The sequence below is a fragment of the Poecilia formosa genome, unplaced genomic scaffold, assembly GCF_000485575.1.
Source record: "Poecilia formosa unplaced genomic scaffold, Poecilia_formosa-5.1.2 Scaffold227, whole genome shotgun sequence".
Classification (NCBI taxonomy): Eukaryota; Metazoa; Chordata; class Actinopteri; order Cyprinodontiformes; family Poeciliidae; genus Poecilia; species Poecilia formosa.
The window spans coordinates 159935-285360 of record NW_006800166.1 but is presented as its reverse complement, the minus strand read 5'-3'; the positions used below and the strand labels follow the sequence as shown (position 1 = coordinate 285360).

General features: G+C 40.0%; 1 protein-coding gene and 3 long non-coding RNA genes across 13 annotated transcripts in view; all 4 read right to left on the bottom strand.

The window, feature by feature from the left end:
* Nucleotides 1–33006, bottom strand: part of LOC103149424 (uncharacterized) — a 49177-nt gene extending 16171 nt beyond the window's left edge. The window contains exons 1-3 of the long non-coding RNA XR_477468.2: nucleotides 32937–33006; nucleotides 32639–32695; nucleotides 21250–21356 (exon numbers count right to left, since the gene is read on the bottom strand). This is a non-coding gene — a long non-coding RNA (uncharacterized LOC103149424). The remainder of the gene's footprint in view (nucleotides 1–21249; nucleotides 21357–32638; nucleotides 32696–32936) is intronic.
* On the bottom strand, nucleotides 16640–21118 carry LOC103149426 (uncharacterized). Its single transcript, XR_477470.2, has 2 exons — nucleotides 21057–21118; nucleotides 16640–17358 (listed from the first exon to the last, which is right to left on the bottom strand). It is a non-coding gene; the product is annotated as an uncharacterized LOC103149426 (long non-coding RNA).
* A 10642-nt stretch (nucleotides 33007–43648) lies between the features above and the next one.
* LOC107838231 (uncharacterized) lies at nucleotides 43649–44016 on the bottom strand. The gene is made up of 2 exons (XR_001664299.1): nucleotides 43947–44016; nucleotides 43649–43705 (listed from the first exon to the last, which is right to left on the bottom strand). It is a non-coding gene; the product is annotated as an uncharacterized LOC107838231 (long non-coding RNA).
* A 1593-nt stretch (nucleotides 44017–45609) lies between these two features.
* Nucleotides 45610–123957, bottom strand: fgfr3 (fibroblast growth factor receptor 3). 10 transcript variants are annotated; one of them, XM_007568584.2, is made up of 18 exons: nucleotides 123467–123957; nucleotides 116545–116768; nucleotides 91930–92193; nucleotides 89214–89279; nucleotides 79481–79650; nucleotides 70968–71091; nucleotides 69266–69456; nucleotides 64509–64653; nucleotides 61796–61977; nucleotides 58478–58623; nucleotides 58203–58324; nucleotides 58007–58117; nucleotides 57736–57926; nucleotides 56509–56631; nucleotides 55708–55778; nucleotides 51438–51575; nucleotides 51216–51321; nucleotides 45610–50343 (listed from the first exon to the last, which is right to left on the bottom strand). In XM_007568584.2, exons 2-18 carry the CDS (start codon nucleotides 116690–116692, stop codon nucleotides 50179–50181), a joined length of 2463 nt encoding a protein of 820 aa, XP_007568646.1. In that variant the 5' UTR covers nucleotides 116693–116768; nucleotides 123467–123957; the 3' UTR covers nucleotides 45610–50178. The 10 variants fall into 10 exon arrangements, with proteins under 10 accessions (XP_007568646.1, XP_007568651.1, XP_007568647.1 ...); XM_007568589.2 differs by having other exon boundaries at nucleotides 61796–61974; XM_007568585.2 differs by lacking the exon at nucleotides 64509–64653 and adding an exon at nucleotides 62441–62585.
* Between the last annotated feature and the right edge of the window lie 1469 nt (nucleotides 123958–125426).

The window sequence follows — 125426 nt, the reverse complement described above, 5'->3', positions numbered from 1 at the left end:
TATTATTATATCAGGAATTTTCCAGGAAAAAAAAATATTTCTGAGTTTGGAAAGTTGAAAATTTGCGAGGAAAAAAAGGTACATTTTGAGTTTAATCTAAGGAATTTTCCAGAAATAAAACTAGGAAATTTCAAGAGTTTCAAAAGTAAATGATTTCTGAAACTCTGAAGATGTCTACGTTTTTTTCTAGAAAATTTCTGAGCTCAATCTTAAAATCTTAAAAGTAAAAAAAAAAGTCACTTTTGAAGCTCACAAATGTCCTTGTTTCTTCTGACATTTCAGAAGTTTTTTTCTCCTTTTTTATTTCTTTCTAGCCACGATTGACCTGACATTAAGTCTTATATGTGAGCTGTCTGCAGGTGTGAATGAATTTCAGCACCAGTAGACAAACTTCAGCATGCAGAGTCCAGAATATTCTGCAACACTTGTTCCGCTTCCCTCCATTCCCTTTCATCTTTATGCAGAATGTCTCACAGCGTTGCCCAAAAGGCTAAATCCGGGTGATTTGCAACAGTTTCCCGGTGGGATGAGATACTTAACTTTTTTTTTTTTTTTTGCAAAAGCAGTTCCATCATCTCAGAGAAAAAGAGAGAGAGAGAATTTGAAGTTTAGAGCATCCCCTCTCCCGCCGCTCTCAGGGCAGATGTGATGGGTTTCACACAGAGGGCTGCTCTGTGAGTCAGATCCCCAGCACACCTTCCACCTTTCTCCTCCATCTGCCTCTTTTCGAGGCACAGATGTGGTGAGCGTGTAGGAGTGGAATTTCACCAGCTAACTGTGACTGCTGGAGTGGGGCGACGCTCTGCCAAAACTACATTTCCATCTTTCATGAAAGAGTTTCTGTCAAATGGAAAACAAATGTGTAATTGACGTGTTTGACGACGATAGATGCCGAGGCGTTTCCGCCCTCCGACGCCAAACGCCGCTTTTGAAATTAGAGGCCGGTGTTCTGTCAGATAGCCATACGCTGTCAGGATAGCATACATGCAGTCAGTACGCATGCCCGCGCATGCGCATTAAGAAGTCCGACCGTCAGTGGAGTTGTCAGTTCAGCATACGCAACAAGTTATGACGAAAATAAGTCATTAAATTGTTTATGACATAATATGATAACTAGATAAATATACATGCGTTGTCATGGTTTCAAAGTGTATTTAAAGCAGGTCTGGCTGCAGCTGCAGTCAACTACAACACAGGACCGTGTAAAACTCATTAACCTACTTAACCGCTAAGTCATGATGCCATATAACTGTTAATAACAAAGTGTATGATGATCTACGTCATGATCCTATGTTGCTGATTAAATAAAATCATATGGAAATAGCGTATACATGTCTGAGCTAAGCGTATGACTATCTGACAACGTATGCTGATCTGACAGAACACCGGCGAAGAGGAGAGCGAGAGGGAGAAGTTAAGCGGAGTAACAGCGGGATGCTCCGGCTTTGAGGTGGGAGTAGCCCGGATTTGCTTCTGAAGCTTGTCATCAAAAACGCATGAGACGCAAATAAAAGGTGTGCAACTGAGACAAGAATGATTTAATTAGTGCACTTGAAACACTTTGGGAGTAAACAAGCCCCGTAAATCTCTCTGAGTGAATTCCAACCGAGGCATTTGCGGAGCTAATAATGCCGCTGCTGTCTGACTCAACAGGACACAAATGTATAAGGATGACAGCTTTAATGCGTTTTCTGCTTGTGATAATCTTTGGAGTAAAACCTTTTTTTCCGCCTTTTCTAAGGGTTTGTTCACACCAGTCCTGTTCGGACTGCTTTCAAAGAACCAAACAGGAAGTCCGGTTCGCTTATGAAGGTCTGAATGTGTAATCGAACTCTGATTGGACTTAAAAGAAGCAAACTCTGGTCCACCTACAGACCTTGAAGTGAACTGTGTTGCTGTTTCAATGCATATGAGAACCGCTCCAAAAGCAGGAAGTGGACCACAGTGCAGGGCATTCTGGGTAAATACAAGCTAAACAAATGCAGCACCATGTTTCGCTGTGAAGATAACACTTTCCATGTTGTCTTCATCAGTTTTGCAGATATACGTCACTTTGTATATCTACAAAGTGATCTCATAGTTTTGTGTTTTTCTCGTCTCTTTGTGGAAAAGCGTATTTGAGTTAAAGCCAAAACTGGCAACGTTTGATCTATTAATTAAAGGGGCACTATTATCGAAAATCAACGTTTTTGAACATTACATCATGTTAAGATGTTATCCCTCGTCAAAAACAAACCTGGAGTGTTGCTTTGATTCTTTCATAAATGTTTGAGAAATCCTTTAATCTCCATGGCAACCATTCATCTGTTCAAAAACACCTCGCCTTCAAGGTGAAGCTCCTCCTCGGTGCTGCGGTTAACGAGCTCCCGCCTCACAGAGCAGCTCCTCCACTCAGCTCCTCCACTCAGCTCCTTCACTCAGCTCCTTCAGACTAGCCAGCAGCAATTAGCAAACACCTGGAGGACCTACACCTACAGCTGAGCTCAAAAACATTGTTAAAGGGTTAATAGAGGAGCCAAGTTGTGATGACTTCCTGGTGGCGGCGCTTCAGAAAGAGCAGGAGTTTTTAAAGAGACAGAGACTCAATTTTAAAGAGTTAAACTTCAAAGTCAAATTTATTTTTATCATTTTTATAACTGAAGGTAAGATAGCTAAGTTATTGTGCTATAAAGCAATTGTATGTGCCTGGAAAATACATAATAATGGCCCTTTAAAAAAACAAACAAACAGACAAAAAACATGTTAAGCAAGACAAACTACATACAAAGTTTGTTGTGGATATAATCGCTGGCTGGAAGCCGACCTTTACTAGTTGTACATCCCTGCAATGAGCGAGGAAGGTGGGAACGATGGTATCCTTCATCATCTAGGTCAGCGTAGTCCTGAGTGTCGGCGCAGAGGGAAGAATCAGTCCGTCTGTCTTTCATCTTATCATTGAGGAGATTAGAGTCGGAGCTAGTGGAGGGGAAACCCCCTCTGTCCTTCTCAGCAGGTAAGAGGACAGGTGGAGCTGCTTCCTCCTTCTGTCTCTCTGTCAAACTCTCTCTTTCTTTGTTGTGGGAGTTTGAAGGGCACACATACACACGCGCACACACACACACACACACACGCACACGCACACACACACACATGAACCTATGTGGTGGAAAGCTGCCAAGCTGCTGCTGCTGCTCTTGATGAGAACTAGAAAGAAGACTTTATAGTGAGTGACGCGGTCTGGATCCAACGCTCATCCCCACCTCCACCTCCACCAGCAGCAGTCCTGCTCCTTGTTTACTTCCTTCAGCTCGCAGAAGAACAAAAACAAATCCAGTTTCAATTTAATCCTGCGAAGGTCGGATTAAAAGGGAGAAATGAAAAGCGTGCAGTTAAACCCAGGACAGCAGGACCAACAAAGACTCTTATGGATACATCTTTGTTTTTGGAAGGACTGAGAGGTTCTGCATCTGTCATTGTTCCCTCGTGTTGTTTTCTGTCTTCTTCCTCCATAATCAAAGCTCTTATTCAAAGTGAGTTTTATTGTTGGTAAAAGTCAAACAGTGGTGGAATCAAAGTGGTTTTGAGAATTTGGAAACCACCTTCAACCCGATGGAAATGAACTTTAATAGCAGGTACACAAATTAACTTGGTTATTTTGTATTTAATATTTGCTTTCATATGTTAATGTCTAAACTGTAGATGTACTGTAAAACTAATCTAATCAGATTAATCGTGATGAATTATTAAATTATTTGCCAACTACATTAATAGTAGAGTATCCACTCTAAAAAGGACAGTTTACTGAAGAAAACACATCAGAGCAGATATGAACCAAACACTGCACAAAACACTTCTTTGTAAATATAGATATATATTTGAAATAAAAATACATATTTAGAGATATATATTAAGCATTATTAATAAACTTCAGTGATCCTAATTGTGCAGGCATTCTTTCTGTTCATGTTGCTGCATTTTCACTTTCAACCCAGTAAGATGGATTTTAAATGGATTTTTTTTGCTTCATGTCTATGTGACAAAATGCCCCTTTAGAAAATGCAGCTGTTTTGCTATTCAGTGTTATTTCCTGCGTGCTGACCATTTTATTAAAAATGAAACACTCTTTTTTTAACATGTTTTAAAAGCAGACAGGGAAGCCAGCAGAGAGGAGGAGATGTAAAAAGGAAATTGGTCAAATCTGCAGCAAAGATTCTGCACAAATATTCACAAAGATTCACGCTCTACTCAGCAAAAGCACCAAATCTTAAGTATTTTTTCTACTTTTTCTAGTAAAAATATCTTAGTACATTTGAAATAAGACTAAACTAACTTACAAGTAACTTTTCAGCAACAAATAGGAGCTTGTTTTAAGTCTAAATTCATTTCATATAGCCGGAGCAACAGAGGCATGGTTTAGTTTAAATCATATTTTTGCATTAGAATGGCTCAGTCAAAGACTCAGACCTGAATAGAGTGAGGAATCTTGATTCAGTCTGACTGAGCTGGAGCTCTTTTTTAAGAAAATGGGCAGAAATTTCAGCCTGTAGATGTTCAAAGCTGGTAGAGATCAGAAATGACTTTCACCTCCAAATGAGAAAGAGGCTGGACAGAAATTAAAGGGCCAGGATTACCAGCTTCACTCTGAGAAGTAGCTCTTATAATGAGCTCACCAGGTGTTTGCTAATTGCTGCAGGCTAGTCTGAAGGAGCTGAGTGGGAGGAAGGCTGATCTGTGAGGCGGAAGTTTGGAAGCTGCAGCTCAGAGGAGGAGCTCCGTCATCAAAGGCCTCCACTTTTAATTTGGTCATTTGGTCCTTCCAGGCCTCTTGTGCAACTCAATGGTTGCCATGGAGATTAAACGATTTCTCCAACATGCATGAAAGAATCAAAGCAACACTCCAGGTGTGTTTCTGATGAAGGAATAACATAACATGATGTAAAGCTCAAAGAAATATAATTTCCCATAACACTGCCACTTTAATTTCTCAAATTTTATTAGGAAAAAATGTTAAGTTGAACGACACGTAAAATGGATAAAGTTTGTGGCTGTGTTAAAGCAAAACAACAGGAATGGGAGTGCTAATTCTTTCACGAAGCACAGTGAAGGATTTCTTCTCTTGTGCTTTTCTTCCTCTCTTTCCTGAGCGATGCAGAAAAATATGCAGCTGTAAATATGTTTTTCTGAATTGACTTATTGACTACAATGTGTTCAGGGACTCATGTCTGATCTGAAGGTGTGACTTCAAGGACAGTTTGGAGGTGTGGAGATGTGCTGTTTATCAGAAGGGGATGGATGAGGCTGCAGCGGCCGCTGCGTTTCTGGGCTATTTGTTTTCATTACGCAGCCAGAGCGAAGCCACCGCCTGGGCACTGTGCTCACACACAATATGGAGTGTCATTTGGAGAAGAACAAAAAAAACAGAGAAAAACAATGCCACTGCTGGAGTTCTGTCCACATTTCTTTTTTCTTTTGTTTTTTGTATTTGCAGCTTGCTGATTCATGTGAACACAATGCCTGAGAGATTTAGTCCTAAATCACTTGTTTGTATGTTCAAACGCAGAAGAAGAAGGATGAATGACAGATCTCCCGGCCCGCTCCGCTCGCAGACAGTCGAGCTTAAAGCAGCTTTTTAATTTCCCAGCTGTCAAGTTTCCTTCAGTCGCTCTGAGACGGCTCGGAGTTAGCAGCGAGCCACCGTCTCTCACCTTGGAGAAATGCAGTTTTTCCCTCTGTGGACAGGCTGCACAATGCTTTTACTCTCATGGGGTGGGATTCTTTTTCTTATCCTGAGGCAGAGAACAAAAAAAACAACACATGCTCCATATAAAATGATCCTATTTTTGAAACCCTTTTCACTGAGTTGTATAGGAAGAAGTTTTGATTTATATTTTTGATCCGTAGGGAGGAGTTCTTGGGTTTAAATGGTGAATGTGACTTATTTTTCCTCCTGCCTGCTCCAAAACACGCCTGGCATGAGATTAAATGCTGAGACTTCTCGTCAAAGTCAAGTCTGTCTCACATTTCAAACTATGTTACCTTCAGTTGTTATAAAATGCTGCATAAATGTGTGTCAAATATGAATTAAAATCCATTTTACTTCCAGAGGCCTTGAAATTGGGCCTCAGTCTTTGTTCCCTCTGAAACTCCGCCTTCAGGAAGTCGTCACTCCTGTATTAACCCTTTAGCAACAATCTTAACCGGCGTGAGCTGAGAAGGTCCACCAGGTGTTTGCTAATTGCTGCTGGCTAGTGTGAAGGAGCTGAGTGGGGGGGTCGCTTCTCTGTTTGGACGATGCTCAGAGGAGGAGCTTCATCCTTGAAGGCGGAGCTAGGTCCACCCAGGCGTTTTGAACAGCTGAATGGTTGCCATAGAGACGGAAGGATTTCTCAAACATTCATGGAAGAATCAAAGCAACACTCCAGGTTTGTTTTTGTGGAGGGAAGAACCTTGTAACATGATGCAAGGCTCAAAAAAAGTCAATCTTACATAATACTACCCCTTTAATTAAATGAGTCACAATGACATTTCATTTCCTTTTGGGATCAATAAAGTATGTTTGAACTGAACTGACCACACCCTCATTTGAAAAATTCTGAATTTTCCCCTCTAATGAATCCATCTGCAGTAACAGCTCAGTCGTCCAGTACAGTAGATTTATTCCCTTGATACACTCGCCCCACATCCTCACAAGGACTCATGAGAATCCTAAGATTATCACGACTGGAATAAGAATTAAAGCTGGAGGCTTAACGTGTCGGCCATGACGTTATGCAGAACCACTGCTGCAGTAGATGTGACTGATCGACTCGGGCTTACCCTTTCAAGTGTCTGAGCGCTTGCGAATCTCCAATATTGCTTGATTTCATGGATAACCGTTGCTCTGGCTCCACGCCACGCTCACCCCTCTCTTCCTCTTGAGTTGTGCTAGCGCAGCACCAAAGAACCTCAAGGAGCTGTTGATGAAATTTGATGAAAGAGCAACAAAGAGTTAGTCACACCGCTCCGCATGGGACATGTGGGAAAGTTGATGTGTTCCCCACCCTCGCCTCCCCCCCTCAGCTCATGCTGTTTTAGTGTGTGTGTGTGTGAGAGAGAGCTCGAGACCCCCCAGATGTCTCATTAGCTATATCATTAGGGAGACAGCTGGAAGGGGGCACAGACAGCTGACATGGGCCTGTAGTGGCAGGATTAGCCACGACTTTAGGACGGCTGAGTGTTTAGGGTCCAGATCCCATGTCCAGTCTCTAAGCATCAAGAGTCACCACAAAACTTTTAGTCCAATATTGTTGTTGTACTTTTTAGTTCTTTAAGCGCCAGACATGGAGCATAAGAACGTTTTCAGGTAGCATATTGATCTCTTCAGAATGACTCCATGACACTTTGCCACGCTGTCATCTTGTCCTCCTTCCACTTTGTACCCTTATACTATTTTCTATTTATTTATTTAGTTTTAGTAATTTTTAACCTTTCCATACGCACATAAGTCTAAAATAAATCCCACACACACTATGTTGAGCCCCCCATCACAAAAGGCTAGTACAGAAATAAATATTTAAATTCCTGTTGAAGTGTAGACTGAGAAAAGTGTAGGTAGAAGCACATGCTTATTATACCTTCACTTCTTTCTTACAGCATCAGTAAAATCAACACAGAACAATATTTCCTGTGTATTTTTATATACAAACCAGTATAGTGTCAGTTTATTTCTGCTTTGAGTTAAGTGTTTCCATAAATTATAACTGGTTATAATAATATTTAGACATAACTGGACATAGTACTTTTTCTAAAACTGTATATTACAACTCGCCTGGCCATTCCACTTGATTCTCATCTCCCTTCCGTCCTCCGTCTAGGATTTCTCCCATTGAGCTGCATTTCTCCGGCTGAATTTCGTCTTATTGCTAGCAAAAATGTTGTAGACCTATTCCTCACAGGATTGTTTACACAACTGCTGGTAAGCTTCATCAAACTTTCACAATATGTCATGGCCAAACGTTAGCGATTGGGTAAAATCAGATCCAAATCATTTCAAACTTTGACAGAGGCCACGCCTCCAGGAAGCAACTATTTCCTCATATCCAAGGATCCAGATCATCTGGATGAAGCAGATCTTGTAAAATATAGCAGACTAAGACTCCTGATGAAACCAAAATGACTACCGGCCATTGTCCTGTACTCATTATGCAATCTGCTTTATAAAGCGCACCAGTCCCTCCTGCAGCACCACATCATGATGCAGCCTCAGCCTTTTCCCTCCACATGTAAAGCCTCTGGGTGCATTGACAAACTGTAGACTGGTGTTGGTGTTGGTTTTGGAGCGATGGCTTCCAGCCAGTGTAAGTACAGAAACTGTGTTGGTGTATATAATGAGAGTTTTTTATCAGATTGAGTCAAGCCTTTACAAGGTCTTTCGTTTTAGTTCAGGGGTTTATACACACACTTTGAGCTGAAACACATCCATCACTGGGATGCAGTCTGGCTCCTTCCAAAGCGCTGTAATAACTGGACATTCCCATGATTTCTGTAAATTGCTCAAACATATGAGCAGCTTCCAACTTCTGGAGCTCCAATGTTTAATATCAGGCAGTGAAAAAAAGGAATTATCTGTCTTATTTTATGCAATGCATATAAATATCTGGTTTCAGCTGTATTTACCTCTTAACTAATCAATTTCTTAGTGTTTCACAGATCAATATATCATTGTGTCTAAGCCTAAACCCGTTATCTTGTTCACAATGAGAAAGATTATAATCATTTGAATGTACAACAATACATCAGACTACACATGAATATTTTTAACAGTTTTTGGTATTTTTAGTTAGAAAAACCTGACAATGATACCACACAACACACATTAGTAGTATGTATAAACTATACCAGTTAGAATATTACATCACACCAATACAAAACTATTTTTTAATGAAAAGGATCCTTAATACCTGCTTAAAGGTTTATTTCAGAAAGGAATGTTTAATCTTACAAAACAAATTTAACAGGAAGTACATTCTAATTTATTGAATATGACTGCAACACCCGGCAATGTCTGGATGCTAATGTCGTAGCTAGCCACAGCTAAGGTTTTTTTTTTATTTAACTGTTGACTCATTTACAGAATCAACAGTTGGTTTTCTCTTCAAAAGGATTGTTAAATTTCTTTGTTGGTTGGTTTGTGCAATATTTATTGAAATTCCTACTTTTTTTTTTTAATCAAAAGGTTAGATACAGATTTCCAATATCTTAAGGTCATCTGGTAACATAAATTAGAGAGATTCAGTCATGACTCATTCGTGATGTAGGCAAAACATCAACTTTATGAGTCTAACAAAGAGGAAGAAGAAGAAATCATGTTTCATGAGATGATTCAACCAACTGTAAGTTTCTCCTCAGCAACTCCAGAAGAAAAGCCTGAGTGTAATTAAATACTCCAGGAGACACATTTAATGACGGCTCTGTATGAGAGGGGATGAGGGGGGTTTGCATCTTGCTTTACTCACGCCCCTCCCCAAACTCATTCCCCTCCATCACCGCCCATGTCGTGCCCCATCGGAAGCCGCAACCCGTAGTGACCGCGCGGCTGACAGCTGCCACACTGGAAAAACAACGGCTGCCATTTTACTCCATGTGAACTCATGGAGTAATTCCAGGAATGGCTGTGATTCAACTGTGGCCCTATAATGTTACATAATGAGTGCGCTTCATAAACATAATCTCTGCTTCCCTTTTCCTTCCTCTTCCCCTCGGTGTCACCTTCTCATCTTCAGCCCGGTGTCAGGCCCGCTCCCTGACCGAACCGGATCCGTTTCCCACCCCTCTCTGTCTTTTACATATTTCACGTTATGCATTTAGAAGCACGCAGCTGCGCTTCCCACAGCTGCTGTTTAATTGGAGCGGAGTTTTACGTCTGCACACTGCGCTGACTTTTTGTTTTATTCCAACCTCGTTGCACTAGGAAAAAAAAACAAAAAAAAAAACTTCCACAGGGATAGTCAGAAGTTTACATCCACTCTACCAAACTTTTTTCTTTTTTAATTGCATAATTTATCCATGCTAAAACCAATTTTGATGTGTTTCTTATCACTGCCCTGTTGCAAACTGCAAACTCTAAATATGTCCATGTTTCAGTCATCTGCCTGTTGATGTGGGGTAAAGTTAAAGGTCCCATATTAGTCCCACTTTATAGCACAATGAAGTCACAATGTTTCCTTCAGTTGTTGAGAAAATGCTGCATATATCAGAAATGGCTTAAAAGAAATTGGACTTTGCCTCCCAGTTGTTTCTGGCTCCTTAAAATTGGCCTCTGTCTCTTTAAGACACTCCACCTTCCCAGGAGATTCAAGGATTTCTCAAACATGCATTAAAGAATCAAATAAATACTCCAGGTATGATTTTGATGAGAGAATCACATTACAGGATATAAAGCTTTAAAAATAAAAAATAAATAAAAAAGTCGATTCTGCATAATACCCCCCATTTAAATCTGTAACTTCATGCAAGTTACAGATTTGCTCACTTGTCTAACTGGCAGTTTCTTAGCCACTCATGTTTTATTCTCCATCTCAAACAAGTAATGAATGTCCAGGTTGTCCAACTTCATCATTGCTCTTGCTTGGTGCTGTTGCCAAACGGTTCAATCTTTAATCCAACCGTAAAGCTTCGCTGCAGAAGCATGTGGTTCGTCCATGTAGGGAGCTGCAAATTTCTCACATGCTTGAAGGTGTTGACTTTGGAGGCAGTGACTTACTTCTTGGTTGACATCCGCTGAGCCTGAGTTTCAGAGTCGGGTTGCTCATGGTCACGTTGGCCAATCTCGTTTCATTGGAGGTGACAGTTTGGGTATTTGGACACAGTTGAATGTTTCAACATGATAATAACTTAAACGCACATTTTGAATTTGAGTCTTACACTGCTTATTTTATGAAATCAGTTTGCGACACTGTTGCAGCCTGTTTAGTCCACCTTAATCAGACCACAGTTTGTTTGTCTGGAAAGTCGGGTTTGTTTAGGGGAAGCGTGAACTCATAATTGAACTCTGAAGCAGACCAAAAAACTCTGGTCCGTCTACAAACTAGGTCTTGATTTGGCTGAGGTGAACTTCAGTGTAGTTCAAACGAATGTGTGAAAGCAAGCGGACCACACACCGCTCCAAAAGCAGGAAGTAGACTATAGTGCACAGGATTCTGGGTAAATACAACCAAAACACGTGGCCTTTAGCCAAAGTAAAAGGAGAAATCCTACAACTGCTAAAATCTGACGTCGTCTTCTTCAGAGGAAACCACGCAGAAGAAGACGACAGGAAGTAGTTGAAGGATGATGTCACTCTAATTCTTGTTTTTCAATAAAAGGTTTAAACTCTAGGATGAGATGTTTTTTTTTTGTTGTTTTTTTTGGCCGTATCAAAATTGGTTTATTTCACAAAACTGCAATGGAAGGACTTCTTTGTTTGCATCACACCAGTCACATGATCAAGAACAAGATGTGGCCACTGGCACAAACCACGAAGAAGACGACCTGAAGTAGTTGGAGTATGACAGCATGTCATGTGTTTTATTGTCTTATGTGAACAAACTTATTCATGTGTGGTTTTAATTGTGGACATCTTAACTGTGAAATTTTTATTTTTTTTTCAACATTAGCAGAATGTCGACAGTTTTGCGCACATTTGTAACGGAAATGCAAATGTTGCAACTTTGGTCCTCTATCGAACCGAGTCTACTGGACTTACTTTAAAATAACAAGTGTGTAACCGGAGGAACTACCTGCACAAACATCTTCCACGAAAGTGAGAAATACAGTTTGTGGAAGCACATCAGCTTCCACATGCCGGGTTGTGTTTACAGTGCACCCGTACTTATCTTTGGCAGGCTCCTTTACACTGTCTTTGTCTTTTGGGCAGCTGTGCTTCTTGTCAGCTGCGCCCACTCGGACCCCCCCACTGTCCACCTCACAGCGGAAACGTGTGAAACGGCACCAGCGTCTACTGTACGTCTCCAACTAAAAGAGTTTTTCAGTCCTCTCAGGGTGATGTAAGAGTCAGTGAATCCGTGTGAGGCAGCTTGAACTCCTAAAAATACACTTTGACAACTTCAGACTGCTGTTAAGAAATTCCCAAGTAGTCTGAGTGTGATGTAATCTGTGATGAATGTTAATCAGCGGATCAAAAAAAAAGCTGCCTTCCACATCAGACAGATTAACCACGATTTAATCCCACCCTGACTTTCTCACCCTGGATGCATTTTGTCACTCGTCCCGCTTTACCCTTGAGATGCCCCCCAACCCCCCTCAGCCTCCCCACCTTCTTTCTTCAGGCTGGAGCAGCAGATGAAAGGAAGTCAGAGCGAGCATTAAAGGCCGTGTCTTGGCAGTCAAGTTGACCTCCAGGCTTCGCTCCTCTGCTGCATTTTAATCCACCCCCTCCGACTACTTACCTGTAAAACCCTCCATGTCTGCTCAACCCGGCGGGTGGAACAGAACAACTTTAAAGGAAGTGTCATCATTCCCTTTTTTGCTGCTTAATACAGACCTTCTTTTGTTTTGTTTTTTTATAAATATATTTTGAAATTTTACTTTAAATCTTTTATTATTCTCAGTGCTGTGCTTCGTGTTCTGTGGCAGTAGCACATGAAAAGGTCAGGGAACGGTAGCTGGAAGGTCGGACACTTTTCGGGCTTCACTTGGCTTCAAAAGACAGTAGCTGCGTTTCTGTTAACCATAAAACTGCACAAATTAAAATTACAAAAATAAATTTGCTTAACGGAACCATATCTATTTCCGAAAAAAACTTGATAAGATGTTTTTGCACAATAGTGAGGAGTTTTTTTTTCACAGCATGGGAATAGATGTACTTTGGAAAAAAAAAACAACTGAAGAAGACAACAGGTAGTGGGAGTTTGTTTTTGATTTTTTCAAAGTGCAGCTGGATCCACCAGAGCGCTCACAGCTTCACACAGTTCATAAAAAGTTGTGTCATTCCAGCATGTTGAATCCACAGCTCTAATGGAAAACGGCAGACTACAATTTCCCCAAAACTCTGCATAACTAGCCGCTCACAATTAGCCGCGGCTACTGAATTCAACGCCGACATCTCCTCTGATGGCTGACATATGATGAACGCAAGCGCTATGACTGAAATATGAATATATCTCATGTTACTATCTGTCGCTGCCATGATCTTTAATGATTTATCGCGTAAACAAGCTTATTCACGTGATTTTAATTCATTTCTTATTTAATTGGAAACTCCGCAATTGTGAAATCGTGTTTTTTTTGTCAACATTACCAGAGTTTTGCGTACATTTGAAACCAAAAAGCCGCTAAAGTGACAGTAGCTTAAATCAAATTTTAACAAAGTCTTTTCACAGATGAAATCCAGCCGCTCCCTAATTCCTCTCTCTCGTTCAGAGGAATCTTCCATCTTTGTTACCGCTTCATTTGCGCCGTCAGACCTGGCTCCCTTAACCTCACCTGCTGCTAATCTGAAACACGTGAGGTTGTCGCGTTAATTCACCGTCAGCGTGAGGAGGTTAGTGGTAAATACATGTTTGCTATTTGTTCCACTCCTGAAACCTGTCTGCACTTCTTGGCCGGGAGACAAAGCTGTCGCTGTACGAGAGCAGCAGATGCCCATACATGTGTCGAACAGAAGAAGAACAAGAACAACTGGATGAACTCAACATCTCTTCAAAGCACCTGTCGGGCCCCGCTGGTTGCTGGGCAACAGCTCCCCCCTCCCACCCCCTTCATTCTCTTAGTTCGTCTTTTTGCTCGTGCTTTGTGCCGAGCTAAACCCGGGTTTCTGCTTAGTGGAGAGGTTCTTCTTGCCCTCGGGGAGGGCATCATTTCATCACGCTGCGTCTGCTGTTGAGGTGTGGACAGCTTCTGCGCCGGGGCTAACTAGGTGAACTATGTCTTTTTTTTTTTTTGCCCCCACCCCTCGGGTTTTCTCCCTCCTCTCGTAATGATGAACAGCGAGGCGCTAACAGCCGTAAGAATTCAGGCATGGAATTATTCAAAAAGCAATTTAGTCCCAACAGTGGGAAAGAAATGGAGCCGGTCTTTGACTGAAGTGGGGCGCCGGTGGAAAACACTCACAAGGGCCATTTTACTTCATCCGGAGAATGAGTTAAATGCTGAAGCAACAGTCTTGAAAAGTCGGCCTTTTACTTCACTCTCTATTCAATGAAGACAGAGGCAGATTTGTTTTTAACAAAGCTCTGATTTTTTTTTTTGTCTTCAGTTCAGATCACACCATTACTGAGTTCACATAAATAAATCAGAACCAACAAACAAAAGGTTATTTAAGTTACTTTTGCTTTTACTTTGTTTCTTGACATCAGTTTTCTGTGCTGCTCTGCCACATTTTTGTGAATTTCTTTTCTTGTGCTAATGTTTAATTCAATCAACAAAGTTTATTTGTAAAGCACATTTCAGCAACAAGGCAGGTCAAAGGGTTTTACATCATAAAATATAAAGTTGCACAACAAAATACGACTTGTGGTACTATCATTTTTGTCCAGGCTTTTTTAATTAGTTCAATTTTTGTAATGATTCTGTTGAACAAAATGTCACAAGCAATGTCTGATTTTCATTGGTCAATTTTTAGTAAATGTTTATTTATTGTTACTTTTGCCAGTTTCAGGTTATTTCAGAGATTATTTGGGACTTTTTGGTCATTAACAGAGGTGGCAACAATTTTATCCATTAGTCCAAGTCCCCACAGAACTTCTGAGAAACTAAACTTATGAACTTCTTTAAATCGTGACTTTCTTCTTCCTACTCTTCATAAAGAATTATGAAAGCATTTGCATGGTGCATAATTTGTTGTCTTGTCAACAAATTCTCCCACCTACGCTGAGGATATCTGCAGAAGCTTCAGATTTACCAAGTGCTGATTGTTGCTCTTTGTGCCCAGCTTGTCTGGTGTTTTATAATTTCCCCAAAGCTTTATTCCTTGTGGAATAAAGCTTTGACTAAAATTAATGTCAACATTTCATTTTAGAAATGTTGACTAAAATGAAACCTTTTTACAGATTGGTTGTGCCAAAACCTGTATCCAACTTTTCCTGTTTTCAGCTGCCTGTTTTTAAGATTCTCTCATGTTTCGTTGTCTGCTTTAGCCAAGAATCAATCCGAATCCAAGGAATGTCATTTCTTTTTACGACACGTTGCACACAGAGGCACATTCTTTCAGTAGCAGCAGAGGATGATGGAACACAGGAAAATAACCTTTAAGCAGTTCTCGGTCTTGCTAAATTAGCTGAGGGTAAGCAGTGGGAAGAAAAGAAAACTCACGGTGGATGTTAGAGATTATTACCCAGAGTGTTCCTGCTCCGTGTTCAAGTTCCAGATGCTCAGTTAACGCTGACCCGGTCGTCTCCGGTCAGATGAGGGGTTCAGCAGGTGGGAAGTGCTTGTTGATGCAGGAGCGACAAAGTTGGGAAGAATGTTCCACATGTGAAAATTGTTTGCAGTCGAACAGGGGAGAAAAAAAAAAAGATGGAAAGGGAGACAAAAAAAAAAAAAAAATCAGAAAGGAAACCATAGAATATTCTCCTCTGCACTCACAGCAGAGACCAGGGGAGTTGAATTTTATTTGAAACAGGGATAGAGTTGTGTGTGTGTCTGTGTTCCAGATAGTTACAACTCCCTCCAAATCATCAACATTCTCATCACAATTTTTAGTCATTTATCCTCATTTTCCTTTTAATCTCCTGCAGAAACCTTAACAGTAAAATACAAATTACCTGCTTTTTTTTCCCAAATTAAAATCTGTAGATTTTGGTAGAAACTGCAGAATCACCTTCCATTGCTGCTGCAGGTGTTTTATGTCTCTACCAGCTTTGCACAGCATTACTCTGCCACTACCATGTCTTACTTTGGTGTGTAAGTGGTGATGTGTTGCGTTTACTTCCTGTAACTATAGACAAAAAAAGTAACTATATCTATATATATATCTATATATATATATATCAGCTTTAAATCGTTGTCGATCCCTCATCAAAAATATATCTGGAGTGTTGCTTTTATTCTTTCATGCATGTTTGAGAAACCACTGAATCTCCCATGGCAACCATTAAGCCATGCCTAAACATTTCCTCGTACAAAGCTCCACCTATTTACCCAAATCTCCACTTTAGAGCTTCAGTCTCCAGCTAGGCAGCTCCTTCAGACTAGCCACCAGCAATTAGCAAACATCTGGTGGAACTGCGTGTCTGTTGAGCTTAAAATACGAGCTACTTTTCAGTCCAGCACTCTTCAGAATGGCTGTAACGGTTTAATGGAGAAGTGCTGTTGTGATGACATGTTGAAGGAGAAGTTTAGGAAAGAGCAGGAGCTTCTTAAAGAAAAATCGGCCTAATTTTAAGGTGTCAGACTCAGCTAAGCAATGTCAGAATTTCTTTTAAGTTATGTTTGATATATATGCAGCATTTTCAGAACAACTGAACATAACGGTACCTGGAAAATACGCAACACCACCTGCTTAAGATAAGAACCAGTTCAGGGTATATGAATACTTTTGCAATGGTGCTGAAGTAGTAAAGCATGTTTTATGTTTTACCACTTTACAATCCACTTCATAAAGTTAGGAGCTAAAGTAGCTGTTTATGTAACACTCCAGTACATCACTTCATTTACCAGACATGGTTAAAGCAAAACCATCCCACCAGCTTTCTGTCTGTGTTTATTCTAATAGTGAACATGTTTAAGAGCGACTCCTGGTCAACATTAACATAACATTATGAGGGTGTTAGTGTTAGCATTTGTCCTTCAAACTGCTTCAGAGTTAAAGTGTGTTTAATTTAACTTCCTTGCTGTTTATTGGTTCTTACATAACGTTACATGCCTTTGTATCGTCCTTGTCCATCTTTTCTTGTTCCTCCTCTTATTTTCTCTGTTGATCTTTCTGTTCTGAATTCTCCTTGTCCAGTTTCTGTTTTTCTCTCTGAATTTCCTTCCTTCATTTTTCCTCATTTTGTCTGTTGACATCTCTCCTCCATGTCTTCCTCTCCCTCTCATCCCAGCCTTTCTCGCCTCTTCCTTGTCTCCCGTCATCCCTTCTTCCCCCTCCTGCCTCCAGGAAGCGTTTTATCAATGGAAACCATTCAGTTTGTGGGACTTTGGCCCAGTTAGGCCCCTCTGGCTTGTCAACAGTTGTCTTGGAGAGGCGATGCACTCGCCAGGGCTGGCTGTCCTCCCACTGTGCCTCTTTGCCCCGCCCCGGCCCGTTGCTGCTGGGCTGCTTCTTCTGGCCCGAATCGGTTCGTCCAGAGCCAGCTCTGGCGCTTTTAGGGGTGTTGGGTTTTTGCATGTGTGTTCTGGTTTGTGTGAGATGGTCAGTTTGCTGGCTTGGTCACAGCACCTAAGCTGTGTGATGTCACTGATCTGATGTCCAAAAAAAACAAAAACAAACGATGGTGGATATAAGACTGTAGGAACATTGGGTATTATTGTTTACATCTGCAAATCTGCACAAAGCTGGAAAGCAGACGACTATTTTGCTTTCCATCCATAGCCTTGCTGCTGCAATAGAGGAATCCCAGGAACAAAAAGAAACCCAGAAATGTTTGTATTATAATTTAGTACATAGGAAAGGAAATGATAACACAGAAAAACAGTTGAAGAACAACTCAAAACTAGTCATTTTCTTCCTTCTTCTCGCTCTGTGTTGGCTATGCTGCACACAGACTCGTTGCTTTAGCGACTGACTGAGAGCAGCTCCTCTAGCGTATCAGGATGCAACACCAAAATGCACAAAGACATTTCCCACACAAAGACCAAAACATTCAGTCCGTTACAGTATGATGTTTATTTGTGATTATTAATAAGTGATTTTCTGAACACAGCTGCGATTGATTAGCTAATTTAAACACCTGCTCTACTTATGACTCAAAAATACTTTATTGGTCCCAAAGGGAATGATCTGACAGTGTAGGTCTATGGGGCAGATTTTTAGAAAAACACCCATATTCCGCAGCATGTCTACATGTTAATTGAATCTAACTTGGAGTTCAAAGCTTTGTCCAGGAATACATGAAGGAAATGGGAGGGAGCTAAAATCCACCACTCAACTTTTGGATTTGATTAACCTCAGCTGGGTTTAGCTATGGGTTTTGACTTGGTCATCAAAATGCAAAAGGCTCTGATCTGAAGTGTTTTATTGGAGCTCTGGCTGAATGTTCAGGGTTGAAGGTTTAACCTCTGCCCTGGTCTGAAGTGCTTCCCAGCCTCAAACCAGTTGTTGTTTTTTCCAGTACTATCCAGGTTTTAGCTTAATTCATCTTTATCCAGCTTCCTGCTCTCTGTTACCCACATCACACTGCTGCTGCTCTGCTACATAAACTCCCAATAAAACTGAAACTTATGGTTACTGATATTTTTTTCCTCGGCCTGTTTAACGTCTAATGTAAATGAAAATACACAGAAAACTGCAATCGTCTGAACGCCCTCGACTTCTAAACTCCTTCCCTCTGTGAATTGGGTGAGGTTGAAAAGACCTCGGTGTATGTATATCATATAATTATGAGCTGCGGTGCATGTTTATAAAAAGAGTACAGTCTGAAATCTGTACTCTTGTGTAATTGTGTAATTACATATTTGCTTCTAGACAGCTGGGTATCTGTATAGATGCTGGAAATGCTATAGATACTCTAATGTAAGCCACATTTGGTGCCTATGTTGTGGGACTTTTATTTTCTCCGCATAGGCACAATAGAGGAAACATTATGCAATTAAATGTGTTCATTCAATACTATATTTATACAATGTGCATGTATAACTGCACTGTAAACTCTGTGTGGTTGTGGTTGAAAAGAGAGCTTGTTGTTGCAAAAACAGACAAAGATGTAATCTTAGCTGTGAATGGGAATGGAATTGCTTCAGTCTGAGCAGGTCACATATAGCATTGGTACCTGGTAACACTTAGCTGCTACATATAGATGTATTTATGCAAAGAGGTCATGGCACAGATCACGCCACCAAGGTTCCCTCAAAGATAAGTAGACCGAACTGGTAACAATGTAGAACTATCTGGTTTCCATGCGGCTAAACGCCGAGACTGGATGTCAGTTTGTGTTGAATCAGAACTTGTCCTTCAAGAAGAGTCCAAAGTAAGATTGTTGGAGGAAAAAATGTCAGATACATAGATTGTAACCAAAATCAGCAAAAATATTAGTTTCTGAGTCCAATATCAAATTTGACTTTAATTGTGGTCCCAGAAAAAAAAGAGTATTGAATTGAATGGTGTGATAGAATATTCCCATTGTTAAAGGTAACCTCTATGTGGATGGCAGAACCCAAAGAATCCCTCTTCCAATCCAACCTGGTGCCACGTGTTGCACACACACATACACACACACACTCAGTCATTCTTTAGGCCTTTGCTCATATCCCTAGTGGTCGTAATGCTATGCCTGATCAGTGTATATTCTGATATAAAGATGAAGCCTATAGTTTTCTCTTCGCTGCGTTCTTGCTGCTGCAGGTGTGAACTCTTCCTTATCCTCCATCGCTTGCAGTTTCTAAGTCAAAGTGTTCTACCTTGATGTGCTATCTTTCATCATTTTAATTAAATTTCCTGAAGAGGGCTCGGGGTGCCACTAAATGCCGTGCTTCCATATTGATCGCGGTGAACAATAGGGAACCTGGAAGGGCTTTTAGTCTAGCTCTAAAAAAAACAAAGAAAAGAAAAAAAGAAAAAGTTCCAAAAAGCGGCACACATTGCAGAGGTGCCGGACTGAACTGTCACTGCACACTGAGGGGCGTTTAATCTTCATCACGGCTCATCCATCACACGCCGACAGCACAGGAGACGGCAGCCATGTTTACATGCACAGTGTTCGATTCTAAGTAGCCCAGTTACCCGACCGTGACCAATTTTTTTTTATTCTCAGGGAAAAATACTTCAGCAAATATGTAAGCTAAAATATGTAATAAAAATAACAAGGCTGGTTTTACTGGGGGAAGTTGGAGGTGTTTCTTCCTGCAGGACGTTTCATTCGGATGCACAGACACAACCTGCTGGTTTTGATCAGCAAATATAAAAAGCGTGACTTTGAAGGACCTTCGTAAGCTTCTGATTTAATTACGGGTCACAGGTAGATTTGAATGTCAATAAAACGACATGGCAATCCAGAGGTACTGACAATCACAGCTGCCATGGGAACCCTCATTAATAGCCCCCCTGGGGGCAGTTAGAGGAATCCTCTCTCTGGCAGCCAAACCCTTTCATATTTTCTGTGAAGCAGCATGCTGGAAGCTGACAGGAATATTCTAATAACTTGTTTGTTTTTCATACAAGGGAAATTCAATCCCAGAGGATCAAAGGTTCTTGTCGAGGTCTGGCACTTTAACCTGAATAGTGATTTATGAACAAAAAAAGTTGGTCCTTAAACATGGACCCTGAAACATGGTTGAAAACTGACCTGCTTATGTCCAGGGTTTCCCCCAGTTTATTATAAGCCTGGCGGCCCGCCATGCTTCACTAGTCCCCCGCCAGGCAAAGCGTTGCTAGTTTATGTTTTTAGGAAAACATTATTAAAAAAACCCAACAAAAACAAATTACTTATTTTTATTTTTAAAGCTGGATTGCAAGCATCTCTGTTGCTCTGAGCATTTTCACTGGCGGAGCAGATTTATTCCTAAAAGATCCGTTTATAATAGGTTTATATTTTATGCATGCGCATGCACGCACACACACACACACAGTCATTCTTTAGGCCGGCAGCACGTGGACCAATAACACAGCACGTTGCCATGCGCTGTAGCTGCTTGATTAACTTCACCTCAGCGCGGATCGCACACGCCTTCTTTCACTCAAACTGGACACACCGACTCACCTGTATGGATATTTACATCAACTTCCTGTGAGGAATTAAGGTAGGAGTTTAAAACTCACCACGTTAGCTCTGGTTGCGCAGCTCTATGTGAGCCCCAGGAAAAACCTACAATCTGCTTTTAAATTCAATTCAGTTCATGTATGCTGCACCAATTCACAATAAATGTGAATGATTTTCACAAAAAGAAAAGAGAAGGAAATCCAATTTATAGGCAGAAATTTGAAGTTAGATCCAGTATATACTCACTGTTAAAACGCCTTCGGTTGAGGTTCACGTCCTGCTGCTCAGATGGGTTGTTGATTTTCCTGTTTAAATCAGTGGGTGGAAACAAACAAAGCAGTCTTTGCGCCGGTATCTGTCAATTCATAGAACTATATCATGGTTAATGATATAATTTGTCAAAATTGATAAATTTATAAGTCAAAAGAAACCAACTCACAGTGAGATGAGACCCCAGCATGGAGTGCTGGCCAAAATCTGCAAGGCTGGTTTGTGAACCGAACGCCTATCATTGATTTACAGCGAGAGATCCAGAGACTTGGCAATCTTTTGGAAAAGGAGAAGGAAAAATGGCTCAATGAGAACCAAAAACTAGTCTACATGCAAAGAGAGCTGGAGCTCTCCAAGAAAAAATGTCCAAGGAGACTGCCTGCCTGCAGGAAAGGGAGAACCTGCAGGAAACGGAGAACCGTCTGCAGAGTGAGCTGGTGCTGTGTAAGATTTCATACCAAGAGTTAAACTGTTAAGCTTTTTTAGTTAGCGTCAACACACAGTTACATTTAGCTTATGGAAAAAGTGCCAGTCACAAAAATCCCCGAAAGTGTGGCTTACAGAGAAGTGCGACGTATATAATTGCAGCATATATATATATGTATTTACATACATCTCTTTGTTTGGTTTCTATACATATTTGTATGTACGGACGTAGCAGAGGGCTGTGTCCGTAATAAATCTGCTATTAAGGACGCAGCCCTGCTACTGAAAGGCCCTTGGACTCGACTTAAGAGAACAGGAGATCAGACTTTCTCCATTGCTGCTTCTATTCATAGGTAGATTATTCTACGGTATAATCTACCTTTCCATATTAGAAAGGTACCTTAAGAAGCATTTTAAATCGCTTCTTAAAACACATTTTCATTCTTTGGCATTTATTTAGGCCTGACACTAACTCTTTTGTTGTGATTTTTTAAAATTTATTACTCATATTATTTTATCATATATATATATATATATATATATATGTTGTTGGTTTTTTTTCTGGAGTTTTTGCAGTTGTCCTTCACTTTAGTAGTTAACTCTCTGGATAACAGCCCACATGGATTCTTCCAAGAGTCAGAAGTTTATATGAGTTTATTCTTGGACGGATGGGTGGAAAATCTGAACGATGTGTCTGCTATGCCTTTTAGTTTGTAAATCGTTTGCTTCAAAAATAATGTTTGACGGGATTTTTTCCCTCCAGTTCTTTTGCAATTTGCTGTCAAAAATGAAGCCTGCATGGCAATTTCCAACACGAACCTTGTAGTATTTGACTCTCCAGTGTCATTCTGCGTCATGCTTTTCTGGAAGCATCCTCCATCGAAGAGCCTGAAACGCGTCCAAGCTTCCTGCTCAGGCCTTCTACTGTCACGCTCCCTCTGGTGCTGCGTAAACTGACTTCATCAGTTCCGTCTTGACCGGGGGCAGCAAAGTTTAGCGGGACCACTCGAAATTCCACACGGGCAGCATAGAGCCACCTTTGTGTCGTGAGTCAAGCTCATTTTGGAAAAGGAATTAGTGTTTCTTCGTCCTTGGAGATTAAAAAACATTGTGCAGAAACAAGCAAATATGGGAAACCTGTGGCCTCCCAAAGGAGGATGCACAGATGGTGCCGTTAGGTTTTTCACTGATGGAACTTTCTAGGTCAGACATCTGGTGGTGGTTGGGGGGAGGGTTGGTATTCTCAGTGGGGGCTACCTGCAAACAGCTTAAGGGTCTAAAAATAAAAAGGTAGCAGTAAAAGAAGGAGCGATGAGGCTCCCTTTCTTTCTTTCTTGGTTGTTTACCTTAAACATTAGAGGGAAGGTGGTTTCTGCATGTGGAACCATTTTCCCCCATTCTTAATGACTCCTAATTTCATGGCAAATAAACTAAACAATGATGCCTTTGAGTCTTGCTTCACTTGTAAGCACTGCAAGACAAAATCGCATTCTTTTCCAGTCAAAGGCCGGCTTAAATGTTCCTTTCTTATCTACCAGTCGACCTGTAAATGCACCCCAGACTGTTTGGATTTAGTTTTTCCAGGCAGTTTGATGTCTGATTCCATCAAACTCTTTAAGACCGCAGTGTTTGACTTTTCATAAAAATCTGGGTTTTTTTTTTTTTTCTACATATTTGTTAAAATGGTCATCATGTCGTGACAGTGCAATATGTGACAGATAACCTATCAAAATAAAATCAAACTTCTCCTTGTGGTTCTATTGCAGGCTGCATAAATACATCGCTCCTGATCAAAAACAACCAATCAGAGCTTGGAGGAGGGTCCTAGTGCTGTCAATCAATCTCAAGCATATGCTGCTCAACATGCTAAGTGGATTAGTCATTAGTTAATCTGCTAATAACAGAGAAACAATTTATCGTTACAGAAAAACAGTTTATCTGCTGTCATCTGTGGCTTAGCTAACTAGCTTAGCATTCACGACAAGGAAACTAGCTGTAGCTCATATACGAAAAAAGGAGAATGTATGTCAGGTTCTGCTTTAATGTTTGTAGTTTCCTTCATTTAAACAGGATGGATTCAACTACAGTTTTCCTCAACTGGAATCCACTCAAAAGACAGAGGAGTTATCTTTATTTATCTCCTATTTATTTTCTTTTACATTTGGTCCCAAAGTAGGTAAAACCCTTTAAAAAGCTCAAAAAGAAGATAAATATTTCTAACCTGTATTATTTAAGTTTACATAAATTAATTTTACTCAGACTGCAAGTAAAAAATAAGACTAAGTAAACCACCATGAATCAACCCAGAAAAGTGCTTAAAGTAAAAAAAAATAATTAAAGTTTTTAAACTTTAAAAATGCAACATTTCACAATTACTTATTCATACTAATAATACATTTCAAGTTATTATTTTATCTAATTTACATTATTTAATGTTTGTCAAATCCATCAGTTAAAAATTATGATGCAAAACTCATTCCAACCATTAAAATCACTCATTAATATGCCAAACATTGACAAGATTTTAATAACTACATTATAATTAAGTTCAAACAGCATACAGGTGTTAATGAGCAACGTTAATGTACAGTCTAGCCGGTGGCTAAGTTAAAGCTAATCCATCCAGCAGTGATTGTTTACAATAATAATAAAGTCTGTTATCGGCTGCTTTTCTACTTCTTTGTAGATTTATCCAGCTCTACGCAGACCCACCACACCAGCAGATCGCGGCTGAAAAATGACACCAAATTCCCAGTTGCTTCGTGTTACTTTTGTCTGGCGCTTCTGATATTTCCATCATTGTCCGTCCCTCTTTATGGTCCGTGTAGTACAACCACTGGTCCGCCATGTTTTCTTCTGATGGTCCACGAGCAAGTGCATGTCTTTTCCCTTCTTTTTTTCTTTCTCTGTTTTTCTGTCTTCTTCTGATTTGACAGATTATCTGTTTAATATTATATTGTCAGGACCAGTGATGTCAGTAACTAACCCATGTTATTTTATGAGTTTGAATCTCCTGGTAAATAATTTATTTAGCTTCTGTAAATCCAAATTCATGTAACGCACAGGTGTCAAACTCCAGTCCTCGAGGGCAGGTGTCCTGCAACTTTTAGATGTGCCTCCGCTGCACCACACCTGAATAGAATAATTAGGTCATTAGCAGGACTCTGGTGAACTTACCTACACAAGGAGGAGGTAATTAAGCCATTTCATTCCAGTGTTTTGTACCTGTGGTACATCTAAAAACTGCAGGACAGTGGCCCTTGAGGACTGGAGTTTGACACCCCTGATGTAACGTTAACCTACAACGTTAACCTTGTAGGTTAACGTTGAGTCGCTGTAGGATGCTGGATTCAGGTCCATCAACAATTTGCACCAATCTATAGAAACCCCATGTTCCTGTCTGTTTGTGGTCAGACACAAAGCATGTGGGGTAATAGTAACAGCTCACAGTGACTGTATGGCTGGATAGGTTATATTTAGTTTATTTAGCTTTTTTAATTTTATTTTTTTAGCATGAAAGTCCCACTGAATAAACATATTTTCTGTCCGTGACTCGGCACTGAGCTAGCTGCTAACAACATTAGCGCTCTGAGGACAACCACGCTAGGGCATAAAAGTAATATATCTTACCTTATATATGATTGCTTGTCTTTCTAAGTAGCTGTCCAATAAAATATCTAAAATACAATTTAAATAATGCAATTGTTTCCTGTTAGAAAGTGGTGCTGCAAACTCTAGCATTGTTAGTTTCCGCAGCTCCTGCTTTTAGAGATTATTGATCCACTTTTCTCCTTTTTTCAGTAATTTTTTAAAAATTAACTCCCTTGTGACCAACTACCTTCAAAACGCACACACAAAAAAAGTTTTTCTTTCTCTCTATTTGAACGGTTGGAGTTACGGGTCAGGGTTTACCAGGAGGACAGACCCGAATTCTTAGAAAGTGACAATAGTGCAAGTAATGCATCTAATAACATTTTAATTATAGTTCAATTTAGTTTATTTATATAGTGGCAATAGTCAAAAAATTTTAATCTTGAGGCGCTAAGCAAGAACACCCCACTTATACACAGAAAATTGACAGTAATGTAAGATAATTTGACTCGATTGGCAGATTAAGGTTCTTAAAAATAACCTTTAAGCAGATATCAGACATGCTTCTTAATGAGCTTCAATTTCTTCATTGAGATTATTATTCATCTGTGACTTTCTAATCTAAATGTCCTGCCTTTCGTTAGTTGCAAACAGAAAATCAGACCTTAACATTCAGAGTTACAAAAAGAGAGTTATAAAGTTGGCCTTCTGTCACCTGAAGAACATTTCCAGGATTAGAGGACTAATGAGAAACTCATCTATGTGTTTATCATTTATCTCATTGATTAGTTCAACAGTATCCTCACAGGTCTGCCTAAAAAAAATCAATCTGCTGCTGGCCTTCTGACTAAAACCAGGAAGATAGAGCGCATCACCCAGTTCTAAAGTCCTTTCACTGAGAGAATAGACATTAAAATACTGTTAGTTTATAAATCACTGAGCGGCTTAGCAACACAACACATTAAAGATCTGCTACTGTTTTATCGGCTAGAACCAGAACCAAACATGGAGAAGCAGCATTAAGCTTCTACACACCACAAATCTGGAACAAACTACCAGAAAACTGCAAAACAGCTGAAACACTGAGATCCCTTAAATCAAAGCTAAAAACTCACCTGCTTAGAGCTGCCTTTGATTAGTAGCAACTGGAACATTGAATATATTTGATGTGTATGTGCTTGATGATTTTGATGATGGTATTTGACAAAATGTAATGTTTATCGCTTGCTTCATAATTGATGACTGTACGATGTTTTCATGATGTAAAAGCACTTTGAACTGCCTTGTTGCTGAAATGTGCTACAAAAATAAACTTAATTCGACTTTATTTGATCTATTGTAGTGAAGAAGAAGGTTATAATCTGGAAGGATCACTCTACAATCAGAAACCAAGAAAAAAAATTACATTTATCTTTAAACTAATCAGATGTTTTAGTTGATTTTCTAGAAACAAACAAGCTGATCCAGTTGCAACTGACAGGAGAAGAACCTTGATATTTAGGAGCCCAGTGTAACAAACATACCTCCGCTGGTCTCCAACTATCATCAGGTCTATTCCTGCAGCCGTTCTCCAAGGAGCTCCCAAAGCCAGATAGCTACACACACACACACACACACCTGTTCCTGGATATCACTCCTCCACACGGCTGTCTCGACGGAGCGCAGTTAATCGCTGATTTGGCACACTTACAGTGACAACATACCGAGGTCCAGTTTCAGCAGCCCAGCGCCCCACACATAAGAAAACACGCTTTCATTCTTGTCCTCACTCACACACGGCGGGGACATTTCACTTTACAGACAGACTCGCACACAAACGCTCGCTCAAAAAACAGAAATAGCTTCTTTCAGTCACACAACAGTCGTGCAACGGCCATGGAGGACGTCCACATCTGACTCTCATCTGACTGCTGATTCACCAAAAAAAACCTGCCTTTTCAAAGTCGGCCTGAAATGTACAATTATTGCAGTCTGGCGACAGCTTGTATATGCTGGAACGCTCAGGGTTTTGTGGCTTTTGCCTAAATGGGAAACAATTAAAGAGGCTTTTGGCAGCGCATGAAGCTAGACAGATTAAAAATGGCTGAGCTTTTCAGAGGGAGAGGCCTGTGTCGAGTCATGGGAATCCGTAAACTTTATACTTCAACGTTCAATCGGTTTGTATTTGTGTGTAGCAAGAGGTAGTTTTTCATGTTTAAACGAGGAGCGCCTTGAAAAAGTGTTTATTTCCATTGAATTTGCTCACGTTTTGCCACGTTACGAGAAGGAAACTTCCACATGAACCAAACTGGGTTTCAAGCTGCTGTCGAAGGAAACACCCGAGAAATACAGCAAAACAAAACAAAAACAAACAAAAAAAAAACAAACAAAAAAAATTAAATCAAATTCATTTTATATACATGAAAATGTGTATTTTAAAAAAAGAGAGGTATGAGTAATCAATATCAGGATTACAGTTGTGTTCAGTTTTATGACGATTAATTAAACTTTGCTGCTAATTGTGAATCCATATCAACTTCCTAAAATAATGACTTAAGGAATTTTTTTTTGCCAAAAATATGAGCAAAAAAAATAAATAAAATCACCACCTCTTTCTTTCTAAAAGATAATTCAGGCAACAAAAACCCTTTGGCCATTATCTTAGGATTTGTAAATATAGTGTTCAGATCTTTTCATTCACTCGTTCGCTCATCATTCATGAACTGGCAGGTCCCGACACTGAGGGGTCACCCGACCCACCGTAACAGAACCATGAGAGGCAATGATTACGTAACGAGTCGGACACAGCGATGTGATGCAACGTAAAGACAGCTGCAGGCGCAGCAGGAGGCTGGATGGTCCACAGCCAGGAGAGAAGACATATAGAGAACGACACACTACAACGACCCTTTAACAAACATGAAATGGATTTGAACAGACTGCACCCTGTTTCATACACCTGTGAATGTGTGTGTGTGTGTTTCAGGGATTTTACCTGGGTTAAAAATGTGCAAGGAATTGCTGAGAACTGAATGCATAATTGCATTAATTAAAAAAAGGCCAAACAAAATAACAGAATACTTTAATAGCAGTCTCCCGTGGCAACCACTCAGTTGTGTAAAATACCTGGGTGAACCTTGCCCCGCCTTCAAGGACAAAGCTTCTCCTTCAGACTAGCCGACAGCAATTAGCAAACACCTTGTGGTGCTGCATATCAGCTGAGCTTGTTGTAAGAGCTACTTCTAAAAGCAATGCTGGTAAAAACTTTGTTAAAGGGTTAATAAAGGAGCCATGTTGAGATGACTTCCTGGAGGTGGAGCTTCAGAAAGAGCAAGTGTCCCTTAAAGGGACAGAGACACAATTTGAAGGTGTTGAAATTGTGCAGTAAAATTTCTTTCAAGTCATATTTGATATAAATAGCGTTTTACTAACAACTGGAGGTTACCTGATTGTGCTATAAATGGCGCTATATGAATGGAAAACACATGACACTATCTTTTTAACTTGCAGAGGGTAGGTGCAAGTCAAAGTGCAAAGGGTCAGGGGTCATGGAGACTTTGATGTGACTTGCCTTCTTTAGTAATGCCCATATTTTCTCTCCATCACCTCCTCCTGTTCAGCTGAGAGGAGGCTACAGCAGATAGCTGCAGCTAGAAGAAAGGGAAGTGGGCAGAAGGAGAACAGAGGAGAAAAAAGGAGGTATCGCAGAGGGGGCGTAGGTGTGTGTGTTTGGGGGGGTCTGGGTGTGTGGAAAGCAGCCACTGCAGCAAACACCTCTGAAACAGAAACAGCCATTTAGCGGCGAAAACAAGTTCCCCTCACAAGACGACTATGAATGGGGCACTTCAGCCGGCCGAGGAAGTTCCATCGAGGGGCAGGATGTTCTCCTCAGGACGCTCTTGAGGCGGGACGCGGGCCAAAAGTGTGTTTACATAGACCCGTCTCTCTCTCTCCCTCTGTCACCGTCCAGCTTTGCCCTCCTTCTCTGGCCGAGTAGAAAAGAAGGAAGAGAGAGAGAGAGAGAAAAGGAGCAAACTCTCCCCTGCCTGCTTTGCCCACTCCATCCCCTCCTACCAGGCGTTTACAGAGCCGCAGCCAGCCAGGCGGCGAGGGAGGGCGTGGAGCTGTGCTCAGCAAACAAAGACAGAGAGGCAAAGACTCTCTGTGATTAAAGAGCAGTTAAGATGCTATGAGAGACTAATTTGTTCTCTGTGTGACTGAAAACAAAACCAAATCTGGGGCTTACGCTTCCTGCACTAGCTTAAAGTGAAATGCTAGGTACTTAGCACTACAACAAAACTCCTTTCTCTTTCTAAATCCTTTACACAAACTGTGATGTGATAACATTTTCTTTATCCGTTCTACATGCTTTTTAGATTAAAACACATACACACATGCACGTACACGCCCACACACACACACACCAAGCTGCTTCTGCTCACCAGCATCATGGAGACTTAAGAGCACAGCAGACAGGTCAGGGATGAGTTCGTCTGAAGCAGCGCTAGCTTAGGAAATAATATTCAGAGTTGTGAACGTCTCACAGAACTCTGCCTCATCGTCTGTCTCAACGGTTCAGATAAAAGTATGTGTATGTTTTAGAACCCCAATTAAGAATTTGTAGAAAAACATCAAAACTGGTGTTCACAAATAAAGAAAAGATTTGAGACAGAGGTTCACCTTCCAACTGTCTGTCTCCCAAGAATATTTTAGCTGTAATTTTCTTTATTGCAGTTTTGACCACCATGATGTCTTCTGTTTCTTATTTCTCCTCCGTCTGCGACCTATTTTCATAGATATGTATTTTTTGTAACCCAACCACGAACAGTTAAACAAGAATTAAAAAAAATCTTAATCTAGGAAGCACAAAACATCAAAAATGAATGCATAGTGGTAAAATAAGAGCTATGAAACTGTATTTACTACTACATGTTGGGATATGTCTGCAGTGCAGTCATGTTCAATAAATTAAAACATGCATCTCAAATTGTCTCTTTTGTTAGATTAAAAGTACCTTTTGAAAACAATAACCTTAATTAAAAAGTAGGTATCACATATATAGTTTTCGTTAAACTCATATTTCTGTTTGTAACTATAGTTTTTTATTGCTTTGATCCAATATTCTCATTTCAAATGTTATGGTTTCATTAGTTATAATTGAAAAATCATTATAACTAAAAAACCCCCAAAAAGCTTTCAAACATCTGTGTTTAATCTATATGTGTTTCACTTGGTGCTAAAGTTGGTCAAAGAAATTGAATTTTAAATAATATTCCAATTTATTGAATGGGACAGATATGGAACATGTTGGATTTAGAAATACTGACACGTTTTATAAATCTCAGAGTTTCAGTAAGGATTTAAACTCTTTAGCAACACAGAGAAGAAGCTACTGTTTGTTATGCTAACCATTCTAACAGTGTTAATTGATAATAAAAAGCCACTACGGACTGTTTCAAATGCCAATTTTGTATTTATTTAGTCTTTGCTTTAACATAATTATTGCTCCTCATCTAAATAATTATTAACCACTTACTACAGGAACACTAAAAAGCAATTTTTAGATGTGGCTGTCATATCAGTTTATGTGTAAAATCTCAAGGACAAATCAGAACTAGCTAGCATTATTATAAGCAGGACAAAGCTTCACAAATAACATCTTCAGTCGCTATAGCAACATGATTCCCCCAGAATCATGTTGAATTCAAAGGCAAACAGTCATTGTCTTCAATCAGGACATAAACGTAGAAACCCAATAAATGAATAAACACATTACATCACCCCATAGAGATTTATTGAGTTTACGTTTCAAGTCTGGTGGAAAGTTATTTTCTGTTCTCCTCACTGCATCAAAGACTTTGACCAGGAATTTGTCACATCCTTTTCTTTTTTTTTCATTCATTTTTTTTCCATTCTGAATGTAAAATCTGAATGCAACATTATATTGTAAATACTCCCCAGAAAAAACCCAACCAAGACTTGCTGCGATCCGCTCAAACCAACAGTTTGTGTGGAGCAAAAACAAACCGTGTTACGACACAGCCAAGACATAACAAACAGGAACAAACCGACTAACATTTGCTCTCTGCGGTGTTTTGGTTCCAGTTCATTTCGAAATTCTTCCAAACTTCGGGATCGCAAAGTTTGCCAGAGTTTTGTTTTTTTGCCAACAGAGCAGTTAGTGTTTGCTCTTGCAAATCCACAGCGACAGAAACAGGGCTGACAGAAAGTTCTGTTGTAACGTGTTTATTCAGAACCGGCTTTGACAGCAGAGTTTGTCAGGCGCAGAGAAAAAGAGGGAGACTCAAAGATGTTGTGAAATGGTTCTTTTTTCTTTTTTTTTGCTCTCCCATGTGGGGGGAAATGTCTGCCCCAGAGGGATTGTTGTTATGGTGGAATGTTGCACCGAGAGAAAAAGATGAAGACTGAAGCAAACAAGCTGTGAATGCAGACGGAATAATCAAATAATGCCAGCGAGTTTCACCGTTCTGTTAGAAATCTAAATACAAAGCGGAAAGACATAACAAAAAAAACCAAAAAAAACCCCGAAACCGAGATAAACTGAATCAAAATGACAAAACAGCTCATAGAGACATTAATATTTTCTCATGTACTTAAAACCGTGTTTCACACTACAGACCAACCCAAACCTGACTGCTGAATACCGCTAAATCCTTTTTGCATTCGAGGCGCCATGATGGATGTCGGAAGTGAGAGACGGGAGAATTGGTTAGAGCGACTGAAATTGTTTTCCCAAGTTGTTTTTGCCATTTTATTCGTGGCTTCTATTTGTTCCAGTCCAGTTAATTTGTCTGTGAACGTAACACTTGGTTGGGACTCACAGACGGCGGGATTTACAAAACTTTGAAATAGCTAGCTTAGAAACCGACCCGTACCTCCTCCCTCTTAACGTGTTGACTAAATTACTAACTTTACCTGAATTCACACCACATCATTTATATCATTATGTCATAAACGGCGTTGCCCCTCAAACTGGAGCAGCCTTAAAAACGTACAGAAGACGAGTATGGAGGAATTTGAGTTATGGCAGGAAAATTTCCCCACAGAGAGACGCTAACCAGTTTTTTCGTATATGCTAGGCTACACGTTGGTGGGGCACTGTTTCCATGGTTACTGAAGGTTAGACACATACTTTCGCGATAATGCGACATTTGATATATTTCTAATAACGCTTACTTTTAACGTATTTGAACGTTAATCTTCTTACTTTGTGTAACGGATGGTATAAATGAGTTTCCTGAAGTCATTCAGCCAGGCTTCACAATGGGATATTTTATTCTGGGGGAGAAGAGTAAAAACAAATAAATCTTCTCGTCACCTCCCTGCACTTCAGCCCCACAGCAGCGCGGAACAACGTTGTCTACATTTTCTTCCAAATTCAACAAAAGTGAACAAAAAATAAATAAATCTCCTCACAAAAATCATAACAGGCTAAAAACAAGAGGAGAAAAACGCCACCTGGTGGCCACAACAACACAGTGCAGTGAGACAGAGTTAAATAAACAGAAATAAAAAGTATAACTTAAAATAAAAACACATACCTGGGGGAGAAGAGTAAAAACAAATGAATCTTCTCGTCACCTCCCTGCACTTCAGCCCTAAACATAGAAATAAAAAGTGTTCAAACGACCTATGCTGGACCGGCAGACTGCGGGACATATTCGCGCCAAAAGAAAAATGACAATAAAACTGTCCAATAAACCCACAATGATGGTCAAAACTGCAAAATAACAGACTAACAAACAATAATAAACAAAATAAGCTAGAGACCTCAACATAAACAACAACATCTATACAGAAAACAAACATATCGCAGCAGCGAACTTTCCTCTGACTTACCCAGAGCAGCGCGGAACAACGCTGAAGAAAAAGGGGGAAGCGGAGGAGCTACGGAAGCCCAGGAGACACAAATGAGGTAGAGCGCAGAAAGGCGACCCCAGCAGGCAAAAACAACAAAACAACAATTCAAAATAACTGAATAAGATAAAATTCACAAATTCTCAATATAGAATTAATTATAAATATTCATTTAAAAAAGTACATCTGTAATTCTGTTACACTTGTAAAAAGTGGTCGCTGTAAATCCGCCATTACACTGAGGGCTGCAAGTCATTATGATTGACGGCTTCTATCCATCGCCGCCATCTTTCCTCCTTAAAGCTTATTAATAAAATGACAAGTTCGGTTTTTATCCATGTCTGTTTGTGCAGCCGACCGCGCAGCAACTTATGACCTTTTTTTTAAAGTGAAATGAACCAGATAAAAGCGACATTAGGCTACCACAGCTGTTGATTTTACAGGAGCACATAGATTGTTGACGTCCGTCATGGCGGAGCGGGTGGAGTCGCGTGCAAAGGGTCAATATAAAAATAGACAAAGAGCTGCGTGACAACTGACATTAAACAGTCAAAAAACAAACTTCAAGAATCCGACTTTCAATTTTCCTCTTCCATCCTCTCCTGATTATTATGTGGCTGAACACAACAGAGGATGAATAAATCAGTGAGAGCAGAGATCACAGAGCTCTGCTGAAAATCTGGGCTTTGTTTGTCCAAAAGGAATGAAAAACTGTTTATTTTTTAAGCATTTATAGTAAAAAAAAAAAAAAAAAGCAACCAACTCTGCCACATAAGAGGCTCGTGGCAGAAAATGATGTTTTTCATAAAGGGAGTGTTTGGAGTTTGTAAGTGTGGCTCTGTGGAGAAGCTATGAGCAATGAATATCTTACCCGACCTGACCTGATTCTGTTTGACTTTTTTTTTCAAACAGAAAAATGTGCTGCAGCCTCTGTGATACAGTGGCAAAAAAAAGAAATTACAAGATTGTTCCTATTTGTAGATCAAAAAATATTTACCTTCATTAGGTATTAGTTTTCTGTTAAACTCATATAAAGCATATTTTGGGTCATGTTAATTGACACATTTAGAGACCAGAAAAGGTGGGAGCTCCTACTGATGATGCCTTTCATGTCAAAATAAGACGTCAGTTCAATTCAGTTTATTTATATAGCACCAATTCACAACACGTCATGTCAAGGCACTTTACAAAAAAGTTGATTCGATCCAATATGACCTCCTGACCAAACGTTCTCATATGAATAATGGTTTAGGAAAGAATGGAAATGTTACTGACCCAACACTCATAGAGCAAAACACTTGTAAGTTGGACTTAATGCTCTTGTGGCGCCCCCTGTTGGAGCAGGGGCCAAAGCTGCTGCTTAGTTCACTTGTACTTCTGGCTGGCTGCAGTTTATGAAACAGTTTGCATGAATTACTATATTGTTTAAAACATTTGGAAACAGTCTGACGTGTTTTAGACATCAAGAGAGTTCACACAGTTAAGATATTTACTGCTGGTAACTCTGAAGAGAACACTTCTTGAAAAAGACTTCAGCAATGAAGTTTAAACAATTCTTATTAAATATTTGACTGACTTTTGATGGGAGCATCCCTATTTAAAAGGATTAAAGTAATTCTCCAGAATGAATGTTGTGACAACGAGACAGAGGGAAATATTCTTTTAATTTCATTTTAATGCAGAGAAAACAACATAAGTCACAAAAAGTACCTTTGATATGTAATGAAATGCATTTATTTCCAATTCTGCTGCATAAATAAAACTATGTACTTGGAGTCAGTTCTAATGTTAGTAAGCTATGTCAATTCATTTCCATTAAACAAACAAAACAAAACAAAATATATATATATATATAAAAATCACAACAGAAAAGGAAGTGAGGCATGTCTTTAAATTTGCTACCAGAACAGAAAAAAAAATAAATTTCAAAAGAGATCTAACAAAGAGAAGAAGGGCATTCAAAGATAAAATAATAATAAAAAAACAAAACAAATGAAACTAAACCAGAAGGAAAGCTTTTTAAGGACTGAACAAAGTTCCAACTCTACATCACAATTCTCTTCTTCTGGCTCTTAAAAACAGAGAAGCAAACAGCTCTGAATAAAATACTCTCACCATAGGGAAAGCTTTTACCCAACATGGAAGAATAAATAAGAACAAAACACCACTTGTTTCATTATATCCATCCGTTCTTTACAGAAGTGCTTTTTTGTATGTTTGGCTCACTTAATATTAATAACATTAGTGAACAAACCAGGTCGATTAGCCCTAGAATGCATCCTTTAAGATCTACATTTTTTCAAACATTTTAATTTTTTTTTAAACACATTTATACATTCATAATGTGATGAAAAAAAAGTCAATCAATCCCCTTTTGCTAAATCATGTAATCGAGGCACGACTGTGATAACACAAAAAGCATCTCCTATAAGAGCTTTCACTGAACTAGTTTTTTTTTTTCCTGACAGAATTTTGGTGCCAATAGCAAAAAAAACAACAAAAAACAATCAGAACAATTTGGACATTGTAGCAAAATTACAGTCTCCAATTTGTATTTTAAGTTCTTCAAATATTAAAACTACTTAAGGAAGTACTGGCGCTGACTTGTCGGTGACTCCAGCTGGTTTCTGATTGCACAGTAACCGGTTCCACTTAGCAGCGAGTAAATCTGCGAACCCTTCAATGCCACGTAAAAGTCCTTTCCCGTCTGTGACTTTGCAAACGTTTCAGACTGAATGCTTTTTAACTTTATTGAGGGATCAGTTAGAAAAAAATAAAAAACAAAAACAAAACAAAAACGAGAAAGAAAGCCTCACTATTAAGAAAACCCATTTTGTAATTCTCGTCCTAATACTTCTGGCCACCTACATTCACCGGCGCAGGATTTGGTTCAGAGATCGGATAAAGTCAGGCTTTTAAGACTAAATTTGGCACTTTTTGCAACACAATCGAAGGACATACACAAAACATATGTTTGATTTTACTGCTGTGTGGTCTGAGTCACACAACAAGCCTTCATTTCATTCAGTAATAACACTATAGAGAGGCAATAAAATGGGCAGTTTTTGCTCAATCAACTAGAAAACCCACCCATTTATTTACCCCTTAAGCTAAACCTTTACCTGTGAGCATTAGCAGCGTTGACCTTATGACCTTTGAATGTTCTGTGAATAAAACCCTGCGAGGCACATTTTAAATTAAAAATAGATTTATGACATTGCACTCACTGGAACGTGGATGCTTTTATGTAATGGTTAGCTACTGCAAAATATTTAAGAGCTTTGACTGTATCCTATCAGGACTACACTGAATGAAAACCCTTTTCTGGTTATTGCTGTAAAACCTGCAGGAAACAGAATTATACAACCCATGTCAGTCACTGTATTTGAGTAAACTACGTAGAACGTCAACAGTTAAGTCTAATCTGAAGTAAAGAAGGAGTAGTGTGGCCAGAGGTTAGCTGAAAGCTAGCCCTGTTAGCTAAACAGGGTTAGCTAAACTTATTTAACTAACCCTTAAAAAGATAAACAAAGTCATTTATTTCTTTTAGAGATGCACCGATCGTCTAGTGACCGGTACCGACAGTGCTTTCATCACGTTTTTTTATTTGAAGTGTTGCCTTGGAAGAAGGTTTATGGACCTGCAAAATTCAACAAAAGTGTTTATGCTAGCTTGAGGTGGTTTTCTGGCTTTTCCATACAAAAGTTAACACAAAAAAGGGAGAGGGAAACACATTTGCCAAATAAGTTCTGATGAAGCTCGACTGGTTCATTTTTTACACTTTTTAGTAATTTTTTTAACGCATATCAATCTGAGCTAAACAAGGTCCTTATGTAACAAAAGCCATAAAAACCAATTTTAGACGTTAAAACTTCCACTTTTAGACCAACTGCACATCAGTTTTTGTTTTATAATTGTTCATAGCTCTTAAATTGTGATTTGGCAGGTCAGGGTTATGAAACAAAACAGGACTGGAAATTGGGCCAAAACATTCTGATCGGTGCATCTCTAATTTCTTTGTCCTTTAAAAACAGATTGAGGTTCTCAGAAGGCTCTTGTGATTCACAGCTTGGAGTAAAAAGAAAGCACGCCTGCTGTAAATGTTAAAGTTTTCCATAGTGTACGTATGTTGGGTTTTCAGAGCGTTTTTAAGGCCTAGTTCACATGTAGCCAGATATTTTGGAAAACAAAAGCATTTCCAAAGCGTTTTGGCCTTCCATCCACACATGAACTCGGTTTCATATCACCAAAAGCAATTCTAAGAACTCAGACCAGATCAGATTTGACAAGACAAGAAATATTTGTGTGTGCATATGGGAAAACGGAAATTTGGGGTTCCGTTACAGACTGCGATAAATAATGTGCTAAAATATCCACATATTTGTTCTGACATGATTCACAATTGACATCAACTTTAAAACTAGTACAACCTACAAATTTGGCAATACAATTGAACGTCCTGATACCACGTTTAATTCCAAACAGGAAGTAGTGGTCGTTTTGAAGCATTCTGATTGGCTGATACAGGTCTTAGCTTTGTGCTACGCTGCCCCCTATGGGTTCGGCATGTTGAAACAAACTTTCAGTAGCGTATTTGTGGAGGTTCTTGTGGATGAAAACTTTTCTGAAAACGATCCCGATCGTACGATATTTTTTTAATTGGTTTTCATAAAACACCCGGCTACGTGTGGACAAGGTGCAAGCTTGAACAAACCCTAAAACTCTGATCACATCTTTGTTTAATAAATAACTTGATGGAATCTGCCGTGAGTATATTTGCAAGGTCAGATTTACGTACTTTTTAAAGTCATATTCATGCTTTAAAACTGTAGGATTGACAGAAGGTGCACTTTATTTTGAGAATGACGGTCTGTGTGAAAGGTCTCTGTGATGCGCTGCAATTTCTTGCCCAGCAAGAGTTCATCATTCTTTCCTTAGTGCAAATGCCAACATGTGAAACCAGAAGTAGAACTCAGCAGAACCCAGCAGCACCTCCAGGTGGCGCTCCGGAGTCACAGGTCAACGTCCGGCTGTCGCACTACACTCGCTCTCAGAAACGTCGTCTCCTGCCATACATTCTCATTTCTCTGTTTCAGACAGTAAACAAACTAACAAAAAAAAAGGTGGATTAAAAAAAAAAAAAACATCTGCCAGTTTGTGACAAAATCATTTCTGCTGCAAAATAAGTTACAAAAAGTCGAAATAAAAATCTTTGTGTACAGTACTAAAATACCTAAACCTAGAAGTTTTCAAACTTAAGAATCGCATGTTAAGTCTATAAATACCTTTACAAATATACATGTTAATTATTCAAATAAAACTTTTTTCTGCAACACCCCAAAAAAAAATTCAATGTTTTCAACGCATAGACAGTGTCTTCCATCCTCAAATAAACTTTTTTTTTAAATGTATTTTTTTTCTGTTTTTGTCTTTTACATACATGGCTGTGGGCAGCGATATGATACATATTTGCATTTATATATTTACAATAAATCACTTTCTAGATATAGAAAAAAAGAAACAAAACGTCCTCCAAGTGGCGCTGTTCTTTTTACTGAAAGGCCCTGAAATCTGCCTCACGTCACCAGGAATTTTGTTCAGAGACGATAAAAAAAACAAAAACAAAAAACAAAAAAAACAGTTCTTAAGATGAAAAAAAAAAACAAAAAACATTAACACTGAGGAAACCTGCTGCAGCTGGAAGTCTTCGCCTCTCAGAGCTTCTCCTCTGAGTTCTGCTGGAAACTTCTTCCTGGATTCTGTTCATGAGGGAGCATTCTTGTTGTGATTTGCGCAGATCTAGAGGAGATAGATCTGCACCACTACTTGGTCGCCTTCAAAATGCCCGTCACGTCCTCCGCGTACGATTTCTGAATTCAGTCCTAGGAGGTTTAAATCCCAGGAGGCACGGAATGGTTTCACCACACGACCGTTTGTAGCAAAAGACTGGCCAGAGTATAAAAATAGAATTTCATTCCTGAAAAGAACGCAAACAGCCAAAAAAACTAAACAAAAACAAAAACAAAAAAATCCTTCAATGTTCAAAGTGTCTGTTGGGGGGAAATCGTAGGAGAAAAGCCTGGAGAGTTTAAGACGAGCTGCAGGAGTATTGCGGGAAGTCTTAATTTCCATAATCTTGAGGAGTCTTGATTCGCTGAGAGGTGATTATTTGTCACAGAGTGTGAGCGGGGGTCATGACCTCCGCGGCCGGGCTCTTATGTCCGTATGACGGCGTTGCTGGGAGGCTGTTTGGGAAGACAGGGCTCGTCGGGCAGCGAGTCGTGGGCGAACACGGAGTCGTCTCCGGAGGAGCAGGTGCTGTTGGAGTCCTGGCAGGTCGGGGAGTACTGCTCGAACGGCACCGACAGGTCCAGGTACTCCTGTCAGAGGAAGGGTCAAAGGTTACCTGTGGTCAGCTGTCTCCTCTGAGCTCACATGAATACAGGAAAATCACATTCTGCATCGAGAGGACCGCTCAGATTTCAACACATCCGAATTCCATTCACCGTGTTTCCACTGAACATAAAATTGCTCAAGTTGAAATGATGAAAATAAATTGAAAAACATCAATTNTTACCTGATTGTGCTATAAATGGCGCTATATGAATGGAAAACACATGACACTATCTTTTTAACTTGCAGAGGGGAGGTGCAAGTCAAAGTGCAAAGGGTCAGGGGTCATGGAGACTTTGATGTGACTTGCCTTCTTTAGTAATGCCCATATTTTCTCTCCATCACCTCCTCCTGTTCAGCTGAGAGGAGGCTACAGCAGATAGCTGCAGCTAGAAGAAAGGGAAGTGGGCAGAAGGAGAACAGAGGAGAAAAAAGGAGGTATCGCAGAGGGGGCGTAGGTGTGTGTGTTTGGGGGGGTCTGGGTGTGTGGAAAGCAGCCACTGCAGCAAACACCTCTGAAACAGAAACAGCCATTTAGCGGCGAAAACAAGTTCCCCTCACAAGACGACTATGAATGGGGCACTTCAGCCGGCCGAGGAAGTTCCATCGAGGGGCAGGATGTTCTCCTCAGGACGCTCTTGAGGCGGGACGCGGGCCAAAAGTGTGTTTACATAGACCCGTCTCTCTCTCTCCCTCTGTCACCGTCCAGCTTTGCCCTCCTTCTCTGGCCGAGTAGAAAAGAAGGAAGAGAGAGAGAGAGAGAAAAGGAGCAAACTCTCCCCTGCCTGCTTTGCCCACTCCATCCCCTCCTACCAGGCGTTTACAGAGCCGCAGCCAGCCAGGCGGCGAGGGAGGGCGTGGAGCTGTGCTCAGCAAACAAAGACAGAGAGGCAAAGACTCTCTGTGATTAAAGAGCAGTTAAGATGCTATGAGAGACTAATTTGTTCTCTGTGTGACTGAAAACAAAACCAAATCTGGGGCTTACGCTTCCTGCACTAGCTTAAAGTGAAATGCTAGGTACTTAGCACTACAACAAAACTCCTTTCTCTTTCTAAATCCTTTACACAAACTGTGATGTGATAACATTTTCTTTATCCGTTCTACATGCTTTTTAGATTAAAACACATACACACATGCACGTACACGCCCACACACACACACACCAAGCTGCTTCTGCTCACCAGCATCATGGAGACTTAAGAGCACAGCAGACAGGTCAGGGATGAGTTCGTCTGAAGCAGCGCTAGCTTAGGAAATAATATTCAGAGTTGTGAACGTCTCACAGAACTCTGCCTCATCGTCTGTCTCAACGGTTCAGATAAAAGTATGTGTATGTTTTAGAACCCCAATTAAGAATTTGTAGAAAAACATCAAAACTGGTGTTCACAAATAAAGAAAAGATTTGAGACAGAGGTTCACCTTCCAACTGTCTGTCTCCCAAGAATATTTTAGCTGTAATTTTCTTTATTGCAGTTTTGACCACCATGATGTCTTCTGTTTCTTATTTCTCCTCCGTCTGCGACCTATTTTCATAGATATGTATTTTTTGTAACCCAACCACGAACAGTTAAACAAGAATTAAAAAAAATCTTAATCTAGGAAGCACAAAACATCAAAAATGAATGCATAGTGGTAAAATAAGAGCTATGAAACTGTATTTACTACTACATGTTGGGATATGTCTGCAGTGCAGTCATGTTCAATAAATTAAAACATGCATCTCAAATTGTCTCTTTTGTTAGATTAAAAGTACCTTTTGAAAACAATAACCTTAATTAAAAAGTAGGTATCACATATATAGTTTTCGTTAAACTCATATTTCTGTTTGTAACTATAGTTTTTTATTGCTTTGATCCAATATTCTCATTTCAAATGTTATGGTTTCATTAGTTATAATTGAAAAATCATTATAACTAAAAAACCCCCAAAAAGCTTTCAAACATCTGTGTTTAATCTATATGTGTTTCACTTGGTGCTAAAGTTGGTCAAAGAAATTGAATTTTAAATAATATTCCAATTTATTGAATGGGACAGATATGGAACATGTTGGATTTAGAAATACTGACACGTTTTATAAATCTCAGAGTTTCAGTAAGGATTTAAACTCTTTAGCAACACAGAGAAGAAGCTACTGTTTGTTATGCTAACCATTCTAACAGTGTTAATTGATAATAAAAAGCCACTACGGACTGTTTCAAATGCCAATTTTGTATTTATTTAGTCTTTGCTTTAACATAATTATTGCTCCTCATCTAAATAATTATTAACCACTTACTACAGGAACACTAAAAAGCAATTTTTAGATGTGGCTGTCATATCAGTTTATGTGTAAAATCTCAAGGACAAATCAGAACTAGCTAGCATTATTATAAGCAGGACAAAGCTTCACAAATAACATCTTCAGTCGCTATAGCAACATGATTCCCCCAGAATCATGTTGAATTCAAAGGCAAACAGTCATTGTCTTCAATCAGGACATAAACGTAGAAACCCAATAAATGAATAAACACATTACATCACCCCATAGAGATTTATTGAGTTTACGTTTCAAGTCTGGTGGAAAGTTATTTTCTGTTCTCCTCACTGCATCAAAGACTTTGACCAGGAATTTGTCACATCCTTTTCTTTTTTTTTCATTCATTTTTTTTCCATTCTGAATGTAAAATCTGAATGCAACATTATATTGTAAATACTCCCCAGAAAAAACCCAACCAAGACTTGCTGCGATCCGCTCAAACCAACAGTTTGTGTGGAGCAAAAACAAACCGTGTTACGACACAGCCAAGACATAACAAACAGGAACAAACCGACTAACATTTGCTCTCTGCGGTGTTTTGGTTCCAGTTCATTTCGAAATTCTTCCAAACTTCGGGATCGCAAAGTTTGCCAGAGTTTTGTTTTTTTGCCAACAGAGCAGTTAGTGTTTGCTCTTGCAAATCCACAGCGACAGAAACAGGGCTGACAGAAAGTTCTGTTGTAACGTGTTTATTCAGAACCGGCTTTGACAGCAGAGTTTGTCAGGCGCAGAGAAAAAGAGGGAGACTCAAAGATGTTGTGAAATGGTTCTTTTTTCTTTTTTTTTGCTCTCCCATGTGGGGGGAAATGTCTGCCCCAGAGGGATTGTTGTTATGGTGGAATGTTGCACCGAGAGAAAAAGATGAAGACTGAAGCAAACAAGCTGTGAATGCAGACGGAATAATCAAATAATGCCAGCGAGTTTCACCGTTCTGTTAGAAATCTAAATACAAAGCGGAAAGACATAACAAAAAAAACCAAAAAAAACCCCGAAACCGAGATAAACTGAATCAAAATGACAAAACAGCTCATAGAGACATTAATATTTTCTCATGTACTTAAAACCGTGTTTCACACTACAGACCAACCCAAACCTGACTGCTGAATACCGCTAAATCCTTTTTGCATTCGAGGCGCCATGATGGATGTCGGAAGTGAGAGACGGGAGAATTGGTTAGAGCGACTGAAATTGTTTTCCCAAGTTGTTTTTGCCATTTTATTCGTGGCTTCTATTTGTTCCAGTCCAGTTAATTTGTCTGTGAACGTAACACTTGGTTGGGACTCACAGACGGCGGGATTTACAAAACTTTGAAATAGCTAGCTTAGAAACCGACCCGTACCTCCTCCCTCTTAACGTGTTGACTAAATTACTAACTTTACCTGAATTCACACCACATCATTTATATCATTATGTCATAAACGGCGTTGCCCCTCAAACTGGAGCAGCCTTAAAAACGTACAGAAGACGAGTATGGAGGAATTTGAGTTATGGCAGGAAAATTTCCCCACAGAGAGACGCTAACCAGTTTTTTCGTATATGCTAGGCTACACGTTGGTGGGGCACTGTTTCCATGGTTACTGAAGGTTAGACACATACTTTCGCGATAATGCGACATTTGATATATTTCTAATAACGCTTACTTTTAACGTATTTGAACGTTAATCTTCTTACTTTGTGTAACGGATGGTATAAATGAGTTTCCTGAAGTCATTCAGCCAGGCTTCACAATGGGATATTTTATTCTGGGGGAGAAGAGTAAAAACAAATAAATCTTCTCGTCACCTCCCTGCACTTCAGCCCCACAGCAGCGCGGAACAACGTTGTCTACATTTTCTTCCAAATTCAACAAAAGTGAACAAAAAATAAATAAATCTCCTCACAAAAATCATAACAGGCTAAAAACAAGAGGAGAAAAACGCCACCTGGTGGCCACAACAACACAGTGCAGTGAGACAGAGTTAAATAAACAGAAATAAAAAGTATAACTTAAAATAAAAACACATACCTGGGGGAGAAGAGTAAAAACAAATGAATCTTCTCGTCACCTCCCTGCACTTCAGCCCTAAACATAGAAATAAAAAGTGTTCAAACGACCTATGCTGGACCGGCAGACTGCGGGACATATTCGCGCCAAAAGAAAAATGACAATAAAACTGTCCAATAAACCCACAATGATGGTCAAAACTGCAAAATAACAGACTAACAAACAATAATAAACAAAATAAGCTAGAGACCTCAACATAAACAACAACATCTATACAGAAAACAAACATATCGCAGCAGCGAACTTTCCTCTGACTTACCCAGAGCAGCGCGGAACAACGCTGAAGAAAAAGGGGGAAGCGGAGGAGCTACGGAAGCCCAGGAGACACAAATGAGGTAGAGCGCAGAAAGGCGACCCCAGCAGGCAAAAACAACAAAACAACAATTCAAAATAACTGAATAAGATAAAATTCACAAATTCTCAATATAGAATTAATTATAAATATTCATTTAAAAAAGTACATCTGTAATTCTGTTACACTTGTAAAAAGTGGTCGCTGTAAATCCGCCATTACACTGAGGGCTGCAAGTCATTATGATTGACGGCTTCTATCCATCGCCGCCATCTTTCCTCCTTAAAGCTTATTAATAAAATGACAAGTTCGGTTTTTATCCATGTCTGTTTGTGCAGCCGACCGCGCAGCAACTTATGACCTTTTTTTTAAAGTGAAATGAACCAGATAAAAGCGACATTAGGCTACCACAGCTGTTGATTTTACAGGAGCACATAGATTGTTGACGTCCGTCATGGCGGAGCGGGTGGAGTCGCGTGCAAAGGGTCAATATAAAAATAGACAAAGAGCTGCGTGACAACTGACATTAAACAGTCAAAAAACAAACTTCAAGAATCCGACTTTCAATTTTCCTCTTCCATCCTCTCCTGATTATTATGTGGCTGAACACAACAGAGGATGAATAAATCAGTGAGAGCAGAGATCACAGAGCTCTGCTGAAAATCTGGGCTTTGTTTGTCCAAAAGGAATGAAAAACTGTTTATTTTTTAAGCATTTATAGTAAAAAAAAAAAAAAAAAGCAACCAACTCTGCCACATAAGAGGCTCGTGGCAGAAAATGATGTTTTTCATAAAGGGAGTGTTTGGAGTTTGTAAGTGTGGCTCTGTGGAGAAGCTATGAGCAATGAATATCTTACCCGACCTGACCTGATTCTGTTTGACTTTTTTTTTCAAACAGAAAAATGTGCTGCAGCCTCTGTGATACAGTGGCAAAAAAAAGAAATTACAAGATTGTTCCTATTTGTAGATCAAAAAATATTTACCTTCATTAGGTATTAGTTTTCTGTTAAACTCATATAAAGCATATTTTGGGTCATGTTAATTGACACATTTAGAGACCAGAAAAGGTGGGAGCTCCTACTGATGATGCCTTTCATGTCAAAATAAGACGTCAGTTCAATTCAGTTTATTTATATAGCACCAATTCACAACACGTCATGTCAAGGCACTTTACAAAAAAGTTGATTCGATCCAATATGACCTCCTGACCAAACGTTCTCATATGAATAATGGTTTAGGAAAGAATGGAAATGTTACTGACCCAACACTCATAGAGCAAAACACTTGTAAGTTGGACTTAATGCTCTTGTGGCGCCCCCTGTTGGAGCAGGGGCCAAAGCTGCTGCTTAGTTCACTTGTACTTCTGGCTGGCTGCAGTTTATGAAACAGTTTGCATGAATTACTATATTGTTTAAAACATTTGGAAACAGTCTGACGTGTTTTAGACATCAAGAGAGTTCACACAGTTAAGATATTTACTGCTGGTAACTCTGAAGAGAACACTTCTTGAAAAAGACTTCAGCAATGAAGTTTAAACAATTCTTATTAAATATTTGACTGACTTTTGATGGGAGCATCCCTATTTAAAAGGATTAAAGTAATTCTCCAGAATGAATGTTGTGACAACGAGACAGAGGGAAATATTCTTTTAATTTCATTTTAATGCAGAGAAAACAACATAAGTCACAAAAAGTACCTTTGATATGTAATGAAATGCATTTATTTCCAATTCTGCTGCATAAATAAAACTATGTACTTGGAGTCAGTTCTAATGTTAGTAAGCTATGTCAATTCATTTCCATTAAACAAACAAAACAAAACAAAATATATATATATATATAAAAATCACAACAGAAAAGGAAGTGAGGCATGTCTTTAAATTTGCTACCAGAACAGAAAAAAAAATAAATTTCAAAAGAGATCTAACAAAGAGAAGAAGGGCATTCAAAGATAAAATAATAATAAAAAAACAAAACAAATGAAACTAAACCAGAAGGAAAGCTTTTTAAGGACTGAACAAAGTTCCAACTCTACATCACAATTCTCTTCTTCTGGCTCTTAAAAACAGAGAAGCAAACAGCTCTGAATAAAATACTCTCACCATAGGGAAAGCTTTTACCCAACATGGAAGAATAAATAAGAACAAAACACCACTTGTTTCATTATATCCATCCGTTCTTTACAGAAGTGCTTTTTTGTATGTTTGGCTCACTTAATATTAATAACATTAGTGAACAAACCAGGTCGATTAGCCCTAGAATGCATCCTTTAAGATCTACATTTTTTCAAACATTTTAATTTTTTTTTAAACACATTTATACATTCATAATGTGATGAAAAAAAAGTCAATCAATCCCCTTTTGCTAAATCATGTAATCGAGGCACGACTGTGATAACACAAAAAGCATCTCCTATAAGAGCTTTCACTGAACTAGTTTTTTTTTTTCCTGACAGAATTTTGGTGCCAATAGCAAAAAAAACAACAAAAAACAATCAGAACAATTTGGACATTGTAGCAAAATTACAGTCTCCAATTTGTATTTTAAGTTCTTCAAATATTAAAACTACTTAAGGAAGTACTGGCGCTGACTTGTCGGTGACTCCAGCTGGTTTCTGATTGCACAGTAACCGGTTCCACTTAGCAGCGAGTAAATCTGCGAACCCTTCAATGCCACGTAAAAGTCCTTTCCCGTCTGTGACTTTGCAAACGTTTCAGACTGAATGCTTTTTAACTTTATTGAGGGATCAGTTAGAAAAAAATAAAAAACAAAAACAAAACAAAAACGAGAAAGAAAGCCTCACTATTAAGAAAACCCATTTTGTAATTCTCGTCCTAATACTTCTGGCCACCTACATTCACCGGCGCAGGATTTGGTTCAGAGATCGGATAAAGTCAGGCTTTTAAGACTAAATTTGGCACTTTTTGCAACACAATCGAAGGACATACACAAAACATATGTTTGATTTTACTGCTGTGTGGTCTGAGTCACACAACAAGCCTTCATTTCATTCAGTAATAACACTATAGAGAGGCAATAAAATGGGCAGTTTTTGCTCAATCAACTAGAAAACCCACCCATTTATTTACCCCTTAAGCTAAACCTTTACCTGTGAGCATTAGCAGCGTTGACCTTATGACCTTTGAATGTTCTGTGAATAAAACCCTGCGAGGCACATTTTAAATTAAAAATAGATTTATGACATTGCACTCACTGGAACGTGGATGCTTTTATGTAATGGTTAGCTACTGCAAAATATTTAAGAGCTTTGACTGTATCCTATCAGGACTACACTGAATGAAAACCCTTTTCTGGTTATTGCTGTAAAACCTGCAGGAAACAGAATTATACAACCCATGTCAGTCACTGTATTTGAGTAAACTACGTAGAACGTCAACAGTTAAGTCTAATCTGAAGTAAAGAAGGAGTAGTGTGGCCAGAGGTTAGCTGAAAGCTAGCCCTGTTAGCTAAACAGGGTTAGCTAAACTTATTTAACTAACCCTTAAAAAGATAAACAAAGTCATTTATTTCTTTTAGAGATGCACCGATCGTCTAGTGACCGGTACCGACAGTGCTTTCATCACGTTTTTTTATTTGAAGTGTTGCCTTGGAAGAAGGTTTATGGACCTGCAAAATTCAACAAAAGTGTTTATGCTAGCTTGAGGTGGTTTTCTGGCTTTTCCATACAAAAGTTAACACAAAAAAGGGAGAGGGAAACACATTTGCCAAATAAGTTCTGATGAAGCTCGACTGGTTCATTTTTTACACTTTTTAGTAATTTTTTTAACGCATATCAATCTGAGCTAAACAAGGTCCTTATGTAACAAAAGCCATAAAAACCAATTTTAGACGTTAAAACTTCCACTTTTAGACCAACTGCACATCAGTTTTTGTTTTATAATTGTTCATAGCTCTTAAATTGTGATTTGGCAGGTCAGGGTTATGAAACAAAACAGGACTGGAAATTGGGCCAAAACATTCTGATCGGTGCATCTCTAATTTCTTTGTCCTTTAAAAACAGATTGAGGTTCTCAGAAGGCTCTTGTGATTCACAGCTTGGAGTAAAAAGAAAGCACGCCTGCTGTAAATGTTAAAGTTTTCCATAGTGTACGTATGTTGGGTTTTCAGAGCGTTTTTAAGGCCTAGTTCACATGTAGCCAGATATTTTGGAAAACAAAAGCATTTCCAAAGCGTTTTGGCCTTCCATCCACACATGAACTCGGTTTCATATCACCAAAAGCAATTCTAAGAACTCAGACCAGATCAGATTTGACAAGACAAGAAATATTTGTGTGTGCATATGGGAAAACGGAAATTTGGGGTTCCGTTACAGACTGCGATAAATAATGTGCTAAAATATCCACATATTTGTTCTGACATGATTCACAATTGACATCAACTTTAAAACTAGTACAACCTACAAATTTGGCAATACAATTGAACGTCCTGATACCACGTTTAATTCCAAACAGGAAGTAGTGGTCGTTTTGAAGCATTCTGATTGGCTGATACAGGTCTTAGCTTTGTGCTACGCTGCCCCCTATGGGTTCGGCATGTTGAAACAAACTTTCAGTAGCGTATTTGTGGAGGTTCTTGTGGATGAAAACTTTTCTGAAAACGATCCCGATCGTACGATATTTTTTTAATTGGTTTTCATAAAACACCCGGCTACGTGTGGACAAGGTGCAAGCTTGAACAAACCCTAAAACTCTGATCACATCTTTGTTTAATAAATAACTTGATGGAATCTGCCGTGAGTATATTTGCAAGGTCAGATTTACGTACTTTTTAAAGTCATATTCATGCTTTAAAACTGTAGGATTGACAGAAGGTGCACTTTATTTTGAGAATGACGGTCTGTGTGAAAGGTCTCTGTGATGCGCTGCTATTTCTTGCCCAGCAAGAGTTCATCATTCTTTCCTTAGTGCAAATGCCAACATGTGAAACCAGAAGTAGAACTCAGCAGAACCCAGCAGCACCTCCAGGTGGCGCTCCGGAGTCACAGGTCAACTCCGGCTGTCGCACTACACTCGCTCTCAGAAACGTCGTCTCCTGCCATACATTCTCATTTCTCTGTTTCAGACAGTAAACAAACTAACAAAAAAAAAGGTGGATTAAAAAAAAAAAAAACATCTGCCAGTTTGTGACAAAATCATTTCTGCTGCAAAATAAGTTACAAAAAGTCAAAATAAAAATCTTTGTGTACAGTACTAAAATACCTAAACCTAGAAGTTTTCAAACTTAAGAATCGCATGTTAAGTCTATAAATACCTTTACAAATATACATGTTAATTATTCAAATAAAACTTTTTTCTGCAACACCCCAAAAAAAAATTCAATGTTTTCAACGCATAGACAGTGTCTTCCATCCTCAAATAAACTTTTTTTTTAAATGTATTTTTTTTCTGTTTTTGTCTTTTACATACATGGCTGTGGGCAGCGATATGATACATATTTGCATTTATATATTTACAATAAATCACTTTCTAGATATAGAAAAAAAGAAACAAAACGTCCTCCAAGTGGCGCTGTTCTTATTACTGAAAGGCCCTGAAATCTGCCTCACGTCACCAGGAATTTTGTTCAGAGACGATAAAAAAAACAAAAACAAAAAACAAAAAAAACAGTTCTTAAGATGAAAAAAAAAAACAAAAAACATTAACACTGAGGAAACCTGCTGCAGCTGGAAGTCTTCGCCTCTCAGAGCTTCTCCTCTGAGTTCTGCTGGAAACTTCTTCCTGGATTCTGTTCATGAGGGAGCATTCTTGTTGTGATTTGCGCAGATCTAGAGGAGATAGATCTGCACCACTACTTGGTCGCCTTCAAAATGCCCGTCACGTCCTCCGCGTACGATTTCTGAATTCAGTCCTAGGAGGTTTAAATCCCAGGAGGCACGGAATGGTTTCACCACACGACCGTTTGTAGCAAAAGACTGGCCAGAGTATAAAAATAGAATTTCATTCCTGAAAAGAACGCAAACAGCCAAAAAAACTAAACAAAAACAAAAACAAAAAAATCCTTCAATGTTCAAAGTGTCTGTTGGGGGGAAATCGTAGGAGAAAAGCCTGGAGAGTTTAAGACGAGCTGCAGGAGTATTGCGGGAAGTCTTAATTTCCATAATCTTGAGGAGTCTTGATTCGCTGAGAGGTGATTATTTGTCACAGAGTGTGAGCGGGGGTCATGACCTCCGCGGCCGGGCTCTTATGTCCGTATGACGGCGTTGCTGGGAGGCTGTTTGGGAAGACAGGGCTCGTCGGGCAGCGAGTCGTGGGCGAACACGGAGTCGTCTCCGGAGGAGCAGGTGCTGTTGGAGTCCTGGCAGGTCGGGGAGTACTGCTCGAACGGCACCGACAGGTCCAGGTACTCCTGTCAGAGGAAGGGTCAAAGGTTACCTGTGGTCAGCTGTCTCCTCTGAGCTCACATGAATACAGGAAAATCACATTCTGCATCGAGAGGACCGCTCAGATTTCAACACATCCGAATTCCATTCACCGTGTTTCCACTGAACATAAAATTGCTCAAGTTGAAATGATGAAAATAAATTGAAAAACATCAATTGAAAAACAAACAAACATGTTTTTGAATAAGATGTTTTTACACTTGGGTGAGGTGGCTTTTCAGCTGTGTGAAAACAGATGTATTTTGCAAAAGCAGCAATGTTTTCACATCACGAGTCACATGATCATCAGTCGGCTGTTACTACTGGAAGAAACGACAAACAGGAAGTAGCAGGAGGATGATGGTGTGTTTTTTTTTGGCCAATGTGCAACGGTATTTTTTGTTTCATCCAACAGTTTGAACACATTTGAAGCATTTTTAAGCCAATATAACAACAGCGTATGGGAAACAATTAGGGTCACTAACTCTGTCCTTCATGTCAAAACCTTAATCTAAGAATTCTGATGGGTTTTCTCAGAACTGAATGCATGAAAGAATGTGAAAATCCATCTTGTTACAGAAAGTTAGTTCTCCTCCTTCACATCTCACATCTCTGTACCCAAGGATGGTGGATCCCAGTTTGCTACCTGCTTTAATGCCTGGATTCTGAGATTAAACTGGGAATTCTGAAAAAATAGTTGAAATTCAGAAAAAAACAAACAAACAAACAAAAAAAACAAACAAACAAAAAAACAAACAAACAAAAAACAAAAACAAAATTGGGATATAGAGATAGGGGTCATAACTCAACATTACCACCGTTTATCATGAAGAGAAATAAAGCCAACATTCTGACTCACATCAGTGGAGGTCATGGACAGAATCCGGTCCAGGTCTTCCACCAGCTGTCTGAAGGTGGGCCTCTGAGACGGGATGGCGTGCCAGCACTCCCTCATGATCATGTACCTGAAAGGTCAAAGGTCAAAGCCACCCACCCCCATTACTCTGCAGCCAATCAAGTCAAGTTACCCAAAACGCAAACATCCATTGGTCTGGACTAAACGAGGGTTCGGTTCACTCACAGCTCATGTGTGCAGTTGGCAGGTTTGTCCATCCGGTGTCCTTCTTTCAACAGCTTGAAGAGTTCCTCCACTGGGATCCCCGGGTACGGCGACCCTCCCAGGGTGAAGATCTCCCATAACAAAACCCCGTAAGACCACCTGAACAAAAACACACAGACAAAAACAAAACACTGATCAGAGGATGTGTATCGGAGCCAGGCGTGGACAGGCGGAAATATTTTCTATCAAATTCTCTTCCAGCTGTATATGTTACAAAGTAATGCAGCGCTACCCCTCCCCCACCTGTTGCTGTCAAGCTTCCTCACAGACATGACATGAATTCAGCTGTTAGGAAATATGTCAGCTCATGAAATGCATGAAACACGACAAACCAAAAGGGAAACAAGATAGAAATAAGTATTAGTTATTCATATCTCAAGTTTTACTTATTGGACCAAAACCAACGTGTTAAAAATAGATGAACAATGGTAATGCTGTACACTGTTAGCAGAAATAGTCAAAGCTCACAAAGAAAAAAGCTTTTCTTTCTCCGTATGTTTCAGGGAGACAATTAATAATCCTAAATAATCATAACTCGGTTAAATCAGCTTGGTACATTTGTGAATGCAAAAAAAAAAAAAAAGGAATCAAACAAACAAACAGATCAGGAACATAAAACCAAAGATAGTTTGAGTTTGTCTTGTTCTCCAGCCGGACGCCAACACAGATAAACTGCTAGTTACAGAAATAAAATCATCCTCTAGTAAAGTGAGAATACAGCAGGTTCAAGTTTTCCTCTAAAGTCGTCTGTATATAAAATACTAATCTGTAAAAACTCATTAAGTCAGTGATCTAGTAGCTGACATTACAGATATCACTCAGTGAAAATGGGTCGTTTTCCAGCTGTGAACTGATCTACATTTCTACCCAGTTTTCTGCCATATATATTTTTTAATATGCTATATTATCTTATTCTAAAAGAGAATCAGAGACTTCCTACCAGGAACCAACCCTGACCTGGACTCTACTGTGAACAGGAGAGTGTGTATTGACAGCCTGAACATTTCCATCCCAGCTGCAGTCCAAACCAAGCCATCATCTCACTTCCTTTCTCTCTCTGTGGCAGTGGCTTCAGAAAACTGCTGGTTCACTCCCAAATGGTTAAAAAAAACAAAACAAAACAAAAAAACAGAAGGGGGGCATCACATAATGGGCAGTCAATTAACCGGGTGTAGCATTGTTGAGCGGTTCATCCTGTGAATCACAATAAGACCCCCTCCTCACTTTAATCTAATTATCTACGCTCCGATCTGCAGGGTGGAGAACGGCCGAGCCGACTGGTCCACCTCCTGAATGAACAAAACATTCAGAAAATGGCTTCGACTGACCCCATCTGCGGGCCTGATCTCATTCTTCTCTTAATTTTCGTTCATTTCTTCAGTTTCAGTCGAATTTTAAAACCGCTGCCACATTCAAAAAGCTGCAGTGCTTGTTTTTTTTATTTTCAATGTGTTCCAGTTGGAATCAGTCAAAATTGTCAGGGCAAGAAGTCAGGACTGGAAAAGTTCCTCTCTAGATCCATATTCAACAGCTGCATTTCGACTGACCATGAATTACCATAAACAGCAATTTAGATAAAAGGTTTTTGAACTAGAATGATTTGGTTTTTCAGTTGTATCAAAATTTGTCTATTTCGCAAAACTGGGATGGAAACTTTTTTCACAACAAACAAGTCACATGATCAACAGCTGGATGTGACTGCTGGCGGAAATGTTGAAGACGACAGAATGATGATGCATTATGTCTTTCAATTATCGCGTAGAAAAACATATTCTGCTGTTATTTTAATTGGTGGTGTTATTTAAGTGTCTTATTGTGTCTAATTGTGTTTGCCATTAAAATGTTGACAAAGTTTTGTAATGGAAATGTAGCTACTGACATCCACAGGAAAAATGAACTTAATGTTTACAAATAGAACGTAATTATTTTAATTTCATATGCTTTGCAGATTGTGTCAAAAAAGTTTGCCAATTTTTAAATTTTCTTTTAATGAATTTTAGGAAATGTTTTCAGTCAGCGGCTTAAAACCAATAACAATGCAGGGATAAAATCATGGACCTCCTTTAAAGTATGTGGATATGGGGGACGTCTGCGATAGCTGCTACATGTTAGCACTGAGATGCTATTTTAGCCTTGAATACTGATAGGCTAACTCCTTTTAGATCAACTTGAACATGACCATAGTACAGCATCCAATCAGATTATTTTGGAGGCAGAAATTAAATGAACCCCAATGGGCAAAGAGAATCAGCTTTGTTGTCCGTCGCCGTTAGCTGAAGTTGCTTGTGTGTCAGATTTACAGCCGTATCAGAAACACAGGAATAGAGAAGTTCCGCTTTGAACTTCTGTATGTAGAAAACAAGAAAAAGCGAGTAATTGAATTTAAATTTGTTTATAATGAATTAAAATTAATGTGTTAAAGTCTTGATTTTTCTTTCTGGGAATCAGCAGGTGGAAGCTTCACAAACACTGGAGATCAGAAATCAGCCACAAATCTTCAACTGACGGATCTCCAAGTAAAATAATTACTTTCATGGGACTAATAGTGGGAAGAGCTTCCCAAGGATTAAACATCTTTATCTTGACTTAAAGTCTTACATTTATTCAAACTCATATAAAACATCCTGCTGAGACTGCACAGCAGTAAAAACTAAAATATGACTAAACATTTTGCAACTGTGATCATGCCGATCATTTGTTCTTTACAGTTTGGAGTTTTTGACAGCTTAATTTGAATGTTTAGAACCGTGGCCCTATCAGACCGAAAGCCAAACAGTGGAAGGCCCTCCGCGGTGTGAAGAGGATAAACTGGCTCAGAGTGACTACTGTATAAAGGCAGGCGAAGATTTGGAGTCTGTAATCCAGACCTGCTGAAATAACAGAGCAGGCCGGTTCTCCCCTCGGCCCGTTCCCAGTCTGCAGTGATCACACGGCCCCGCAGCGCTGACAGGGGCCCCTGTTTGGCTTGGACGGCTGTGCTGGGGACACAGCGTCTGGCTGTGGATGGCTGGGGGGAAGGCTGCTGGAGCTACTGCAAGATACATCTCCTTGGTGACCTCCCCGTCTGACAGGCCGCCGGCTTTAGATCAGAGGTGACGCAAACGCAGCCGGACGGGGAGAAAGGTGTGTATCTCTGAGAAAAACACACAACCTGAGGGAACACCTTGGCTTTCTAATCTCGACGTTTTTGATTGAGCCTCATAAAATAACAACATCAACCATAGAATTGCACAGCTTGAAAATACAAAAGTATTGCTTAATGGAAATACAGCAAATTTATTTTTGCTCTAGCACGAGGTAGTTTTTCATCTGTATTGAAATGGATGCATTTTTCAGAACTGAAATGGAAACTACTTATTCACGTCACATGAGTCACATGATCAACAACCAGATGTTGTTACTGGAGGAAATGATGGAGACGACGATAGAAAGTAGTTGGAGGATGATGGCGCAGCAAGTTTTTTTAATGACTTATCGTCTGAACTAACTTATTCACGTGAGATTTTAATAGTGTTTCTTATTTACTGGAAACTCCGCACTGCAAAATTGTGTCATGAGTCACATGAGCAACAGCCGGATGTTGCTACTGGTGGAAACGACAAAGAAGACGACAGGTAGTGGTAGGAGGATGATTGTTTGTTTTTGATTTTTTCAGACAAAGTGCATTTTGCTCCGGCAGAAATCTCACAGCATCACAGTTCATAAAACATAAACATTCCAACATGTTTAATCCACAACACTTCTGGAAAATCAGCGGCTACAATTTTCCCAAAACCCAGCATACATAGCCGCTCCTAAATATAAGGAACTGGTCGTCTCAATCCGTTTACATCCGTCGCTGTCATGATTTTTAATGATTTATTGCATGAACAAGCTCATTCACGTGTGATTTTAATTTAATTTGTTATTTAGTAGAAACACTGTAATTGCAAAATTGTGTATTTTTGACATAAGCAGCACATCGACTAAGATTTGCACACATGGAAACGGAGCTAACAAAATGCTGGGACTCCAGCGTCGTTTTGGTCAGTTAGGAACAAACTCCACCAGAAAAGATTCCCAACTGAGGGCTGGTTGACAGCATACTGGAGATATTTGGCACGGGAACCCATCGGTTTAAGTCCTGCGCTTGACGCTAACATGCTCAGTCACCACATTTCAACAGCCGCATTCCTCCCCTGTACACATCAGCGGACAGCCGCCATGAGATAGTCAGCTTGCGGAAACTCACACGTCGCTCTGGTGCGTGTAGACCCGGTCGAACAGAGCCTCCGGAGCCATCCATTTCACGGGCAGACGACCCTGGAGCAAAACAAGTACAACAGAAACGCTTTGGTCAGCAGAACCTTTCTGTACGGATCAGACAGGAAAAACGCAACGCTATCACACAATGTTTAACCATCTCCTGCCTCCGCTGCGCGCTCCATCACAGCCAGAGCAGCACAGTGGAGACATTCAGCAGCTCATATTTAGATTCAGACTGGAGTGATTTGCTGGTTTTCAAAAAATGTTATTTTAATTCTTCATCTTAAAGTGATTTTTTTTATATATGCAATCACAAACCTTCATAATACTGTGAGGATTATTTGTGCATAATATCGTGGATGCACCGATTGCAGTTCTCTACAATCACCAACCTTTACAAAGCATGACCTGCTGATTTTGGCTGATACCAATTTTTTTTTGTCTGAAAAAATTGCTAAGTTGCAAATTAGGGCAACTATTGTCGAAAAAATCAATGGATAAGATGGATTTCACGTGAAATTATTGGACCATCTGGTCCAATTTATTGATGCCCCCTACAAAATAGTAAAGTAGTGGAAGGAATGTTTCTTTCTACAAATAGACAAAAACATACATGCAGAAATGAGTATAAGGTACTAAATGAAATGAGGCCCAACATGAAATATCTCAGATTTATTGCTGCAATTAAATAAAAAAACCAAACACGCGACATAAATGCACGTTTTCCTTGCTGTCCTGAGATTACCCCCCGACATTTCAGACAAAGTATCGATGTCATGAAACTCACATTTGTGGTCTTTTTGTAGTAGTCTATGTTGTGCACGTCTCTGGCGAGACCGAAGTCGGCTATTTTCATGACGTTGTCCTCCGTCACCAGAACGTTTCTGGCTGCCAGATCTCTGTGGATACACTGCAAGGGGAAAATATGACAAACTCAGGTTAGCTTTACATACAGGCACGTGGATAACAAAAACATTTTTGTTGCAAGATGACCAAGCAGTACGAATTTAAATGGAGAAGAAATAAGTTTTTCCATTTCCTGAAAAATTCAGGTTTTGGGAATATGAGATTTCTGTTTGACAGCAAAAACTTTAGAGTTTTCCACTCTGGTCTGTCATGAAGAGATTGGAGTTAATCTTAGAGTTAAGGTAAAGATCAACATGTGCAAATTGCTAATATAAGGCAACGTTCACACAGCAGATCTCGACGCTAAGCTCGGACTTTTTTTTGTTGAAATCTGGTGTTTATGCTACTAATTGAATGTGACTGCAGTCAGATTTCTGTGTGAACGGTTTACGACCAACATGTGTAGAAGAAGGTAGACATCACACAGCAGAGCGTCATTTACAGGAGTAATAACTTCAAGTTCATAACTCTAATTTTCAGCCATTGTTTATGTCTGGATTTGCCGCTTCTGGATTTTTCTGGTGCCGAGTTTTGACGCATGTCTCACATCAGTGACATAACGGTCGGATAAAATGCGACGTGACTGTCCTAACTACAGAAAACTCCCGAATAATTTTCCAAATTACTATGGAAGTGGGACAATCTGGACTTTTTCATGGTGAAAAAGATCCGCATCAGGTTGTTCAGTCTGCCGTGAAAAAGCTGGATATGGGTCTGCTGTGTGAACCAAGTCTAAGATACTGAAAACTGTTTAAAACGTCAAGTCGAAATCACTCTTCCTTCATTTTCAGTAACACAATGTTTTACAGCCAAACCAGAAAAGAACATTTTATTTTTTAAAAAAAATGCAAATAAATTGAAGCTGAAAGTTAAAATCTTGGTAACAAATCTCTGATCGGTGCAACTTTACTTCCTGCCTTTAACAGAAAATGCTGCATTATTAAAAGTCTAAACCTTTTCCTGGTAATTATCTAAAACAATTTAAATTGTAATCACTTCATTGCTATAAAACAAAAACGTATACATTTACAAAAGAAGATATAGAATGTATCTTTTTATCTGTGTGTCTGTCTCTATCCTTGTGTATTTAGGCTTTAGGAGATGTGACCTTCTGTGAAGCCAGGTACTCCATGCCTCGGGCGACCTGATAGGCACAGGACACCAGGTCTTTAAAGGTGAGCTGCTCATCAGGGATTTTGCAGGTGTCAAAGGAATAATCCATGCCAGGAGGACGGCGCGCCCTGAGGTACTCCCTCAGGTTCCCTTTGGAGGCGTACTCCACCAGGACGTACAGAGGACCTGGTGGGACAGAGAGCATTGCTTTAAAGATTCATTTTGATTCTCCTTTCATCTTCTCTTCCTCCGTCTCTGAGGCTCACCGTCCTGTGTGCACGCTCCCAGCAGGTTGATGATGTTTTTGTGTTTGCCTATCATCTTCATCATCTCCATCTCTGACACCAAGTCTGACAGATCTTTATCTGTTGCATCGTCTGAGGGGGAAAAGGCAAAGCCAAATCAGAAACCGTGCTGATTTCTTTGGGATTATCAAAAGAGGGAGAATGTAATTTGGGTAACCTTTCAGCATCTTCACAGCGACGGTGAGAGGCTTGTTGGGCTTCTCCTTGTCGATGCCGACTGCCTCTGCCATGACCACCTGACCGAAGCAGCCCTCTCCCAGAGGTTTACCCAGGGTCAACCTAAAAACAAAAACGCTTTTAATCTTTAGACTCTCCACTACGGCGGGTTTTAGGTAAACTGATTTTGAGGTTGTAACATGACAAAATATCAAGAAGTTCACAGGGTCTGAATATCCTCATGGTCACAGTTTGTGCCGACTGCTCCTCTCTTACCTTGTGCGAGGAAACTCCCATTTGGGGTCAGAGGGCAGCTCCAGCTCTGAGACGTTGGCCAGCATGGGCCCGTCGCTGGACGACAGCCGAGCGATCCGAACCAGAGGCGTGTTGGAGTTCATGGAGGAGTTAGAATCCAAGGAAACCTGCTTGGGTGCAAAGAAAAAATTATTTGTTATAGTCTCTGAAAACAACATGGTGAAATCTGCTTTACAAGGAGACAGACGGAAAGGAGAAATACTATATTGTTCACTTTGGATCAAACTAGATTTGTTAAAGAAACAGAAATTATTAATCTCGTAAACCAATGACATGACAGCTGAGACTACAAATGCCATCCTCAGAGGAGTAATACTTCCTTTGTAAATTTTAGATACTCGAGTATTGCCTATATTAAAAAGAATCCCTAAACTTTGAATTCAGTGAATTAGATATGGGCCTTTAAGTTTTATATAAAGTGCAATGCAAAACATGTATTCATAAAAAAAAGAAGAAAGTCTGGGCCTCCCAAATAAATTGGCGCCCTGGGCTACTGCCCCTATCAGCACATTCTAAAGCCTGGCCCAGACTGCTGGACATGACTTTTGCAGCCTGAGGTTGTGTGCAGGATGAAGCCGTGGCTGAAAGGGTTTGGAGCCTGGACATCCATCTATCAGTGACCTCCAGCTCCAGGTCCATGGTTCTGCCTCTGAGTGAGGGAGGCGGGGGGCTCCACATCCTCCCACCATCTATCTACCCGCAGGGCGGAGCCCGGGGCCCACTCCTGCTTTTTTGATGGATATGTTGGTGTGAGTCTGCTCGTTCTGCCTCTCTAGCCCTGCAACACCAAGTCTACTTACAACAAGTCATGACTGTAAGAAAATGAGGAGTATGAAGTTAAGCCGAAAAAAAAAAAAATAAAAATCTCCAACCCCAATTTGAAAAGCATAAAAGTAATATCTGACAGAACATGCCTGGGGGTTTACAAGAGATTTACTTTGAGTTATGAAAGAGAGAGGAGAAAACTGGGAGATTAGCCTCCCAAAATTGAAGCAGAGATTATAGAAAAATGCAATAAGAACTTTCCCTCCGCTACCTTATAAGACCATGAAGGTGGAAAAAATTAGAGCAGAATTACAGGCTGCTATATGAGGATGTACTGGACTCCAGCAAGACTTAATTATGTCCCCAAAAGACAATGGTTACAGCTAAACACTCGGCTTTGTTGTTTTCCACGAACTGATTCGTGACGTCCAAGCTTGTGCTTCTAGAAGTATGCAACCTTTCAATTACAAAGCCGGACGGCTGGACCCAAAACAGCCTCAGAGTCGCTTTCCCCAGCAAACAGAGTCCAGCAGGTAAACGAAGCAGTCAGATTGGGTGTTTATATGAGTAGAAACGTTCAGATTTTAAACGTTCTCTTGAATTCATGAATAGAGAATAAACAACCAAGTTAAATCTGCCAAAAAAATGAAATAATTTCAAGGCTACTCTTCGTTCCACCTTGTTTTGAGCCAGTTACTCTCATATCAACCAAAATGTTAAAAGAGTTGCTGCAAATTTGAACTCCATCTTGTTTTCTAAGCAACTCCAGCAGAAAAAGGCAAAAAAAAAAAAAAAAAGAGAGAAAAGGCTCGTCCAACTGCAGGTTGTGGTGAAGCAGCTGCTCCACTTTGTGTTTCTCTAAACAGTTGAGTGTGAGAGGGAGAGAGTGTGTTGTTACACTCACAGTGAAATCTAAAACTGACACTGACAGTCGGAGGAGGGCATAAATATCCCTGCACTGAATCTGCTCCAAGATAAATGTGAACACATGTCAGCAGAGTGATGCCTTACAGTATCCCAGCAGGACAAGGGGAAGATCCATGACAGACAGGTGTGTGATGCCCCGCTCACTTCATTTGTGCCCTATGTAGGATTTTGTACTTTGACTTTTTCACATTTTGTCACTTGTGATGAACCGATATGAAAATTAGTGATGATATCATTCAATATTATCATTTATATCAGACAAGTTTTATTTGTTGGACCAGTACTAATGCGTTAAAAAATGACTAACAGCCAATACTAATGTTGTTGCCGATGCATTTTGCTACATGACGATGCATCATCACATTACAAACCCAAAACTATTTATTTGGGTTTTTATGCGATACACCAAAATAAAGTAAAATAGAGCATCCATCCGAATGCCATGGCGAATATTGAGCAAACTTTTAAAATGTCACATGGAAGAAGAAAATTAGCCATGTCTCCATCTACCTGTTTGGAGCAAATCAACCAGGCTACAACAAAGGGTAATTTTGTCAGATGTTGATGTTATGCATGGCTACAAAATCAGGAAGTCGCGGTTGCAACTAGCATGGACCACACATCTCTGAACAATGGAGAGAGGTTTTCAGGAATGTGTTGCCATTGGAGAAGTTGTCATTGTTCTGTCATGTCAGCTAGCATCGGCGATGTAACATGCTGTCTGGAGACGTAGAGAAAGAATGGAAATTCTTATGATTATAACAGAGGGAACAGCGAGACAAATGTTGGTTACGTCAAAACTTATTCAGTAAATGTGTTTCCTTCTCTTCTTTAGTGCGCCAACTATTTTAGAAAAGTGAAAAACTACCTCAAGCTAGTGTAAAGACTTCTGTGCAAAATTGGAGAAGTTATTTTGAATTTTGTTCTCACCTTTTCTAATGTGGTACTTCAAAATGTGCAGAAAAACATTGATTGTCTTTGTGTAATTAACTCGGTTTTGAGGCTAAAAGATTGCATGTTTAAAACTTGATCAGATATGTTCCATACAGAGCGGAGACTGGACTTTTATCTTACGCTTTTATCATACCAAAGAAACTGGTTTTGACATTTTGTAAGAAAAAAACCATTAGTTCCATCTGTCAAATGACAGCTGGAGGAAATGGTAAGGTCTTATTCATAAGCAAATTGAAGCAAATCAATAAGACTAGGCAACCACTTCAACAAATATTGGGAACTAATTGAAGATGGTTTGACTTGATTGTTGGTGAGGTAATATTACCGTTTGTCAAGAAACAAATAACTGTTATTATTTATGGGTATCAGATTAAATGTGGTGGAACATACATGAATGCCATGTGTTTACCTTTTATTTGATGTCATAGAATCTCAATGAATGAATACTTTTGCAAGTTGCCATGAACTGAATCTGGACTGAATTCTGCTGGAGTTGGAAAGTTTTTCTTCCCCCTCCACTTCATTTTCACCCTGATTATCCGGATCAAATCGGGTCAGCTGGGTGTTTTAGCACCCAAACCGACAGGAGAGAAAAGGAAGGGAAAGCATTGTGCAAATCTTGTATCTACTTTCTGTTACCTGTCTCTTGAGGGGGAACTTGGACAGTTTCTGCACAGGCGGCGTGGGGAGAGTCTTCTGCGTGGTCATCCTCATGCGGCAGAGGAAGACAATGACCACGGCGAAGACGAAGAGCACGCAGCCCGTCAGGTAGATGAGGATGTCGGCGTAGTAGTCATCTTTGCCCGAGTTCACTGCTTCCGAAGTGAGGAGGCCGAGAAACATCAAAGGCACAGTTTAGCTTTTTATTAGCAGCACAAACACACCAGAAACTTATTTCTGCGCAATAAAGACACATGGATCACTTTAATTTCAGAGCTGCAGCAAGTAATTGTAGCCGTTTCCAAAAATGGAGGCAATTAGAGTTTTTGACATCAAGCATAAGGGATGTTTTACACTGTCTCTTAGCCTTAAGATGTCTGAACAGATGATTTAAAGTGATCAAAGAGCAGCAGAGGCGTTTAATTTCATGCCTCATCGTTTCAAATGAAGACATAATAACACGTGCTAAACAAATTCAAATTGCTGGTAATGATCCACTAAAATGCGCAGTAATCAGATTTACAGACACTGCACCGTATGAATACTTCTGTATGAGAGGAAGATGAAAGAGACGAACAAGAATCAACAAGAGAGGCTGTGTGGTGAAGAGGAATATACCTGGAAGCACCGTCAGCCAAGCGGAGTGGTAAGCAAAGCCGATAGAGTTCCCCGCCAGACAAGTGTACTCGCCCGCATCCTCAAAAGTTACATTGGTCAAGAAGAGAACCTCTAGCTCCTTATCTGTTGTGTTAATACCGGCCGTCTGTGGGGGAAGGAGAGGGGAACAGAGATGGAGCAGAAGGATGGAGAGAGGAGATTCCATGAGCCCAAAAAGTTTTATTAAAGTAAACACCAAACACCTGAAGAAGAGCAGAGGGCCGAGGAGTCAGCTTTGCCACCACCAACAGCTGAAAATACCAAAAAGCACCGTTACCCAGCTGTGCTTATCTCAACAGAATGAATGCTTTTCTTTAATGTGTGTGTGTGTGTGTGTGTGTGTATGTGGGGGGTAATGCCAACTTTAAATTAGAAAGACATTTGAAGAAATGTGCATTTCACAGCATCATTTATTTCTATAAGGCAGTGGTGGGCACACTTCCACTAATGCGCTAGTAACAGAGCTAATTTTACTTTTGGCGCTTTAGCTAACTTTGAAAACATTTAGTGCCCTTAGCATTCCCTAAATTAAAGTGCTAATTTGCTTGGCTGTTTAGTAAACATTTAGTTGAATAAAGTTTGACATTTATGTTGTAGTTTTGGTCAATGGCACACATTGTGAGAATCAACATGGTTGAATTTAGCTCATTAGCATTAGTTTCCGCTACATACTGTGTTGGTATAGCACTTTAGCGCTAGCAGAACTAATATTTATGATTAGTGTTTTAGGGTTAGCGCAACTAACTTTTTAATTTGCGCTGCCCACCACTGGTGTAAGGTAAAGGTGGAAGTATCTGTGACCAGCTGACAACAAAACATTTAACGTGATAAATTTAACAGGATAAAGTTGTAATAGCGGCTTGTGATTTTAAACTGAGCCACTGAAAATGCTCTCATTGTCCATTCCCCATTCTGCCAGGACTATAGCTGCATAGAAATCCCCAAATTTGCAACCACATTTCATTGATATATATGAAATATATTTAATATTGTTAAATTTGAAGCAATTATAACAATCATCACTGAAAGGACAATTCAAGTTTTCTGAAGTGCATGAAGGTTATACATCTTACCTGCTGTGAGATAACCTTCTGTGGTTTCATTTTGTACAAATTCAGACACATTTTTTTAACCTTTAAAAGTGTGTTTTGAACAGATGTTTGCATGTTTATTTACTGAAAATAGAAACTAGAGGAGGTTTGTCCCCATTTATCTGACTTCTAACTTACTACACTGTTCCCATGGGGACATATGGTGGTAGCAGCATCATTCTGTGGGGTCCAAGCAACTTGTCTATTAAGTAAGAACTACAGGCAGAAAATGCTGTTTTACAACGATAATCAGTCGTGTACCACCTCCTACCTCTACTCTGTTTTACTGTCTCAATTTATGTTCAGATATGTATAAGTAAATCAATTTTGTGTTTTTTTTTTTAAATAAAACTTCTCAATAATAATCTTGAAAACTTAGTTTGATACACTGCGCTTTTAGCAAACAGCATTATGAGTACATAAATAAATAAAAACACTTCAATTATGATTTTTCCTACTTTGACTAATGCTACAGCAACAAGGAGCAGTCAAAAGTGCCTCAGTAATGAGCGCCGCTATCACAGCCCCATGCTGCATACTCTGATATAAAGGCCATTAATATTGCGGGAGAATGCCCTCCATGGGAAATCAATAGCAATCTTTGTGTTTGAGGGAGGCTTGGTCAGTGAGGTTTTAGATTTATGGCACATTTGTGTGTGAGAGTGAGACTTTTGAAGCCATGGCAGCAATTAAGAACGCAATGTTGTGTCTGCTATTGATCAGGGTCAACATGGCGCTCAGAGTTAAAATGAATGATAGCTACTCACTAGCAAGATGTGATTACTTGAACCCAGTAGAGGAATGCGTGTGTGTGTGTTTGTGTGTGTGTGTTTGTCCTATTAGCAAGTCAAGCAGACCCACAACCAAGAGGAACCCTGCAGGCAGCGGAGAGCGTCAGACGCGGTGAAGGCGGTTCCTGCTAGCAGCTCAGTATTTACCTGGTTTGTGCACCATTAGCCAGAAAGCTTTTTCCGACATGCCTACAAAGTTTGAGGCACGACACCAGTACTTCCCGGCGTCTTTCTCTGTCACGTTTGACAGTTTCAGAATACTTCGAGCCACGGTGTGTTTACTGACATTACTCTGCGAAGGGAAAATTGAGAGGCACAGTGAGGCCTTGGAAAGTCTTGGAAGAACATAGTAGCTGCGTTTCCATTGACCATATAATTGTGCAATTTGACATGTCGAAAATAAAATGTCGCTTGGTGGAAACAGGTTAATTTGGGAAAAAAACAACTATTTTTTCAATAAAATGTTTTGGTGGAAGGATGAGGTGGTTATTTATTTCACAAAACATTTTTCTCCATCACACGAGTCACAACAACTGAATGTTGCCACTGGCGCAAAGTACGAAGAAGATGATGGCAGGAAGTCGTTGGTTTTAAATGTTTTTATGAACTGTGATTTTAAAAGACTAATACAATCAACTAACTTAATTCACATGTGAGTTCCATAGCATTTCTTATTTAATGGAAACACTGCAATTATGAAATAGCATTTTTTCGAAGTCTGTGAAGCCTTCAGTAGCTGCGTTTGCCTCAACCACAAAATTACACAAACTGAAATTATGAAAATAAATTTACTTAGTGGAAATGCTGCAAATTAGACAAAAACTCATTTTTCAATAAAAAGTTTTGGCAAACAGTGAGATGGTTTTCAGTCGAAATTGGTTTACTTAGCAAAACTGCAATGGAAACACTTTTTTCTGCATCACAAGAGTCACATAATCAACAACTGGATGTTGCCACTGGCAAAAACCACAAAGAAGATGATGACAGGAAGCAGTTGGAGGATGATGGCACTGAATGTTTTTTAATGACTTACTAAGTGAACAAACTTATTCACATGTGATTTTAATTGTGCTTCTTACTTAATGGTAACAACCCAATTGCGAAACTGTGTTTTTTTTTTGGACAAAGTTTTGCATACATTTCTAATGGAAACGCAGCTACTGTAAAAAAAACAACAACAAAAAAACAGCAGCAGCTCAAGAAAATCTCATGTTTTCTATTCATATATGAGCTGAGTTGACTGTACAGTAGAAATAAAAGTGCATTTCACTTGCAGTCTTAAGAACTGACGTGTGAACATCTCTGGTGTTAAATCTCTTATGCATCTGTGAATGCATACCAACTACTAGCTGCCCAGATGGGCCTAAATTATTAAACAGCACATAAAAGGAAAGCAAATCAGATTTTAATGTAGCTAAATGAACATCCAGTGTTTGACTCCTCTTTTTCGCCTCGATGTTAAGTCTTTTTCCAGGCACCAAAGATCAATTCTCCCCCCCCCCAAAAAAAAAAAAAAGAACAACAACAACAACAAAAAACAAACAGTGAAAGAGACACTCCTCCCACCTCGAGCTGTGTTTAAATGCCACACATGAGAGAGAGCATATCATGTCTGAATGAGCTGTGGTGAGTCCTCACTGAGAGGCACACACAAGTTTCTGTAAATACTGTTTCAATTATACGGCGGTCGAAAATAGAGCCTGGAGCCTCAGTCTGGGCCGACGGAGCCGTTCCCCCCCACTCCTCCTCCCCTTCACACTCCGTCTCTCTGCCCATTCATCTCCCCATTTCATCTTGTTTTTTTTAAATTAAAGTCATCGGTTTTTCACACACTCTCCCAGAGTCTGCTGGATGCTTTATATCCAACATGTCTTACACTGCATTTTTTTTCTATTAAAATTTAAAACAATTAAGTTGCTGTGCTAAAACGGACGGTGAAAGAGCTGGTTAGCTGCAATCATGGTTGAATAAAGGGAGGATAAAAAGACCAGGTGGGATAAGCAGCTTGCTAAATAAATCCAGAATCCAAAGCGCCTAACAGCTATTAGTGGATATTTATTCTATGCATTTGTTTTCATACCAAAATCAAAATAGCATTAAGACATACAATGCTCCTAACTGTAATAAATAATTTCAGCTGCTTTAGGAATAATTGTTGCTGTTCTGTTTTAAATGATAGCAATGAAATCATGGTACAAGTCTTTGCTTAAAATTACAAAAATTAGTTTTAATACAATGAAAGAATATCATTTTTAACCAATTTCATCCTGTGAGAACACGTAAAATGCAAAAGTGAAGCATAAAAATAAAAGAAAAAGAAAAAGGAAAAAGAAAGAAAAAAAAGTGCAACAATTGCATTTTTCTGGCCGATCCCCATTAGCGACATTTAAAACATCTGACCTCTGAACACCGATTTTGGCTGATTTTTTTGTCTGAAATGTTGCTAAAGTTGCTGAACTGGTAACAGTAGGGTGACTATTAACTTTTCTTTCACATAGAACGTACTCCTCCATCATTTCTTGTTTTCTTAAACCTCCAGTCGGTTGTAGCAGACGGTGTCTTTTACTGAGCCGGGTTCTGGTTCTGCTGGAGGTTTCTTCCTGTTGAAGGGGAGGTTTTCCTCTCTACTGTTGCCACATGCTCAGCATGAGGGATTGCTGAAAAGTCAACAACCCAACACAAGCGATTGTTTACTGTCGCTACATCTTCAGCAATGAGTGAATGTGGAAAGTTTTATTTGAAAAATAAACTGAATTTACTGTACTAATAAATGATGTTTTTTTGTAAAGCGTCTCGAGACGACATTTTTTGAGAATCGTCGCTATGCAAATAAACTGAATTGAATTGATAAAATTTCACCCCGTCTCTGTCTTGTAAAAAATCCCCCCATAATTAGTGTTTTGGCGACCTGTTGTGCTGTTATGACAAATTCCTTAGAGGAATTGTAGGTGAGACAATTTTTTTTGACACATAAGCAGGACAATAGATGACTGCAGCCGAAGAAAGTCTTTCCGTCTTTAATGTTGCTGTTTTTCTTTTTTCGTGTCGTTGCAGAAAGATGTATGAAGACAGATCCAGGGAAAACAGCCCCGTGACCTTCCTTCCCTCTTATTCCTTCCTTCCATTCTCTGTTTCTATCTCCAACTCTTTGGTCTTAATACCCCTTTTTTGCCTCCTTTTTTTTCTCACACAAGCCTTCATCTAACCCCGGCACTCTGTCACACGTTCTCTCTCTCTCTCCCTGCTGACTTTGCCCTTCCTTCGGTTCCCCCACTCATTTTTTCCATGGCTTTTTTTGGGTGCCTCTTTGCTCTCTCATTCTCTCCTCCTCCTCAAACCACGCGACGCAGCACATCTGACGGCAGCGGCGGTTAGCTGAGCCCGTCTCCCTCCCTGCGTTTGCCGCCACCACAGCAGTTAACTTAGTCCAAACCAGATGTTTGTTTTTATTCCTTCTCTCCAGAGGGACAAGAAAAGAAAAAAAAAAAGCTTGAGGGTGCAAAAGCCCTGTTGGTTTGCGATGGGAGTATTCCCCTCGTCAACCAGAAAACATAAAAAAAAAAAAAAAAAAAAAAAAAAAAAAAAAAAAAAAAAAAAAAAAAAAAAAAACAATGTTAATGGTGGATTCCAGGTGAAGTTGCTTCTTTCAGTAGCTGTGTTTTCATTAAACATAAAAATTGTCCAACTTGAAAGTAGGAAATCACATTTGATTAATGAAAACATGGCAATTTTGACAAAATGTATGTTTTTGTTAAAAAAAATTTTGATGCTATGATGAAATGTTTTTTTTTTGGGCATATCAAAATTGGATTACTTCACAAAACTGCAATGGAAACTTTTTTCAGATGTTACAACTGGTGGAAACGTCGAAGAAAACATCAGGAAGTAGCATGAGGATCATAGTTTGTTTTTGGGGGTTTTTCTCACAGTATCACAGTTCATAAAAAGTTGTGTGTCATTCCAACTTGGGCTGATTTGTTGGCGCCGATTTCCATCATTTTGGGAGATCGGTGATCGGACTACACTTACATGTGAAGCCGATCTTATCCACTATTTTATCAGTTAACTATAGTCACTGTTACCAACTCAGCAACTTTCGTGCTATATTTAGCAGCATTTCAGACAAAAAACATTGATAAACATGATGTCGGTCATCGGCAGGTCTGGCTTTTTAAAGATCAGTAATCCACTATTGGCCAGAAAACTGTAATCGGTACAGCCCTAATTACAACGTGTTCAGTTCATAGCTCTTCTGTAAAATGGCTGACAAGAATTTCCCCAAAACGCTGCATACGTAGCCGCTCCTACGTATAAGAGGCTTTGTCACTGCAACGCCTGAATGAGACCCCAACATCTCCTCTGATGGCTGAATTATGAGCATCTCATGTAGCCGTCATGATTTTTAATTAAATTTATTCACATGATTTTAATTTAATTCCTTATCAATGGATTCACTGCAATTGCAAAATTGTTTATATTTCCAACATCAGCAGAATATAGACAAGGATCTGCACACATTTGTAATGGAGACACAGCTAGTGATGAATTTATTTCATGGGTAGAAAACTCTTCCAAAATAGCAACAAGATGCTTCATCACACGCCACGCTCGCAGTGAGAGCAGAAATCTGCTTTGATTTGCAGTGATATCATTAGCTTAATGGCTCTTCACTTCCACACGCTCCAGTGTGTTGTAACGATGCTTCACCATTCGAGAAACGAGCTCTTCAATTAAGAGCGGTGAAGGAAGCCCCGTGGCCCCCGCCGGCCCGCCCTTCTGCAAAGGCTCATTAAACACGACATTTAGGAAAGATTAACTACGTGTAAAATTATCTCGCGCTGAGCCTGGCTCCAGGCTGGCTCATTAAGACGTAAACCCACCACGGTGTGTGGCTCCAAACCCACCTTCAGGACGTTGACATAGGGGGCGCCGTCAGGGCCGTAGCGGCTGCCGTTCACCTCGATGTGCTTGAGCCACTGGATGTGCGGCTGGGCGTCGCTGTAAACCTTACAGTGGAACTCCACGTCGCTGCCCACCACCACAGTCTGATTGGCTGGCAGGCCCGCCTGGAGGATCGGCCGGTGGGGCGAGCGCTCTGAGGGAAGCATAGACAGTAAGGCTTTTTAAAACCAGATCAGACAGACAAATTATTCCCTGAATATTTATGTGAGATGCTGCAATTTAAAATGAATTCTGAGAGCAACAGGAAAGCAGTGAAACGCAGACGAAGCAGAAGTGGAATGAGCTCTCTTGTTAGAACTAGCTCATAACCTGGCCGCAGAATTTTAAAGGACTTGTAAATGTTTAAGCGAAAGCTTTGTTTAGGCCAGTAAACAAGACTGTAAGCATGAAAAAGACATGAGCAATTTTGTCTAGTTTAATAGACAGCAAAACAGGTCTGAGTTTAGAAACATTCCTCACACTGTAAACGTCAAAGTAAGATGAATTTTACAAGTTCCAAAAACTGAACATGTTGGACATACAGATAAAATACAGGCTTATTGAGGGTTAAACAGGACAAAATGTGTAAAAAAACAAAAAAAAACAAAAAAAAACTTTATTAAACGTACAATGAAATAAATAAATGTTTTTACTAAATATTTTAATCATTTATTTACTGTAAAATGAATTTAAGAAATATCTCATTAAATCATTAAACCTAAAATTTAGGAAAAAATTGTTAGCATAAAAAAAATTATAGGAACAAAATAAAACATGCAAACTATCTAGTTAGATAATTTAATAATGTCATTGTTCCTGTTCCTGCAGAGTTACCGTGAAGTCATTTTATCTATGAAACTCCTCCATAAAATCAAGGGGCAGTGCTGTGGGCGGGGCCAACACTGATCTGCTGAACTCCGCTAGCTTAGTGTAATTTTAATGGAAGATTTCCATGACATTTTACAGTTAGACGACATAGAAGCAGGAGATGGCCATTCAGACTACCTGGAGGATGAAGCTGAAGTTCTACTCACCCAACATCAATGTGAAATCATGCAGCCATTTCTACTCCCTCTGTTAGAAGATCCGGCAAAAAACTACAGTAAATTAAGCTAGCTGCGTTCAGCAGGTCAGTGTTAACCCTGCCCCGCAGTTTCAATGGGCAACTCTGACAGATAAAATTATTTCATGGAGCAGGAGTTATATAATTACATATATATTTAATTATTTGTGTGCATCAGCTATAAGTTAATATTTTAATGATTTAATTACATATTTAATAAATTAATTTATATTAATTAAATTGAATATTTAATTAAATGTTTATTTACTTCATATTACTTTACCTAATAATGTACTTATTGATTTTATATTGCTGCTAATGATTTAGTGATTTTTTTTTAAATTTTGTCCCTTTTATCTCTCCGTGTCAGCTTAGTTCATATTGCTGTAGGTGGAGCAGCGATTTCTGTTTCAGTTTTACTGCAACTTTAATAACTGTCAACACAAGAGGCTCACTTTTCAAACTGCTGTTGCTTACAAACACGCACAACTGAATATCATCGGCATAAAACGTAATAAAAAGACTGAATAACGGCAGCTGAAAGTGAGCGACAGAAGGATAACCTTTAGCTTTTACAAGTTAAAGTGAAAGTAAATGCTTACCTAAAACGTCCAACTGGTAGGTGTGACTGATGGTGCCGTACTTGTTCTGCACCACGCAGGTGTAGTTTCCCCGATCCGACGGCACGGCGCTTTCCATCACCAAACTCCACTGCTGGTGTCTCAGCTGAAGACAGAAGGAATGCGTCATTAGTACCAGGACTGTCACGATAAACATTCCTGGATGATGAATTGTGCCAGTAATTATTGCGATACAGGATAATATTGTTTTGAGGTAATTTTCAAAGATAAGGATGTAATAATGCAAGTGTGCCCTCCTAAAGACCGATAAACTCTAATTTCACACTGGAACTGGAAGATATTTTAATTATCCAAAAATAAAACCAAAAACAATAAATAAAACAGAAATGAAAACCACTAAATTAATAAAATGGATTAATTTTATTAATCCATTCCTTCAAAAAATATTAATCTGGATGAAAATCATCCAGCTAATTTAATTTATCATCCAACTGACTAATTGCAACATGCTTAATTACAACATGGTTTAAGTTAGAGAGCCAAAGTCCATTTGAAAACATCTAAGGAGATATTGTGGTGAGTTTAAGACATGATAATAAAACAAGCAGGTGCGAGTGTTACAAACTGAACTCTACAATGCCAGAATTTGTTTGACGTATACACATACAACAGATTATTGTCTGCATAAAACGTAATCAAATCAACACCAGCTAAGGAACATGCATAACATAAAGATACAGGCTAGATTTTTCACTTTATTGTGGATCACTATAATTCTCAACTTGATAACACAGCTAAAATTCATAAACAATGAAGGTTAAATTATCATCATTCATCAACAGAAGCCATTTTCACACTGGGTTACTTTCACAGGTGAGTGTTCAGCAAAGCAAATGTCTGTGTCCGCTGGCTGTGAGGGCTGACAGACTTTTTCTTCTTTTTGCACCTCCAAAATTGGTTCCACTGTACCACTCAAGAGCAATCCATCGCCGGAGACTCAAAAGCTAAATTTTACGCAGTAATTCAAACCAGATGCGGCTGGAAGGCACGACAGACAGATACTAAGTTGACAGGCTCAGAAGGCAAAGCAAAGGGGAGGGAGTTGGCAGAGGACCACGGGCCGGCAGGGGCGACCCGCGCCGCTTAACGGGAGGAAACGGGCGCTGCAGGGTGAACTTCACTTGAAGAGGTCAGAATTTCTAATGAGTGATGTCAACAAGGTGCCTTTTCGGGGTGGAACACTTCACCTCACCTGCGTAGGGAAATGTTTTCATAAACATGCTTTATGGGGGGAACCGAACAGATATATGCGTCGCATTTGCAGGCAACGAATCCCTCCTACCGTTCTTTCTTCTTCTTCTTCCCTCTGGAGCACACACTTCTTCACCCTCTCTCTTGGAGGTGCATTCGGAAAATAAAGCAACAGTGTAAATATTATGCCTGAGTGTGCTTTTTTTTTTTTCATCTTCTTCTTCTCGCAGTTGCATGGTAACATAAACCAGGCCGCCGCTCGGCGTTGGCAAATGGTTTTTCTGTGGAATGGCTGGCTCCACCCCGTCTATCCCCTCTCTGAGATGAGGAGTCAAACTCAAGTCAATGGCTGCTCTCATGAGCAGATGAGTGACGCCTTGTGCTGTGGTCGCTGAGGGGAGGAAAAAAATAAAAAAAGTTGGTGCATGAGAAGGGAGGAGGCTAAAATGTGGTAAAATATGAGCTGGAGCTGATATTCAGTGAAAGCCAGGACCACCAACAGAACCAGGGAGACTATAATCACAGCTACGCCATACATTTGCCACTCTCTCTCTACTTCTGGGACTCTGATGTGAAAACATTTAATTTCAGATGTTACGTTTTTGATGAACTTTGTAAAAAAAATCTGAACTCATGTTTTGGTTTTAAATGTGCCATTTCACAATGCGTAACATCCTGCAAAAGGATATATAACTCTGTAGCTTTTCACACATTTTATGTTCTTTGTTGAGATTGTAAGTGATAGAGCAACATAAATTAGTTCATACTGGGCAGTGGTAGGATACAGTGGGAGGATTTGTTCAAAAACGTTTACAAATAGAAACCTGAAAAGTGTTGCTTCCATTTCTACACAGTCCCTTCTTAAGCAAAACCATCCAGTTACATTCAGAAGTTCCAGTGGGAACCTTTTTGTCTGTGCATTTCTGGTAGGCCTGTAAATCTGACGTACATGCAATATCTGCAACGATGGACGGCAAAGCCGCTTCTCTTCGTCCACTGCGGGTTCATTTCTTCTTCAAAAATTGTTCTGATTAGACAATGGAAAAGATTATTGTTGTGTTCAAGTTGTGCTAAAAGCAGTTAGCCTGTAAGCAAAGCTATTCAAGCCTAAAATAGCATCTCAATGCTAAACGTGTAGCAGCAGCACAGACGTCCCCAGGGCTAACGTCAGCGTCCACGTTGCACATTTCTAAAGAAGTTCCATCAATGATCAGAGTTCCTGAAACACTGAAAATATTGAGTAGAATAACACTCTGCACCAATCTGATGGTTGAATAACCTAAATAATGACAAATATCTTTCATGTTGAGCTCAAATATCAATTTATTTAATAATCAAATTGATGGATCTCTAGTAATGACTCAAGTGAATGCCTCACTCTTCAGATATTCATTTATAAAAAAACCTCAAAACATCCTGGTGCTGGTGTATGACATAAAATTCCCCCCAAAAATGCCAAAAAAAAGTTTGCCATGGCGAGACACTGTATCCAGCTCTCTCTTTCTGAAATTGAATTTCTGCTGTTGATTAAATATGAACTCTCAGTGACTTTGAGCGTTAACATTCCTCCGACTTTCATTGGTCACTTTAATTATTTTCTACATGCAGGCCATTGGCTTTTATTAACATGTTACATTGGCTAACCCCTGGTGAACCTGTGGCATTAGTCCCCAAACGTGATAATCCCATCCATTTCAATCATGCCAGATTCCAAGCAGAATTAAATTATTAAGCAGCTTATGTTCCAGTCATACGAGGCTTTAAAGGTTTTAGGGGCTTTGGCCGCGGCTGTAGGGAGCAGCGCCAGCCATGGGAATGGAGGGGGGGTTCACACTGCAAGGAAACGCCTGCATCGAAAAAAGACAAAACTAGAGATGCACCGATCCAACATTAAGACCTATACCAGAACCGATACTGGAAAAAATTCTAGATCAGGTATCTGTAACTGTGCAAAATCCATAAGGACAGATCTATTCAGTCTAATTCTATGCTTTGTGCTCTGAGCAACGTCATGCTTTATTATTTACTTTTAGAATTTCTATTTGCACTTTCTTAACAATTTGAAAGAAGGTTTGTTGCAGTTTATTTTTTACGTTTGACCAAACTAGTCAACTTATTGTTTTTGTCAGTTTCAGGAAGCGCCGTTCCCCTTTATAGTCCAAACCCTCTGTCTTCACCTCGCAAAATAGCCCTGTCAGAACAAGTGGGGGCCAGTTAGCAGAATTTATGAGTGTGTCAGAGCGGACCAGCGGCCCGGATCCGTGCTACCGTCTAATTTGACCCGCAGAGAGGGCGGAAGCAGGAAGACGCGGCCCTTCGGGGCTCACTATTAAAACTGGGAAAGTTTTGTTCGTCTGCTGCCTGACTTTGGCTCAGCTTGACACTCGCATCAGCGACGACGAGGATGGGGTTATAAAACGGGATGTGTGAAAGCGACAAAATTGAACCCTGTTAACGACAAGTCCTGCCTTTCAAAGCCATAGTGTTTTTTAATAAAAATAAAAAAAATCAACAGGTGAGGAAAGTGAGCTTTGTGGCAATGGGAGGTCTAAAATTAGATGAGGAAAAAAAAAGAAGGGTCTAAAAATAATCTCACAAGCGAAGAAATTCTAGTGGAGGCTGAGCTAAAAACTGTAGTGGAAACTGGAGGATTTTGAAGTGCTTAAAGTCTTAAAAAGTAACAGTGGAGGCAGATTAAAAGCCCCTGCTTTGGAAAGCTGTCAAAACAGAGAGTGAAAATTCTGTATGGAAGAAGAAAAAACCCCCCAACTAATAACGCCGTCAGCAACACAATGAAACCCCCGCTTCCGCCAAACAGCAGCTTTATGTGTTGGAAGAGAAAAGATGGCTGAAAGGGCTTATGGCACGCCTATCTCCTGCCATGTCCATCTGACAGCTCAATAGAGGGTTAAACTTTGACCTTCAGGCCCTGGCCTCGGAGAGCTCCACAGTTGCCGGGAAGCAGAACGGAGCTGGAATCTGAGTTTTAATAAATGATGTACACATCTTAACAACAACTTTAAAGTGCTTGAAAATTAACTTAAATTCCTCAAAAGACACGCCGAGAGTGGGAGAGGAATAATTAAATGTATGCTTCAGAGCAAAACGTAGACCTGCTATCTGATCGCTCCATATGTCTTTTTTACTGCAGTGAGCCTCGATGTAGCCAAACTCCGTCAAGTATGGCATTGTTTTTATGCCATATTAGATTTGTCGTGTTGATGCATTTTGATGTGCTTCACCCCACGTGCCTCAATTTTCTGCCGCAACGCGCAAACTTCCCCATTCACTCAGTGCGTTATAGGATTTGTTGCTGCGCGTTTGCGCAGTGAAGTAAAGAGGAGACCAGCTGCACATGCAGGCTGCGAAATAAGAAACAGGTGATCGGTTTGTGTGATTGGCAACAAGAGACCGTGATCGGCAATCACCAATCAAACACTTTTTCACGGAAATCGGCCGATTATGATCGGTGAACGATTGATCAGCACACCTCTATTTCTTATAGTACATTTTATTTTATTTTCAAATATTTTCAAATTCAGAAATACTTTATTGATCCCAAAGGGAAATTAAATGTTGTAACTCATATTAATTCCAATTTATTTAAAAAGTAATTGTAGATGGCTTCTGTTCAAGAGGAGCTATCATTGCTGTGCCATGCATTCACTGCCATGTAGTCATGTAAAAAATACATAATAGTTTTTCATCACAATTTTTACCGTCATCACAAGAGAACCACAAAATATCATGATAAAATTCAAAGTCCATATCGGTCCATCAGTTTTTGCTCATTTTAATTTATTGCTTATTGTGACAGGCTTGGTTGAATCTTTCAGTGGAGCTGACAATCATTGCAGTGAGCGAGCTGCTATCTGACTGAAATTATTCCTGCTAGCTAACGGTCTGACGGACTTCCATCGAAAAAGTTTAATTGAAAAAGTTTTAATGGCTTCAGGCCCAACCGCCTGATTTAGCTAGCAATAAGTCAAATAGAACTGGGACAATGATCAGAACTATGCCACGGGTCGGTTAGCTGCTCCTTAAACACGCGCCTCACGTGAAGAGCAAAGCGGTCCTCAAAACCAGCATGGTTGAGATTCATTCAGCTAAAATGACCCCTGGCTGTCAGGACCAAGATGATGTTGTCAAGTCAGAATGGATGCAGCAGGAAGATGGCTTCACCTTCAGGACCCCGATGGGAATAGAGTCTTTAGAATGTCATTGTTGTGGTGACAGAGCCGAGGCCCCGCCCCCATGGCTTCTGCCCCCCCCACATGAACCCATCACCTCCACATGGAAGACGGGGTGATACGGGGTGACGGAACGCTGTCCGCATCAGTCCATCGCTCACACTGATGTGGAAACAATTCAATCTGTTTGAAATACTTCATGTCTTTATTTCTATTTATTCATTCTATTTCCATAATTGAAAGCTACAGAAGCGTCTAGCTGGCAGAGCTCAGAAAGAAATTCAAGAGAGGTATCGTTCTCGTTATGACGATATGCAAATCTCATCATTATAATGAGAAACTTTCTTGTTTTTACCAGGTATTTAAAAAACATGCTCTTCTGACAGACTGCGACTTGTTAAAAGGTATAAAGACACCCGGTTTCCTCGAGACGGCTTCTAAAAATCCCAAGAAGTGTTAAAGTCTTAATGTTAGGATCTTTCATATTTAAAAGGGGAGATATTTTGATTTTAACGAGGTTATCCATCTCTGTATAATGTGTTTTGCATCTCATTATGACAAGAAAGTTTTCTCTTTTAAACAAGGCACTGCTCCTGAATTTATTTCCAAACTCTGGCAGTTAAATGCTTCCATAGGATCAAATTACACACAGATAGATTATATTTACTAATTAGGTGACTTCTGAATGTAATCAGTTGTTTTTATTTAGAGGTACTATAGTAAATTGGGGGAGGATGGGCTGAATGAGAATTTGAATTTGTAAAAATATGGTTTCACTGATAATTATTGAAACACTTTTTAATCAGGATAAATTTTGATTTTAAAAAGTCTTGAAAAGATAAATTTTTGGACATTAAAAGTTTCAGATTTGTGAAAGGCTGGAAGATTTAACAAGAAATAAATGTTAAACAATTGATGCATTTTTTTTTTTAATTTCTTTGAAATAGACTTAAGGTCTAGAGAGTGATAATACTGTTGGCAACAGACGAGATGTTTGTTTAAATATTACATCACAGTATAATGAACTGTGTGGTAGAAAGAAGAAAAAAACATTTTGGATGACAAGAAAAATCAAATGTTGTCAATATCAAAGACACTAAAATGCAGAGAAAATAAAGATATTAATGAGGCGGTGATGTCGTCAGAGGTCTGAAATTCGGATGGGGTCAAGCTGTTACGCCTGACGACCCCGAAGCCTGACTGGCGTGTCACCCAGTGCCATGACCTCTCCCTTCACCTCTGCGAGAGCAAACACTGCCCGCATGGTGATCACTAACTGGATCCTAAAACCGTTCTGGGACAGAAAGGAGGGGCGGAGCACGTGAATATTACTCAATAAAGACACATGGGAGAACGTCTTCATTAACCAACACAGACATAAAGGAAGATGTTCCACTTTTTCTGCCATGTTCAGTAAGAGAGGAACATCTTAATAAGTCATCAATCTCCCCTAAAGATCTAAATTTAAATTACGGCTAAGGAGAAGTAAAGCAGCTTTAATATACCAGATAGAATAGTAGGCAAGTGAGTAATTAAATGTGAAAATCAAGATGTCAATACGCTAATGTTAGCAAGGAAAAAAAAGCATAAGGTGCAACTGTTTGGGAAAAATCTTTAGACCAGAACCGCTTTAGACTTTTCAGAATCAAATCAGAATTTTGATGCGTTTTCTAAGTTATCACCATCTGCTGGAGCAGGGGAGGTATTACAAGGCTTTTACAAAAAAAAAGGTCATTAGTACAAATTGTCCTTAATTCACAAGAAATACTCAAATCTTTTTTTTAAGTAGAACTGATGTAAATGTTCCCCATAGAAGGACTTTCACAGGAGTTCAATGAAGAAGTTGAAGATCAGACAAACAGGTGGAATAAACATGTTATACTCTGAACAGTCAGTTGGGGATTAATCTGTTGCTAACAACGTGGAACCAACCTTATCATCAGCAAATCATCATGTACACTACAGACGCTAAAAGCTGCTGTCGGGGAGCCACTTCAGTCCAAGTTAGGGTGTCCTGAGGGCTGCTGACAGGTGTGTGTGAATCTGTGCGGGGTGGTGAGTGTGTGTGTGTGCATGTGTGTGTGTGTGAGGTGGGGGAGAGACAGATAGATAGATAGATAGATAGATAGATAGAAGAACAGAGAGTGGGGACAGAGCGGGGGAAACAACTGCTGTTCGTCTGCTGGGAGCAGATGTTGGAAATCTCTGTAAACTGTTAATAGCTGCAGGATCTCATTACATTTAACTCTTTAAAGGCCAAAGTTCCACTTTGGAAGAAATATGTTTCAGTGCTTCTCTGCTGAGACATTATAAGACGCTAATTTACAACCACAAAGTGACGTTTTAATGCCAGTTTTCCCATGATATTCTTCAAAATACAGATTTATCTAGTGTAAAACAAGATCCTGTTACAGTATTTTTTCATGGGTGATCAAAATCTGCTGTAAAGATTATTCAATAGAGAGCAAAGTAAGAGTAACTCTGACCAATTGAACATGTTTGGCAGGACTTTCCAAACCGAATACCAGTGAGTTCCAATATTACTGTACATATTTAGTCATTAGTTATTAGCTAAACAAACCTAAGGCTGTGTCAGAGCTCAGCTTCAAGTGATTCTGATGACAAAACTGAACACAGCAGCTGTTTGCTGTAGCGCTTCACTGTCAGCGCTGGACTATCATGCGAGCATGCATGTGTCTGGTTTCAGGATGTAGTTTGGCCCCCCACCACCACCACTATTAAACTTATTTTGGTCGTTAGTTGGTAGAGTATGCCTCCGTGGCGTCTTTCACGACATTTATACACCGTGAGAAGATCCGCCGGGCACGCCGTTCTATCACCACTCAAGGTTTACGCTCCTTTAGTTACGGAAACTCACGTCAAGGACCAATCCCGGCGCTAACCCTACGGATGGATGGACAGCGGCGTATCTATCCTCCCAGGGGGATTAACATGCCTTGCTACGGGACACTCTGGCAGCACCTTCAGGGGTGGAGATTGCGACCTCCGCCTGGCAGAGTTCCAAGTGTAAATGTTTGAATCTAATCCTGAACTCCTCTACCCTTTTAGGTGTCAACATGCTCTTCCTCTCACCTTGATGCCTCCCATTCTCTGCTCGCCCTTGAACTCCTTGCCGTTCTTGAGCCAGTGGATGGTTGGCATTGGGTTTCCGTCGGCGGCGCAGCGGAACTTGACGGTGTTGGCTGCGGGGACGGCCAGGAGCTTCTTGTCCATCCGTTCGGGCTTGGTCCAAAAAGGAGCTTCTGTGGGTCCAAACACAAAATATCGTTACAGACAATAAAGGAATTCCCACAGAGCTGAAAGGACTTAAGAGAAAAATTCTAAACGGGCCTGCTGGTCGTTTTCTGCTCCTGTTTTCTTTAGTATTTTTTAGATCATATAACATTTTGAGGAAAGACCTTTTGGGAATGTACACATACATGTTACTATAATTACAAAAAGATGGCGCAGAGGGGAGAGCTTGATCTCCTGCCCTGTTCTGAAAGTGATGCAGCTTGGATGAGTTATGCACTCTGCCAGAAAAAAATGGGAGATTCGAGATTCTGGATTCCAAAAGATCCTCCGCCACAACAATGTAAAAAGCAGGAAACATGAGTTGGCTCTTCAAAGTTTCAGCTTTATTTTTAAAAATTTGGACACACATTTGTGCAAAAGCAGTCACACCTAGCCGAGGGGCAACCAGTCTATTGTTCTGAGTGTCGCTTCGCCCAGAGGAAGTGGACCATTGGCTATTGAGAAACGATTGTTTCCTGGAGGCATGGACTCTGTCAAAATCTGCAATGATTTTACTCAATCACTAACGTTTAGTCGTGACATATGTAATACTCCAACTTGATGAAGTTTACTGGCAATTGTGTGTGCTGTAAACAACTTAGAGATGGGGATCCAGCGGAATTGGGTAGGATGACAATGGCCAAACATACAACCACAAACTTCAATGTATTTTATTGGGATTTAATGTGATGGAGCAGACGCTCTACCTTCCAATGTGACTGACCTGTGGCTCAGTATGGAAAACGGTCATATGTTACTGTTGGAAGCTTACAGGCACCTGCGGATAAAGTTCTAATCCAATCCCGTTTTCATCCAATTTCAAGCCCCGCTTGATTTACAAAGGGTGTTGTTTAGTTCATAACAGCGTCGCAGAGAAAAACACGGCGTGACAGAAATTGAAAAAGCATTAGAAGCGAAGCCTGAAGCTCTCCGATGGTCCGAACAAAACTTATCATCTCCTCCGCCTCCGAAACAATGCGAGGGTTCATCTGAATTGCGCGATCCTGGGAGTTTGGAAACCTGTCAGGGTCGATTTATTGAGTTGTATTGAGGAGACGCTGGACAAAGGGAGTGCAGCCAGTCAGACGAGCTCTTTGTCCCATCTGTGAGGATGAGGAGGGTGAGAGCACTGAGGCATGGTACGCTCACTCTCTTTACTGGTCTCTCTGTGTGTGTGTGTGTGTGTGTGTGTGTGTGTGTGTGTGCGTGCGTGTTTCCCTGGACAAAAGCTGGGGAGGTGGCTGACCAGTCATCAGATGTCTCTTTTACTTTTCCAAACTCCGGAGGGGAGAGAGGAGCTAATTACCATCTGAATGCCAGGACTTCTGTCCGTGTGTGTGCTCCATCAGGCGTGTATGAGATAATAATTCAAAAGTAATCCGAACCCCCCCAAGCCCCACCCTGAAACAGCCGAAGTGACGCTTTCTTACTTCAGGTGGGAAGTCAATCACTGCCAAATTACAATCTCGGCGTCAGATCTGCTACATGTGCTTTTATCACGATGCCTGCGGTGTTCTGATGCATTTCTGACACACAGTGTTTTGGCTCCTGCTTTCAAACACTGGCATCGGCTTCACAGAGTAATTGAAACCAGACTGAGGGAGATATTCAGTGTTGAGAGACACAGACGTATCCTCTGAGAAAGCAAACAGAAGGTTCCTAAAAACCTATCAGACAGACAGTAATTGAGCAGGTGTGCGTGGAGCGCAGACTTCCACCGTCCTCAGCTTGCAAAGACAAACATTCTCCCCACATCCAGCACTTTGCACACTATCTCCACCTCCACCACCAAATGGAGAAACTCTGAGGCTTCCTGACTTTCCCACTCGCCCCCCGATCTCCCTGTAGCGTTAGCGACTTGTTACTCCCTCTTGGTGTGGGACAACCCTCCAAGGAGTCTGAACACATTGTTTTCTTGGCACTGCAGTAAGCCACACACACTCAGTCCAAAAAAAGAAAAGTAACACACATACACAGGGTTTTTAAACAGTCGCTTTCCCAATGTGTGGTCCTTCTGCTTCTGAACTCATCCAAGCCTGAAAACGCTTTCCTGCTGTCGGTCCCTCAGCCATAATGATGTCTCCAACCCCAGAATAGATGGGGACTAAATACGTTGGAGGAGTCACCATGGTTTCCTACCCAAGTTTGGCGTTTTTTTTCTCTTCCAACATCTTGTTCAGTCATTGAGACATCCTTTATTGTAATCAAATTCCAGTCCAAGTACAACATCTCTGAGGATTCTTCCCAAACAATATCTTGCTCCGATAGTGATATACAGACAATAAAACTGTATAGGTGCACCAAGAATTTGACTGGATTTCCATCTTGAGCGGGCCTCGATGACCGACAAACGGAAGTCTTAAAACAGATCTTTTTCAGTTAATTGAACACACCATCACATAGAGCTTCCAGGTCACGTTGACAGCAGCATTCTTTGGTGTTTACGATGGTACTGACCACAGAAACTTTCAAAGTTACCTTTTTTTATGTTAGCTAACCATTTCCTGTAAAAGTTTGACTTGCTGGTTCTGACTGCAATCAATCTTGGACTAATGCATACAAGAATGTGCGGTCAGATGTAATAGGTGATAGTTTTGACAAGGTGGTCATTATTTTTGCATTAAATGCATACATTCTTAGGTTTTATTTAATTTTTAATAAAGTTAATAAAATGTATCAAAGTAGCTGGTGCATTTTTAGAGTTCTTTGTCTTTTTTCTTATTTTTGATGCATTTAATAAAATTGAGAGAGTAGAATCTGATTTTTCGGTATTTGAGAAGTGAATTATCTGATTCCGAACTCTTTCCTACTGATTGGTGTTTCTTTGTTTAAAAGAGAACTGTCTCATGAAGTGTTCATTTAGAGTGAACGAGAGGGCAAGAGTTTCACCTGATAACAGGAAAACTGTTCTCTGTTATCCTGAAACGCTTCCAACCTCTGAGTGTCACAAAAGAGTCCAGGACTGATGATGAAGGGTTCTCTAGAAAATCTGGTTCGTTTGGGGAAGTGTGAATCCGTAATCCAACTCTGATGAGGACCAAAAAAGCAAACTCTGGTTTGCCTACAAACCCAAGTCTTGGTTCATCTGCCGACATAAATAATTAATGACAACTGCCGGAAGGCTAGAAAACAAATTTCTGTGGTTCTTTTATTTTTCTCATAGTGTTTAATTCAGAATTGGATGAAATTGGCATAGACTAAATATGAGAAATTGGTCACAGCATAGTGATTAGGGCATCTTAACACAAAAGAAGCAAGAAATATAAAAATAAAAGTGAAACAGAAGAGATAAATTCTATCACTACACCAATATAGTATAGGGTAATTTCTCTGAATTTAGATTCAGAAGATGTAGCAGCAAAAACATAAAGCCTTCCTTCACTTTAAAAGCAGCAGGCAGTAGCTGTTCTGATTGCAATATGACTTTTCTTTCATATTGCAGTCTGGCTCCATGTGCTCTGCTACACACAGGAATTCTATCCCATGTCTAATTGGCAGGATGGTATTTCCTCAGCAGAGGCGGGATTTTCATGGGGGGTGGGGGGGCACCTCCAAAGAGGCACACGGTCCACAGAACCCTTTCCTGCCTGGATATTTGCTGTAGTGGAAACTCTTCCACTGTAACAGCCTGATTCAGCCATGCCACTGCAGACGTGTCCACCTGACAGCTGCGGAATGGGGAAAACGCTCCCAGTGCCTAAAACTACACCAGTGGCTTCCAGCATGTTTGATAACTTATTCCAAAGTGTGATGGAGGAAATCACTGAACACAGAAGGAAGAAAGGCCAGTCAGTGGGAGGAGCAAAGACTAACTGCTCTATTACAGAGTCCTATCGCTCTGATTTGACAGGAATGTACAGAAATATTTCAGTTTCTTCTGTATAAAAATACATGATCAAAATACTGCTTTTAAAACGACAGTAAACGCAACTGTGTTGAAACATAGGGATGGCAGAATCATTATGTGGGGACACTTTGCAACATAAAAAGAAAAAGAAAAGCTATACATCTTTTTCCTCCCGAATTTGTTCTCAAGTTTCTGTTGGTTTATCAAATAAAAACGTTTATGTTTGTCAGGGACACATCGATTCGCTTTTTCACTTCTGATACTGACGCAGATATTGGCCGACACGATCCGATACAGAAAAACAGCTCAAAACATTTTTTTCAGATGCAAACATAGATGCACTGAATTACAAGTGTATTTGCCGACTCTGCCCCATAACAGCTCACTTTACTACCAACAGCTTCACTAGCTTAGTCAAACATGTAAAAACAACTTTATTTGTTCAGTCAGTGTAATTAGGAGTAGAACAGCCAATGGAAAATAAATAATAACAAATAAACTGACAAAACAGATCGACTATTTTGGTCAAATATATAAAAATAAACTGTAACAAATCTTTCAAATAGTTCAAAAAGTGCAAATAGGAATATAATGTAAAATATATAATGCATGCATCGCTCAGAGTACAAAGCATAGAATTAAACTGAACAGATCTGCACTTATATACTGGGAAAATTGTCACTGATGCCTGCTTTAGAATTTTTTTCAATATTTGGACTGATACAGATATTAATATGTAATTTGAACAACATCAAAAGGCGTGAAGAGGTTAGTTAGATCCGATCTTTTGTTTTTTCTTCTAATGCTGCTACACATGCAGATGAGCTGTTTTTATATGAACAGAAATAAACTACAGAGGTTAGTGGAGTGTGCAGCCCCAGCATTGATATACACTCTATGGCTGTTTTCCTTTAAGCCCTGCTGTTCCCACTGCTCCACCCTCTCCGACCCCAAACCCCTGCTTCCGTGTCTTCACATTCCCTCTGACTTCCGGCTCCGTGCTGCAGGTCAGAGAGCCGTGACTGCGTTACATCTGTCTACTGAGCTTGAGAGTGGCGGCAATTAGACGGGGCAGGACGTGGAGGGCGGCCGGCGGCCGGGGCACGAGGCCTGCCAGCACTGACACACCGCACCGGGTGAAGTCGAAGAGGGTGTTTTAATTGCGTAATTGTATAATTTGCCCTCGCTGACGCCTGTGAGCACACAGGCAGATTTCATTACAGATTACACTGGGGCCCTTTGAAGGCGCACTGCGCTGGAGGGCCTGCGGGGACCGAAGGAAAACAGAGCTGGAGGAATGGCGGCTGTGGAGCAGCGTTGCGTGGCCAGGCGTCCGGCTCTCTGCTCTCCTGCCAGGGTAAACACGGAGGCTGCATAGCTCCGGAGCACGGCACAGCACAGATTAGGCTCTGTTAACATTCCACCCTCCAACACACACACACACGCTGCACTTTTTACTCACCACAAGCTAAGACAGTGGGCACTGCTTGTCCACTCAAGAAAAAAAACTGACTTTCAGATGTCCCGTTCACTGTGAGCGACTGGAAGATAACTGAACGCTTACATTAGTCACTTTTAGACGCCTCAACCACTGAGGCATTTCAGGGCTTCAAAGGGTGGAAGAAGAACCAGTACATATGGAGACATTGAGTCTTAATCTGCTAAGTAATCTACAGTAGAGCTGAAACGATTAATCAAATGAATCGTGATTAATCGATTATTAAAATAATCTGCAACTACTTTAGTAATTAATTCACTGTTAACTGGAGTATAAAGACTCTATAAAAAGGTAATTTCCTGAAAGAAAGAGGTAGAGATAATTGAGCTTCTCAACCCATGGTAGAGCCCAGACACCCTATGGAGGAAACTCATTTCACACGCTAGTGTCCGCAATCTCGTTCTATCGGTCACTACCTGGAGGTTGTGACCATAGAAGAGGGTCGGATTGTAGACCGACCAGTAAATCCAGAGCTTTGCCTTTCAATTCAGCTCGCACAAATTTGTCTGACTTCCCACTCATTTGTGAACATCTTGTGCTCTCAAGGTAAAGAGTCTTTCGTTCACTCCGCTCCCTCTTCTTGGAACTTTCTACAAGAAACTCTGAGACTGACTGAATTCATCTCATTTAGTGCTTTTGCATCCAAACTAATGACATGTACCGGTTTCTGTAGCTTGACATTTTCTTTTAACTATGTAATTTTGTTTAGCTGCATTTGGCCGGGACTCCCTTGAAAAAGAGGTTTCTAATATCAATGGTAAAATAAAGGTAATAGTAGGTATGAATACTTTTGGAGGCCACTGCTGTTGTTAACCTCAGTTCCTTATCCGTTTCCGTTTAGCTGTGGCTGTATTTCCTGATGCAGTGACCTCCCGATTTAGTTGGAGGCATTCACACGGAACTAAGTTTACAAAGTCAAATCTTCAAAATGTCTTCCTCAGATTCTTCCACCAGGTGTGTTAATGAGTCACATCCCTGGTAGAGTCCTCTCTCTGTGTGTGTGGATGTTCTTCCGCTCACCATCAGGGACTCTCCGGCTGGCCGTGTGGCTCGTCACATGGTTCCTTCCTGCTGTAGCCCCGCTAATTAGCAGTGGCTTAGCAGACATTAAGCTGTGATAGGGGTTTAATGTTTCTGAGCTAATCCCTCTCCTTTTGGCCGGGAAATCGGAGCCTTGTATGTCATGAGGCAGACTTACACCCAGAGATTAAGTCTGGCAGTCAGAGGGTATTTACCGGAGTGCAGGATGTCTGCCGAAAGCTGTTGCCTTTGCTGCCACTTATGTCCGCTTGGAACACGGTCCAGGCCTTTCCTGCTAAGCAAAGGCTGTGCATTCAACATGTTCGGGTTTAACACTCAAGGTGTTCCGCTTATCCAGTCGGACATGTGGCACAGAGACAATGACAGGAGGGTTTCTGCAGGGCTTTGGGGATAAAGGCTTCTGGTTCAGTGAGATCAGACTGAAAAGATGAAATATTTTCACCCAGACACTGCATGTTGACGGGCTGTCCTGTCTTCATAAAACAAGAATACCTAAACAAATTCAGTTTTTTAAATTAAAGTCTGAACAAAGAAAGTGTCTGATACATTTTGGGGTTGATCGGCAGGTTGTCATCATAATAAGTTGATAACGCACTTTGGAGTGGAATTTGTTTCTAAATAACAAACATTGAATGAACAAAAACAGAGCCAACATGTTGAGACTAGAGCTGGACGATATGGCTGAAAAAGTGTGCCAGCATATAAGCTTTTCTTATCTGTCAATTTTGATTATTCTTGATTAGTTTTTTGTTTTAAAAATATGTGAAATTTCTCTCATTTTTTTCCACATCATTCTTATTTTTCAGCAGTTAGGAGGCACAGTGAAACTCAACAAGTTGTTGCTAGGTAACGAAAGAGTGAGTGAATAAGTTGATGCCACCAAGCTGGCTTTGGGAGGGTGAGGGGCTAAAGTCTTTCCTCTGCCTACATCCCCCAGAATGCAGTATGGCTCTGAATCTGAGTTCAATGAATAGTCCATATATTGAATAATATCTTTTGATAGTGTTATATATTAATATTGCGATATATGTTATGATTTATTGTCCTGCCGTAGCTGAGACATGGCTGAGTTTGGTTCAGGCTGCAGGAGAGCAAGAGAGAGCAAGACTTCAAATATTTTGTTGTTCTTACATCATCTTGATTTTTAAAGAAAAATGTCAGTCAGCTAAATTGAAATAGCCAAAGAAAACTATACAAATTGTGCGGAATATAGCATGTATAATTCTACGTGGCAATACACCATCTTTCCAGAAACAATGAAATGTTAAGACTTTTTCTAACAGAAGTTTCCCTTGCTCCACCAACATCTGTCTCTTCCCGTATAATGATTATAATTAAATGACAATAGGTTGTATGAAATATTAATGACGACCATGAGGCACACAGGCTTTTCTTAACGTCACCGTCTTGCTGTTTTAGATTGATTCGTGTGTGACGTGTCGTCAGGAGGTCTGAACAGTCTGGAATGGAAATCTGATTTCAGATCGCTATCCGCCTTTTGCTCTGTCATCAGAACAGTTCCATGTTTTTGCTTCTGGCACCGATCCCATTCATTTTTCAAGCAGTGGGTTGTTTTCCAGTTATTATTCATTATGAAAATGTCAGATAAAATATTCCCATTTTGACCTATACCCAGATTCCACAATGCACCAATCCACTCATGTCTTACTTTTGCCTACTATCTTCTCTCCTTCCTACTTCCTGTCTCTCTTTATTTCTTTCTATCTGCCTCTGATCCTTCACAGTATTTCCATAATGTCAATTCCCTCTTCTGAGTCCCCTACACCTGTCTGCGCCTCACCTTCCCGCTGTCTCCTTCCATATGGTACAATAAAGACAGCGCAGTGTGTCGTCTGGCTGGTCGAGGGCTGTCAGAGCGGAGGAGACGCTCTCAGTCTCTCTGCAGCCGTGCTGGCTGACAGAACGGAGCGTGTGAAATCTGCGAAGTCGGCAGAAGCCTTTCTTCATTGTTCTTTGTTACCCTACACCTGAACCCGGCGCGCTCCTGAATGCCAAATCAGCTCTCGTCCCGGCAGAGCACTTAGAGGGCTGTTACCTGCTGGAAAACCTGGGAGCTTTTTGATCTGTGTGCTGGTGGTATTTAGCTAAGTGCTGTGGGGTAAAGGTTTATACGAGCCCAGCAAGATAGTTAGAGGTTATTAAAGCCACATAATAATAAAACTCAACAGAAAAGTCATAGACCAGAAAAAAACTTTCACTAAACACGACCTTGCTCCTGCACAAAAGAAACTAATTCGGTAATTAGATCCTGAAATATAATGGAATAAACAAATAAGTAAAGATGGAAGTCTTACTAGCTGGTCTTATAAGAAATGCAGGCAAATGTGTCTATTCAGCTAATGTAAGAAACAACATGATTTTGCAGTTGCCGTGTTTCCATTAAAAAAGAGGTGAAATTCAAATCACATGTGAATAAGCTTGTTCACATAAATCATTAAAATGATGGCAGCGACTGATGTAAACAGTTGCATGAGACGTATTCATAATTCAGCCATGGTGCTAGTATTCATCATCTATCAGCCAATCAGAGGAGATGTCGGCGTCTCATTCAGGCGTTTGAGCGACAAGCCTGTTATACTTCGGAGCGGCTAATTATGCATGTTTTGTTTTTGTTTTTTTGTGGAAATTGTAGTGAGTGATTTTACAGAAGAGCTGTGGATTCAACACGTTGGAATGACGCATGACTTTTTATGAAATCTTGGGTGAAATCTTGGGAGCGGCAAAAACGTACAACTTGAATATATTTTGAAAACAAATTTTGAGCATCTGGAGTTGATTCAGAATCCCCAGCACTAAATACATCCCAGGAAATTTTTTTTTGGAGAAATTATTTTTCCTGCACCTCCGATAATACGAACAGTTGTTTAAACAGAACTGGCACATTACAATTGGTTTAATGGAACATTTTCAGTTTATCACCATTATTTAGATTCTGCATGGATAAGAAATACATTCACAATTGTGAACCCGAATTATCAAAACTTCTTTAACAGTTATTTCACGTCAAACAACAACAAAAAAGGATCTTCTCAAACCCGAAATGTTTGACATTTGTGACCATAAAAAACATCTACTCTACAACAGCTATTACTACAAATGTATTAAACAGAAGAGTAGAAATTCACCATTTCCATTACCTGCATCTTCTGGATCTTCATCATAGTCTTCATCATCACCAGATGACAGAGAATCTGAAAAATCAGAAACATGGGAGCTTCAGAATGACACGCATTACATAAAATTTTGACGCAATTCCTACATGCTTTGGACCGTTACCCAAGAACACAAACAATTCACCGATCACGTCTACAACGTGTGCAGCCCAGAAATGTGTGTGAATTGGAGATTAAATGGTGTGTGGCCATAAACACTTACGATGTCGCAAATGTTCCTAAATCCAGATCCAGAGATGCATGAATGCACGCTGCAGCTGGCTGCTCATTGAGAAAGTCCTGAATGAGGCTACAGTTCTGCTGATATTACAACCTAAACATTTCCATAGACGATAGGAATCGGGGCGTCGTTAGTGATGCAGTCCCACACTCCTACGAGTGGATCCACACACACACACACACACACACACACACACACACACACCCCCACACACACACACACACTTCTCTAGCCATGGTTGCAACATACACTTTCTGCTACAAACTCTCCCCGTCAGACTAATTATTTTGCAGCCATAGATTCTGTTTAGATTTGCCGTTTTTTTAATTTGATTTATTTTATTATTTTTTGCCAACAGCGTGGTTTCTATTTTACATGTGACCTTGGATTTTTCCAGTTCAGATCCTCAGATCTGGTTAATGAGAGCCAGCTGTTACCTCGACGGCCCCGGTGAGCTAAAACTGCTCCTCAAACTCCTGACTAGTAGGTTTTTGTTTCTATTATTTGACACCTGAGCCCAACGACTCTGCACTGCTGCGGTACGACTCAGCAGACAGAAGGCGTCCTAAAAATACTCACCGAGGAGCAGCAGCAAGATGGGGATTGTAGCTGAAAACAAGTTAATCATATTCCAAATGGCATAATGCATGGGAGCAGACATGAAAAGGTTTAGAAAAGGAAACATGGCGAATAATTTGTTGGATGTGTTTGTGCTTGATAGACGCAGCAAGCACTGGGTATATTAAGGAAAAAACAAAATTCAAAAAAACCCAGCATACTCATCTGAAAAACCTCTGAAGTTGCAGTTTTTTACATTTCCGTCTAAAAAACGTGTAACATGGTCAAATATATATATATATATTTTTTAACTGTTTCAGTGTGTCTGGTGACAAATTTGACCAATCATAAATTATAAGCAACACAATGCCCTTTCCACAGAAAAGTCACGGTCACATTAAGGCAACTTTTTGACATCTTTTGTCAAAGACACCAGTCGAGGGAGTCACACACATCATCAGTGAATAATGTGAAAGACTTAAGGTTGACAGATGGAGTCAGTGATATATCTGGATATAACAATAAGACATTTATTTTGGTTGTATTTACCCAGAATGCCCTCTGCTGTAGTCTGCTTCCTACTCTTGGAGCGATCTAACGTGGAACCGCAACAGAGTTCACGTCAATCAAAGCGAGAACTAGGTTTTTAGAATGGACCAGAGTTCACTTTTTTGGTCCACTTCAGAGTTTGATTGAACATTCACACCTCCACAAACAAACCAGACTTCCTGGGCAAACAAACTAGAGTTTGATGGAAGTGGATTTAAACAGGACTGGTTGAATGCGCTTAGTTTTCTCAAAAAGTCTGCTAACATCTGATCTTATCTCCATGAACCCAACACCGTTTATTATCTTTTCTCATAGGCAGAACGTAGCAGTGCACTCCTAGCTCTTAGCTATCTGCACATAACTCAAATATTTGAGGACCAACACAATAGTACAATGTGTGTTTTCAGATAAACCAAAGGCGCAGTGTTTAAAGTGGAGGGAGGAGAACCACCTGCACTGCAGGGGAAAACAGGATATTGTCGCTTCATGCTGTTCAGTGTCAAACTTCTAAGGTGATTTGTGCAGGCACAGGAGTGTTAAAATTATTCACTTCATTAAAGCCTGCAATGAAATTGCATCAACTTTGATCTTAATCCCTGAAGCATGCTGAGCAGAGCTGGAAGCAAATGTGCTTATTTTATTTTACTTGAGAAATTAAGTTAAGGGAAAAAAAATATTATGCCAGACACTCTAACTCAGACATCAGTGATGAGGACAGTGGAGCATATTCTGAGTCTGGAACAGATACTTTGGACATAAAGGAGAAGCTATCCACCTCCGATTAGCGCTGGAAGTGATTGCATCCTCTCCAGCTTGTAACCAAACACACTTGTGTGTGCGCATGTGTGTGTGCGCGCGAGTGCTTGTGAGGAGGTAGGAGGGCGAAGTGAGAGAGAGGAAACTCACGCATTTATTGCCACCCCATCTGTTTTCAATGCTGAAATGTTTCTAGTTAATTGCTTTCTAATTAGTTGTCAATAACAGACTCAGCTGGTGTCCCGGGTTTTACGGTGAAACGCCTCCTGACTTTTAAGCTGCTGCTCGCTAAACTCCTGACCCCCACCACCACCACCCACAGCCCCACCCTCACTTCCTCTTGGTCTTGCGCTCTTACTGGCGCTCTGCTTTCACCACAGAGTCATGATAATGAAATTCACCTTTGACTGTGTGGCTGAGAGGTGTGTACACAGAACATGCTCTAGTGTGTCTGCGTAGAGTTCTAAACCTCGGCTTCTAGCATAGAGCATTACTGGATGTTAGGTAGGAAGTTACTACAGTTTCCTGGACAAACAAACAGAAAGCAGAATAGATGTGTCTTCAGAACACCCTCCCATATCTCACCTGTCACCCTGATGGTGTAGTTTTTGAGCAGGGTGTTGGTATGGGCGAGTCGGCACGTGTAGACGCCCGAGTCTTCGTACGACACGTTGATGATGCGTAACGTCCGTTGGCCGACTCGTGTCCGGTTGCCCGACGAGAGTCCGATGCTGTCTTTGAACCAGACGATGGGCTCTGAGGAGTCCTCCCGGTTGCACGACATCTCCAGGGTGTCCCCCATGCCCAAGATAAAGTCCTCCAGGAAAGCAGTTTCACTGGACACAGAGTCTGAAAACAGACATGAACAAAGAAGAGTGGTTCAAATTACAAAGCCAGATAATCTGGATTAAAAACATCATGGAATATACCAACTAGCATGGGCTGTTTGCCGATGTCAAGGTGTACTAAAGTTTTAATAAGTCATGCTGGTATTTCCTTTCATACATGAAAGTGCTTTTGTGTACATTTAGAAACGGTTGATGGAAGCAGCAAAATTTGACAAACTGAAAATATCAAATATACATATATGTATATATATATATATTTTTTTATGTTTTCACAATGTAAAGCACTTTGAACTGCCATGTTGCTGATATGTGCCACACAAATAAACTTGCTTGATTTTTGTAAAAAGTGAAACATTTTTTTGGTGCTGAATCTTAACTATGGCTTTCAGATAGAAGACATATTCAAATGCAAAGTACCTGATTAACTCAAATCCTGTGACCTCTTGCTGAACTTCCATGTGTGATTATGTCAGCCACACCCACAGTTTGCTGCACCAATGCAGCCTCAGTTGGGTTTTCCACTTGTTAACAATCATAGTCTATTTTCTGGAGCACAGCTCGCAGAACTGCATTACAGGCCTGGCAAATTCTTCTGTTGATCTAATAAATCTGGGGTTTCCCTCCGACAAAGTGTATTTCACCCCATACAATGATATTTCACGCTCAGTGTCTGTGGATGTGACCTTGTAGAAAGGCCTAAAACAAATATGGTGAGCCCTGTCCGTACGTCTTCTGTTCCCCGGCTCTCCAACAGAAATATGCCGGAGTCTGGACTGGAAAGTCGCAGCTTCAGAAAACCCTGAAATCATCCCCAGCAGTGTGACAGCCTGCACATCTCCAGGTGAGTTCAACAGACACAAACACAATACAAACGTAAACCACACACATCTATTTAGCATAAGTTTCAGACAATGCCAAATGTTCATTCCTAAATTATTCGCATCGGTATGAAGAACAGAACGATCCTGACTCCCACATTCCAGTTTTTTTATATTAATTTACGTAAATCCCTCTCTTTCCTTTTTTCCAAACCCTGTTTAAGAAACGTAGTCATGGTGTTTGGCTACAAACAGGAAAAGCTGCTGTCAGGCCATCAAGCAGAGAGCACAGACAGATGTGAGCTGTGAGGAAAGCCTCATTTATTCCTGCTTGGAAAAACCAACATGTTTACCGACTTTGCTGAGGACGCCAACCGGTGCGGAGAATGGAGGGAACGGAGCCGCTTGGATGTGACACTGAGGCGCTTTGTTCATTCATCAGAGGTGTGTCCTCTTGTTCATATTTCAAAAACACAATACAGCGACCATAAATAATCAACGTGGCCTAATGGCAACAATTGAGCTGAATGTTCTGTTGTACACAAAGGCCACTTGTAAGGCAGCTAATGCATGCATACTTCCACATGTCTTCGACAGCTTCTGTAACAAATTACTCAACATGCACCTGTTTGCACACAAAACACAGAACCCATCAAGTCCCCTCACCCCCCAAAGCCTCGTCACCCCCTACCAGTACTGAATATGTTAAGTGTGTGATTTATGTGGCAAAGACACCCACTCCCAAAAATGGCAGAAAGGACAAAAACAACCTTGAGCAGCCACTACCAGAAGACAGTAAGTGTTAGTGCAAGCATAAAGTATTGCACAGTTGCAAAGTGGAAGATAACTAATTTAAAAATTTTTTGGTTATTTTTACAAATATAAATCTGAATAGTGCAGCATGAATAGCTAAAATACAAACTCCTTCAACAAATACCTATAACTCTGTATTTAGTTCAAACACCAAATTTACCTTCATGATAGTGGTGAGACATGATTAAAACATTTTTATCATGTTAGTTACTGGGCCTCTAATTAATTACTTGCAATTTGGAGACAAAATAAGCAACATTTGTATATTAAGAACCATATACGTCTCCTAAATTATTGAATAAAATAAACATATAAGCTCAAAAAGACATTTACTTGTTATAATCTGTTATCTAGGCTATTAAACCATCATAAAGTGAAGTTTACTCAATCGGTTTTCCAGTGTTTCAGGAACTCCTGATCATTCGTGGAACTACTTTAGAGACGTGGACATGTAGCACTGAAACAGCATCAATGCTACATGTTTAGCATTGATGCTATTTCAGGCTAGAATAACTTTGCTGATGAGCTAACTCTTTTTTGCACAACTTGAACATAACAGTCTTTTCCAGTTTCTAATCAAATTGTTTTTTGAAGCTAAAAATAATCTCTATTGGGCAAAGAAAAGCAGCTTTGTGGTCCATCGCTATCATTTGTGGGTGTTACAGATTTATGGGCGTATCAGAAACACAATACAAAGGTTCCGGCTCTGAACTTTTACTTGTAAACCCCCACCCCCCAAAAAACAATTAATTGCATTAAAAATTTTAATGGGTAAAAACAGATCGAATTAATTAATCAAAATTAGCATGGTAAAGTCCTGGCTCTAATGAATATGTTAGAGCCAGGATGCACAGTTGAGCACCTATAGTCTTCCTTATTTCCAGTCTTGAGGGTGCAGGAAAATAAATGCCACTCATGGATCAGAAAAAAAATCTGCAATTGTGAATTTTTCACTAATAAGTTGGAGATACATTCTAAAGTAACATCTGCAAGTGTGTGAATAATGAAGTGCAAACAGGCGAGGTTACACTGGACTGGAATGCTGTTCAGCAAAGAAGTAAATGGTGGAGGTGAGTTCGTAAGTACACAATACTTTTATGAAAAATGTAATTCCCTTCCACTTTATAATACAGGTCCCTTTGAAATGGACTATCATGTAAAGTCCCAATAAATCCCAAGTAGGAGGTTGTTTGGACACAGATAAAATGTGAAAAAGTTCAAGAAGCACGAATACTTGGGCTTTGGTACACATTAAGTCATAGAGGAATTAGTGCAGTTAATATTTACCCAATCTCAAAATGTTTCTTCAAAGCGCTTGAAGGATTAAAAAGACTTCTTTCTCTTTAGCCATGCTAGAGATGCTAGGTCAATAATAAACCAATGGGGCTGTTCAGTGGCCTCCGGCTTCGACAAGCAGATTTACAACACGTCTTTTTGTTAAAACAAAAAGCTCCATTCAGGAGGAGAAAAACCGGTGAGGCAACAGTGCACAGCACATAAATTCAAGCCCAGCATGAATGACTCTCTACCTTTGTCTACATCTGAGAAAGAAACCTGAGAAAAAAGGGCTGCAGAGTATTTTCAGGTCTTAAACGTGAAGAAGTGGGCTCTGTGAGGTAGATCTAAAATTCTCCAGAGTGTCAAGCGCTGGTAGTGGACTTACCGGAGTGAAACTCTACCCTCTGAGTAGACGGCAGCATTCTTTGTATTCATCATGCGTTTTCTTTTTAAAATGCATTCTCCTGGAAAAGACTTTCCAATCGTGTCAGCGTTAGCAGCAGAAAATATCCAATTAGCATTTGTTAGCAGCGAGACGGGATGCCGAAATGCATTTGTGCATCTTTTGCTTTGATCTTGGGGAAAACGTATAAGAAGAATTTTCATTCACAACTTTGATGTTTACACACTGCTAGAAGCTGAACAAATGCAGCAAAACAAAAAGCTACACCCAACACTTTCTAAAGAATCCCAACTTCTCAGGTGTCACACAGAGATTGAAATGTCTGTCGTCGCTTTCAAATTCCAAATTTTGAAATACAGATTTTTAAAGCTGCTGTGCATTAAACGTGTCTTTGGTTTCGACGGGCCCACACATTTTGTGAACGCTCGACTGCTCCATGGCAGATCTATAACTCGCAGAGTATTGGTCCAGACGGCCTCATGGTGAAAATCCGGTAGCGTGAGGCCGCAGGGTTGAAACCAAGCCGCTGCTCTTTGAGAAACAATGAAATGCGTTGCTCTGTTCGGACCAAATATGCATAAAGGAATTCCTAATTAGCATCTGGGCACTTTCAGTCCCTATAGGAATGAGGGAAAAAAAAAAGAAAACTAACTGCAGCTGTGTGGCCAGCTGTGCCCATCTGTGTTTGTACTGAGGAGATGCAAGGTGAGAATTCATGGAAGAGAATACATTAGAATCGGACCCTCTTGTGTGGCTAAATGCAATACATTACAGTTTAAAAGTTTAAAATCAAACATCTAAAACTGATGGCTCAGATTTGAAAACAGTGGATGAGCTCATCCACTGTTTTCACTTCCAATACCAAAACAAATATCTGAGGTTTAGGACATATTTGTACTTAATTAGAAATTTATTTGCTAACTCTGCACCAGAACAGCTCACTGAAATACACCTACAGCTTCAGTAGCTTGGACAAACATGGAAAAACAACTTTAATTTGTTCAGTCAGTGTAATTAGGAGTAGAACAGCCAATGGAAACTAAACAAAATAAACTGAAGCTGACAAAATTAAACTGCAACAAACCTTCTTTAAAATGGTTCAGAAAATGTAATTAGGATTTCTCAGTGTAATGTAAAATAATATAATAGACCATGATTTTCAAAGCACAAAGCATGGAATTAGACTGAATAGACCTGCCTTTACAGATCGTGCACATTGACATGATACCCAATCTAGAATTTTTTCCCCCCAATATCAGGACTGATAGATATTAATATTGGGTCGATGAATCTCCAGTCTTATATGTACATTCTTTTCTCTTTAATTTTCTACAAACTCACCAGAAAATGATGAAATTGTCTATTAAAATCTTTAGAACTCTCACTTCTAAAAACCAATTGGAACTATCCCTGTTAAGTCTGTCTGAGCCCAAAGTTGTCCTGACAAACACACAAACACACTTATGGCTGTGCTGAAAACACAGCTTCAGCCCATTAGCAGTGTTCAGACTGTAAACGGCCGATGCCAAAGATGTCTGATAGAGAAACAAAGGTGAACAAAGCCTAAGCGAAGCTTCCCGTTCTGCCTTTGTGGTGACGTCCAGCTTCATATCGACATCTCCACATTCCCGCTGCTCTGCCGTCCGGCGCAGCATGTGTAAGCTGTTTGAGCAGAGCGGCTGCAGCACTATCGCCGGAACCCAACGCCAGCTGGAAACAATGTGTGAGATCTGACTTTTCACTATGTGTGTGTGTGTGTGTGTGTGTGCCTATCGTGGATGTAGGTTCAGATATGTGTGTGTACATACAATTGTAAACGAGGTACTCCTGTGTTTTGTATGCGTGGCTCCACGGCCCCAGCCGGACAGTCACTCTATAAATCAAGGGGGCCCATGCCTTTCTGGCCCCTTCAGAGCAATATCATAACAAACAGCCCTTCAGAATAGTACAACGTCTGTCTCTGAGATACTGGGGTGCGTTTGTCTGTTAAAGTGCTGCTCAGAGCCTCCATCTTTTCTGTGTGTCTGAAGAGGTTTATTTATCCTCAACAAACTTCTCCAGGGGCCAGTGGGCAGGCCACGGCCCTAGGGATAAATAGCCCTCTTTATGTGGGAAGGCTTTCCAAACTTATCCCTCTTATGCATACACACCCTCTCACACACGCACTGAAGGATTGCGTGTGTAAGGAGGAAGCATAGACTCCGTCATGTCAGGTCAAGTTAGCAATTTATGGTTGTTGGCATATTTAATTAAGCCGAGACTTTATCATATTAATTTAAATTAATTATTGACAGATTTAAACATGCTAAAAATTTTATATGTTAAAAAAATTAACTCAATTAATCACCTTTTCTGTGCGTCTTTTTTAAAGTTCAAGCTGGAACTTTTGTATTGTGTTTCTAATATGACCCCAAATCTAACGCACAAGCGACGTCCACCAGCAGCGGTTGACAAAGACGCTCCTCGTAGCCCACTGAGGGTTAATTTCCACTTCAAAAACTGATCTGATTGGACACTGGAAAAGGCTGTTGTGCTCAAGTTGTGCTGAAAGGTGTTAGCCTGTCAGCTAAGCTTTTCAAGCCTAAAATAATGTGTAACTTGAGAAACTGTAAAGATTACTGGTTGACTGTATGGTTTTTATGATTTTATATTTTTGTGTTTTTATAATGTAAGGCACCTTGAACTGCCTTGTTGCTGAAATGTGCTATACAAATAAACATGATAGATTGAACTTGATTGATTAAAGTCACATCTCAATGCTAAACATGTAGCAGCTAATACAAACGTCCCAATGTGAATGTCAGCATCTACAGTCCACATTTCTAAAGAAGTTCCAGGAATGAAACACTGGAAAGATGAATGGGTAAAATAACACTTTGCACCAATGGTTGAATAACCTAATTAGTAATTAGTATTTTCCTTGTTGAGCTCATATGTCTACTTATTCAATAATTTAGCAGCAAAAAGAGATTCTGAAATGAAAATCGTTGTTTATTTCCACTTATTTTTAATTAAACTTACTATATGAAACACTGCATGATGTACAGTGCTCTGCACATGCTTCCACCGCAGCTACCAACACATTCCCCATGCAGGCAGAGCTTTCAACACAAACGTAGCCTAGAGGCCAATGCTAACTCATTATGCCTACAAATCTGTTCCTTATGGAAAAGTGGTAAGAAGAAAGCTGTTGTTAAAAGACATCAATAAGCACCGATTATTGTTTTTGAAGAACACTGAGGCAGCATCATGATGGGAAGATGGATGGAGCTGGTAGAGACCCTTGTAATGTGACATAATGTCTCGTGAGATAGTTCTAAAAACTATTAATTAAGGTTGGCAGGGGAGTCAATACAAACGCAGAGTATACTTTTCAGATTTTTATTTGTAATAAATGTAGAAAATGATGCCTAATTTTCATTTCCTGTTGATCTATGAAATAGAATCCCAATAGAATACATTGAAGTTTGAGGTTTTACCTTGACAGAGCATGACACTTTAAATCATTTTGCTAGCTTTGATGTTTGTCAATGACATCTGCGTTAGGTTAAAAACTCTCTTTGGAATTGTTTTAGATTTAGACGTGTGTATGAGGGGTACTGATGTGCTTCTTCCTCTCCTTTCCTAACAGGTACTTTGATTGAGCCGGGGAGAAAAGCAGCAGCACATGCCTTATTTAAAGCCATATCTGGGATTAAGCTGCTTTGAAAGTGATGGATTCCAGATGCTCCAGGGAGACATTTATCTTTATCAGGCTCCCCCTTTTTTTCCCTCCTCCTCACTACATTTAACTAATCATACGACAAGGCCGTGTTTCCCACATGTGCGTAGCAGGCTGCTCCCAAAGCAACAGCAGACAATTCAGCAACAAATGGCCTGTTGCAGGTAATTAGTTTGCTTCCACTACTGTAAAAGGCTGGATTCCCTGTATCTCAGCCGTCACTCATTGGCAGCGCTGGCACTAGGGATGATATCCTCAGTGCAGATGAATGTGATTTGCATGTATTGATTCATTAATCCTTGCTGAGCTTCAAATATTTCACCTCTTACAGAAGAGACATGGGATGTTCTCCAAATATCCAAATTGCAGCTGATCAGCTAGCACTGTTTGGAACAGAGAGGTTCCCAATAGGGCTGCCATAATTCCTTTATATTATGTTTCATATAACCTAGATGGAAGAAATGACTTCAAATCAAAGCATAATTTGAATCTCCTGATAAAAGTCCAGATCTGAATTCAATTTAGAATCTGACAGGAGGTGAGAATTGATCTTCAAAGAAGTGCTAAATTCAATCTGATAAAAGCTTGAGGTTTTGTTTTGGTTTTTGCTGATAAGAATGGGAAAAACTGTTAATTCCTGGAACAGGGGTCTGTGACTCTAGAGGCTCTACACCTGGGGTGTCCAAATGTTTTTGTCATGCTGTGGGCCAAAAGTGTTGAGTCAAAAGTCCTCACAGGTCAAGAAAATAATATTAATAATAAAAAAAAAACTAAAATCAAACAAATACAGTAGTCAGATTTTTTTTTGTTTGTGTTTGTTTGTAGGTAAGCTGGATAATGGATCCAAAATATAAAAGTGGTTTTGCACGTTTGCTGTATTAAAAGAAAAGCATCTAGTTTTCAATTTCTTTTGGTGTCGACTAAATAAATTTATTTTCAGTTATGAGAACCAAATTTGGGTTAAAATCTAGGAATATGTAGCCAAGTTTAACACATTAAATAGAAGTTGATTTTTCTACAGTGAAGTTGTCTCTTCGGTAAAATTCTCTGGAAGATGAGGTTCTACTGGTTACGAAAGCTTGATGAAAACTGAAGCTTGAAGACGAATACTTTGTGTCGTACTTCCCATTTTCCATTGATCAAATTTTCATTTTTAAGATAAAATTTCAGATTTATCATTGAAACAAACTTCCAGAAGACTGCAAAATATCCGAAACACCAAGTTCCTTTAAAAACCCACCTCTGTTTTGATTAACAAAACCTAGAACATTAATCAATATATCTGATTTATATTTGCTTGATGATTTTGATGATGGCATTTGACAATATAATGTTTGAGGTTTCACAATCAGTTACTGTATAATGTTTTTATAATGTAAAATACGTTGAACTGCCTTGATGCGCAAAGGTGACAAACAAATAGACTTAATTTGATTTGAGTTGACGATGCACTTCTTTGTGTCAAAGTAGAAAACTCCAAAATGAGGAAATGTAAATCTGCTCTAGCAGTGTGAATACATTTGCCAGTCTTTGTGTGCATCTTATTTTTGTTTTATATGTCTAAAAGACACCATAATTCACTATAAATATCTTCCAAGGTGCGTCAGCCTCATAGACGGACTGGGACGTCCTCCGCAGCAGCGGCTCGTCTGCTCGCTGCTCCAGCCAACAGATTCTTTAGCCTCTACTTCCTCTGCTGAAAAGCAGCACCGGCTGCCAACCGTTTGGCACGCTTAGCAACCCGTCAGACTAGCCAGTATCACATGACCTTCAAACAGGATCTGTAGAGCCACCCCTCACCCCCACCCTCACCACACCACCCACCAACAACATCAATCTCCTCCCCGCCGTCAATAAAGAGCACATTTTTCTTCAGCCGTTTCAAAAACTACTCAAATTGTAAATCTTGCTCGTCTCTGGAAAGTTTCCCAATTCTTTTACTCCTTCCTCTATTCTCCTCTCCTTTCTTGAATGTGCAGTGAAAACCCCTAATCTCTGTTTAATATGGTTTGGCCGGATGTAAATACCTTTGGACAATGCCTTTAATCTGGGCCAGCCTGACAACCTCGCACCGACCTACAGAAGACTGCCAAGACGAGGCGGGCTATTGGGGGAGAGACGAGGGATGGAGATCAAGGAGGAGAGAAGAAGGGTGATGGAAGGAGGAAAGGTGGGGGGGGGGAGGTCTCTCCACCAAGCTGTGGCGCTTCATCAAAAGAACCCCCAAAAATCAAGTTAAAGATAGACATTGCCTCTAAACATCCCGCCCCGGCCTGTGCCAGCATCAACACCCCCTCAGTCCTCCCTCCACTCCCGCTCAGGCCTGGACTTCTGCTCAGCTGCACTAACGAGCATCGGAAGCGACTGTACATCCAGAGTTTCTTGGCAGAGACCGGCCGTTTTTGCTCCTTTCAGACCCTCGTCATCGCCCATCGTCTCTCCCCACCCGCCTCGGAACGGGCCGCGGGTCTGGCCCATGGTAATTGTCATTCTGAGGATGAACTGGCCTAGTTTCAATTCAGCAGACAAAGTGGAAGAAGAAGCCCACCCCCCATAAAAGCCAAGATGTCGGTGGAGAGAGTGTGGGGCAGGGGCTGCTGAACAACATAATCACACAACAACACGGAGGAACCAATCTGATTACAAGGTGGCTTTTAGTAGACACGACTGCGGAGCCTCTCGTTTAGGCAATGGGATCGCTTCGTGTTCTGGGAGCGGAGGTGGTTTTACGGCATGCCGGCAGTGATTTGCGCAAACGTCACAAACAAAAGTCAAGACGACCTGGGAATGTCAACGGCAAAGTCGAATGACTTACAGCTTCAGACGATGGAGGGGAAAAAAGAACACGATAGCGACTCGCAACCTTGACCAAATCTATGTGACAACTTTTGGAAAACTGTCCAACAGTCATAAAAGTGAGCTCTAAAATGGTCCCGGCATAGAATTTGCGCTCTGGGGGATCTGAACTGCTAAGAAAGAAGCAAACGTCTCGAAGTTCAAAGCACAATTCAAAGGCCTCTTATCTGGAACTCCACAGATGAGAAGCATCTGATGGAAACCATGTTCAAACATACTGACACAGCATGAGGAGATGGCTGATTGAAATGTTCAACTCTGACCTCTGGTGACCTCAACTACAACCCTGCCCTGACCTCCCAGGGTGCCAAGTGTGACCCCCTCCCCCTCACAAATGCACAGAGACCTTCTAAAGTACCCATAGATAATGAAAGAGATAGCGATGTGCGTCTGTGTGGAAGGTGAAAGGGATCACAGGTTTACGGAGAGTGATCAGTGGCCATAAGAGTTGGTACTTAGAACACACACTCACACACAACTAAAATCTGAAAGCCAGAGTGAAGTTGGCATTGTCTACACTCTAACAATAACTGTCTTTCAAAGATCTTGGCAACAAGACCGCAGTTAAGCCTCAGCAGCCTTTAGTTAATTAATCTGTCAGGAACAACAGATTTTATTGACCTGTCACCTGCTTTTTATCAATCTGAATAAAAGCTAAAAGCATCTAAAAAATACTGCTGGAAGTTCTCATTTATATTAAGCCTAGTGTTTCATCTCTGTTGGGGAACAATGTCGTTACTGTTAGAAATCCACAACTTCTCCATATTTAGGTTACATATTCTTAAACTGTAAAATAAATATGAAGCACACTTTATTGATAGAACAAATGTAATAAAAAAAAAAAATTAAGCTTGTTTTGAAGACATGTTTGTGCACGACACTGTATGTCTTTGACAGAAGTCTCTAAAGGCCTTAATATCCTCCAAGTTACTGACCAAAAGAGACAACAAAACCAAAAGGAGCAAGAAACATTTGTAGAACATCTTGTTGGAAACTCAAAAATCTCAGTTTCAAAGTTTTGGCTAGTAGACATACAAAGTTGCTAGACAAATACCCCAAAAACATGCAGCTGTAAGTGCATCAACAAGAAAAATCTAATTATCTTCTTTCCACTTCATAATTATGCATACATTGTGTTGGTCTGTCACATTAAATGTATGTTGTTTAGGATTGTCGTACTGTCCTACTACAGAACTGTCAGAAAATTATGAGACTTTCCAAAGAGTCGGTTTCCCAACACAGAACACCTCAGGCTTCAATATGTTTAGTTACTTCCTCATTCTGCAGCGCCATTGAGCAAAACGTTTTCACTAAACAGTTTGTTCTTTCTGCAGCTGAGCATTAGAAGAAAATGTACTCAAGAGCAGGCAATTATTTTTTGGAAAAGTCAATTCGATGTACACATTTAATGCATTTAGTCATTAAAGAATTACAGGCATTTTGTTCAAACATTAGTGAAGAAATAAATATACATCGTATGGTAAAAGTAGAACAACGGTGACCACTATTACTTCCATAAACAGAGCGCTGCTGTGTGACGTCAACGTTCTGCACAGTGTTGTTTTGGGGTCGTAAACTGTTCACACAGAAATCGGTTAATTGGTAGTATGTGTGGCAATGCAAAGAAAAAGAAAATTGGATTTTGAGCATCAAGACCTGCAGTGTGAACGTAGCATTAGCGCTCTCTGGTTTCATGGTTCTTGTCAGTTGGAGCCCACTTTATCAGCAGAGTGTCAGACTACCAAACCAGCTCTATCACAGATGTTTAAGTTGCTCCTTCCAGATAAACGCCAGCATTGGCCTTTATCTTATGAGCCCTGAGTGCTTCTCCAATCTGAAGCAAGCGTCGCGAATTAGAAAAACAACCTCTTAGGTCGTTCTGATTTTGTTTTTCAGCGATACACACCAAACAGAACGCTGCACAAGGAGAAACCTGTCACATTAGGAAAAAGTGTAGCCCATTACACCAAATGCCGCATTCAAAAATAACAGTTCTCGAATAGAAAAAAAAAAAAGAAAAGACTTCTGATGATGGTTATTTAAAAAGAAAAAACAAAAAAAGAAGAAAAAAAAATCCAGTCAGCTCTACTGTCACTGCGCCGCTGTCAGCCAGCACAACTCCACGTCTCTCTCTTCTTTCCAGTGTGAAGAAGGCTTCCATTACACTCTGCAGACGGTACAAGGGTTTATTATTTTAGCTCTCCTGGCAAAATAACATAAGGGAATACTGAGGGGGGAGGCCGAGGGAGGGAATTTGGTTTCAATATTAGATGCGTCAGCTGTTGCTGGATGTGGGGGAGCGTTAAACAGAAGCACACATGAGGGTGAGAGAACAGGCCTCTGGATCGTTTCAGCTGTGAACAAAGATAGATGGATGAAGCACCACAAAAAGAAAAGGGGGCTGGGGAGAAGAGAAAGGAAATAAAGATGGAGAGAGAAGTAGGTGACCTAATTAGAATGTATTAAGGGGAAGGGTGAAGGCACAGGGAGCAGATGTGTGAGAGTGGAAAGAGGAGACAAAGAGAAGGATGGGAAAGAGGAAGGAAGAAGAAGGAGAGTTGAGCAAGGATGAAGATGAAAGAGAGCGGCCTCACATCCAGGCTCGGGAGAACATGAACGTTGCTGCCTTGCTGTGATAAGTACTTAGAAATCATCGCAGTGACAGGTGTAAAAAGTTACATGACATATATTCATGAATCAGCCATGGTGCAAGTGTTTATCACCTATCAACCAATCAGAGGAGACTTCGCGTCTCATTCAGGCGTTGGAGCGATAAGTCCCGCCCACTTGGGAGTGGCTGCGTATGCATTGTTTTGGGAAATTGTAGTTGGTGATATTACAGAAGGGCTATGGATTAACACACAGCCACACATTGTCCAAAAGAAGACAAACGTTTCAGACAAACAAACAACACTGGAAATCCTTTTTGTTTTGGAATGACCTTTTAAGGTTGAGGTACAGAACGTTGCATTGTACGGAGCCCTTCTGGTGACATGAGAGGGGAAAAAAAAATAAAAAACTGCGGTCATGACGTAACTCATGGGAACGACTCGTTCAATTTGTGGGAATAACTTAATAATGCGCAATAATAACTCTTATTTTGTGGGAGCCACTTAATTATAACAAATCCTGGCCACGAATCAAACAGGCTGTGCCCAAAACTTATCAAGTCGTGGGCACAGTTTTTTTTTTCCTTTCTTTCTTTCTTTCTTTTTGTTCCACGTTACCAGGCGAACTTCGTAGTATTGAGTATTTTGTCCCACTCATAATAATTTTGCATGCACTAAAGCAGTGGTTCTTAACCTGGGTTCGATCGAACCCCAGGGATTCGATGAGTCGGTCTCAGGGGTTCGGCGGAGCCTCTGCCGGAGGTAAAGACACACTTATATAAAGTCGTGATGACGCGCCCCGCTTTACCATCACTTGCTGCAGAGGATCACGTTACATTGCTTAGCCAATCAGAGCTGCTGCAGAGGATCACGTTACATTACTTAGCCAATCAGTGCTGCGGAGGAGCACTGATTGAAGGAGTTCCAATCTCAGCATGGATTTGAATTTGTGTGTTTAATAACTTCAGTAAAGCTCACCGTTTTTATCAAATTCTATAGCTTCTAAATCTGCTCCTTAGTGGCATATTTTTGGGGTTGGTACTGCCTCTAGTGGCGTGGGGGTGGTAACACAACTAATATAATTACCTTACTAAATCAGAATACCACAAAGTCTTTATTTATTGTTAATTTTTCATTCTCAAGAATATAGAGCTAATTAAATGATCTAAACAAGACCTTAAAGTGGTTCCAGTTTCTCTCGATGGCCACCTGTTGAACTGTGGTAAAATTTTAAAACCTTGGGTTGTTCCTGATCAGTCAGCTCAACTTTGCTGAAAACACCGACTATATTTTGAAGAACTGTTCTCAGAGACTCTACCTTTTAAGAAGACTTAGTGATCTTGGGATGACCCAACTAGACTCTAGTTGGGTCACCCCTATGTCTTGAATTTGGGAGGAGAAAAAAAAAATCACTACAGAAGGGTTCAGTAAATGCGCATATGAAACTGGTGGGTTCAGTACCTCAAAAAAGGTTAAGAACCACTGTGCTAAAGTTAAAAACAATGCTGTGATTATTTGGTAAATGTGTGCACTGAACCAACAGCAATGTACAAATATTAGCACCGTTACTTTTCTACCAATAAGACATTGAGCCTTTTGGATAGAGTACCAATAGACTCGTTAAACTATACTTATTATATAGTTTATTATTTATTGTGATAAATTTGTTATAAGAATTTTGAGTTATGGTTCTCAACATAAATTCCAATTAATGGTGTTTAAAACTGTCTGTATTGTCAGGATTGATAATTTTACTATTTGTTTCACTGTTTGTTCAATGAAAAGAAAAATCAATGAAAAACAAATATTTCGAAAATACTCTGCGGTTTATTTATACAAATCATATTTCTTTACATGATTGTCATCCTAAAGAAGTGGATTACAAATACGAATGTTTTTCAAAAGCACTATTTGTGTTTGTGGGGCTATAATTGCTGTGACACAGTCACAATCATGCAGTTACCTCAAAAAGAATAAATTAATAGTTCTTATTGTCACTGTTATCGTTAGCACAATAGTACAGCAAAATATCGTGATAAAACTTTAAGTCCATATCGCCCACCTTTCATGGAAGACAGCAACTGCCACTGACAGTGTTAATGAGAAAAACGAGTGTGAAGAAAAACGAGTGTGAAGAAAATGCAGATTTAACCCAAAATTGACTAAAATTGTGCAACTCGAGTGGACAGCACATATTAATACAGCAAATATAACTAGTAAGCAGGTTGACAAGACAATGTGACACACTATGAATCTGAAAATGAAACACTTTCCTACTGAATGTAGGAGGAAGCATGGAAACGTGTGGTGTACAGCAGGTTTGAACATGCATAAGGTATACTGGCTGCATTTTGCAACTGCAAACCCATTCCACAGTTTATTGAAGAACATGCAGCTCAATAAATGGTGGCAGTAAATCTAGATGACAGAGGGACAGATGCAAATAAAGATAAAAAGAGGGTGGGGAGACGGATAACTTTTAATAGAAGGCAAAGCTGAAAGAGCCACATTTACCTCCAGTTTCAGCTGCTGCAAAAAAAAAGAAAGAAAAAAAGTGCAGATTTTCAAATAGCAGTCCGATACGACACAACGAGGCCTTCTGTTCCCCCATGTTGTCTGCTTGATCTGTTAAGTATCTCAACAATTGCCTTAAGGGGGAGCTTTGTAATTAAAAACCCGCCGTATGTCAACATCGCTGTCAGCCTGTGGGCCGAGAACAGCCCTGAACCGCAGCCAGGGGTAGAACAGAGGGCATGTACAGGTGTGTACGAAACAGAGAAGAGTGTGTATATGCCTCAGAGACATCATTACGATGTAACAAGGTACAACCAGCTCCGAGAGGGCCATGAAAGCTGATGGAAACTTCAAAACATCTCCAAAGAAACAAAGAAAAAGAAAAAAAGAAAAGAGGGAGTAAGCAGATTCCTGCGAAGATCTAGAGCTTACAGTGTGATTCTTATTTAATATCCCTGCATACATGTGCTGAGAACGTAGAGGGAAACGCACCGCAACATGAAGATGGCAGGGGCCAGACACACAGACCTATCTTTTCATCCATAATTCATGCAATCCTTCTCACAGAGGATTTCAAAGGGCATTAATGAGGTATAATAATAATAGTCAGACAGGTGACGGCAGCGACAGGGTCGGTGTGAGTCCTGCTGGACAACAGTGACCTGCTGATCTGTAGCTGTCAGCTCCCTTTTCAGAAAGTTTTGCCTAAGTGGACATTTAAAAGCAGGTGATTTAGACTTTACAAAACTAAAGGCGATTTCACACCTGATAGTCCGGTAGACTCAGATCAACTGGGGACCAAAACTGCAACAATTGTTCCATTTTCTGCTGGTGTTGTTCTCATTCACAATGCACTGAGTGAAAAAAACCAAACCATTTCAAAACCAGCACCCTTTCTCTTTCTTATTGCCTAACACTGGCCTCTTTTTCTTTTTTTTTTCAATCAAATCATTGGAAAGTAGGGCTGGGCAACATGGGGCTTAAAATAATCTCTGCAATTTTTCCACACCAAATCCAATTTCCAATTTTATTTGATTCCTTTTCTCACTTTGTTAAAAATAAATTACACATGACAGAAAACATCTTGAAAAACTTTTTTTCCCCAATCATCCTTTCTGTGTGATGACCTGAGTTCAAAGTCCAAATAAGTTGAAGCTGGAAAACACATCCTGAACCAAGATGTAGACCCTGGGTGTGCTGACATCACTGAAAAACAAGTTCATTGGTTTAAAAATCGATTTATCGCCCAGCGCTATCAGAAAGCTGCATTTTGTATTTGCTCAGGTGATATAACTCAGGTCGTTTTTCAATTTATCTAAAGGATGTAAAACTAAACTGTAAGGTTGCAAATATTTTTCAAGAAATATTAAAAAAAGATTTAAAAAGTAAATCTTTGAAAAAAAAAAGCACAATCACACAATTTTTACTATATAAAACATAACAGACACTCTATATAAAACTACTGCATAAATATATTCTATTACAAGAATTTCTGTGATTCTGTACTAAACGGAAGCAGCGTTCAGCATTTAATTCCTTTACTTAAAAAAAAAAATAATAAAAAAAAAGTCTTGGGTGTCTACTGGATTATTTGCATCACAGAGTCGACACAAAGCAGCCATTGTTGCAGAAATCAGCGCTCTCTCAAAAGCTTGTTTGACCTGTATGCTTCCCACGCTTGCCAAAAGATTTCCTGATAACGTTGCCAGGGAAATGTGCATCATCGTGTCTCTACTGAAGAGGAGGAACCGCTTGCAGCGCCATGGAGCCCAGGTTGTGATGAACGGCCCGGTTCCTCATGGCTCTCGTTGAGCCCACACATGGCGCGTATAATGGGATGATTACAGGCCAGTGAGGTCGGGCGCTCCACCATACAGACACGCGTGATGATATTCTGGAAAATAACCCGACACATGCAAACTGGAAGAGAGAGAGGAGTCCCTCTTAGCCAAAAAAACAAAAAACAAAACATGCACAGATATTCCTTGACATCTTTTCATTTTTGTTTCATTGAAGAGGGCTGAACATCTGCACACTGCTGGTCAGCTGGCTTAAAAAATTAAGAAAAAAAATAGATTTTTTTTAATGGTTTTGTTTCTGTTCAAACTTGCTTCATCTAATTTACTCATGACGAGTTTTGATGTGAAAATTAAAGGAGTGGAATATTGAAGCTGCGGTTTGTAGCTTTTATTACATACTTATTGTTAAAACATAAGTTAAAAAAATGTTCTTTTACATATTTGTTAAAACTGTCAATATGTATTGACAGTTTGTTATGAGACTGATAATCTATGAAAATCAAAGGCTCCTCTGCCTTCTCCCAGTGCTACTATTGTCGTCTGAAGAAATCTGGTCAGACACAACCAATCAGAGCCAGGAGGAGGGTCTTATCGCTGTTAGTCACTCTCTTGCACGCACTGCTCACACCCTCCCCCCCGCTACGCTACAGCTTCTCTCCACAGCGGAGCCTGTCATGAATGCTAAATCTAGTTAGCATGTCAGCAGATAAACAGTTTTCTTGTAAAGGCTCTGATTCTTTCTTTTTGACTGGGAGCTGTGCATTTATTCATATTGCTTTAGTAGCTCAGGGAGGAGCTTGACTTTTTTCACATCGACAGTAATGATTTTAACAAATATGTCAAAAAAAACAAACATTTTTTTAAAAAGCTACATAATGCAGCTTTAAGTGTGTGTAAATGCCATAATGCTGAGGTGTTTCTCCTCAGGTTTACTCGGGTACGTCTCAGAACAAGCTGATGGGAAAATACATCAAATCTTTCTTTGGTGAGCTAAGGGGCAGAATCATGGCTTCACTGAAGTTCTTCAGAAAAACTGCTTTCTGCATAAGCTGTCAGTTATTCTGAGAGCCACACACACACACAATCATACTTGCACAAACACACACATGCACACACAATACCTTCAAGAAAACACTGTGATCATCAAAGACTTCGTGAGCACAGGAGAAGCTTTCAACTGGTAAGATCGTGCATGTTCATGTGCTGGACAGAAGAAAATAAGATATGCAGCCGAAATTAAATTTGACAGGGAAGACGAAGAAAAAAGGGGAATGACTGCATGTGTGTGTGTGTGTGTGTGTGCGTGTGCATGTGAGGGTGTGTGAAAACAAATTTCTTGTTGACCCAAGCATCCCCTGCTGACATGTACTGTGTTTAAAGGCGTCACGGATCTCATACACGTCTCCGTCTGAGTAAGGAATTCAGCTCCCTTCACTTTAATACCAGCAGATTGCTCAGGTTCCAACCAGGGTGGAGGACTACAACAAAAAAATACCAGTGACCAGTACCCGAATATGTAAAACAACAAAAAAACAAAAGAAGAAGTTAGATGGTGGGAGGGAGTAAAAATATCCATCATTTGGACATGCTTCAAGGTAAATGTATTTATTTGATTGTTGATTATATTTATTGTTATTAATTTATTTTAAAGGTATTTTCCAGTGTATGTGATTTGTTAATACAGTTTCAGGGACTGTAGGCCGATAGATACGTTGCATGTTACTGTGACACCATTGGACCTTGTTATCTAGTGTTTGTAGGGTTGACAATAACTAGCAAAGCACTGCATCCCTTTTTCTCTTATATATCACAAATATTTAATATTCACAGTGTTATCTTGACAACCTGACAGCTAGAACCAACAGTAGTCGTCGTCAGCGAGCAGCTTTTTGCCCTCCAGCAGGGAGATGGAGGGCGTTACGTCACATTGCTAGACAAAAGAAATGTGTTTTCAGAAATTATTGTGTAGTATATAAGTATAAACTTGCTAACTTCTCTGTATCAGTACTTGAACTCAGCAAGTACATAAACTGAAACTGAGTACTTGTACTCTGAAAATTTGAAAAAGTATTTAAGCTCGCGTGAAGTGGTTTTTAGCTTTCCCAAAAAGATTTAATGCGATTAAAGGGGAAATGGAAACACATTTTCACAATAAGTTCAGACATGGCGAACTTTCCCATCCACTGGTAGATCTGCTCCTCATCAGAGGCAAAAAACTCTGAAAATTTACAAGCTCTTCTCATTTTTCTGAGATGTGTGGCTCATGCTAGCTTACAGCTGCTTCCTGTTTACCACGGTCACATGTAGCACCAACGTCTCTAAAAATCACGTCTTGCGTATCTTGGTCCAGTAGGCAGAAAGACATCTAACTCGCACTTTCCCCCTTTCTTTTTGTCGCTTTTTTGCAACATTTCAAAAGTTCACAATGTGTTTGCATGATAATTGGATGGAAACAAAGCCAGAGAAAGCATGGCAGTGGCACCATGATACCTGGGGGGGATGATTTTATTCAGAACTCCTGAGAATATCTGGGAAAGACAAGAGACTCAGTGGAGAATCTTCTACAAAGAAGAAAGAAAAAGTAGTTTTAACTCAATATTATACAGGAACAATATTTTGTTCCTTTTACAATTACACACAAAATGCAAATGGAATACATCATGGTTTGCGGCCTTAATGTGACAAAATCTCACATGACAACCACAAAAGGCCACCAGCAGGAGGTGTGTGTATGTGTGTGTGGTCGGTGACGAAAGGTGGGAGAATGACCCACACAGACATTCACCCTCTGCTCTTCGTCATTAATCTCCAGCATCAATTCACCCGGCTTTCCAAAACACTACTTTCTCCTTCTTTTCCAACATTTGGGAATGCCACCATGCCTTTGGAGAAATAAACAACGGCACAGACTTAATGGAAACAAGGGGACTGCACGTCACACTCGCTCACAGACAGACCACAGAACCGCCTCACTTTACTAATGCACACATAAAAAGCAGGGAATAGGTCTGGAAATGACTCTAGAAGCCTTTTTAAAGCTTGTTTCATGATTATTTTTTAATGGGTAGTTCTGTTCTTTGGGTGAGTTTTTTTTTCCTTTTTTTTATAAATGAAATTACATGCTTTCAGGGCCTTCAGTGGAATAAACCCTCCATTGAAATAATTACAGGTTTTATATTTAAAATCTTCCATAAGTGAAAGGCAACCATTAGGGTTTTTTAAGTAGAAATAGCAGGGAGAGATTTGTTTTCCAGTCAAAAACATTCATCACCCACACTCAGTGGTCACATACATAAACAACACAAAACGTGGGCAAATTCATAAGACAGCATCAATACAGCTGCTGAGCAGATAGCTAGCAGCCTCACACCTTTAGGTTAAATATTATAACCTGTAAGCTTTCAACAACATTTCAGCACCTTCTGATTAGTATTCATCACAAACACACATATCCATCTACCATTCACCTCCTCACACACACACATCTCCTCACACACACACACTGTAACACACACACAGTCACAGGCTGTAAAGCTAAAGGAACTTCCCAACTCAGGGCTGTTGTGGTTGAGGGGAAGTCATGCCATCTGCCAGTAAATGACAGTCGTTTTGCCCCCACTGCTGGTCCATCTGTGGACTTGGGGAACTCTGCGGGAGGACAAAAGGCCGACAGGGAGACAGGCCGCAGGCCGGACATGCCTACTGGGCAGGGGGGGGGGGGATCCCAGCCTCTCCAGGACATGCAGAAAGGTGTGGCAATGTTGCAGCTGGATGATTCCCTTGGAGTTCACTTCCAATTATCATTAAAATAGCCACAAAGTGTAGCGTTAAAGTAAAGTGAATCAAGGCTAAAACAATTTGTTGAATTAAACATAATTGTGATTAATCAGGATTCATTGTGATTCATCACGATTAATCGATTACTGAAACAGTTTTGTAATCTATCTTAAAACGTGTTTTCAAGCTTCTACTTATTTGGACTTTAAATTCAAGACAATTCACAGAAGGAACATTTTCTGTCATTTGTAATTTCTTTCCAAGAAAAGGGAATCGGACAATTCTCTTAGTGTTAAAGAAATCACAGATTTTATTTTTAAGCCATGTTGCCTAGTTATACTTGAGGCCTTCTAAAAACACGTAGCTGCCTATTTTAATAGTTCAGACACAGTATTCCTTAATACGATGGATGCAAGTTATCGATTAATGAGTTAATCTAAAGTTGGATGATCTTATCAATTGACTTACGATTAATTGATGAGCTGCAATTTTCTCAAAAACCCGAGTTTTCTCTTGTATCACGAGGGACGACTATCTTTTTATAACCAGATAGGCAAATTTTTTCATAATGCTGAAAAAAAAAAAATATATATATATATTTTATTGTTTTGTGTAAATTGTATTACGTACTGACTGACTAAATAATAAATTGTGTTTTTTACCACATGATTAAACTTAAGACATAATTATGAAATATAACAGAACAGGAATGTCTTAGGTTACTGAACAGAAAAAGAAAGAATAACTTGTTGAGTGTTTATATTTTAAAACAGAACACAAAACATACTTTGCATCCCAAACTGGACTTTGTTTGGACTGTTTTACTTTCCTGTTTTTGTATGGCACCGCCATCTTTATTTCTGTATCAACTGGTTCCACTTAAGGATGACCAACGGTGCCCTCTTCTGGATGGCTGTAAAACAACGTTAAGATAATGTCTAAACAGTTAATTAATTAGTTAATCAGATGGAACTAATTATAATCAAATAAGCCTTTAATCAACATTAAATCTTAAGTCAATTAACTGTTTGCTTCTTTCTTTCATTACTACAGTCAGTGGAAATTGTCTTGGCAATTCAGTAAAAGCCAACATCCTCAGTCTTCCTTGTCTCTTGGAAGGAAGACAAGGAAGACAACTGGGGGCACAACCAATCAGTGGCGAAGAAAATGAATGGCGCTCCTGGATAGGTTGCTTTACAAAAAGCAGCCTGTGGTGTATCAAGGTGTGTTGCCTTTAGGTTTCTCAGCTTCTCAAGCTACATTTTCTTTCAAATATTTAAAGTATGCTCTATGAAGAAAGTCACAGTTAGGCAAATGTTTTAATGAATAGATATAGAGTCACAAAAAGGGCAAAATATTATTGTAAAAGTTGCTTATTTCTGTCCTTTCATCTCTAAGCTTAAACTTTATTGCCACACTGCAATATCTCTAAATGGGCTCCTTTATGTTCCATTGCTTGTGTACAGTTGTCTGCCTGGTTTACAGTATCTGTGGTGATAACATCTTCGATGCAGGCCGCTTCTTTCATTTCAAAAATTTTAAGTAACCAACAACAGAGACACTGATAGTGAGATAAAGTCGCATCATTTCATCAGAAAACACACTTTCGTCCGTCTCAGATCAAGCGAACCATCACACCATCGTGTGTAGAACCAGCAGCGACGTGAAACTACTTCTCAGAGTCTCTGCTGCATTTCTGCAAATATACGAAGCAGTTTAAAAAAAAGTAAAAGCCAAAGCAGAAACAAAACCACGCCCAACATGATCAACCAGCAGATGCACAGAATCACAGCAGCTCTGTCGTATCATTGGGGCTGAGCATGAGGTCAGACGCCCCAAGCAGCTTTTTCACTTGTTTCATTTGTAGTGATGGAATTCCTCAGATGACATCATATTTCTAAAGCTCGCTCTGTCAGGATTTTCACTCTGCAATCACACACATACACACATTATGAAAGCATATTAGATGCAATCCACGACCCCTCCTGTGAGCCGCGTTATCTGGAAGATAGCCCCGACGTGTTCCTACACACACACGAACAAAGTGGGAAAGACAAATCTGGATCCTCTCCAGAAAACACACAAGCCCTCATCTTTGTTAATGCAACTGCAGCATGTGAAGAGTGTCAAAAGATCGCTTCAAATGGCTTTTGACTTAAAGAGAAGAAAATAAAGAGAAGAGAGAGAGTGAGAGAGAGGGGAGGAGGGAAAAAATAACTCTTGGCTAATGCCTCAGGAAAAAAAAAAAGATTACAGCGCTCTGTTTGGGGCTTTTTTGCGCAATATGGAGAGATTAAAGAAAACACAGTTGACGTTTACTTTGGATTGATCTCTGGGCATGTCTGCGCCTCGAGAACAAAGAGGAAAAAAAGAGAAATCACACTGAGCTCAGCAAACCAAAAACACTCCAATTAAATCCCGCTGGGAGAATCAAAAAGAACATGTTTACATAAACAATAAATGTCTTCTGAAACATTTCTGTTTATTTGAAGTTAGCGGCGCGGTGAGATATGACGGGGATGAAGAAGCTGCTCAGTGTGAAGTGTCCAAAAGCAGAACATTTAGGATGGCTGTAAAGTATTCACACCTCTGTGAGAGTCTGTCTTTTGTCACATTAAACAATCAAAAAGCATGTTATAAGAATGGACTAATGACTGCAACTAACCATTATTTATTTCATTATCATAATCAATAGAATATTTGATTTTCCTCATGATTAATCAATTAATCAGATAAAAAAAGATAAATCATGCAAATTTTTTCATTTAAACATTTAAGCCTTTTTATGAAATGTTAGAAATACATTGGAAGATGCGAATAAATATTTCATTGCCTAAAATGTTTGTACAGTTTTTTCTATTTGCTGCTTAGAGTGTGTTGCTCTTTAAGGAAATTGATTTTCTTGGAGTCCGTATAGTCCAGATTATAATAAATAAACTTCTAAATTAGGTGATAATTATTTCAATAACCAATTTATCACGATTAATCATTTCATCCCTGGGAAACCTCTTGATTTTTTAGCCCAATGTGTCAAGTTAAACCGTCAAAAAAACAAAGTAAAGCAGTTCATCGTTGTGGGAATTTTCTACATTTTCTTTTTACTTGCTCCTTCTTTGTTTATATCTCTCAGCTGCTCTGACTCAGACGGATGGAGCGCCTGTCACTCGTCACAGATTTTTAATTAGTTTTACATCTGGGATTTGACAGGCTGTGAAGAAGTGATGATTATTTTCATAGGGCTTCATATTCACAACATGATGCTGCCACCACCATGTTTCACCATGGGGGACAAAGACTGCACTGAAATTTGTGGTTGTGACGTGACAAAATGTGGAAAACTTCAACAACTATATGTTTTACCCAGTGTATCATGAGCCTGGTGGGTCACCAGGCTTTTCATGCCTCGCCAGGCTAAGAGCTTGTTTGTTTTAAAAGTTTGGGGTTTTTTTATGTACCAGTAACCAGTAAGAATACAAGCCTCAACGCTCACTCAGCTCACTCAATGCAAACCTGTAAAAGTGCAACTTATAAAGGTTTGCTCTGAGTGCACAGTGAGACTGAGAAGAGAGCATATATGTTTCCAGCCAACTTTTAATATTAACACAACAACATTGTGGGTGGGCCACTGGTGACCAGGCTTAGCACGTTTTCTGGGGGAAACCCTGACCTCCAATATTAGCCATTCTGACAATCCACTCATCTTAGCAAAAGCAGCAACTAAAATGTAGATTTGTGCTAACAGGGGGCGGGGCCCCGCATCCTACCTGTGGGCTGAGCGGTGGGCAGCCTGGCTGGAGAGACGCAGAGCGGCAGCAGAAGGGAGAGCCAGAGTGAGCACCACAAAGCCGTCATTCCTCTGGACGGAGGGGCCCGACGCAGAGCAGCAGGGACCGACTCCAACTCAGGGCCCATCCTCCACCATCCGCATGCTGTCTCGCTGAACGCCGGCCGCAGACAACGGAGGGCCTGACCACTTCCTGCCTCCGACCTTTAAAAAAAGAGAGAAAAAAAAAGACAAACATGGAGTCAGAAAATCAAGCCGTTTAGACGTCTGGGTGTTCGTTGCGAGAGAAATCAACATCACGTCGAACCAAAAGCTGAAGAAACGCCGCGGGCTCTGTACGCACCATCCAATATTTTGACATAACATTCTGTACAGATTTTCAAGATTAGAGTGGAAATCCCTCCTTGCTGTTTTGCTCTTGCAGCACACCTGACTGCTGAGATGGGTTAGCAAAGATTCGACTCAGGAAAAAAAACAAAAAAAAAAAAACAGCCGTGTGCCAAAATCCCAAAACCTACAAAACGAGTTTATTAAGTCATCTTCAAACTGCACTAATAGAGCAGATTTGTGTATTTTTGGAGCTAAATAACCTTTCGCAGGACTCCGCTCCTGCTTGGGGGAAATTCCTCTCCGTGGTCTGGCAGCTGATTGATGAGAACCTGTGGCTCGTCCAGCAGGAATACCCAAGTTTAGAAGTCAGTGTGAGTTAAGTGTGAGGAGCAGGAGGGAGGCAGAGACACGGCAGGTACAGAGCGGGATGATGAAGAGCTCTGCCCTCTGTTTGTCTAAGCGGGGAGAGGCTGGAATGTACCGAAACCTCTGAGTGAAGTGCCCAAAAAAAGCAAAGTACAAACCGCCCAGTCCAAGCAGTCGTAGTACCACTGGTAGCTTTAACCTTAGCTGGTCTCCCTCCATGCTTAGAATGCTCTAGTCTACTGGTTCTCACATGTTTTATGACAAGACTGCAAGTACAGAAAAGAGTGGTGCAACAGAGATGTTTTAGTCTGTTGTGTTAAAAATTTGAAAAAATTTTAAATCTTGCAGAAAAATTTTTTTCTGCAAGGCTAAGCTGTTTTCTCACCCAGTACTCAGGTAGACTCTGTTTGATTGGGGATCATTTTTCACACTGTACTGTGTCAAACAAACCAAACCTTTCAAAAAACCTGTTCCCCTCCTCGCCTGTGGTGGCGCTGCAGCAAGAACAACTGGAGAAAACAACATGAATACCTCAGATGCAGACATGAGAGTAACTTCCTTCTTCGCAAAATGTTAATGAAAATAGAGTGGCGTCAGATTTGAGCAGCTTTAGATTTTCTCTTATGACTTTGGTAAAAATACAAACAACAACAAAAAAAACAACAGACATTCCTCCCGCTAGCGCTAAACTTGCATGTTTGTTTTGGTTGATTTGACCAATCCCTTCTGCTCCTCCTCCGGAAATACAAACAACAAGATATTAATAAATATGGGTTATTAATATTAGTCCAGTTTTACTTATCAAATCGATACAAACATATTTAAAAAATAACAAAAAAAATCTGCCAATACCAATATGATTTAGTTTTGTGTTTATAGTCTCTACATCACTGTTTAAGTGCAATGCAAATATATTCATTTGAAGTTTTCCACATCATGAAGAATAGCAAAAAGAAAACTACTTATAAAAGAAATAACGAAGAAGTCCTACTTAAAGTTTGCTTTAAATAGGAAACTTTTAAAGCAGAAAGTTGCCTTTTTGTTATGTAAAAGAACAAGCAGACGCATGAAAGAAAGTGGTCTGATCAGACTGAATCCAAATTTTACTCTTTGGCTTATGAAAACGCTGTGTTTGACCACACTGTGAAACATGGTGGCGGCAACATAATGCTGTGGGGATGCTTGGCTTCCACCACAGAAGCTGGATGGAGGAAAACTCACAAAAAGGAAGGAGGGAAGTTCACCTTCCAGCCAGAGATAAACTGGACTTAATGTTTTGGATTGAAATATGTGAATGGTTCAGAATGGCTCAGTCAAAGTCCAGGGCTAAATTGCAATTGAGAATCGAGCAAGACTTGGTAATTGATGTTTACAGACACAGAAGAAAATCCTGAATTGTTTTCCTCCCACTTCACAATTATGAGCTACAGTGGAGAAGGTCCGGAGGTGTGAATACTTTTACAAGGTGCTGGAACTGCTTTTGTATTTCCCTTGTTAAAAACTGACACCACCCTTTCTACTGGGCATCACTTAAATTAGCAAAAAAGCCACAAAGTCTCAAAGACACACCAACACTTTGGTGCACACACAAAGGTGTGTTTTCTACACACACAGTCCAGAAAAAAGCTTGTGTTGTCTTTCCTCCTAACCGTGCTGTTTTTCTTTCCCTGTGGAGGAACCGTGACACATTCCTTACTCAGCACAAACTGTGAGACTTTGGTTGCACCTTATCAGTTTTCTGCACAGAAAACACCAACTTAGACCACTTAACAAGACACACACACTGAACTCACACACATTGTCCTAATCTAAGCACTACACCTTTCATGCTTGCACACCCCTCAGCCTTTCATATTCTCCACACCTCTTCTTCTCCCCTCTAAGCCCATCGTGGGTTTGTGATAAGACCCCGAGTACGCCACTAAAAGCGCCGCTGCTTTGTTCGCTTTGGCAAGCACAGAAACATCCATGCTGCAATAACAGTATAAAATGAATAATCTTAGCTTTTCTTTACATATACATTCGCTGTGACTTCAGAGATCTGTTTGGACAAGTTGCATGGCAGCCTCTCAGCCATGTGAGACAGTAACAGCTCTGATTGACTAATGGAGGTAGTTTAGATGAAGACGTGGAGGAGAAAGCAAGTGTTGCGTGTGACAGATGGCATTAAGTTGAGACAAATCATCGTTCCCTGGAAGAGGACCGGCTGATTTAAGTTTTCTTTTGACTGCAGAGGAACTTCTCACCAACCGTTACGAGACAAACAGAGACGCAACAACCGGACAGAGAGCTGACTTGTTCTTTTTCAGCTCTGACCTTTGACCGGCAGGTCAAATGTACAAAATGAAAAGTTATTTTCTTTCCCCTATTTAATAAATCAATCCTCTTTTAAAAGAAAGTGCAGCATGTGAGACATGGTAGAACCCCCCCCTGAAACTTTGTAAAAAAAAAAAAAAAAACTAAATTGGAAATCTGTACCAGCCTGGTCAGTGCATCTTTACTGATAAACTCATCAACTTCTAATAAAACTAGATCTCAGTGAGGAGTTCAAAAGCAGTTGTTATGCTAATATTGTCTTAAAGCGTAGAAAGAAAAACAGAACCAGAGCGGTGAATAAAACATGAACATTAATCATGCAGAACTATTTTCACACTGTTAAAGCTCAGAGGCAGAAAAGGGGCTCCGAGAACAGTTCAGAACTCTGTCACTACTACCCACCACCACCTCATCCTCCTTAATGAGGATCAATTCAACAGAGTCACACTTCTCCAGAGGAGAAGGAAAACCCAATAGTTGGGCTGCAGTCATCAGCTGAAGAGGCGTTTGGAGTAAAAACGGAGCTTCAAGGTTCCAAAAAGACGAGAATCAGCCTCACATCAGAACATCAGAACTGCTTTCTGTCATGAACACTCGCCTTCCTGACCCTTCGCCTCTCCAACCACTCAGACAGCTCCACATCAGAGCACCAGCCTTCAGTGACAAGAGATATTGATCAGCTGAGAGGCAGGGGAGTGTGTATGTGTGTGTGTGTGTGCTTTCTGCTTCAGGCTGCACAGAGCCCTACGACTGAAGAGAGTCAGGCTCACCTCAGGCTGACACAGATTTACACGTTCACACACACACTGAAGAATGAACAAGACGTCAACTAATGCTATGCATCACAGCGGCTCAATAAACACTCCTATAAACTATGCTGCCTCGCACGCACGCACGCACGCACACACACACACACACGTTCTAAGTCGTTTTGTTTGTTTTTTTTGCCAAAAGTGATTATTTTTGTTGTTGCATAACTCATCTTTTAGCAACAAATGACTCAGCCCATTACTTTAGGAAGGTGACCATATTTATATTTCCCGTGAATATGTTAGTAGTTGCAAAACGTAAGTGTTGGAAAACGCACCCTGAAAATATACTAAGAAATGGTAGTGACAGTACGATGCTGAGGGGCTGATTTGTTTCAACTGATCAGAACAGAGCTGAACACTGACCAGTCCCAGGAGATTTAAACAGACTGATTACAATGGCCTAATCAAAGTCCAAACCTAACACCTATTGAAAACCGGTGACAAGAATTAGAAGCTGGTGCTTACAGAAGCTATTCATGAGCTTGAGCTATTTTGCAAAGGCTGCACAAGAATACAAATGCACTACACACTTTTCAGATTTTAAATTTTTTTTTCCTTCTACTTCACAGCTTTTTACTGCACTGTGATGATCTGCCACTTAGAATCCAGATAAAAAATAAATTGAATTTGTAGGTGTAATATATAAAATATATACATGTATTATAAGATGTCATTTTAATAAAATTGCTGAAATTGTGTCACAACCAGCCGTTTTCCTTTTACGAATAAGAAACATTGAAGCCATCGAATTCATAAATAGAAAGGAAGAAACAATGAAGCGCCATTACCACGAGCTAAATGAGTGACTGAAAGCAATCCCGGCAACAAAAAGAGGCAATTAGTTTCACATTTGGAAGCGAAATGTGTCTGAGTAAACCGGTGGGCGGTATTCCTCGGGTCAATACGTGAAATTCATTTACAGAATCAGTTAAACTGTCATTATCCGCAGCATCCCCGTCTCTTATGGATCCCTGTCATTTTCTGGCCTTTGCCAGGACCATGAACCAGACCAAGTGGTCAGAACCACCCAGTCCAGAAGACTACACTATAAAAACTGATTTTTGAAGCCCTTGAATTTTAGTTTGTAAATTCAGAGGCTGAGGTTTATTTTGATAAGAAATCCTGATCAGGATTTCAGTCGAATTCATTCTGTTCACGTTGGGCTGCACGTATTAACTTTGTAAAAGTTAGCTTACGGTTGAGAAAGTTTTGCGTTGAAGCACTAATCTCAGCTTGCATCCAGCTTTGGAAGTCAAACTCTTCAGCAAACTGAACCGTTGCCAATAAACGGCACAGTTTAGCTGCGACTGCCACAGATTTAATACGTTCACCACTGTTTCAGTAACATTTTATTCCCTAATGACCAACACATTCTTCTTTAACATGCCATTAAAAACCAGATGGGAAGAGCGATCAAAAACGGAGAGAATTTAATGAATCTGCACGGGAAAGAAGCTTTTCAGAAATTGGTTGTCCCTCGTTTAAGCACTTCTTTTATTTTTTGCTGTTAAACTTACAAACTCTACCCAGAAATGTTGACTAAAACTTATTTAAATGCAAACTGCAACACAACTAATACTGTTTTAGTTACATTTTAGACTTCTATCAAAATTAGTGTCCTTTTTTTAATCTCTTTTTAACATTTTAACATAAGGAGAATAAAGTTCTTGTTGGTCCTTATTGAGGATCCAGCAGGAGTCAGTGTGAAACCAGGGATTCTGAGTATCCAGATAACTTTGTTGTGTGCAGTCATTCCTGCAGCTGTGAAACGTGTTGATTAATCCGAGCTTGAAATGTCTGAAAAATATGTCAAGGAAGATGACTCTGCATAAAAAAAGTTAAATATAGGCTGTTAAACGGTTAATTCAGCAGCTTTTGCACTTCCAGTTGAATATTAAAACATAATACTGTTTACTGTTCTGTTTCCCCACACACACACATTTAAGCCTGTATAGAAGAAACAATTAGAACTTTAGAAAAATAAATTAATTCAGTTGATTAAAACATTTTTTTAAATTACCAGAATTTAACTTTTCTATCTGCACGTTTTTAAAACTTGTGCGATTTCAAATGTCTGTTAGCTGCTAAGCAAAAAAAAAAAAACTATCCTAAAATCTACCAGAATTAAATAAGAGCAAACAGCTACAGCAGTTTTATTGGTGAAATCCTAACAGATTGTTTTATTAGTGTTTGTGCTGCTGTCGGGGGAGAAGAAACCTTACATGTAAGAGATGGAAAACCGGGGGGAAACTTGCAGCTTTCTGGAGAAACTTTAGATTGGATCAAGGAGAATATGAAAGACGAATGGAGGGGATAAGGAGAGGAGGGGGGCCCTGAAGCCCGGGAAGACGTCACCGCTGCAGAGAGGAGACAGCTTCACCCACCCAGTGGAGGATGCCATGGCGCTGTATACTTTCTGAAAATAATCACTATAATTTTCTATTTCACAAATATATGATTTATTTATGACGAATAGAAGCTGAACCAGTCTTTTAACGCACACATAAAGATAATTAAAGATGTCTCCTAATTGGAGTCTAAACCTGCACAATTAAACTCCAGCCACATTCCCCACATGTTCGCGGTCCATGCATTTTCCACGATTTTTTTTTTTTTTTTTTGCCTTCTTTTTCCCTGGAACCAAAAGTGGAACTTTAACAACTAGAAGAAATGTTTTAGCTCAAATCAATCAACATAAACGAGACAATGCATTAAAAGCATTAAAATATGTGTATTTTCCGAAACCCTGGTCAATTTTCCTGAAAACATAAACCACAATGAGAAGGGTGTCCGAATCTCGTCCCCGAACCAAACAGACACGAGAATGACGCACAAAATGCGCACGGACTGCGCATTGATTGAGCCGCTGCCTCTGCGCCGTTTGTGCAGCTTTGATCCCGTAAATTCAAGTTGGAATCGGAATAGCGCAGAGTGAGACACTAAGAGCTCCAACCTGTCACAAACCCAACACAAAGAGGCAAAGCAGTGTTCAGCTAGTCTACCTGTAAATAATAATAATAATAATAGCATACTCCTAATAATAATAATAATAATAATAATAACAGTAATAATTCTTACCTAAATTAGTCAGTTCTGACAGAAACTCAGCCTTCAGGTTCCAGATGTCCCGCAGCTTTCATGAGAAGAAAATCAACCTCTATTGACCAGGAAACTTTAGGAAAATCCACCCGACTGTTGTCAGTTTCTGTCGTTTTCAAAATACACACAAAACCCGCCACGAAGCCGTCCGAAACACTCCTCGAGACTTTACTGAAAGTGTAGCTCGCGCTGCGCCGCTGCCACAGCCAGCAGCTTGTCCTCCACTACATCCAGCTCGGTCCACGCGCTCCTGCTGCTGCTGCTGCTGCTCACACAGTCCAAACGGTCCAAAATACGCTCATCTCCTCCCGCGCGTGCGGCGGACTGGAAGACTGGGAAAGTGCGCTCGAGGAGAGTTGAACGCGACTCGTCCGCTTCTCTTCAGAGAGAATGACTCTCGCGCGCTCCGTCTCCACTAAGCAATCAACTCCCGACTGGGGAGTCTCCGCCGACTGCTCCTCTGTCAAGTAGTGGGGAGTTTGCAAGGTGTTGTCGTAAAGTCTGCTCAGTTCAGACACGTGCGGTACTTCCGTTGGCTACTTTCAAAATAAATTAGTTTCCCTAAATATCTTGGCTCGATTTTTTTTTCCGACTGAAGTATTAAACGAAATGTCAGAATCCAGGTATAAGAAAACAAAAAAGTTTCGGCTACTTCTGGAAAATCATCCCCCCAAAGGACAACGTTTTATCGCGTATTTCAGGTTTTCAAGGAGTAGATTTTTCTTCATTTGACATAGTGAAATTATCCATTCATATATTTTGCCCCACTTATTTCGCGGTTTCTTTTAGATAGCTTTACTTTATTCTATGGAGCAAAATGCCAGAAAAAAAAACATGGAAGAAAACCTGTTAAAGGCGATAAGGAAATTAAACATACAGCCAGACTAACGGTGATTTACAGCAGAGTCTATTCGGGTGCTGGAATAGATCAGAACATGCGGATGGTTGGTTAAATTTCCATACTGTTTTTACTGTGAAAAAAAGCTGATAGCTAACCCGTCCGTATATATTAAAACTAAAAACATTTTGTTGGACTCTTTAAATAATTTCTTTTTTAATGTTAACTATGCAATATTGCTGTTGCTCTATCTAGTCCGATATGTTTCTGATTGAAAATATTTCGGTATATAAAAAATGTGAAGCTGCTCTTAAGATAAATAAATAAATAAATAAATAAATAAATAAATAAATAAATAAATAATAATGTCATCTATAGATCCCTTGTCAGGGTATCAGGATGGGGAATTATTTATTCCCTTTTACTTTGAAAACGGAACACGTCGATGTCAGCGTGTGCTTGCGGGTATGACGATTCTCGCGCTCGCGACACCTCTTGCTTTCAGCGGGACGCACGTGCACACGCCGGAGGGCAGGACCGTTAAAAAGAGTTCGGTTGCCCGCCTCGGACCCCTGGCGGCTCCGCTGAGGGCATGAAGTGATGAAGAGGTCTAAGGGATGAAGCGCCTCCCACGCTCTTCTTCTTTCACTCCAGAAACTTTCCCTCCAAGGCTCAGAGCCCCGAGCTGTTATCTGCCTGATATCATGCCTGGCTTTGGCTGGGGGGCTGCTGGTTGTTTTGGGTTTGAACCAACAAAACAACCTGTTTATCTACTTAGAAATATTTCTAAAGGTTAAAAAAGGAGCAAATTAAATTTGTGAAAGCTGAAAATACTTTAAAGCTTAATGGTTGAAAACCATTATGTTTCAGTTTACTGTTATAATAATGACAATATTACATCTAAGGACTAGGTTTCGTTCCAAATATTTAACTCATTAAGAAACAAAACAACAAAAAAACCTTTTTTCTTTTTTTTTTCTTTTAAAACCAAAGTTTATTGTAATTTTTCATGATTTTACGTCACTGACCAACACATTGAGAAAAATAAATCTCAAAACCTGTGACATCTACTTGTATTCACCTCCATTTTGTATATATATA

Excerpts from the sequence above, each read along its gene's own strand:
- fgfr3 (XM_007568584.2), bottom strand. The coding sequence starts at position 116,692 with ATGGGCCCTGAGTTGGAGTCGGTCCCTGCTGCTCTGCGTCGGGCCCCT. Across the intron at positions 89,280-91,929 it reads CTACACCATCAGGGTGACAG|ATTCTCTGTCATCTGGTGAT; the intron begins GTGAGATATGGG and ends CTGATTTTTCAG. Across the intron at positions 58,325-58,477 it reads TGGGAGTTTCCTCGCACAAG|GTTGACCCTGGGTAAACCTC; the intron begins GTAAGAGAGGAG and ends TTTTGTTTTTAG.